This window comes from Schistocerca cancellata, chromosome 4 (genome assembly GCF_023864275.1).
Source record: "Schistocerca cancellata isolate TAMUIC-IGC-003103 chromosome 4, iqSchCanc2.1, whole genome shotgun sequence".
Lineage (NCBI taxonomy): Eukaryota > Metazoa > Arthropoda > Insecta > Orthoptera > Acrididae > Schistocerca > Schistocerca cancellata.
This window is the reverse complement of record NC_064629.1, coordinates 270,917,364-271,061,542: the sequence shown is the minus strand read 5'-3', so window position 1 is coordinate 271,061,542 and position 144,179 is coordinate 270,917,364. Positions and strand designations below refer to the sequence as shown.

The following is a 144,179-nucleotide window of genomic DNA, read 5'->3' as shown; positions in this document are numbered from 1 at the left end:
TGCCTTTATGATAAATATTCCAATCTGAACTTAGGGTTTCGTCGTCATTAACGTCCGGTTTCAACCAAATTTCTGTTCCTAATACTGTTTGTGCGTTATAACCTTCGATAAGCGAAACTAATTCTGGGACCTTTCCTTAGATGCTCCTGCAGTTTACTAAAATCATTAACCTTATCTAACTCTGATCTACGACGACGAAAGTTCTCTGAGGACACTGTGGCTAATTTATCAGGCAAATCATCTTTGATCCGAAGGGAGGATTTCTCTAACCTAAAAAAATGCCCCATGTGTCGCCACATATATTCCGCTACCCTAGTAGTGTCTTCCTGCGTGTGGTGCACGCCTGACCTATTAAGAGGAACCCTGGAACTCTGTACCTGATAGCGGTGGTCGAGAAATTCACATCCAACACCGTCCCAGAGTCGTCTGAGCGTCTGGTTTAGACCTTCCACTCTACTCCAAACCAGAGGACCGCGATCAACCATGGGAACGACAGGAACCCTGGAATAGACAGTTCAGCCTGAACCCCGCGTGCGATGATATTTGCCTTCACCAAATCAGCCATCCGCTGAAAGGAGCCGAGGGTACCCTCAGAAGCTAAGCAGTAGGCGTCATTAGCGGCCCTCGCACAGACGCTCCTAACCGCGCGATTTAGGATGCGCCACGCAGTTCCGCACGCAAGAGCACCCGTGTGATTGCAGGTAAATTCAAGGGTGCGCGGTCAAGCCGGCGGTTAGATGCGCCCCACTCTTGCCCGCCAGCGCATTCAAACTTAGACGCCTGGCGTGTGGCGTTCTCAACCGTGTGCTGCTTCTGATCCCTCGCGTTGCCTACAGCGACGTGAATTATTGTGCGCTCTCCCGCTGGTTGTTGTCAGTAACCGACAGTACTCGACGCTTTGCTGGACGAACTACTTTTTGACGGAATTTATAAACATCTACAAAGAGCAATAGTGCTTGTGGAAAGTGAGATCAAAAGACTACATAAGTAAGAATTTAAAGGACGAAGCTAATGGTAAATTGGTTGCGTTTTGCAAACCAGTTTTTCCTGAAGCGAACCGCGACTTCGTTGCAAGAAAAATACAAAGCTTTAGGGGGCTCATTTAGAAAGGAGCTGAAGAAAGATTGTGACAGTAAGCGTAGTGGCAGTTCTCTCGATGACATTTATGTACCAACTTTGTGGTACTACGACTTGCTTTTATTTACTGTAGATCAAGAGCTGCCAAGTGCGAGTTGTTCGAACATGGATATTTCTGTGGGTGTGCAGAGCGGTATTCTGACTGTGAAGATGACAATGGAATTGACAATGATGCCAGTGATGAGGTCAACGAGGTTACGATTGATAGTGGAAGTCAACACAATGAACGACAACTTGAAAAAGTGAGTTAACGGTTGTGTATTTATATTGTTAAGAGTACAGTTACTTGAATGTATTTTATAGCAATAGAACTTCAAGAAAAATGTTAGAACAATGTTATATCTTTTACTATACAGTTCCCATGTAATGAAACATGTTACGCTCTTCCAGCACGTAACATGTCTTCCTGCCAGGGCACACCGCCCTCTGAGACAAAATATTTCTTACATGTATCTCGATTGTCTTTTGCTCATATAGATGGATTTCTTGACACCGCAGACTGTAAACCAGGTAATTCCACTGCTCCCTTTCGCCAGTCACCCTCATGTAATGTACAGTCTACCAAATCTTCCGTGTCCAATGCTGTAACTGTAATTTATCCTTTACTTCGTCTACGTTAAAAATTGTGTAATGCACATATGGCCAAAATAACGTAATTTATCTTTTCGATCTTCATGTTGATTGGTGCATGGAGAATTCTAAATCGTGATGTTATTATACCAAAAACATTTTCTACAAAAAATGGCTCTGAGCACTATGGGACTTAACATCTATGGTCATCAGTCCCCTAGAACTTAAAACTACTTAAACCTAACTAACCTAAGGACAGCACACAACACCCAGCCATCACGAGGCAGAGAAAATCCCTGACCCCGCCGGGAATCGAGAACGCTACCGCACGACCACGAAATGAGGGCCATTTTCTACAACATTGCGAGCACGTCATAATCTGTAGTTAAAAATTCTTCTGTCGTGATCTAATTCTCTTTGAGAATAAGGTTCTCAGAAGTTATCTTTCAACGAAAAAGCTTCATCACCCAAAAACACAAAATTTAAATTCTTTATAATTTCATCATTACTTGGCAAATTCAAATGTTCGTTCTGCAGTGCATGAAAGAATTCTGTGTATTCAAGAATTCTTCCATCAGACATTCTTCCATTTTCCCCCACATCAACAAATACGAATTCGTAATGTGCATTTACCAAAGCGAATAAAACGACACTGTAGATGTTGTAGGAAACTGGAGCAAAACCAAAAACAGTAATTTAATATTTCTCCTCTTACAGGGAGAACAAGAACAAACACAACCTACATGTATGTCTTTGCCGGAAAAAAAAAAAAAAAAAAAGAAAGAAACAGAAGCGTAATATAGCATCGGCTACATTTGAGATGATGCAAACGTGCACCAGTGCTTTACAGCAGATAAGAAGAGATGATCTGAAGGAACATGAAGCTACAGGTATCAACGTGGCGAAGAAATTAGAACGGATGGAGCCCATACAAGCAATATATGATGAATCATTAATTAATGTAGTGTTAACACGAGATTTGCTGAAAACTTTAACTCCACACACTGATTTGTGTGATAATGACATCTGTAAAGTCAGGCTGTTGTCAGCACCATCCCAAACTTCTACACCTATTTCTCCTTCTACATCAGCAGGGTCTCAAACTTCTGTTACAGATTAAGGCACTGTTTCCATTAACACTTATTATGATCAATATGGTCATTATATGACCAGAGATTAGTAACAGTGGTGGTTTTTTTCTAATTTTTTAAACAATGGTTCCAGTATGTTTTTGTGAGCTATGGGTACTTCTGAAATAATAATTACTAACACATCGTCAATATTTTTAATTGCTTACCTTCATGACCTCTGGCCGAAGTGTTTCATGAAGTGCTTTGCATGTCTCTGGAATTATATATGACAACGACGGTGCAGAAATTCCTGTGGCAAATCGGAGAGTAGCTGTAAGGCGTTCCTCTACAGAAATGCTTTTTCTCATCAGTGTCCCTCCGGCTGATTTTCTCCTTGACGTTGTCCAGCAATGCATCAAATGTTTCACTGTCCATTCTTAAATAGTTTCGAAAGTCATCTGGATAATTGTCTCGTAGTACTTTAATCAAAGAAGTGCGATTGTGACTGTACCTGTATTCCTTAACCCAAGTACCACGTCTTTTTTTTATTTGTGGTCATGTGCATAGCTGCAATACCTACTGCTGTAGTAGCGAGAACAATACTTGTTCGTTCCTCTTTCGCACGAAACATGGCTGCTACTAGAGCACTCGCTGCGCACGCGCCACGCAAGAATTTAGAACTGTTGCGCGCGGGTTTCACAGTTTACACGCAGACGCCTGCGCGGGGCACCCCTGAACGTCGACTTGAGCGCGCGCAAGAGCGTGTCCTTGAACTTCCCTCCACGCAACTGAGCACTACAGTTGTGCGCGCGTTCAGGCGCGCGCGCAGATCCGCCGCGCTCAGTCGCGCGGTTAGGAGCGTCCGTCTGAGAGCCGCAATCCGCTCTGACACGTGCCACTATATGCAGCCAGCTGCAGACAGTGCGCTCGACAGATGCCGGCAAGGCCTCTTCAACATCACAGACGAAACCCCCAGAGAACATACCGAGTGCCCGCTGGTATTCTTTCCCGCCTTGCCGCCTATTTCCCTGAGGGGCTCCATCACCCGCCTAACACTGAATCTCCCAATGACCAGTACACTCACCCTCTGCACTTGTCCGGACTGGGCAAGAAAATCGTCCGCTGGCCCAAAAAGAGATGCATCCCGTGCTGGCTCAGAGTTATCATCAATACACGTCGTACCTTCTGCTAAGGCGTAGGGGAGCCAGCTGCGTGACCTGCTCCCTCTTTCGCCTTCTGTAAAGTGGCATGCCAACCCACTACTGTCTGTCACCCACTCTCGAGTGAGGACGGACCGGTCAGATGTTGCGAACCAGAAGATGCAGCGACATCCAGATCACCAGGGGACTCCAAAGGCACCAAAGATGTTGCAGGTCTCGTCCCCGGCACCCCAATGCCACCGTAACTTTGAACATTAACCATGAAGCATTTCGACGGTAACCAACGTTGCTTCCAGCTGTCTGCGGACAGCAGTCAATTCTTCTTGTGTCAGCTCACAACAAGCACGCCTTAGGCATATCTTAGTGTGTAAAAATAGATATAAGACCTCAAATCGCACTACTGAGTTTGAAATGTACGCAAAACATAACGAGGAGAATAAAGAAACGCTAAAAACTGCTCTGAGACGGCAAATTATTAAACAGAGGTAAATGCGTAGGTTGGAACTTAATAGTGGCAACACTGCTGTGGGGACACTATGCAATGGAATCTACTATGGTCGCTGATAGCACACGTTGTTGACATACCTACTTTACCTTCGAGCAAATGGACTCGCCCGTCCCACGTCACCGGCATGCTCACAATCGAGGAAAACACTTGTGAGCGAGTTGTCTAACGTAACGGTGTCACTATGTTTTCAAAACAGGAACAACGGAGCTGGATCAAGATTTAATGTGCCGGAGGTCGTACAGCACGACAGTGTCATCAACCACCAGCTTTGCGAAAGAAGCGGCGACACTTTCTGCGCAACGCACCCTTCATTTTGCACGACAATGCGTGGGCGATACAGCGCAAGCTTTGGCTACTCTGTTCGGTCGATGGGACTGGGAAGTACTGTACCATCCACCATACTCCCCGGACTTAAGTCCTTGTGACTTTGATTTGATTCCGAAGATGAAGGAACCACTTCGTAACATTCGCTTCAGAACTGTTCCGGAGATTCGACAGGCAGCAAACAGCTCTATTCACACCTTCAACAGAACAGACTCTGCTAAAGGTATACTACGCCTTCCACATCGCTGGCAACGGGGTCTACACAACGCTGGTGACTACTCTGAAGGACAGCTCAAAAATGGTTCAAATGGCTCTGAGCGCTATGGGACTTAACTTCTGAGGTCATCAGTCCCCTAGAACTTAGAACTACTTAAACCTAACTAACCTAAGGACATGGCACACATCCATGCCCGAGGCAGGATTCGAACCTGCGACCGTAGCGGTCGCGCGGTTCCAGACTGAAGCGCCTAGAACCGCTCGGACACTCCGGCCGGCTGAAGGACAGCAACAGGTGAAAACATGTAACTGTTTTGTATTGGTTGTGAATGAATAGCTGCCACTATCTAAGTTCCAAATCTTGTATCTCTACTGAAGTGGATGTATCTACAGTTACTTGTTACTAGAAACTCTGCTTACCCCAAAGCTACTGCAGGAGATAAGTATGCAAACTAAAATACACTGATCTAAACTGTATGTTATGTACCAGCACGAGATTTAAACTTATTGGCTTGTCGTGACGGTCTGACGGCGGGAAAATTACACTAGGAAGCCGCCTTGCACAAGGGTATGCACGCAAAAACAAAAACTTGCATTAATCTGCTAATATACAGGTACAGTTCACTAATTTTCATAAGCACATTTAAAAAAAACAACAAGTAAACTAAATTACTGTGTATCAGGCAATTGCTGCTGCTGCTGTTACCGCTGCTGACGCGTTCGCTCGGCTCGGCGTCTGCCGGTGCACTCGTAATATACATCACAGTATCGTGTCGAACCTCCTTTCGCCCAGTGTAGTTCAGCAACTCGATGTGGCATGGACTCAACAAGTCGCTGGACGTCCAATGCAGAAATATTCAGCCATGCTGCCTCTACAGCTGTCCATAATTGCGGAAGTGTTGCCGGCGCAGGATGTTGTGCACGAACTGACCTCTCGCTTACGCTCCATAAATGTTATATGGAACTGCAGTTGGGCGTTTTGGGCGTCAAATTATTCGCTCGAACTGCCCAGAATGAGCTGCAAACCAGTCGCAAGCAATCGTGGCCCCGTGACATGACATCGTTGTTTGAGAACATGTAGTGCACGAATCGCGGCAAATGCCCTCCAAGTGTCAGAACGTAACCATTTCCAGTCAGGGGTCATTCAGTTGGACGAGAGGATGCAGTCCATCCCATGCGAACACAGCCCACACCATTATGGAGCCACCACCAGCTTGCACAGTGCCTTGTTGTAAACTTGGTTCCATGGTTTCGTGGGGTCTGCACCACATTCGAACCCTACCATCAGCTCTTAACAACTGAAAATGGGTCTCGTCCGACCAGGCCATGGTTTTACTGTCGCCTAGAGTTCAACCAATATGGTCACGAGCCTGGGAAAGGCGCTGCAGGCAATGTGCTGTTAACAAATCCACTTGCATCGGTCTGCAGCCAAAGCCCAATAACACCGAATTTCGCTCCACTGTCCTAACGGACACATTCATCGTATGTTCAACATTGATTTCTGTGGTTATTTCACTCAGTGTTGCTTGTCTTTTAGCAGCGGTAACTCTACGCCGGTACTCGCCGTCGTTAAGTGAAGACCGTCGTCCGTGGTGCGAGATAATGCCTGAAATATGGTATTATCGACACAGTCTTGACACTGCGGATCTCGCAATATTGAATTCCCTAACGATATCCGAAATAGAATGTCCCATGCGTCTAGATCCAACTACAATTCTGCAATCAAAGTACGCTAACTCCTGTCGTGCAGGCATAATCACCTCTGAAGCCTTTTCACATGAATCACCTGAGTACAAATGACAGCTCCACCAACGTACTGCCCTTTTATGCCTTGTGCACACGATACTACCGCCATGCGCCATCCGTATACACTGATCAGCCGGAACAGTATGACCACCGACCCACTATCGCTATAAACCAGTCCAGGCGATAGCAGTGGAACCTGGCGAGGAGTGACCGCTAATCAAGCACAAGCACGGTGCATGCAGTTATCAGTGAGAGTGCTGTCAATGTGTAGAATGTCGATGGCGCGGTCTGTCTGAGTTCGGATTGTGCCGGCCGGGAGGCTCGGTACTAGCATTTCGGAAACTTCAAGGCCTGTAGGGTGTTCGAGGAGTGCTGTGGTGAGCATCTACAGCACGTAGCGAAACCAAGGTGAAAGCACGTCCAGACGTCGGGGGTTGAGCGGACAGCCCTCATTACACATATCGTCGTAGGCAGGAAAGACTGGTAAAACAGCGCAGGTGGCGAACTGTGGAGGAACTAACATCAGACCTTAATGCTGGGCAGAGTGCAAGTGTGTCTGAACACACAATGCACCAAGCACTCCTAACGATAGACTTCCGCAAATGACGACCCAAGAATGTGCCAGTGTTAACACCATGACATTGGCAACAACAACTAAATGGGTATGTGACCATTGGCACTGTACGTTGGCGCAGTGGCAGAGCGTTGCATAGTCTCATGAATCTTGATACCTTCTTTATCATGCCAATGGGACGGCGCGAATCAGTCGTCTTCGAGGGAACAGGTCCTTGAAATCTGTACTGTGAGACGGAGACAAGCTGGCGGCGGCTCTGGGGAACATTCACGTAGGCATGCATGGGTGCAGTGGAACTCGTACAAGGCACCATGACGTCCAGGGAATATCGTACGCTGGCTGCAGACCACGCATACTCCTTCATACGATCATGTTTCCCGACGGCAGTGGTATTTTTCAACAAGATAATGCGCCATGTCACAAGGCCAGGAGTGTGATGGAGTGGTTCCAGGAACACAGTGACCAGTTCCAATTGATCTGCTTGACCCCCAACTCACCAGAACTGAACCTGACCGAACACATCTGGGATGTGCTTGAACATGACCTCAGAGCTCATAGCCCCCCCCCCCCCTGGGAATTTACGAGAATTAGTTGACTTTTGTGTGCAGATATGGTCCAGCTCCCTCCATCGACGCACCAAGGCCTCATTGCTTCCATGCCTTGACGTGACGCCGCTGTTATCTGTGCCAAAGGTGGACATACCAGCTATTAGGTAGGTGGTCTTAATGTACTGGTTGATCAGTGTATGGGTATATCGCTGTCCTATAACATTTTTCAACTTAGTGTATTACTACTGTCCGCCGGCTACAGTAACCAGACGATTACAGCCTATGGTATCGCATAGCAGGTGAATCCAAAGGAAACACAGAGGCCGAAGAAGTAAATAGTAGGGATCATATACAACATACAGCCTAGGACGAAACCATGCTTACGAGCAAAGTCAGGAACGAAACTCCAAAATCCTGTCTGCTGTTGTTATGAAGTCACTTGATGACTGTTCAGAGAAAGACAACATTTTTTATTATATTTAAATAAAAATGACATTGAAAATACCAGATAAATTGCTCATAAAATAGTACTAGTTATTTTAATGCAGTAGTGTTCGAACACATCGTAACGAATAGTACAGTGAAGCGCCAAAGAAACTCGTATAAGCATGCGTATTCAAATACAGAGACATGTAAACCGGCAGAATATGCCAAGCGGTCGGCAACGCCTATAGAAGACAACAATTGTTTGGCGCAGTTGTTAGATGTGTTATTGCTGCTGCAATGGCAGGTTATCAACGTTTAAGTGAGTTTGAACGTAGTGTTATAGTCGGCGCACAAGTGATGGGACACACCATCTCCAAGGTGGCGATGAAGTGGTGATCCTCCCGTATGACCGTTTCACGAGTGTACCGTGAATATCAGGAATCCGGTAAAATATCAAATTTACGGCATCGATGTGGACAGAAACAGATCCCGGAAGAACGGGACCAGCGACAACTAAAGAGAATCGTTCAACGTGACTGAAGTGCAACCCTTCCGCAAATTGCTGCAGATTTCAATGTTGGGCCACCAATAAGTGTCAGCATGTGAACCATTCAACGAAACTTCATCAATATGGGCTTTCGGAACCGAAGGACTACTCGTGTACCCTTGATGACTGCACGACACAAAGCTTGACGACTCGCCTGGGCCGTGAACACCGACACTGGGCTGTTGATCACTGGAAATATGTTGCTTGGTAGGACGAGTCTCGTTTCAAATTGTACCAAGCGGATGGACGTGTACGGGTATGGAGACAACCTCACGAATCCGTGGACCCTTGATGTCAGCAGGGGACTGTTCAAGCTGGTGGAGGCTCTGTAATGGTGTGGGGCGTGTGCAGTTAGAGCGATATGGGACTCCTGATACGTCCAGACACGACTCTGATAGGTAACATGATCATAAGGATCTGATCACCAGCATCCATTCATGTCCATTGTGCCTTACGACGGACTTGGGCAATTCTAGCAAGAGAATGCAACACACCATACGTCCAGTATTGACACAGAGTGGCTCCAGGAGCACTCTTTTGAGTTTAAATGCTATCACTGGCCACCAGACTCCGCAAACATGAACATTATTGAGCATATCTGGGATGCCTTGCAACTACTGTTCAGAGATCTCCACCCCTCGTACTCTTACGCATTCATGGTATCCGTTCTCTCTCGAACTACTTCAGACTGTCGAGTTCATGCCACGTCGTTTTGCGGTACTTCTGCGTTCTTGCGGGGGCCTGCACGAAATTAGGCAGGTGTTTCTTTGGCTCTTCAGTGTATGACAGCTATATGTCTCTAATGCAAGGGATTATTTGTAACAGTAACTTCAGAATACAAAACTGTGTATTTCAAGTATATATATATATAAACAGAGACTATTCACAAAGACTCTTTGTGTTACATCTCGCGTGATAGTCGTCATAAAATACTTTTCTTCGCCATCTTATTGTTATGAATTCACATAATTTCATTGACAGTATATGGAACGATGTTACGGCGATTCTCTGATACAAGATAACTATCCCTGCTAAAATTTTTTTCTGTAATTCACTGGTCTTGTTTCGCCACTTCGGAAAGTTTGGAGAAGGCACAGCCATTGGCCTCCCACCAAGACGATACACTTCTGAAGTCATCACCTCTGCCATCTACACTCCTGGAAATTGAAATAAGAACACCGTGAATTCATTGTCCCAGGAAGGGGAAACTTTATTGTCACATTCCTGGGGTCAGATACATCACATGATCACACTGACAGAACCACAGGCACATAGACACAGGCAACAGAGCATGCACAATGTCGGCACTAGTACAGTATATATCCACCTTTCGCAGCAATGCAGGCTGCTATTCTCCCATGGAGACGATCGTAGAGATGCTGGATGTAGTCCTGTGGAACGGCTTGCCATGCCATTTCCACCTGGCGCCTCAGTTGGACCAGCGTTCGTGCTGGACGTGTAGACCGCGTGAGACGACGCTTCATCCAGTCCCAAACATGCTCAATGGGGGACAGATCCGGAGATCTTGCTGGCCAGGGTAGTTGACTTACACCTTCTAGAGCACGTTGGGTGGCACGGGATACATGCGGACGTGCATTGTCCTGTTGGAACAGCAAGTTCCCTTGCCGGTCTAGGAATGGTAGAACGATGGGTTCGATGACGGTTTGGATGTACCGTGCACTATTCAGTGTCCCCTCGACGATCACCAGTGGTGTACGGCCAGTGTAGGAGATCGCTCCCCACACCATGATGCCGGGTGTTGGCCCTGTGTGCCTCGGTCGTATGCAGTCCTGATTGTGGCGCTCACCTGCACGGCGCCAAACACGCATACGACCATCATTGGCACCAAGGCAGAAGCGGCTCTCACCGCTGAAGACGACACGTCTCCATTCGTCCCTCCATTCACGCCTGTCGCGACACCACTGGAGGCGGGCTGCACGATGTTGGGGCGTGAGCGGAAGACGGCCTAACGGTGTGCGGGACCGTAGCCCAGCTTCATGGAGACGGTTGCGAATGGTCCTCGCCGATACCCCAGGAGCAACAGTGTCCCTAATTTGCTGGGAAGTGGCGGTGCGGTCCCCTACGGCAGTGCGTAGGATCCTACGGTCTTGGCGTGCATCCGTGCGTCGCTGCGGTCCGGTCCCAGGTCGACGGGCACGTGCACCTTCCGCCGACCACTGGCGACAACATCGATGTACTGTGGAGACCTCACGCCCCACGTGTTGAGCAATTCGGCGGTACGTCCACCCGGCCTCCCGCATGCCCACTATACGCCCTCGCTCGAAGTCCGTCAACTGCACATACGGTTCACGTCCACGCTGTCGCGGCATGCTACCAGTGTTAAAGACTGCGATGGAGCTCCGTATGCAACGGCAAACTGGCTGACACTGACGGTGGCGATGCACAAATGCTGCGCAGCTAGCGCCATTCGAAGGCCAACACCGCGGTTCCTGGTGTGTCCGCTGTGCCGTGCGTGTGATCATTGCTTGTACAGCCCTCTCGCAGTGTCCGGAGCAAGTATGGTGGGTCTGACACACCGGTGTCAATGTGTTCTTTTTTCCATTTCCAGGAGTGTATGTTCATGTATCTCTCAGGTTCATCTTTACCTCTAGATTTTGATGATCACCCGCTCCGGGGCTTCTCTTACGAATCTTTTTTTTCGTCACCGACATCTATGCTGCCTAACTTGTGACGAAGAGTTTGATATGTATTTTCTCTGGCCGGTCGGGGTGGCCGACCGGTTCTAGGCGCTACAGTCTGGAACCGCGCGACTGCTACAGTGTAAGAGAGTCCTGTATTACGTTAATAACTTTCTATTTTAGCACGTTTTCTGTATGTTCTATCAGCTATTTAAGTACTGCATTGTCGTCTTCACTTTAGCATTAATGTTGCAAGCTAAATGACCATGCCACTACAAACGGCAGACTTGGTTCTGTTTCATCCTCCACGTCATTTGTGGCTAACTAAAATAAATAGGAATTAATCAGGATTAATCAGGATGATATGAAGGTGTCATTTCCTGTTTATTTTTATGCAACAGGAACTTTTGAATGTCAGTTTTTTGCGAATAAAGTGAATTAAACATTATGCAAATACTACTCCATATAGTTTCAACAATTTTATCTAATATGCCTTCTAATTTTCCGATAAAACCAGTGTTTCATATATCTATCCGTCTGAATTAATCTATAACTCTCTGGCAATTATTCACTGAGGAACTTTTCATCCAGACTGCGCCGTAATGCTGTGTTCATGCACTGCACTGATTGTTGTGTTCAAGAGCTTTCTTTATGCTCGGCCCTTGCTCTGTCACAAATATCTCTGCTTGGTTCCATTTGAGATGTATCTGTTTCAGATAGTTCTTTGTGTACTTTCATAAGAATATTTTCACTTCCCTTTGTTACATCTAGAAACAATTCTGTGAGGAACAAACTGTTGTCACTTCACATGCGTCCTCAGAATTTACAATAATAAGGGATGGGACAATAAGGTAATGTGTTTTCCAATAATTGTCAGTCCGAAGATCGCCCACCTGTCATAATACTTTAGTTCAAGTCAATGGCTTCCTTTGTTTAGGCAAGATCTCACATCGCACTTCATTCGCTATATCTGGAATATGTTCACACACAGTCCTTGTAGACGGTAAAATCTCCTTAACGGTCAATTTGCCGTGCTTGGCACCAATCAGATTAAATTCTTATGAAAGACCAACGCACACATTATCACGCCCTTGCCATTTATTGTGTCTTTATCGCTCTTTTAAACTGTTGCCGTATCGAATATATGAAATTTTTGCACTTACGTCCTTTCACGCTCGTGGTGATCCCACTGTATGAGTAACGCTTCGCATCCCTCTCTTTGGCACTAAACGTAACCCAGAGGACCAGAAGTATACCTTTCAGCCAATATGTGAAATTATAAATAGCAACAATAAGCATTTGTTTTGTCGAACACATCTGTGTTTTTCTTTTCCCACTTCAAAGTAATGGACGCAAGTTTACGAGATTAGAGAGCAAGAAGAAAGCAAAGCAGAAAATATTATTATTCTCACACTGTTTTCACGCTGATAGTAGTGGGCAGTTCTTTTAGCAAATATGAAGTATAATTCTAACTATTAGATGAACTCGAAGGAACACTGTTTCTAATTTGTTTCCCTATTTTTTTTTAGTTAAAACTGTTATAAAGTGGGATATCTGTTGATATTCCTGAACCTGATCTTTTCAGCTTTATGTGGCACCAAGATATCTTTAATTAGACGAGCGAATGAAATTCATTAGTTTTTAGACTTTAAATATACCACTGTGCAGAAACTAAAATAGATATTAAAATAAAGATGAAGAACTCGTCTTTCAAATGCTGGTAAGAGAAAACTGAAAAACAAAGTCTCGGACATCTCGTTCATCTAAAATGAAATGAGGCAGACCCCTAAGAAAACTAAATAACTAGTCGCTTGAAAGTATCCTATCTGGAAATATTCTGGCTTATTCCGGGTCTGTCTAACAGAACGTACGTCTCACCTGCTAACATTCGCAGAAGGTGTTTCTTCGTCGCCATAGCACTGCGACAGATGATACTCCACGTGACTCATCTGTTGAGCTTTATGTGGCACCGAGTTAACTTAAACTAGATGAGCGAAAGAAAGGCATCAGTTTTTGTACTTTTAATCCACCACTGTTCAGAAACTAAAGTAGTTATGAAAATAAAAATTAAAAACTCTACTTTAAAGTGGCTGTAAGAGTAAAAAAGGGAAAATACAGGAAAACTGAATAACCAAGTCTTGGGCATCTCGCTCATTTAACAAGAAAGGAGGCAAATCCCTAGTAAAATTAAATAACTAGTCGCTTGAAATTATCCCATCCGGAAATAATCCAGCTTATTCCGAGTCTGTCGAATAGAACGTACGTCTCATCTGTTCACATTCGTAGAAGGTATCCTTTCGTCGTCGTAGCACTGTGACAAACGGTACTCCAGTAGGCCAGTCTACGAACCTCACGAGTCTTACAACTGCAGCGGGAGCTCGCAGGCTTGCATCGTCAAATTTTTATCGCCGGCTCCTACCCCACTGAATTTCATGGCTGTACACGGCGGCTGTCAGCTTAATGAGCAAGTCTGAAGGTGGAGACGACCAGCTCTACTATGTAATGTTGTTCGAAGTTCATTACGCCAAAGTGATAAACAATAATAAATACATACAAGAAATCAATATTTAGGTAAATAAATTGAAAAAGTAAGTGTAATGGATAACATGAAGCACCGTCACGTCATCCCACAGCGCGTGCTGCTGAAAACTTTTTCCCAGGCAGTGTGTTCCTACCAAAAATTTTGACGCCTACAGGAATCTATGTACCGATCACCAGTTCTTGACATCATAAAATTCCTTGTTGCAGCCAACCCTTAAACTTCAATTAACACAACTATCTCCCCATGCAACACGTTTTACATTTCAGCATATCGCATATTTTGCTGGCAGTTGCGTCATGGGATCATGTTCCCGAATTACGTAGATATGCTGAAATAAGATGCCGCAAATCCACGATTATTTCACGATTTATGCCTCGCTATAAGGTTATGGTCTTTCCACGTAAAAAAAGAAACTGAATACCTTCCATTCGAATATTTGGCCTGTGGAGCGAATTTTTTTAAAGAGAAAACTCACTATAGCTTTCAACTTACAATAGCGTTTAGTTGCAAAGAAACTTCGTACTATTACTTATTATTTATTTACATATTAACTGTTGCAGTTATCATCCGGTAAACAAATAATTCAGTAGCGCTTTGCAATGCAGAAGAAAATTTCACCGTCAGAAAAGACGATCGGGAAATCATAATTGACTCGGGTTAGCGATGTGAAAGCATGCGGAATTTAGTGCTAGCGCAGTCGCCGATCACTGACCGTCGGGGCTTGCCCCTCCAGTGTCCCAGTTGACCGCTCCAACCAGGACGAACTAAGCTCTGATAACGGTTAGGTTAGGTTTACGATTAAGACAGGGCCGCCTTGACAGTACCGCTCCCAGGTTCGGAAGATGAACAACTGCTTTGCACAGGCCAAAAGAACTGCACAGCGAGTACAATTATTAACCACTACCCCAACAGAAATTTTAATTCATTTGCACTGTTCTCAAAACTCCAGGAAGGTTCAGAGCACACTTCTACAGCGCCAAAAGCTGATCCACCATCTCCATCGCTGGTACTTCTGTTTCAAGAGAAGTGCAGGTCTCTACAGTAACTTGTACAAAGCGGACAACCGCTGTGCCGAAAGTGAAGAAACCCGACAGAGAACTATGCAGTGTATAACTGTTTACCGCTGAAGATTTCCAACAAGTGACACAGGAACAGTTAGAAGGAAAGCTGCCATACTATAATCACACGTCGACGCCTAATAAAGTAATCAAATTGGTTCTCCGTGATCTGCCCTTCAGTATGTACCCTGATCAAATAAAGGAAGAACTGAAGCTTATGCATTCACCGTAAGGACGGTCATAAAGCTAAAATTTTCGGAACACTACAACTTATTCTTGGCTATTGCAACTGATAATCCGGAAAACAAAAGGAGTTTTCAACTAATTCGCGTCGAAAACTTCAATGTACGAGCGGAAAATTTAAGTGATAAAATGTTCCATCGCAATTCTACTGCTGTTAGGGTATCAGTCAAATTGCACGGCAATTTTCCTTGACAGATAAGTGTGAAGTGTGCTGGTAACCACACAAGTCGTGCCTGCACTCTCTCCCGTGGTTCGAGGCTGACATGCACATATTGTGGCAAGGAGGGAAATGTGGCTGGCCACTGCGGCTGCACCATTTGGATGTGCGCTAGAGCTCGCCAGCGTGATCAAACCAACGAGCTGCAGCAAAAGAAGACGACCACGGCATACCGTGGCGTATCCTACACCGCAGCTGTCACGTTGACTGAGCCAGTCAGGGAGAAGCATCCGTCGAAGAACGACGCAGGAGGGAAACACCACAGAAACCACACACAGGAATAAGGTGCAGACGTTTAAAGATGCTGACACCTCTTTGCAGCAGCCACACTAAACGGTTCAGCAGTTTACATTTGATACTCCACCGATGTGGCCGAGTGCTACGTCGCAACGTAACTGGGGCTGAAAGAAGGATGAAGACCTGAAGCAACACAAAACTGAAGTAAATCCATACACGAGCACCGCCACTGAAGCAACTCCGATTGAAGCAGAGCAGGGAACTGGACCCAGCACGAGTGTCATAGCAGCTGCCCCAGACAATGATCTCAGCACCTTAATTTGGCATGTCGCTGCTCTGGTGAACAGCATAAAATACCTGATAGAGCTTTTTGCGCTGCAGATTACTGTTGCAGTGATGTCAGCTATGCAAGCAGCCACCATATTTCAGCCACAAAAGCCGCACTATGGATAGCATGATGGTTATGAGCACTATGCGACTTAACTTCTGAAGTCATCAGTCGCCTAGAACTTAGAACTACTTAAACCTAACTAACCTAAGGACATCACATACATCCATGCCCGAGGCAGGATTCGAACCTGCGACCGTAGCGGTCGCTCGGCTCCAGACTGTAGCGCCTAGAACCGCACGGCCACTCCGGCCGGCGGATAGCATGAATGGCCTGACAATAGCTGCGTGGAACAACAATTATACGCATGGACAGTCAAACGGCAGATGGCGGTACAGCAGTATACGTGTGTGCCAGCATCTAGAGTCGCCACTGACAGAGTTGGAAGCCATGAGCATCATCGATCATATGTGAATTGGACGTGTAACGTTTATCGCAACGTACGGGCCGTTGCCTCATCGCCTGCATCTCAACTGATTTCCAAGCCTTGCTGAACCTATGTGGAAGGATTCTAATCACAGGCGACCTAAACTTCAAGCATGTGGCATGGCACTCTAATACTTACAAATTCCAGCGAACGGAACGACATAGGCATTTAGTGGTGGGGTCATACGCTCCAACACATTTTCCAATAGAGGGCAACTTTATGCCATGGATGTCGCTATCATTAAAGGTATACCACAATAGATTCACGCCTTAACACGCAATGCGTTATCTTTAGGCCATTCCCCAAGAAACCTTCCAGCTTCTGACTGAATGTATGCCTGCGAGAGTGGAAGCTGTCATCAAGGCCAAGGGTGGGCCAACACCATACTGAATTCCAGCAATACCGATGGAAGGCGCCACGAACTTGTAGGTCATTTTCAGCCAGGTGTCCGGATACTTTTGATCACATATTGTATCAGCAGTACTGGTCATGTAGGTAGTCCACAACCTCAAAATCACGAAGGTTGGAAACCACGATGACGTCGAAAATGCCCTCATGTACCAGCTTCCACCAGCTGTTGTCGCATCTGTAATCAGCACATTCAATTAGATTTTCGAGGCTAATCACTATCCTTAAGCATTCGAACATAAAAAAATAGGGGCCATACCTAAGATTAGCAAAGATTTGCGTATTACCCTGGATTATAGATCTATAAGCTTATTAGCAGCCCAATCCAAAGTCTTCAAGAGGATGTCACTGAAGAGGCTTTAACTTCACGCTGCTTCAGAGGCGATACTACCTGAGGAGCAGTTCAGATTTCGGAAGGGTCACTCAACCGAACATAACCTTCCGTGTTTAGGGGAGGAAACCTTTGACAGTGTGCAACCCTGTGACTAGTGGAGAAGTGCTGGTTCTACTCAAAAGACAACGATTTTATCTCAAGCTCACTGAAAATACAAGACCCTCGTCTCTTCTCCTAGGGCGTGTCAAGTTAACTGCGCTGCAACTGTATCACTTAAAAATGGCTGGAAAATAAGGGTCACCAAAAAGTGAAACTTGTCAAGGTCACTGACTGTATGGAAATTGTGTGACTTAAAATTCGGCCGGCCAGAGTGGCTGAGCGGTTCTAGGCGCTACAGTCTGGAACCGCACGACCGCTACGGTCGCAGGTTCGAATCCTGCCTCGGGCATGGATGTGTGTGATGTCCTTAGGTTAGTTAGGTTTAAGTAATTCTAAGTTCTAGGGGACTGATGACCTCAGAAGTTAAGTCCCATAGTGCTCAGAGCCATTTGAACCATTTGAACTTAAAATTCGTACGAAAACGAAGCTGGCTTGTAAGAAGGACACTCCCACACTGCTGGAGCAATTGTATGAGGGCGTGCTGGAAAGTAATTCCTCCGAAATTTTTATGTGAAAACTTTTAAGGATTTTTTAATTAAATAAAAGTTATTAACATTGTAAATCTTTATTTCTTATTTCTTTTTCTTTGCAGTCATTTTCCACCAGAGGGCTTCAAAATGTATCGTGTAATATGGTGGTGCGCAACATAACTATGCCGGTGCGTCATACACAGCTTGCTGTAATAGAATTTCGGATTCGAAGAGTTCATCCACACTTAGGCACCCTCTTCTTCAACATGACAATACCAGACTTCACAAGAGTGCTGTGACATATGCAACAATCTGACGCCTTCGCTATATTGTCACTGATCATCCTCTATACCATTTGGTCCCATCACTTGTAAGATGAAATGTTAAAATTTATTTATAGCTCTTTTTATGAATCTGTGAAATTTGAATAATAAACTAGGATTAGATACCTATTATTTTAAATGTTAATTATACTTACCAGGGTACTATTAGTTAAGGTCTTGGCTCTTTCGACGAAGTCAAACATTCTACAGAGTATCAACAAATTGGTCTCTCGTTTGGAGAAATGTACTCGTCCCCAGGATGACTATGCTGAGAAATAAATACGTAGACATGAAGAATAAATATGTAGAGTGTTATTACAGTTTGTTTTATTTTAAAAGCTTTAAGAATTTCACATGAAAACTTTGGCGCCATCACTTTTAGCACGACCTCTTAGCATATGAATTTGGTGGAAAAATGAAATGGCATGTGGCGAGGTCACTGCCTGTAGGGTAGTAGTATAACTTGAGAATGACAAGAAAATGAAGGTGGCATGTGCCAAGGTCACGCCCATACCTCGGCAGTAATTGTATGACCTCAGATTGGCGGGAAAACGAAACTGGCACATAGCAAGACCACACCCATGGCTCTGGGGCAATTGTATGACCCAAAATTGGTCGGGAAAAGAAAACAGGTTGGTGAGGCATAGTCATCTTGGTTGTGTGCTGAATATTTGTAATTAAGATAATTTATAAAACAAAAATGACATCATATGCTTTATACCACAGATGATGTGATATTTGCAATCTCGATTTCGCTGTTTGCAGCAGAGTAGTTTGGACAACAGAATTTTTTGCAACATATGACCAGCTGTCATTGCTATTTCAAGTTTTGGGACAATCTGCAACAATTTAACCGATTTCTTCACAGTATGCCAAAAATTCCCACTTTACAGTATCATCATCGAAAAACAGACAGAAAGGCGAGATTTAATTGTTTACCAGTTAACAATATAGTGGAATATTGAATCAAGTACATTGATAGCCCAGTAGTTTAATGTTTAACAATACCACAGAGTATTATTTTAAGATATAATGCATACTAATTCTATATTTAACTGTAAGGAACTCCCCCCTTGCATGATTATTGCATTACAAAAGCAGTGACATCACTATCAGGGCGCCTAAGACGAGTCTTAACACCATGAAGTTACTGTGATGGAAAAACAGCGGAGAATCCTACTAGGATCATTTACTACAGACACATTTACTGCAGACAGGTATTTACACACTCGGTAAATAACACATAAGACAGGAGCAATATCGATGTATTTATTATTAAAAACATTCACAGCGACCAGCGAATGCTGCCACCGTCGCCCAGTGTGTCATGAGACTTCTGCAGAATAAGCAAAATTTCACGTCTTTCTAGCCCGTTGTCATCGCCGCTGCCGTGCTGCACACTCCAGAAGGTCGTACTCACGTCTGTGGCTGCTGCGCTTCTGGGGAGATGCAACTTTGCAACGCGTCTTTGCGCCTGCAACTTACTCATGTATTGTCACTTCCTCCAGTGAGCGGAAACAGAAACCCATGCATATGATTACAGGCAGTTTGTGACCGGTACGCACACTGGCTGCCCACACAACTTACACACCTAATACAAAGTAGCCAGACTAATGATGTCTTATTGGTATACAAAAACGGTGGGAAGTTATGCTTACACAGAGAAACTAGATGTGAGCATACCTCTGTAACACGCGCCAAGGTCAACCCCCGAGACACAAATGGCAGTATCCATGGTTTATAAACCTTCCTGGTTTTTAAAATGGCAAGAAGTTAGGCCTACACACATGCAGTGGAATCTAGATGTGGGCGCAACTCTGTGGCGCGCATCGACGTAACCGTCTGTGATACGAGTAATAGGAATAGGAATATTCCCAGAACAAAAAAGCGTTAATACCATTACATCACGCTTTCTCGTGAAAGCCGCGCGGGATTAGCCGAGCGGTCTTAAGGTGCTGCAGTCATGGACTGTGCAGCTGATCCCCGTGGAGGTTCGAGTCCTCCCTCGGGCATGGGTGTATGTGTTTGTCCTTAGGATAATTTAGGATAAGTAATGTGTAAGCTTAGGGACTGCTGACCTTAGCAGTTAAGTCCCGTAAGATTTCACACACAGTTTTTTGTCTGGTTAAATGCATTTAGACGCCTACTGGAGGTCATTAATGTTGGATTTGTCTTTCAGACGAAAGACGTATCACGAACATCGATAGAAAGAAAAACAATTAATTTCGGCAACACCGATTACTTAGAAATAGCCCTTATGACGGAATATCTACTATCATTTAAAATCAGCCACTTGCTAATGACGAGAGCGAAAAAATTACTATCTATATGCTTGTGCACAAACCATGATTTCTCGTACATTGTAGATAAACGACACATTGCTTGAATCGTCACCATTTCTACAGTCAACCTTACTTACTTGTCACATCCACGTGACTTTGCAACGCGGATGGAAAGAATGTCAATCTGTAATCTGCCGTATTGGCACAAATTTCTCATTGCAGTCATTTCGTGGAACGTATGTGAGCGGACGTAATACCCGTAACGTATTCCCTCTGATATTTGCAACAGTAAACTTCTCCATGATACACAATACCCCTCTCGCAGCGTTTACCACTGGAATATGTTTAGCATCTTCAAAGCGATCCCTCGAGGAAACGGGTCACTCCTCGTTCTTGAAGATACAGCTGCAGTGACTGCAGAAGGCACAGAAGAGGAGTATAAGCAGCCATTTCTTGCAACACTGCTGTCGTGATGAACGAAGGAAGGAAAGAAATTAGTTTCTGAGATGGCGTTGACGATGAGGCCGGTATAGTCGGTAACAAGCTTGAGTCGAACATAAGGTAAGAAATAAAATGGCAACTTCCCTTACAAATGAACTGTTTTGATGTTCACCTTCAGCGGCTTGGAGGAAACATAAGGAATCGGAAATTTAACTGTGAAATGAATATTATTTCGATGTCGCCTCCATAGCAGTCGAGTGTCTTAATCACTATTCCACATATCACCTCTCTCTCGGGTTTGCGTGGCGAATATAATGGAGATAAATAGTAATAAGCAGGATATGTGGGTTTGAGTCCTGGTCCGGCACAAAGTTTCATTGTCGTCATTCCATTATACAGCTGACGGTTGTCCATATTCGCTAATGCGGATATATTTTATAAGTCCTTAAATATTTCGGAGAGCGGATCACATTCCGTTACACTTACTAAATGTGTCGACATGGAGAGGTTCGTCATGCAGCAGTAATCTCCATTATAACCTCGACGCAGAACTAAGAGAGAGGTGATATGTGGTATAATGGTTAAGGCACTCGACTGCCATGCAGGCGCAATAGAAATCGCATTCATTTCGCTACCTTGGGAGCAGCCTCGCGTTAGCCAGTTGCTCGTGATGTTTATAGTTGCGAATCTCGGTGCAACTACGATGGTTGCGTCTGTACTCTCGTTATGTTTGCACCGCGACATACCGGCGATGAAAATCGACATGTAACGGGGCGTAGTTCTATTTTCCGACCCCTGCTGCAGTGACGGCATTCTTGGCACATGGCTAGCTTCTTTTTTATAGTGATTTATGTTAATTCATTTGGCACTCTCTCTAGAAACTGGCCTTTATACTGAAGAAATTATTTGTTTGTATGAATTTTTCTTCTTTTTACTTGTACTACAGCAAATTCTTCACTCGTCTTGTCAGTGTCACTTTAGGAAACGCGTGACAGGTCTACCTCTCATTTATGTGTCCAGTTCTGAATAGACGCGTTGTCAGACGATATTGACTTTCATTAGTCTGTAGCTTCCTTCCTGTCCCTTTAATCAATCCTTTACTAGGAGACGGAACACCTGCTGTAAGAAATGAAATCCGACGCCTGGGACAGAAGGTCAGTAGACGAGTGATCTGCTAGAGAACAATGATAATTGTTACAGTTAATTCAGACTCACAAGAGGAGAGATGATGAGAACCCAGCCATAGATACCGCTATTCTCCTGACCAACACACACGCTACAAATGTGCTGCAGCAGATTCACGGAGCCCAATGACGCTCTCTGCATCCATGATATAGTTCTGAGAATTTAAATTATTACAGTTTTTATTTGAACAGATGAGCCTTGTCTCTTAGAAAAAAATGACGTATCTTGCTCCCTGCAGTGAGCTTGCAAAGAAGCGTGTTTCAAGGAGACAATCATAAATGAAAACCAAATAATGTTAAGGAAATACAAACTGTTGCGTAGAATTTACAACCGTGAAAAGTATTTTCTGATGTCTATGGTCAAAGTTTATATTAGTGTGTGTGTGTGTGTGTGTGTGTGTGTGTGTGTGTGTGTGTGTGTGTGTTTTCAGCTCTCTAACCTGATTTAGTTCTTGATCGTTGTTTAAGTTTGTCTAACCATTCATATGTTTCTGCTGTATCTTTTTGAATGTGGTAATTTTCTTGTAATGGGATAGGATATTTCTTTCTTCCTCCCTTAGCAATTTTCCGCTGTTTTATTTCACTTATTCCTTCGCAGAATAACCGTTGAAGGGATATACATAATACGAGCCGTTAGATTACACCGGTTACGGCGACTTTTCTATCAAGCCACTGTGCCTCAATCCGATTGGCCCGATTCAGATCACATATTGGCGATTGCGTGTCTCGCACACGACTTCTAATTAACTTACTGAAGCAAAGCCTCTATTCGCGAATACAATTAAGAAAATAATACTCTGAACAACTTTCCATTTGACGCATTTTGATAAAACTGAAATGTAGTTACCTTTTTAATGCATGGTATTGAATAACTAGCTACGTAAGCATAAATGAGAGGTTGCTACACACATTAAGGTGCAACAGCGTTTAGTTGTAGAGAAACGTTGTGATTGTATGTGTAGTTCAGAAACGTTGTAATTGTAAACAGATCAACAATTTATGCAACAACTCAATAAGTGATCGATTCAACAGCTCTGCTATCTACAAATGAAATCGCGTATGCCTTTCGTAATGCGTACACTTCCAGTAATGTTCAACAAGAAGACTGGTATACTGAATTAATACTAAACAGCAACAGGGTTTAGATTTCTGCCCAGTTATCTAGATTTAGGACTTTTGTGAATTACTAAATCATTCCAAGAGGTTGCTGGGATGGTTCTTTGTAAGATTACGGTCTGTACTTTGTTTTATTTTGATTTATATCGTTTGTTATAAGTTCTTGCGTTAATTCTGATGGAGCTGAATCGCCAGCCGAAGTGGGCGTGCGGTTCTAGGCGCTGCAGTCTGGAACCGCGAGACCGCTACGGTCGCAGGTTCGAATCCTGCTTAGGGCATGGATGTGTGTGATGTCCTTAGCTTAGTTAGGTTTAATTAGTTCTAGGTTCTAGGGCACTGATGACCCCAGAAGTTAAGTCCCATAGTGCTCAGAGCCATTTTGAACCGATTAGACATTTTGGTCGTGAACGACAAGGCCCTGACACAAACCGAAGAAAAAATGTTGTCGTCGCCATTAAAAAGTAAGAAAATTAATTTCGTTAAGCAAAAAGGGAGTGACTGAGAAACTTCTAGTTAAAATTTACGAAAACAAAAATTAACAAAAAATCAACGACCTGTTGCCGCCATTTCACCAACCTCTCATTGCTCCACGACTTTGCGGTTCAAATCGGCTTCCGGCCACCCTGATTCAGGTTTTCCGTGATTTCCCTAAATCGCTTCAGATTCCTGTGCAAGAGCGCGGCCGACGTCCTTCCCCATCATTCCATAATCCGATAAGACCAATGATCTCGGTGCTTGGTCTCCTCCCCCAAATCAACCAGTCCAAGACTTTACTCAGTGGAATGTTGACGGTCAGCTAAAGTAAATTTTCATGGTGACAATCTTAGATAAATGTTTACACAGCGCGTCAGATTTGTTTGAATACTGAAGTTTCCAAAGACTTCATCGACAGGATTTATTCATAATGCGATCTTGCAGGCTGATGATATAAATGAATTGTAATTTCCTAGGTTTCAGCCCGTTTCTGTGAGATAGAATAAAGAGAATACAATTAAGTGAAACTAAAGTGTTCCTGCGGAGAGCAGAAGTTTGCCAAAATGAAATACTTCAATCTAGGACTGAAATTCTGCCCCACGTCATTAACGATCTTCAGATTTTGTGAAAGCAGTAAATACGTGGTAGTGTTCCTTTTAAACACGTTCGTGTAGTCAATCACGTATGTCATAAACGAGGAGATGCGATGTGACATCTCTGTAAGAATCCCCAGCTCGGTAAGTAAATGAATACTCAGAGCTTTGTGAAAAACATCTCATATGGCACGTGTAGCTCCTTTTGGGTTAAAATCATTCTTTATGCCTTACATTAGTTGCCCATGATATTATCCCATACGATATCAAGGAAAGAAAATACGTAATCACATTTCACCGCTGACTCAACGGTACTAACGTCGTAATATTAGACGGTGGGACGGCACTTTACGCTCGAACGAGTAGATTTTCAGACGTATACATACAAACACATTATTGTCGTGGCGCGAGCACACACATTCCATATTTTTGTATAAATCACTTAGTCATCGCCTTATAATACTTAAAATGATAATACGGTTAATAAACACTATTTTTTTTGTATTACTGTCAGTTAAACTAGAAATTAGGGCGCTGCCAGTGGCACGCCGAGGCGGTAGCCAATACTGAGTCACACTGCCAGGAGCAGGAAAGAAGATTAATGTTTAAGCTCCTGTCAACGACGAGGTCGATCGAGATCGAACACCATCTCGAATTGGGGAAGAAAATCGGCCATATCTTGTTTAAAATGGACCTCCCCAGTATATGCCTTAAGCGGCTTCGGGAAACCACTTAAAATCGGAGCTTGGGTAGCCAGATAAATATCTGAACAGCTTTTCTCCCGATTGGACGTACAGTGTCCTACCACTGTGTCAATACGATTGATACGTGGTGCAGAGGATTTCTAAGTATCCCATGGGAGAAAACGATAGCCCTACAGACTATGAAAAGGTAAAGAAGACCGTAGTATTTCTCTGTGAGGTTCTCTAAATTTTATTTTTGTTATCACACTCACAAGGGGAGGCCACGACGTTGGGATGACATTTGTTTCTAACGTTGTACACCTTTAGTAGGCCACTAAAATAACATAATGTGCAAGGAATAAGGTGTACTACTCTGGCGATTCCGAAAAAAAAAATCGCAAGAGAAGTATAACGCGTCTACAATGTGAGTTATGTAACCCTGCGTAGGTAACAGACGTTGTAGTTCATAGTGGTCAAATGATTAGCGTTCGAGCTTCATAAGACGAATGTCTATCAGGCGACAGTTCGACTGCCACTTAATTATTAATCTAGTTTTTTTTTCGTCACTGGTCACATTATTTAATTTATATGACATTTGAGAGGTAATATAATGCAAAAGCACAACTTTTATCTGCGTGAAGTTTCAATTTATGTTTTCCATGTCTGTATGACAAATACCATTCTGCAACGTGTGATGTCGAGAGCACATCCGACGAGTAATTTTACATTACTCTTGTGGTCTGGCACATTGTGACATACAATATTACTGATGGGGAACAATGTTATTCACATCGTTATTTATCGAGGTTTGAGTTGGGCTTCCCAAGCCAGTCCCTCGTCCTTGAAAATTTAATTACAAATAGTAAATAAGAAAAAAACATGTGAAATTCACTACAACATCATGAAAATGCACGTGGTTTTTTTCATTATGTTACCTCTCAAATGTAATATAAATTAAATAAAGTGACCAGTGATGAAAAAATGGCCAGACTAGTGGACCTTACTTCTTGCACAGTATGTTGTTTTAATGGCGTTCTAAAGGTGTACGAAGTTTGAAGTAAATCCATGATCCCAACGTCGTCGCCTCCCCTTATTAGAAGATTCAGATCGCTGTAACAGAGAGGACCGCATGTGTAATAGCGGATCAACAAATTTTATATGAAACTTCCTGGCAGATTAATACCGAGTGCTGGACTGGCTCTCGGACTTGCCTTTCGACCAGCTGAGTGTACAAATACGACTTAGGTCACTACTTCACAGCCTTACTTCCACCAGCAGGCCGTCTGCTACTTTCCAAGGCTGGATGACTCAGTCGGTAGAGCACTTGGCTGCAAACGCCAGCCGGCCGCTGTGGCCGTGCGGTTCTAGGCGCTTCAGTCTGGAACCGCGAGACCGCTACGGTCGGAGGTTCGAATCCTGCCTCGGGCATGGATGTGTGTGATGTCCTTAGGTTAGTTAGGTTTAAGTAGTTCTAAGTTCTAGCCGGCCGGAGTGGCCGAGCGGTTAAAGGCGCTACAGTCTGGAACCGCAGGACCGCTACGGTCGCAGGTTCGAATCCTGCCTCGGGCATGGCTGTGTGTGATGTCCTTAGGTTAGTTAGGTTTAAGAAGTTCTAGGGGACTTATGACCACAGCAGTTGAGTCCCATAGTGCTCAGAGCCATTTTGCAAACGCCAAAAGTCACGTGTTGGATTCCCGCTCCAGCACACAATTTTAATCTACCAAGAAGTTACAGGTCAGCTCAGTCTCCGCTGCAGACTTAAAATTAATTCTGCATTAAAGCTGTTTTTGCCTCCTGCGCGTGTCGGCCCATGTTTCAGATGAAAGGCAACGCCCAGCGTACTGTATTATGTATTTTATGTGGAACTGATTTATGTAACCAGGAAAAGTATTAAACAATAGTGAAGGCGAATACGAAGAGAGAAAGCTCAGGGATAAAAAAATAAAACTAAACTACGCACTTCGGAACAAGTATCGAAAATAACAAGCACCTAAACAGAGAGAAGAAGGAGTACTTGTTTTGTTTCTCTGTCTTAAGCTTACTGTAATTTAATTAAAGAGAATTTTACACCAGATGCATTTCGCTTTTAATGATAAAGCGTCCTCTGTGGTTAGTCTGAAACTGGGTACATACGTCTGTACATTTTTTGGTTGTTTTAAATTAAAAACAGTATTTTGTTTGGTCCAAAACAACCAAAAATGTACAAATATATGCATCCAGTTGGCAGAACAACCACAGAAGATTATTTATAAATAAAAGCGAAGCGTGTCTGGAATAAAATTCTATTGAATTAAATTGCAGTAAGCTGAAGACGGAGAAACCAATAATAATTTTTTTAACAGCTGCTGCTAAAGATGTCCATGCTTTTTGAGTTATGATTCTCAAGATGTAAAACTTGTCCGGAAGAGCAATGTGGCTGATAACTGGCACAAGAAAGGAATAGGTTTTAAAATACGGTACTGCAGAAGGTCGTGAATATGCTATAAACTCGCTTAACTGCTGTGTGTTTGTGTTCAAGGATGCTACGCTGGTTGTGTGGCGGGGCTTAGTAATATCTGTGAGTATCGGCACGTCGCGAGAGGCCGAGTGGGCATCAGGTGGCCGTCTGTGTTGCTCTGTCGAACGGGTGGCGGCGATATGGCTGTTTTTGCTGTTTTCCTGTTGCTGGTGAGCCCCGATGTTACTAAAGCTAATGCCTTGCTACTATTTTCGTTAACTTTGTATATTTAAGTCGTACGGAATATTTATTCGTGCGGGCAATAAATAATCATATTTGGTTTGTACATTGGCAATGGATCCAACGTGATAATTTCGAAATATTCATACAATATTAAACTTTAACTGGAAACAATTGAAGTATAATATGAGCAGCTAACGATATGTATATGCACATATGTTCCCTAGACAGTAAATATGAAAACTTGATTTGGCTGTGTCGTGAAAGGATTTGGATTTAATGTAAAAGTGTTTAGTGATAGCCGTGGTTACAGTAAAAGCGTCAATTATCGTCGTGTGTTTAAATCACGTATAGAAACGCAACTATATTTATAAAAGTCAAACGGTATGAAAGGGATGCGGTAATTAAGAAGGGAGTGAGGCAGGGCTGTAGTCTCTGCCCGATTTTCTTCAATCTGAACGTTGAGAATGCAGTAAAGGAAACTACGGAGAAATTTCGAAAGGGAATTAAGGTTCAGGGAGACAAAAAAATTGTTTGCCGATGACATTGAGATTCATAGGCGGTGTGTGATTTGGAAGAGTAGTTGAACGGAATGGATAGTGTCTTGAAAAAGAGACGTCAACCAAAATAAAACAATGCTAATGAAATGTAGTTAAGTTAAATCGGGAGCTGCTGAGAATATTAGACGACAGTAAGTTTTGCTATTTCGGGAGTAAAAAATTGAAGTAGAGGATATAAAATGTAGACTGGGAGTAGCAAAAAATAAAACCTGAAACAGGATTTGGTTAACACCAAATGTAAACTTTTTAGACACTTTTTTGAAGGCATTTGTCTGGAGCGTGGCCTTGTCCGGAAGAGCAATGTGGCTGATAACTGGCACAAGAAAGGAATAGGTTTTAAAATACGGTACTGCAGAAAAATATTTAAGATGAGATGGGTACATCGCATAACGAATGATACTGAGACGGACTGAGGAGAGGAGGAACTTAGACTTCTCTCTCAGAAGAGATCGATTATAAAACAATAACATCAAGAATTTGTTAATTTGGAATGGGAGGGGAGTGTGGGGGTAGAAAGTGTAGAGGGAAACAGAGATGAATACCGTAAGTTCAAATTGATATAGGTTGCGGTGGTTACTCGAAGATCAAGGTTTTTATGAGATATATTAGAGTGGAGAGCTGCGTCAAAGTAATATTTTGACTAAAATAGTTAGGTTTGCTGTTGTAAAACGGGGTGGCTGGAAAGTGAAAGTGGATCGCCCTGGTAATCTTTGGTGCGGTAAAACTGATCTATAGCCTTCAGCAAATATTAGTTTAGGTTGGAAGGCGATGGTATGGTTGTGAGTTAGCTAAGTTAACTAATGTGAATCATGCGGTAACACACCAATCTTTAGCTTAGCCTAATATCTAAGTTCGCGCGATATTTGACGCTCCTCATAGTAATAAAAACTAAAACTGCAAGGTAGAGTCAAACCTATATCAGATAATTGAAAAATCTGTTGATTCATATTATGTACAAGTATTGTATATAAATTACGGAAAGTGAAAAGGGAAGCTATTTGATAACTTTTAAGCAAACTGTATTTGTAGTTCTCACTTTCCCAAATCTTTTTCATAACTACTACAATTAATTGGCAGATAGTGAAGCTATTGGTGCTTTTTATGGGATTAGATTGCTGTCCCGCAAAGCCTCCATGTGTTTGTGGTCTCAATATAAAAACGAAAATGTTTCTTTAGCATTTGAAGACTTTTATTTTCACCTAGGTACGCAGGATGAAGCGAAATTTCACCATAGTAATTCAAATCGAATTATATTTGTGCGTATCTTTCGGTAAGGTCAAAGCTACTAAGCTACAAGCCGTCTCTGCGTTAAAGCGCACAGTATAAGTATAGCAGTCCGTAGTCGAATACTGTCACAGTAATTAGATTGGTTTTGGCTGTTGAAAGTTTAGTCGTATCCAGCGATTTGTGCACCTGCGCGCGCTATCAGAAAATGTAACACATTGCACCTCGAGTCATTGGTCACGAAATCTCAAACCTGTTCTGTAGCTCACCGCGAAACTAGTGTCTGTTTAAAAGAGTAAACCGCCATTTGTAACTACATTTATGTTCTGTACCCTCTGAATTTCGGATTTTATGCTATTATCAGGTACAGTGCTAAAAGTTTTTGAACATTATTCTCTAAACTTTCAGCATTGTACTTTATAACGGCATAAAAGCCGAAATCTAGGTAGTACAGAAATACAGAAATAGTTAACTGGCGGTGTGTTCTTTTAAAAAGTGTTGCATGACTAGCTCAACATCGAAAACATTTTAAAATTAGGTGGAAGGTTTCGTAGAAACATGTAAGAAACAGTCGGCTGGTATTGAATCCGAACTGCTAAGAACTAATTTTTCTTAAACGTAAATAGAATTAGCCATAAGTTTTGGGGGTAATAGTGCAATGCTTTCGGGTGTTACAAAATTCATATGCGCACTGTTGTAATGAACTTGTTTCGCAATTAAAAATAGCCTGTTAAATGACAATGCTTAAATCCGAACTTGCTTTAGGTATATAGTGGTTAAAGTTTAAGAATAATTCTATGTCATATTTGCCACGGTCAGTTCCTGGAGTTCATAATCCATTACACATGTGATAAAGTAATTGACTTAAAAACTTAAAGCAATGCTGGAGAACTTTGCTAGATACTGATGGAGCAAAACATTCTAACTGTTCAAAAGCGTACAGATCAAACCCCCAAAGCAATGCACCACCAATTCTGCGTGATACGGATTCGATAAATCGTCAGGTTCGCGGAGGTATGATATTAATGTCTACGCACAGGTCACACAAGTCGCGTGACGGATCTGTATATATGGGCACGAAGATGTTGCCCGATAACGTCCCAGCTGTGTTCCATCGGTTTATATTCTGGCACATGTAGTGGCGAATACAAACGTGAGTTAAGTATCATGTTCCTCAGACTATTACAGCATGATCATAGACATAGACATAGACACGAACAGTTATCCTACTGAACTACGCCAACCCCGTTCGGGAAGGCACGAGACAGAAATGAATGCAAGTGGATCACAGTGTTCATAGTCCACAGCGCTCACGTTGCCTTACAAGGAGAACGCGGTTCCTCGTAGCCGATTTTGTCCAAAATTATAGTGGAGGCAGGGCTTGGCAACAAATTAAAGACGGAAGTGGGAGTAACAGATTCATTAGACAATAAGTGAAAGGTGTAGTGTTTGGTTGAAATCGGTCCGTTGTTTTAGATGTGGAACATAAATTTTTACAATATCTATGCTTTCAATTATTACGTTACCGTCACTTACACAGGAAAAAAATAGTAAGTGTAATATATATTATATATTCTGTAACCTTTCCTGGAAGACTGCAAAGGGTCTACATATGCCTGCAAGAGTGCTGGCTCTTTTGGACTGAAGTTACAAAAAACACTGGAGGCTTGCGCAGTAAAATATAGGAATGTCATTACTTCGCCAGAAACTGCAAAACGTCATGTTAAACTAGTTCTTCCGTTAAAACTCGTAGGGTAGAGAAGTCCACAATTATTTGAAAATTTTAACGACGGAATGCCGTCATGTGGTATTAATATTCCTACCAAATTCACTCAGGTACAGAAACTCTGCGATGTGTACTTTTATCGTCAGGCAAAGAGATCGACCAAATAGCTTCAAAACTGCTCTTATGTAATAAGAGAAAAAAAATCACATACCGAGAAGACATCAAACAAGTCCATTTTACACCACCAGCTATCCTCACCAATATTTACAGAAATGAGTTACTTGCAGTTTACTGCCAGACTGTGCCATGAGAGCGAACAGTCTTCGAAAGAGCTATGCACTTGTAAACGTGCGGTGTTTATAACACGTGCAAGATGATTGCTCTGCTTTTTACTATACATCACACCAGCATATGTAATTTTATAAACGAATTTCTAGTATTCACTTTATCCCTTCCTGAAAATTTATTTCCAGTTCCAAATTTTCGTTCGCCTTTTTCATGTTTTGTATGAATATTTTAATAAATACAATAAATTGAACCTTTATTTCAGGTTACTTGTAGTGTAATGTAAAAACAGAAAACAAACAAGGTTCCACAGATCGACTCGGCCTCTGGACGACCGTTCTGAACTCTTACCGCTGCCCAACTGTGCCTGGAAACTACGGTACCGTAACATTAATAGTTCATGCCTCACCCTACTCACGCCAAAAAATCCTTTTATCTAAAGGCTTGGGCATCTGGAGCTCCACTTCTGTCACTTTCATTTATGGCCAAGCCCTGCATGTACAATAAATTTAAGAGAAATCCTTGAGAAATAGGCACAATCCCCTTGTTGAGATTACTACCACGGATCCCAGACACCATGGAAGCCCAGGTGAATTATACCACTGTATAATACTGCTCCAGCCGGCTTATGTCCATGGCGCGGTGGTTGTTTCGAGCAGTTGTTCGCCTGGCTGACGGCGTATTTGGACACGACCATAGACCTGGTTTAACAAGAAGCGTGCATCATTCGACCAGGCGATACTTTCAGATTGATCCACGATCCAATCGCGAGGAGACCGTGCCAACTACAGTTGTAGTTTGCGATGTCGATTCAACGTAGGAGTCGTCTGCTGCGAAGTCCCATATTCAGCAATGTGCGCTGAACGGAGTGTACCGAAACACTGGGGCATGCATAGTGAGTTTGTAGCTTGTATTATGTAATTCCCCTGATTCCTTGCACAGAACTAAGATGTTTTGGTAAATCCTAGTAATTTTAGAAACTTTAACTACTTAACAGCAGAAGTATTTTCTGTCTCGCTTATGAGGCTATTTTAGGAGAAATAACAAGAGGTGGTGAGAATTTCTATTTTTATAAAATATCCAGGCAAATACCTACTGCAGTTTGATTATACCGGAGTGCAGACAAATTATTATAATGTTGGCTTGGACTTGGTCAAAAACAACCGATATAAAACTTACACTTGGCGCCTTACAGAATAAACACTAAAAGTACTACTAAGAAAAGTTGCCACTTTTCAATTTGTCCACTGGATGCTCATCTGTATTACTAAATCACTATCTCGGACATACCAGTTGCATGTTTTTACATCTTCAAGGGACAACAGATATTTAATTTACAGTTTTTCGCATAATTATTGACAGAATTTTAAAATTTAAGATGCTGCTGTCAGTTCAGTTAGTAGCTTAATCGTATGTTAAAAATTCAACATAATGCAGTAAGTAATACACAGAAACCGCCTGTATGAGGCAGCGTAGCCGGCCGTTGTGGCCGAGTGGTTCTAGGCGCCTCTCTGGAACCGCGCGACCGCTACGGTCGCAGGTTCGAGTCCTGGCTCGGGCATGGATTTGTGTGATGTCCTTAGGTTAGTTAGGTTTAAGTAGTTTTACGTTCTAGGGGACTGATGACCTAAGATGTTAAGTCCGATATGCTCAGATCCATTTTAAACCATTTGTGGCAGTGGAACTGACGGCGTGCAAATACCCAGATCATAAGAATATCTATCCAGAATTTGAGAATAACAGCACTTAGCGACTTCATACAAACTTCAGGCATAATTTCAAACCTTTCTAAATTTTTTGTAGCTTACATGCTTAGTCTGACAATAGTCAGTAACTGATTTGTAAAGTAATCAGATGTACGAAGCTGTTAGATGCTCGGGAGTTGGATTTCTTAGTGAATCATGTGTTCACTACTAAAAACGTAGTAATCAGTGTAATGAGTAATGTTGACTAAAATTATTAGATGAAAATTCGCGATCACTGTTTACTAAAAGAATAGTAGAGTTGCAAACCCATTGTCAGAAAACTCTTAAGACAATAGTTTTGATTTATTAAAAAATGTTACCTTAGTGTTTAGGCAGCTTCATAATTTTTTGCTCGATTCTAATTTTGGATGAAAGTATGAAAATATTGTCTGAAGAAATATGGCTTCGTATTCTACAAAAGCACAGAAACCTGTATTTCAAATGCCTCAACGTTGTCTCGTTCGCCACATCTTGCTTTCTTTTTAGTAATTAATATCCAGACTGGTTCGATGCGACCCGCAACGTACTACTTTCCTGCGCCAATATTTGCATCTCAGTTGTAGTTGCAACCTACGTCCTCAATTATTTGCTGGATGTATTAGTTGTCAGCTACAGCTTTTACTCCTAGAAATTTAAAACAGTGAAACAAAGGTAATATAGGGCTCCTTCACCTGTCTTTAAATTGGTGAGAAATTACACATCGCTGATCACATTATTCCTTTCCACCAAATATTGTAGCTGCTTATTTTGTAGGATCGATTGACATCTAATTTAATCGGCGTGTCATCATAGCTGAAATACAGTAGTAGGCCTAATCCTGAAAGCCAGTTAACGAGGCAGTAACTGGAATATACCCCATTACGAGGTTACCAATTTCAGAATAAAATTAGTGGCTTGAGTCGAAATATAAGAATGGTCGCTTGCGTCCCATAGCGCACTTTCGATACTGTAATTTTAATTTCAGGAGTTCCACGGAAGTGATCCGTAGGAAATGAAGAATGTTCGTAGTTACTTTAGAAAGTAGGATTTAGTAATAACCAGGAGGTACGTATTGCAAGGTGGTAATAAAGTGCAGCTACTCACGGAAGTTCAGTGCGGGCTGTAATTGTTATGACAGAGAAACTTAGTATATATGCTAATGCGTTAATACGGAAAAAATTTACGCTGGAAATAATTAGTTCATATTTTAGCCGAAAGATGCAAGTCGGCTGCTGTGCAGCATCTTGTCTGAGGTGCTACTACTGAACAATTTGTGTAAACGACGGTTAATAAAACATTTTGCCTCTCTTCTTGTTCGACCTTTTATTCTCACGTCCTGTTTCTAATACATTACGTATCGAAACATTTCTATATGTCTTTGTTCCATTCAAAACGCCATATTTGCATCTGGGTGGCCATGGGCCTAATTGGAAATACTCTTTTTACAGCGTACATCGGTTCCTCATTTACGAGTTAGAATATCTTCGAAGTTTCACTGACGTAAGGAAATAATAGCCCACACTGGACCTCGGCGAGTAGACGAGCTTCAGTTATAAATAGCCGGTACATGCCTTACTGTCTTACAGTAAAGATTTAAATATTAGCTAGGCTATCCCAGTCGAACCACCGAGTATATATACTACACTTCCACGTATACGCTCATTCTACTCCTAATAGAAGTCCCAACCAACAGCAGTAGTACAGTATTAGTGGAAATAGTTTCGTAAAAACATTAATAGGCGAGCGGCAGTTTCCCAGAAGCCTCACAGATGGATCTTCCGTTCACACTATTTGATCAGTTACTCCCGTGCCCCCCCCCCCCCCAGGGGGTCCACAACTCTTTTGTGGATATGTGCTAGCCAGCATGGAACCCTAAGCTAATGTGGCCCTCCTTCCTTTCCAGGCTGCATACCTTCCCTTTCCGCATCCTTACCTATCTCCCATCTTCGCCCCCCCCCCCTCACCTCTGGCTCTTCCCTTCCCTATCTCCCCCTCTGGGAGTATAGTTTGTGCCTACGTCCGGAGACAGATGCTCGTAAATGTAACGCATTATTCGCCTTCTCTGCTTGTATGTCTTCATCCTTCCTTTGTCCTTCGCTTTTCCTTACCTCTTCTCTTTACCCTTATCTCCGCTGCGGCGTTTGAGACTTCTCCTCTTTCCTTTCCCTTCCTGTGTGTGTGTTTCCCTTCCTGTGTGTGTGTTTCCCTTCCTGTGTGTGTGTTTCCCTTCCTGTGTGTGTGTTTCCCTTCCTGTGTGTGTGTTTCCCTTCCTGTGTGTGTGTTTCCCTTCCTGTGTGTGTGTTTCCCTTCCTGTGTGTGTGTTTCCCTTCCTGTGTGTGTGTGTTTCCCTTCCTGTGTGTGTGTGTTTCCCTTCCTGTGTGTGTGTGTTTCCCTTCCTGTGTGTGTGTGTGTTTCCCTTCCTGTGTGTGTGTGTGTTTCCCTTCCTGTGTGTGTGTGTGTTTCCCTTCCTGTGTGTGTGTGTGTTTCCCTTCCTGTGTGTGTGTGTGTTTCCCTTCCTGTGTGTGTGTGTGTTTCCCTTCCTGTGTGTGTGTGTGTTTCCCTTCCTGTGTGTGTGTGTGTTTCCCTTCCTGTGTGTGTGTGTGTTTCCCTTCCTGTGTGTGTGTGTGTTTCCCTTCCTGTGTGTGTGTGTGTTTCCCTTCCTGTGTGTGTGTGTGTTTCCCTTCCTGTGTGTGTGTGTGTTTCCCTTCCTGTGTGTGTGTGTGTTTCCCTTCCTGTGTGTGTGTGTGTTTCCCTTCCTGTGTGTGTGTGTGTGTTTCCCTTCCTGTGTGTGTGTGTGTTTCCCTTCCTGTGTGTGTGTGTGTTTCCCTTCCTGTGTGTGTGTGTGTTTCCCTTCCTGTGTGTGTGTGTGTGTTTCCCTTCCTGTGTGTGTGTGTGTTTCCCTTCCTGTGTGTGTGTGTGTTTCCCTTCCTGTGTGTGTGTGTGTGTGTGTGTGTGTGTGTTTCCCTTCCTGTGTGTGTGTGTGTGTGTGTGTTTCCCTTCCTGTGTGTGTGTGTGTGTGTGTGTTTCCCTTCCTGTGTGTGTGTGTGTGTGTGTGTTTCCCTTCCTGTGTGTGTGTGTGTGTGTGTGTTTCCCTTCCTGTGTGTGTGTGTGTGTGTGTGTGTGTGTGTGTGTGTGTGTGTGTGTGTGTGTTTCCCTTCCTGTGTGTGTGTGTGTGTGTGTGTGTTTCCCTTCCTGTGTGTGTGTGTGTGTGTGTGTTTTTCCCTTCCTGTGTGTGTGTGTGTGTGTGTGTGTGTGTGTGTGTGTGTGTGTGTGTGTGTGTGTGTTTCCCTTCCTGTGTGTGTGTGTGTGTGTTTCCCTTCCTGTGTGTGTGTGTGTGTGTGTTTCCCTTCCTGTGTGTGTGTGTGTGTGTGTTTCCCTTCCTGTGTGTGTGTGTGTGTGTGTGTGTGTTTCCCTTCCTGTGTGTGTGTGTGTGTGTGTTTCCCTTCCTGTGTGTGTGTGTGTGTGTGTGTTTCCCTTCCTGTGTGTGTGTGTGTGTGTGTTTCCCTTCCTGTGTGTGTGTGTGTGTGTGTGTGTGTGTGTGTGTGTGTGTGTGTGTGTGTGTGTGTGTGTGTTTCCCTTCCTGTGTGTGTGTGTGTTTCCCTTCCTGTGTGTGTGTGTGTGTTTCCCTTCCTGTGTGTGTGTGTGTGTGTTTCCCTTCCTGTGTGTGTGTGTGTGTTTCCCTTCCTGTGTGTGTGTGTGTGTGTGTGTGTGTGTGTGTGTGTGTGTGTGTGTGTGTTTCCCTTCCTGTGTGTGTGTGTGTGTGTGTGTGTGTTTCCCTTCCTGTGTGTGTGTGTGTGTGTGTGTGTGTGTGTGTGTGTGTTTCCCTTCCTGTGTGTGTGTGTGTGTGTGTGTGTGTGTGTTTCCCTTCCTGTGTGTGTGTGTGTGTGTGTGTGTGTGTGTGTTTCCCTTCCTGTGTGTGTGTGTGTGTGTTTCCCTTCCTGTGTGTGTGTGTGTGTGTGTGTGTGTGTTTCCCTTCCTGTGTGTGTGTGTGTGTGTGTGTGTGTGTTTCCCTTCCTGTGTGTGTGTGTGTGTGTGTGTGTGTGTTTCCCTTCCTGTGTGTGTGTGTGTGTGTGTGTGTGTGTTTCCCTTCCTGTGTGTGTGTGTGTGTTTCCCTTCCTGTGTGTGTGTGTGTGTGTGTGTGTTTCCCTTCCTGTGTGTGTGTGTGTGTGTGTTTCCCTTCCTGTGTGTGTGTGTGTGTGTGTGTGTGTGTGTTTCCCTTCCTGTGTGTGTGTGTGTGTGTGTTTCCCTTCCTGTGTGTGTGTGTGTGTGTGTGTGTGTGTGTTTCCCTTCCTGTGTGTGTGTGTGTGTGTTTCCCTTCCTGTGTGTGTGTGTGTGTGTGTGTGTGTTTCCCTTCCTGTGTGTGTGTGTGTGTGTGTTTCCCTTCCTGTGTGTGTGTGTGTGTGTGTGTTTCCCTTCCTCTGTGTGTGTGTGTGTGTGTGTGTGTGTGTGTGTGTGTGTGTGTGTGTGTGTGTGTGTGTGTGTTTCCCTTCCTGTGTGTGTGTGTGTGTGTGTGTGTGTGTGTGTGTTTCCCTTCCTGTGTGTGTTTGTGTGTGTGTGTGTGTGTTTCCCTTCCTGTGTGTGTGTGTGTGTGTGTGTGTGTGTGTGTGTGTGTGTGTGTGTGTGTGTTTCCCTTTCTGTGTGTGTGTGTGTGTGTGTGTGTGTGTGTGTGTGTGTGTGTGTGTGTGTGTGTGTGTGTTTCCCTTCCTGTGTGTGTGTGTGTGTGTGTTTCCCTTCCTGTGTGTGTGTGTGTGTGTGTGTGTGTGTGTGTGTGTGTGTTTCCCTTCCTGTGTGTGTGTGTGTGTGTGTGTGTTTCCCTTCCTGTGTGTGTGTGTGTGTGTGTGTGTGTGTGTGTGTTTCCCTTCCTGTGTGTGTGTGTGTGTGTGTGTGTGTGTGTGTTTCCCTTCCTGTGTGTGTGTGTGTGTGTGTGTGTGTGTGTGTCCCTTCCTGTGTGTGTGTGTGTGTGTGTTTCCCTTCCTGTGTGTGTGTGTGTGTGTGTGTGTGTGTGTTTCCCTTCCTGTGTGTGTGTGTGTGTGTGTGTGTGTGTTTCCCTTCCTGTGTGTGTGTGTGTGTGTGTGTGTGTGTGTGTGTGTGTGTGTTTCCCTTCCTGTGTGTGTGTGTGTTTCCCTTCCTGTGTGTGTGTGTGTGTGTGTGTGTGTGTGTGTGTTTCCCTTCCTGTGTGTGTGTGTGTGTGTGTGTTTCCCTTCCTGTGTGTGTGTGTGTGTGTGTGTGTGTGTTTCCCTTCCTGTGTGTGTGTGTGTGTGTTTCCCTTCCTGTGTGTGTGTGTGTGTGTGTGTGTGTGTGTGTGTGTGTGTTTCCCTTCCTGTGTGTGTGTGTGTGTGTGTGTGTGTGTGTGTGTGTGTGTGTGTGTTTCCCTTCCTGTGTGTGTGTGTGTGTGTGTGTGTTTCCCTTCCTGTGTGTGTGTGTGTGTGTGTGTGTTTCCCTTCCTGTGTGTGTGTGTGTTTCCCTTCCTGTGTGTGTGTGTGTTTCCCTTCCTGTGTGTGTGTGTGTGTTTCCCTTCCTGTGTGTGTGTGTGTGTTTCCCTTCCTGTGTGTGTGTGTGTGTTTCCCTTCCTGTGTGTGTGTGTGTGTTTCCCTTCCTGTGTGTGTGTGTGTGTTTCCCTTCCTGTGTGTGTGTGTGTGTTTCCCTTCCTGTGTGTGTGTGTGTGTGTGTGTGTGTGTGTGTTTCCCTTCCTGTGTGTGTGTGTGTGTGTTTCCCTTCCTGTGTGTGTGTGTGTGTGTGTGTGTGTGTGTTTCCCTTCCTGTGTGTGTGTGTGTGTGTGTGTGTGTGTGTGTGTGTGTGTGTGTGTGTGTGTTTCCCTTCCTGTGTGTGTGTGTGTGTGTGTGTGTGTGTGTTTCCCTTCCTGTGTGTGTGTGTGTGTGTGTGTGTGTGTTTCCCTTCCTGTGTGTGTGTGTGTGTGTGTGTGTGTGTGTGTGTGTGTGTGTGTGTGTGTGTTTCCCTTCCTGTGTGTGTGTGTGTGTGTGTGTGTGTGTGTTTCCCTTCCTGTGTGTGTGTGTGTGTGTGTGTGTGTGTGTGTGTGTGTGTGTGTGTGTGTGTGTGTGTTTTTTTTCCATCTGTGTGTGCTTCCCACCTGTGTGTGTTTCCCTCTCTTTCGTCCTCCTTGTGCGTGTCTAAAGGCCGACCCACGCATTTTTGTGCGTAGCCGGTGACGGGGTAACGCGTAATTCCCCGCGTACGTACGTACGTACGTACCCCCTGGTAACGGCCAGGCCCAGGGAGGGGCGATTACCCGAGCTGATACCTTCCGAAAGTGCCGATTGGTCCCTCCGTCCGTTTGTCGGGAGGTGTGAACAATCACCTAAGGCGGGAGTGCCCTCAGAGAGGGCCCCCACAAGGGAGGAGCGCGCCATCGGAGACGCCGGTAATCATGGGGGATTCGTCCACAATGGTTTCCTCACCTTCCACTATGTCTGCTCACAAACGTAAGTTCACTGAGTCTCAGCCACAGTTAGTTCCTCCATCGTTGCCACAGTTCCTTGTTGTTTCTCGGTCTGGTGAAGGTCACGACTTCTCCACGGTCAACCCTTTCATTATTCAGAAAGGTGTCTACGCAATTGCAGGTCCTGTAAAGTCTTGTTCCAGATTACGGAATGACACCCTGTTGTTACAAACAGTCAGTGCCCTCCAGGAACAAAACTTGCTGCGTACTTCACTGCTCAACACCTTCCCTGTCCGGGTTGAAGCGTACCGCACATTAAATTCCTCGCGTGGAGTCGTTTATACAAGCTCCCTCGATGGATTGTCTGACGAATAAATTCAGCACTACCTGTCAGGGCGTAACGGCTGTTCATAGTTATGAAAAGGGTTCACACGAACATCATTCCAACCCGCACTGTCTTCTTGACATTTGACAAAGTTCAACTTCCATCGAAAATCAAAGCAGGCTAGGAGATAATTTCCGTTCGCCCTTATGTCCCAAACCCTACGCTTTGCTATCGGTGTCAGCGGTTTAATCACACCAGCCAGTCCTGTTCCAATCCAGCCAAATGTGTTAAGTGTGGCAAGGATGCCCATGAGGGTGCTTGTCCACCTCCATCCCCTCGCTGCATCAACTGTATGGGTGACCATGCTGCTTCCTCTCGATCGCTGGTGGCGGGAGCTGCTCCTGAACAACCTATGGATCAGGATCTTCTGCCTTCGGATGAATGCCATTCCATGCTGTCGGTCGCAAGCTCTGAGCAGTCGTTGAGTTGACGGCAACCTTCGTCACATTACTCCATTTTCTGTTCAAGCTATGTCCATTATCCACTGGAATATCCGCGGCATTCGAGCCAATCGGGATGAATTGTCGATCCTCTTACGATCCTACTCGCCGGTCATCTTCTGTCTTCAGGAAACAAAGCTGCGTCCCCATGACCGCTTTGTTCTCCCTCATTTTCAGTCGGTCCGATATGATCTCCCCTCTGTTGAAGGCACTCCCGCCCATGGAGGACTCATGATTCTTCTCCATGATACTCTCCATCACCCAATCCCCTTAAACAGTTCCGTCCAAGCTGTCGCCGTCCGCCTTTCCCTCTCTGGATACACGTTCTCTCTTTGTACTGTATACATTCCATCGTCCACACCAATGGCACGAGCTGATCTCCTTCATCTTCTTGGTCAGCTTCCACCCCCCTGTTTGCTGGTTGGGGACTTCAATGCCCACCACCCGCTTTGGGGATCTCCTCATCCTTGTCCACGTGGCTCTCTATTGCTAGACGTCTTCCGCCAAGCGGATCTAGTTTGCCTCAACACTGGGGTCCCTACATTTTTGTCTGCCTCCACGACAAATTTATCTCATTTGGACCTTGCGGTCGGTACTGTTCCGCTAGCTCGGTGCTTCGAATGTTTCGCCCTTGATGATACACACTCGAGTGACCACTTTCCATGTGTCCTTAGACTGCAGCCTCAACTGCCATATATGCGCCCGAGACGCTGGAAGTTTGACCAGGTCGACAGGACACTTTTTTCGTCTCTAGCGACATTCAATGACCGTCCCTTTCCCAGCGTCGACGATGAGGTCACACACATTACCGACGTTATCCTTACAGCTGCGGAACGTTCAATACCACGCACCTCCGAATTGCCCCGGCGCCCCCCAGTTCCTTGGTGGAACGAGGCATGCCGTGACGCAATACGTGAGCGGCGACGTGCTCTTCGCATTTTCCGTCACCATCCTACTTTGGCCAACTGTATCCGCTATAAGCAGCTCCGTGCGCGATGCCGTCGCGTCATCCGCGATAGCAAGAAGGCAAGCTGGAAATTCTTTATTAGCTCATTTAACACCTTCACTCCCTCCTCGGAAGTTTGGAGTCGGCTTCGACGGTTCTCAGGCGCGCCTAGTTTCTCCCCGGTTTCTGGGCTCACTGTCGCGCATGATACCTTAGTGGACCCCGTCGCAATTTCTAACTCGTTGGGTCAGCACTTTGCTGAGATTTCGAGCTCTTCAAATTACCCGCCAGCGTTTCTCCCGAAGAAACGTGCAGCGGAAGTGCGACCTCTTGCTTTCTCCTCCCAAAATCACGAAAGCTACAATACTGTTTTCTCCATGCGGGAACTCCAACATGCCCTCTCATCTTCTCGCTCCTCCGCCCCAGGACCGGATGGTATCCATGTCCAAATGTTGCTGCATTTATCCACCCATAGTCTGCGTTACCTCCTTCGCCTTTATAATCGAATTTGGACCGGCAGCACCTTTCCCAGACGGTGGCGGGAAGCTATTGTCGTTCCCGTTCCGAAACCTGGAAAGGACAAACATCTCCCCTCCAGCTATCGCCCCATTTCTCTCACGAGTAGTGTCTGTAAGGTTTTGGAGCGTATGGTGAATTACCGTTTAGCTTGGTGGCTGGAATCCCGCAGTCTTTTAACACCAGCCCAATGCGGATTTCGGAAGCATCGTTCTGCAGTTGACCATCTTGTCGCTCTCTCCACTTATATCATGAACAATTTTCTCCGGCAACGCCAAACGGTAGCAATATTTTTTGATCTGGAGAGAGCATACGATACCTGTTGGAGGACAGGCATCCTCCGCACACTGTTCTCTTGGGGCTTTCGAGGCCGGTTGCCCCTTTTTCTTCGCGAATTTATGGCAGAGCGCACTTTTCGGGTGCGGGTGAACACTACTCTCTTCCGTACTTCCTCCCAAGAAAACGGGGTACCCCAGGGATCCGTGCTGAGTGTTGTACTGTTTGCCATCGCCATAAATCCAATTATGGATTGTCTCCCTCCTGATGTCTCGGGCTCCCTCTTTGTGGACGATTTTGCGATCTACTACAGCTCTCAACGGACCAGCCTTCTTGAACGACGTCTTCAAGGATGTCTCGATCGCCTCCACTCGTGGAGCATCGAAACTGGCTTCCGTTTTTCACCCAGTAAGACCGTTTGTGTCAATTTTTGGCGACGTAAGGAGTTTCTTCCGCCCTCCTTACATCTAGGTCCTGTCAACCTTCCGTTTTCAGACGTCGCTAAATTCTTGGGTCTTATGTTTGACAGAAAACTATGCTGGTCCTCCCACGTTTCCTATCTTTCGGCTCGCTGTCTGCGATCACTTAACACTCTCCGTGTCCTGAATGGTACCTCCTGGGGAGCGGACCGAGTGGTCCTTCTCCGCCTCTATCGCGCCTTAGTGCGCTCGAAATTGGATTATGGAAGCATAGTCTACTCCTCTGCTCGGCCGTCTATTCTTCGGCGTCTCGACTCTATCCACCACCGTGGATTACGTTTAGTGTCTGGAGCTTTCTACACTAGCCCTGTGGAAAGCCTTTATGCTGAGACTGCTGAACCTCCGCTGTCCAATCGGCGAGCAGTCCTCCTGAGTCGTTATGCTAGCCGTCTGTCTTCCATGCCTGCTAATCCAGCCCACGACCTTTTTTTCGACGCCTCCTTTGATGTAGGGTATGCAGGCCGCCCCTCCTCCCTACTACCCCCGGGAGTCCGCTTCCGTCAACTGCTCCATTCTCTTTCCTTCCGCTTTCCTAAAACCTTCTTGACAACTTGGGGTACAGCTCCGCCTTGGCTCCGTCCCCGGATCTGCCTGCTCCGTGACCTTTGTCAATTTCCCAAGGATGGTACCCCTACACTTGTTTATCGTCGGGCATTTGCTGCTCTATGTGCAGAAATGACGGACGCCACATTTATTTACACCGACGGCTCGAAAACATCGTTAGGTGTAGGGAGTGCCTATATTGTTGGCGACACCCCAAATCGCTTTCGGCTTCCCGACCAGTGTTCGGTTTATACTGCGGAGCTTTACGCTGTTCTCCAGGCTGTCCACTGCATCCGCCGCCATCAGCGGATACAGTACGTTATCTGCTCAGATTCTCTCAGCTCTCTCCTCAGTCTCCAAGCTCTTTACCCTGTGCACCCTCTGGTCCACCGGATTCAGGACTGTCTGCGCTTGCTTCACCTGAGGGGCGTCTCGGTGGCGTTCCTCTGGCTCCCGGGACACGCTGGTATCTGTGGGAATGAGGCGGCCGATATAGCGGCCAAGGCCGCAGTCTCTCTTCCTCGGCCAGCTATTCAGTCGCTTCCCTTCACCGATCTTCGGAACGATTTCTGTCGCCATGTTGCTCAATTATGGCATGCCCATTGGTCGGCACTTCCCTGTAATAAATTGCGGGAAGTGAAAGCCCTTCCTTGCGCTTGGACCTCTTCCTCCCGAACGCGTCGTCGGGAGGAGGTAATTTTAGCTAGACTCCGGATAGGACATTGTCGTTTTAGCCATCGACATCTTTTAAGCGGCGATCCTCCCCCACTCTGTCCCCACTGCTCTCAGCTGTGGACGGTAAGACACCTTTTAATTGAATGCCCGTATTTTAATTCGTTACGCTCCCGTCTACAGCTATCGCCTGATCTATCGTCGATTTTAGCAGATGACACGCGCTCCGCCGACCGCGTTCTACAGTTTATTAGTGACAGTGCAATGACGTCAGTCATTTGAAGCTTTTTTTGGGGACAATCACCCCCTTTCTGTAGTGGATTTTTAAGCAGTCTTCTATTTTTAGTTTCTCCAATTTTCTGACTTTGTTCCCATTGCTGCTGGTTTTAAATTTCGGTTTTTTACTGTCTTAAGTCACGGGCTGGGCGCTTATGACCATAGAAGTTTTGCGCCCTAAAACCACAAAAAAAAAAAAAAAAAAAAAAAAAAGGCTGCAGTCTCTTCTTCGGCCAGCTATTCAGTCGATTCCCTTCGCTGATCTACGGAGCGTTTTATGTCGTCGTGTTGTTCATTTATGGCACGCGCTTTGGTCGACACTTCCCCTAAATAAATTGCGGGACGTGAAAACTCTTCCTTGTGCTTGGACCTCATCCTCCCGAACGCGTCGTCGGAAGGAGGTAATTTTAACTAGACTCCGGATAGGGCACTGTCTTTTTAGCCATCGACATCTTTTAAGCGGTGATCCTCCACCACTCTGTCCCCACTGCTCTCAGCTGTGGACGGTAAGACACCTTTTAATTGAGTGCCCCTATTTTAATCCGTTACGCGCCCGTCTACAGCTGTCGCCTGATATATCGTCACTTTTAGCAGATGACACGCGCTCGGTCGATCGCGTTCTCGAGTTTTAGTGCCAGTGAGATGTCAGTCATTTGAAGCTTTTTGGGGACAACCAACCCCTGTTTGTAGTGGATTTTTAAGCTTTCCTTCTGCTTTTAGTTTCTCCAATTTTATGACTTTCGTTCCCATTGCTGCTGGTTTCCGTTTTCGGTCTTTTACTGTTTCCTAAGTCACAGACCGGGCGCTAATGACCGTAGTAGTTTTGCGCCCTAAAACAAAAAAAAAACTCCCGTGGTATTTTTCATATGACATAAATAAAATACACAGAAATACTCGTCCTAGATTTCTTGCAATATCTGCGCTTATAATTGGTTGCATTGTTTATTATATGTATCCAACACCAAGTGAATGAGGGCAGAAATGGTTTTCCGAAATAAGAAATAACTGAACCTGTTACACTGTATGGCTCACGTTTCACTCTGAAGTCTATTACGCAGGAAAAGAATTATAGAAACGGTGAACCTAGATATTTGGCTGTGCAACAGATGTCTCAACCACGAATTTGGCACTCACACTCGAACCTTCCTATTACATGACTGAAAAGTCGTTTCTTCCTCTACTGAATGACTAAAATCCATAAAGTGCAGAAATATTCTGCGTATCTGAAGATAATTGCCACTGTGCATCAGTCGGATATTTTGTCAAGATCTGGCTGGATACTGTTGAGATCTGTACACCACGTCATGATAGTCTGAATTTATGAAAATGCAGGAATGGAAAATGGTATTGCACCCTAAATCACTGCGTATTACTAATGGTTGTGTAACATTTACCTGGAACACAACGTTAGTACTATTCTGCACCCTGAATAACCGGAGATTCTCTGTCGGCTACAAAGTTTTCATTCTAGTTGCAAAAATGCTATATTTTCTATGTGGACTGATTTCTTCTACAGGCGTCGGTGTAGTGCAAAATAAACACGCTCAGTCTAAAAAGGTCAAATATCGTAACTACAGTTCCATCCGTGTGCAGCTAAATTGGTGGTAGGAGGGCGTTTCTGTCGTTACTTAGATTGCAAGAGTTTAGCGAGTAACAGGACAAGGGTTGTCAGATCTTGAACTGACCGTCGGCGTAAGAGTCCAGCGCAGGAATCACAAAGCGCAAGATGGTAGCGCATTTGTTCATGGCGAGGCCGTAGCTACATGGCTAATGGCATACAGGCAATGAGATATTCACACACAATCGCCATGGTTGCACCATACCTTGATTAGAGGGAGACAACAGCCGCCAATAAACGGCTAGGCCAAACAGTGCTTGAAAGAGCGGATACACTGGGTATAGTGCAGCAACACGCTCCTCAGTAACCGATCAGCAGACGTAACACAAAGAACTACTGCCTCCAAATGTGTACATCGATTTGCCACACATCGTCAGATGAGATGGAATCCAAAATATGCGTATTACTCGGTTCTTACTATGTAAAATAGCGTAGAAACTAGTCCACTTCAAACGAATATGACTATCCCAACGTTCTTACCATTTTAATTGCATGATGAGTCTCTTTGGTGCGGTTCTTGTTATCCTCAGATGTCAACTGCACTCTGCTCTACTGCATCAATGCTTCGTCCCTTCACCTTGATTCATTTTTGGGAAGAAGTGCCACAGTGTAAAGTCTACTGAACAATGTAGACAGCCTGTCACCCAGTCGGGGTGCAGTACCCAGTCGTTCCTACATGTACGGACGTTTCCTCCTCCTATCACCCCTGAAACGTCTTTAATATTGCCATAGGAGGAACTATTGGACAGTCTGCAGGGGGGTGACCTCCTTAGGAACATTCTGACAGTATGAAAAACGGATACAGGACCTCCATCTCGAGTTTGTCAGGTGGAAGAATTTTGCGTTCCGATTATTACTTCGTAGTTTCAAGTTTCTAAGACAATATCAACTTTTTTCACCAGTAAAGGCTTCTACGAGTTTAGATCATCTTTATGTACATAGTTCTTTGCAGATTTCAACGTGATGTTGGTTATGATGGTCTTGGAATCATGGGACATACTTCACTGCAGTCCTCATCATGAACAATTCTGGCATATAGTGTGCATATGCACAACTTGCCCCAAGGTACTGAAGAAGTCTTAGATGGTCTTATGATTTTTTGCGGAATGATATTCTTCCAGAATGGAGTCATCGTCAATACACTTCTTTTGAAACACTGTCATAGATACGGATAACCTACAGCAGGGTCTCCAAAGGGTTGCTTAAACATTTCACGTGCTCCTTCGGAGCTCTTCCACAGTTTAAACCCCTCCGGTGAGGGTGTGTATGGTGAGCATGGGGCCCCAAGCTACTCCAGCACTACTTCGTTTTCTGTGCTGGAAACTCTCATCTCTGTCCTTCCTTCTCTTGCTTGCTTTCTTTGTCATGTTGGTAGCCATTGATGTCGACCCTGCTAGTATCTAGGTTCTGCCTTCTTTCCTTGGAATATTTTTCAACTCCTTTTGGCTGAAGTGATTTGTGGTCTTTTTCTCGGTTAGACGTCAATTTTCCAAATTCTTGTATAGTGTCGGCTGACTGGGGAACATCACCTTAAAAAGTAGCTACTGCATGCAGTGTGAAACATCTGCACACAATGCCTATATAGGTCCTAATTTACACTTCAGACAACGCAGTAGCCAGTCCATGCAGTGGTGTTATTTAGCCTATCAGCTGAGTCATGTGACAACACAGATCACATTGATAGCTCCCCATGCATGCCAAGGAATAGATTTGTCTTGATGGGGCATTGGGAATCCCTGGCGTGGTCATTGTGCCAGATTCTTTGCTGCAGCTGGGTGTAACCCATGGGAAGAGCCTTCTGAGGAGTTGGCATCAGAGAGGAGTTTCCGCACATGAAATACTTTAAATCGTGTCAAAACAACGGCTGTTTCGATGTAGCCATCCTATTAGATATCGGTGCAGATAGCTGCAACCAAAATGTTTCCCCAGATTGGCTACCCGATGGGAAGAGGGGCATGCCAGACAGCTAGGAGACAACTAATTTTTAAATAATTAGTATATAGTCGGACTGATATGAATAATGTACAGAAGATAAATGCAAAGAAGTCGACAGGGAAAACGTGTCCTGGATACTGAAGGATTAAAGCCGCCTCTGCCACACTGTCTACAGCTATTCAGTAATGTGTGACAAGTGACAATGGCCCCCACACAAGTCTTTGAATATGGTCTGAAGAATCATCTTCCTCAAAGACCTTAAACTCTGAATAAGGATGTATGGGCAGTCTTGGGTGCTGAGGCATTCATTTTTCACACACCTTACAAAGTCAAAAGGTTAACTAAATAGATGCAGGCACCTTTATCTCAGCCTTTGAAGGGTATCTCCTCCCACAAAGTTAGTCATCGTGTATAGATGTGACGTGAAATCTCGTGTTCCACAACCCCTAAGGTTCTTCTGTTTCCTATGCTTTTGTCATATATCATCTTGTTGCACACTAAACCCAAAATGCGTTACCTCTGGGCCATCACTCCATGAATGTAATCCATGTGAACAACCTTCCTGTGTCAAATCCACAGAACACCATCGTCAATCCGCTCCCAGGTGGCTAGCCACTCTTTGGCGGGTTCGTGCTTGGCTACCACGGGTGACCAGCTTTTGCAGCATTTCCCCCTTCCGTGCTGCATGTCTATCCTCTTGATACTTTTTTTCTCCTCCCTTGGAGAACATGTCTGGGATGTTAATATTAATGTTCTGCATTGTCTATCGCTGATATCAAAAGTCTCACCTTTTTTTTTCGCTCTCTTTTCCTTGCCCTCTCGTTCCTCCGCTTTAGTGTTAGAGGTTTCTTTTTCTCTTCTTCCTCACTGTGCACACCTGGTGGCCAGCCCATGCGTCCGGCACGTAACATTTGACTGGGTAACGTGTAATTCCCAGCCCTGGGTCGACAGGTAGGGTTTGCACGTACCTGTGGTACAGGCCAGACCCAGGGAGGGGTGATTGGCTGAGCCAATCCGAAATTGCCGATTGGTACCTTTGTCTGGTGTTCAGGAGGTGTGAAATGAGGTGTTAACAATCACCTAAGGTAGGTGCGCCCAGTTGGAAGGAGTGCGCCATTGGAGATGCTGGCAATCATGGGGATTTTCTCGCAATGAGTCACTCATCTTCCGAATCGACGTCAACGAAACGTAGACGTAATGAGGCTAATGATTCAGACCATTCCTGCTGCACCACAGTTCCTCATGGTCTCACGTACTGAAGACAGTCCTTTGCCATGGTCAATCTGTTTATTATCGAGAAAGATGTTTATGCAGTTGCCGGCCCTGTGAAATCCTGGTCTCGTTTAGGGAACGGCACTTCGCTTTAGGAGACAGCTTCTGTTTCTCAAGTACAACTGCTTGCTGCCTCGCTTCCTCACGGCTACCCTGTTCGTGTCGAGGCCCATAGAACTTTGAAATCTACCCATGATGTAATTTACACCTAGCTACTAGACTGTCTTAGGCCGAAATCCGATCTTACCTCTCACAACAGGGTGTCATTGCCATCCATTTTGTAATGAAAAATTTAGATTCTTCCTTAGTGTCCACCCGCAATCCTTTCCTCACTTTTGATACAGTGGTGCTGCCGTCAAAGATCAAAACAGGCTACGAAAATATCAGTCTAGCCATACATTCCGAACCCGATGCGCTGCTACCAGTGTCATCATTTCATACCACACGAGAACGTCTTGACGAAACACAGCCAAATGTGTTACTTGTGGTAGGGGTGTACACAAGGGTGATTGTCCGCCGCCTTCTCCCTGCTGTATCAGCTGCAGTGGCGGCCATGCTGCCTCTTCTCGGTATTGTCCTGTGTATCTTGATGAGCAGGCTCTCCAAGATGTGGTGATAAAGGAAAAAGTGCCTTACTCAGTAGCTAGCTAGCGAGCAAGCTACTGGCTAGTCACAAACCCTGTGTTCCCCTATCTCCCATCAATAGCTCTGTTCTTGCTACTCCTCACTCCATGAAGGACATGGCCACACAGATATGCGACCTCAAATTCAGCTCTGAGGTTGTGAAATCGCTCAATGTAAAGGTAGTATCGCCATCCCTCCATGCAGCTGTGCGACAAACCGTCAAACTATCTCCTCAAGGGGCGAAGCCACCAGCTACACAACCGGTGGGCCGAAAAAGACAGGATTAATACTCTTGCATTGCCATCCTCCATCCCTCTAGCAAAACAACACCCGAGTCTTCCTCTTACCAGAAAGGCTCGATGATGCCCACCAAAGGCAAACTCGAAGATACTGTTCAAAGGTGTCGGTCCATGGTAGTTTAGCCCTGCTGGCCTCCGTATTACTGGTGTGCACCACCAACCGTTTTTCAGCGTTGGACTCGGACAGACTGCACAAGCAAGCCAATGTCCGGACCCCATGGAGCAGGATCCTCTTGCTTCTGTGCCATGTATTAGCGACTTCACACCGGCTGTCACTAGGCAGCCACTGAGTTGACACTCTCATATATCTGTTCATCATGACTGTCCTCCAATGGAACGTTTGCGGTCTTTGGTCACACTAAGAGCATTTACGGCTGCTTTTAGCATCAGAGCATCCCATTGTAATCTGCCTTCAGGGAACGAAATTGCACCCTCATGTTGCTTTGAGCTTTCACATAACTTATTGATTCGTTTTGACCTCCTCCTGAGGTTGGCATTCCATCTCATGGGGTGCCATGCTCATATGGGATGACATTCATAGTCAACCCATCTCCCTGAGTGCCCATCTTCAAGCTGTTGCAGTTAGCCATTTCCTTCCCTAGCTGACTTTATCCCACTGTACCATTTATGTCCATCCGTCATTCAATGTCACCAGGCCAGACGTATTTCAGCTTATTGGGCAACTACCTCTCCCATTTTTACTACATGGTGACTTCAATGTGCATTATCCCCTTTGGAGGTTTCCCAGGACCTGTCACAGAGGTGCCCTCTTGGCTGACCACCTTAATAAATTCAACCTCTTCTGCCTGTGGAAATCCCAGACTGGCCATGTTTTTCGATTTGGAGAAGGTGTAAGACACCTGCTGGAGAAGTGGTATCCTCCATTCACTCTACAAATGGGGCTTCTGTGGCCATATGCCCTGTTTCCTTTGGGCATTTTTACAAGACAGAGTTTTCAGGGTGTGTGTGGGTTCTGCCTTGTCAGACACCTTTATCCTGGAAAATTGTGTGCCTCAAGGTTCAGACCTGATCGTCGTCCTCTTTGCTATCGCCATTAACACTATAATGGCCTGTCTCCCGCCGAGCATTTCCAGCTCTTTTTGTTGACGATTTTCCCATCTATTGCACTTCATGGGCCTGTCTCACTAAGCGGCGCCTTCAGCACCGTCTTGATCGTCTTTACTCCTGGAGGATCGACAATGGCTTCCACTTTTCCACTGAAAAGTCCATATGAATTTCTGGTGACCCAGCATTTGGTATACGTGCTATGGACTGTCTCAAAGATCTGGATCTCTTGAGCATGAAAATACACACCCAAGGATGGAACGCACGCCGCCTTGGTGTCTTCAGAGGCCCAAAGTGATTTTACGTTTGATACAGTACACGAAAAGTTGTACTCCAGTTATGGTTTTTACAGCTTGGTTTTTGTTTGTTTTAAGTATGTACCATAGTTTTATCGTTATTTATACAGATGGATCCCAGCTGGGAATGCTCTTTTCTGTGATTTTACCTGACAGGGTTTTTAAAGTGCATGTTACAGAACAATTTACAAATTATGATGCGAGGTTATATGGCATTCAGATGGCATTGGAGAGGGTTCAGACATTACCATACCAGTTTTCTGGTCTGTTCTTTCAGTGCACTGCAAGCACTTTACCAAATGTATCGGGCAGACCCGCTGATTCAGCTGATCCATGACTCTTCACAGCGTTTTCAATGCTGTGGCAAGGATGTGATATTTTGCTGGGTAAGTGGGCGTGTTGGGATATAGGGTAACGACGTGGCTGACAAAGCTGCCAAGGAAGCATGTTTGGATGGTGTCAGTGTCCAATCCCGTTGCACGCCATTACTTCATCTGACAGATGCACATGCGTCAGTGGGAGACAGAATGGTTGCAGGTGTCAGACAACGAACTGCGGTCTCTCAAATAGACCACAAAGGCTTGGTGGACATCGCGTCAGCCTCGCCGCTGAAGGTGGTTTTGATTACCAGACCACGTATCGGATATAGCCCCCTCACACATGGCTTCCTCCTCTGGCAGAAGGATCCATCATTCGGTGAAGTTCATGGCGTGCCGCTTTCAGTTCAGCATATTGTGGCTGTGTGTGTCCTGTATACTGACAGTGTCGAGCGCCCCCTCAACCCAAATCATCATCAGTGCCCTTCAAAATCTGTGTGCTGTACACCGCCCATCCCTTAGTGCAGCGGTTCCAGGAAAACTGTCACTTGCTCACTCTTCGTGGAGCCAGTGTCATGTTTCTCTGGGTCCCTGGTCATGTCTGTCGGCCAGGAAACGAGCCAGCTGACGCTGCTGCCAAGGCTACATTCCATGTAACAGCCCACGAGTGTCTATATTCCCTCCGATCTCTGCGTAGCCATCCGTCAGGAGGTGGTTTCTCTTTGGCATCGCCAATGCTCCTACCTTCGCGGGAATAAGCTGTCTTGTTAAGCCGCACCCATCGCCTTGGACAACCTCCTCTCGACCCTACCACTAGGAGAAGATTATTTTTAACTCGGCTGCGTATTGGGCACTGCCTTTTTAGCCATCACTCGCTAAGTGGCACTACCCCACCACTTTGTCAACATTGTACACAAAGTTTAACTGTCCACTTCCTGCTGGAATCCCTTTTTTAACCATTTACATTCCATCCTGGGTTTTCCGCCTCATTCATCAGCCGTTTTAGGGAATGACATGCGGGCTGTCGACCGCGTTTTTCTTTTTATCCACTGAATATGGCGAACGCCATTTATAGTTTTTTACCTCCATTAGTGTATGGTGTTTTTAGCCCTTTTTCCATGTGCGTGTTTTTAGCTGTCTCCTCCTCAGTCTATTGGGACTGACACACAGTCGTTTAACTACTGTGTTCGTGTTCTCTAGTTTAGACTTTGGCGCATAAGCCCCAGATGTTTTTTGCGCCCTAAAGCAAATGAAACTAAACAATGGACGTCGATCGCACAGGTACTCATCTGGTGGCAGCAAGTGACTGAGGCATTGACTGCCTCAATGTTCCATGCCTTTCCAGTTCCACGATCATGTAATCCTCCAGTGGAATTGCGGTGGTTGTTTCCATGACCTGGCTGTGCTACAGCAACTATTAAGCCTTACACCAGCTTTCTGCATTGCCCCCCCCCCCTCCCCTACGCCAAGAAACCTGGTTCCTGGCAGTGCGGACCCCTTCCCTTGGCGGCTGTAGGAGATAAGAGATATTACGGGAACCGTACTGAATATAATAGGATGTTAGGTGGCGGATGTGTTTGTCCTGAACTCGGTAAGTAGTGAACCTGTGCTCCCCTTCAAACCTCTCTTGAAACTGTGGCTGTCTAGGATAAGGACAACGCAGAAATAAACGTCCTGCAGTCTATATCTTCCTCCAGATAGTGCAGCACCCCTGAACATATTGACTGCACTGATTGGTCAACTCCCTGGACCTTTCGTACCTCTGGGAGATTCTAACGTCCATAACCCCCTGTGGGGTGGCACAATGCTTACTGGCCGAGGCAGTTATTGCGAAACTTTACTCTGTTAGACCTCTGCCTCTCAAATACTGGGGCTGCCACACATTTGAGGGTGGCTCATACCTGCTCCGCCATTGATTTATCAATATGCAGCCCAGGCCTTCTCCCATCTATCCACTGGAGAGCACATGACTACCTGTGTGGTAGTGACCACTTACCTGTCTTTAGGGTGCCCCCCGGCGAAAGGCAGTCGCTTGGTGGTTGCCACAAGTCGCTGAAGCCATTAAGGAGCGTCGGCGAGCTCTTCAGCGGCAAAAGCGGCACCCTTCCCTGGAGCTCCTCATAGCCTTTAAACGCATCCATGCCCGCTTTCGCCAACTTCTCAAACGAAGGAAGCAGGAGTGTTGGGAGAGAAACTTCTCGACCTTTGAGCGCCATACGTCACCCAAGTCTGGGCAAAGGTCAAACGTGTTTTCGAGGATCAGACCCCCAACAGGTGTTCCCAGTGTTAACATAAATGGCGTGTTACCTACTGACGCAAACGCGATTGCTAAGCACTTTCGTCAGCACTATGCTCGCGCCTATTCGTCAGAGAACTACCCTCCAGCCTTTCGCACTCTGAAACGGCAGCGGCAAGACAGTCCATTCAATACACGCCACAGTGAATCTTACAACGCCCCATTTACAGAGTGGGACCTCCTCAGTGCCCTTACACATTGCCCCGACACAGCTCCTGGGCCAGATCGGATCCAGTCAGATGACGAAACATCTCATCTGACTACAAGCCACATCTCCCCTCCATCTTCAACCGGATCTGGCGCGATGGCGTCTTTCCATCGCGGTGGCGGGACACCACCATCATTCCGGTGCTCTGTAAAAACCTGCTTGGTGTAGATAGCTATCGGCCCATCAGCCTCAGTAACATTCTTTGTAATTTGCTGGAATGTATGGTGTGTCAGCAGTTGGGTTGGGTCCTGGAGTCACGTAGCCTAATGCCTCTGTCAGGGAGGCTTCCGCCAGGGTCGCTCAACCACTGATAATCTTGTGTCCCTCCAGTCTGACAGCTGAACAGCGTTTTCCAGCCTCCAACACCTGGTTGCCATCTTTTTTTATTTACGAAAGCGTATGACACGCCCTGACATCATATCCTTGCTTCATTATACGAGTGGGGTCTGAGGCCTGTTCCCGATTTTTGTCGAAAATATCCTGTCGATTTGTACTTTCCATGTCAAAATTGGTGGCCCCCTATAGTTCTCCCCCATATCCAGGAGAATGGGGTACTGCAGGGCTCTGTATTGGGTTTGTATTTTTAGTGGCCATTAATGGTCTAACAGCATCTGTAGTGCCGTCCGTCTCACCTTCTCTGTATGCAAACGATTTCTGCATTTCGTACTGCTCCACCAGTACAGGTGTTGCTGAGCGACACTTACAAGGACCTATTCACAAGACGTAGTCATGGGCTCTAGCCCACGGTTTCCAATTTTCGGCCGCAAAGTAGTGTTATGCACTTCTATTTGCGTCGTACCAGTCATTCAGAATCATAACTTTACCTTAATGATGGTGACATACCGACTCTTAGGCCTGATTTTCGACGCCAGGTTGACTTGGCTTCCTCACCTTCGTCAGCGTAAACGGAAGTGCTGCAACACCTCGATGCCCTCCGCTGCCCGAGCAACACCAACTCTGGTGCAGATCGCTCTACACTGGTGCAGCTTTACAGAGCCGTGCTTCAATCCCGCCTTGACTATGGGAGTCTAGTTTATGGTTCGGTGGCGCCATCAGCGTTGCGTTTACTCGACCCAGTGCACCATTGCGGTGTTCGCCTAGCGACAGGATCTTCCAGGACGAGTCCGGTGATCAGCATCCTGGTGGAGGCCGGAGTTCATCCATTGCAAGTTAGGCGTGCACAACCGTTCTCCAGTTAAGTTGCACCCGTTTGTAGATCCCCTGCACATCCGAATTACTGTCGCCTTTTCCCACCCATGGCGGTTCTTCTCCCACATCTGCGGCGCAGGTCAGTGCTTAAAATTGTAGTTCGTGTGCGACGCCTTCCTCCGAACTGGAGTCCTTGCTTTTACCACCTTTACTAGAGGTCCGTTCACATACACCTCCATGGTGTACGCCTAGCCTGCGGCTTCGTCTGGATCCTTCAGATGGCATTAAGGTCTCTGTTAACCCTGCGGCTCTCTGCTACCACTTCATCTCGATTCTTGACATGTACTGAGGCTACGAAGTGGTTTACACCGATGGCTCGTTGGCTGATCAGGTCGGCTTCGCGTGTGTCCATGAGGACATAATAAACAGAATTCCTTGCCCAATGGCATCAGTGTTTCACTGCTGAGCTGGTGGCTATATCTCTGTGCTCCTGAGCACATCCGTTCATGCCCTATGGAGTCGTTTCTCCTTCGTACAGACTCCTTCAGCTGCCTACAAGCTATCGATCAGTGCTACTCTCGTCATCCTTTGGTAGCGACCATACAGGAATTAATCTATGCCCTGGAACGGTCTAGTTGTTTAGTGGGGTTTGTCTGGACCCCAGGTCACGTCGGAATCCCTGGCAACGAACTTAGACAGGCTGGCCAAACAGACCACACGGAAACCGCCTATGGACATGGGCTTCTCTGCAACTGACCTGCGTTCAGTACTATGCCAGAAGGTCTTGCGGCTTTGGGAGAAGAAATGGCATAACCTCAGCACACACAGCAAACTGTGTGCCATTAAGGAGACTACGAATGTGTTCATCCATGTGGGCCTCTTGCTGGGACTCTGTGGTTCTCTGCCAGCTCCACATTGGCCACGCATGAGTAACACATGGCTAGCCTCTGCGCTGTGGCGATCTACCTCAGTGTCGTTGCGTCGCCTGGCTGACAGTGGTGAGCTGTCCTTCTTTGCCTGCCCTGCGACAGACTCTTCAGTTACCGGACCCGTGTCCCTTAATTTTTGCTGACAAAGCCTCATCAGCAAACTTAGTGATGGTGTGTTTTATCATTCTACAGAAGTTCTCGCGCATGTCCTTTGTCCCTTTGTTCTCCACTTTATTGCTTTTAGGCTGGCTGTTTTAATGTGTCGCAGAGTGGCTGGTGATCCCTTTTTATTCTCGTGGTCAGCCAGCCACGGTCATCTGCGCTCTTGTTTTTACCCCTTCTACATGTTTTGCTTCTCTCTGTGGTTTTCCTGTTTTGTCCATAGTAGTGTTGGTTGTCTTTCTGTCGTTCTTCTGGTTCTTCCTTTCTCCCATTATTGTGCTGTACGTCTCCTTCCTTCCTTTTCTTTTTGCACCTGCGTAATTATTTTACCAGGAACAAAGGCCCGACGACCTCGCAGTTTGGTCTCTCCCCTCTTTTAAATCAACGAGCCAACCAACCATGGCATCCGTTTGGTCACCGGTGCCTCTTGCACTTGCCTGGTTGAGTGTCTGTATGCTGAAGCTGCTGAACTACCACTATCCTACCACAGTGACTTTCTCCTCAGCATGTATGCATGCCATTTGTCTGCCATGCGTGGCCACCCATACTTTGCCTCCTCCATTGATGGTTCCTTTGACCGTCAGTATGGTGCTTGTCCCTCTTCTGTTACCTCCAGGAGTCCGCATTCCGCCCCCCCTGCGGGTTCGGGGGTTAGAATAGGCCCGCGGTATTCCTGCCTGTCGTAAGAGGCGACTAAAAGGAGTCTCACATGTTTCGGCCTTATGTGATGGTCCCCTCTCGGGTTTGACCTCCATCTTTCTAAATTATTCCGAAGAGCGAGCCAATTGGGGAAGGGCGCCTTACATGGTGCACTGTATCCATCGTGCAATTAGACCTTTAGCCGTCTTTCTCGTCGTTGCAATGGTGTCCCGCTCGTTTTCGATCTCTTGGGCGATTACCACACTGCACTCTGCAGCGTTTCTTTTAACTGCGACGACGACCTTGGCCATTTTTGCACCTAAGATCCAGCACGGTAGCCAGTCCGTTGTGGTGGGGCCGCCATGTACCCTCTTGGTTGTAGCCCCCTGACAACACAGGGATCGCTCTACTGATGCCTGCGCCGTTAACTCCCCACGTATGCCAAGGAGTAGATGCCCATCGCCCTGGGGCATCGGGACTCCCGGCAATGGCCATCCTGCCAGGTGGCCTTTGCTGTGGCTGGGTGGCGCCCGTGGGGAGGGCCCTTGGTCGGAGTAGGTGGCATCAGGGCGGATGACCCGCAATGAAGCGTGGTACATCATCTCTCGCTGGTGGGCCTCCACCAGCAGTCTCTAAGCGATCGAGGTCTAACCTCAACGGCAGGAAATACGATCCACGATCATTTCCCTCCCTGGCCACTCCATGGGAGGAACGTATGGCAAAAGAAGGCAGTGGAGACTATTCACCCCGGTTCCTTGTGTGTACGCGAGTTGATGGGGAATCGTTTATGTCAACCAAGCCCCAGTTTTTTGTGGAGCATTTAGAGGACAAGTTCGGGGAGGTGGAGGGCTTGTCCAAGATGCGCTCTGGTTCTGTGCTCATCAAAACGGCATCCTCTGCCCAGTCACGGAGGTTGCTCAATTGTGACAAGTTGGGGGATGTTTCAGTTACCATCACGCCGCATAAGAGTCTGAACATGGTCCAGGGTATTATATTCCACAGGGATCTTCTTCTGCAGTCCGACGATGAATTACGCGCCAACCTCGAACGACGAGGTGTTCACTTCGTCCGGCGCGTCCATCGGGGTCCGAGGGATAATCAGGTAGCCACCGGTGCCTTCATCTTGGCCTTTGAGGGTGATGTCTTACCCGAAAAGGTTAAGGTGATGGTTTACCGTTGTGATGTGAAGCCATATATCCCTCCTCCGATGCGGTGTTTTAAATGCTGGAAGTTCGGGCACATGTCATCTCGCTGTACTTCCAGCATCACGTGTCGGGATTGTGGACGTCCTTCGCATCCTGATACTCCATGTGCCCCGCCTCCTATCAGTGTTAACTGCGGAGAACACCATTCCCCCTGCTCGCCGGACTGTAGGATCTTCCAGAAAGAAAGGAAGATAATGGAATATAAGACCCTGGACCGCCTGTCCTACACCGAGGCAAGGCGGAAATTTGAGCGGCTACATCCTGTGCCAATGCCAACTAGTTATGCCGCTGCTGCAACACCAGTTCGATCTCAGCTCGGTCAGCGTTCACCGGCCCCCTTGGTTGTGGGGGGCACTTCCCTCCCTGTTGCTCCTGGTCCATCTACTTCAGGAGCAACACCACCCCAACCACTGGGGACATCTGTTCCCCCTTCACAGCCGGAGAAGCGTGAGCCTTCTTCGGCTCCTCCCGCTCGGAAGGGGTCCCTTGGGGCCCTCCCATCCCAGGCTTTGCCCAGTGCCAAAGTGGACACCCGCAAGGTTGTCAAACAACCACCGGTCGCTGGTCGTAGGGCGTCACGTTCGTCTTCAGTCCCAGAGACTGACCCAGTGAGGCCCTCCCAGCCAGAACCACCTAAGGCTCAGCGCGCAAAGCAGTCAAAGAAAAAGGCTCCCAAGCATCCTGAAATTGCGGTGGCACCTGTCCCACCGCAACCTTCTCCCTCTGCGTCCGAAGATGAGGTGGAGATCCTGGTGTCCGCTGAGGACATGGATCTCGCCAGTCCCTCGGATGCAGTGGATAGCTGTTGTCCAGGTGGTGACTCAGTAGCAGCAGGGGCCCCGGAGGCGTAATCTGCCCCCCCCCAGTCCCTTCACGCCTTTCCCATCCATGGCTAATACCATCCTCCAGTGGAACTGCAGCGGTTTCTTCCACCATCTAGCTGAGCTCCGCCAACTTCTCAGCCGTCATCCTTTCCTTTGCATTGCTCTGCAGGAAACTTGGTTTCCAGCAATGCGAACCCCCGCCCTCCGTGGCTATCGGGGTTATTTTAAGAACCGAGCAGCTTATGAAAGGGTGTCTGGTGGCGTCTGCATCTATGTCCTTAACTCTCTTCACAGCGAGTTTGTACCTCTACAAACAGCTTTAGAGGCTGTCGCTGTTCGGGTGTGGACGCCACAGGCTATCACCGTCTGCAGTATTTACCTTCCACCTGATGGTGTTGTCGCACAGCATGTCCTGGCTGCTCTGATAGCCGAACTGCCGCCACCTTTTTTGCTGCTGGGTGATTTCAATGCCCACAACCCTCTATGGGGTGGGACTGTCTCCGATGTTCGCGGTCGGGCCGTGGAGCATGTGTTGGCTCAGCTCGACCTTAGCCTCTTGAACACCGGTGCTCCCACGCATTTCAGTGTGGCCCATGGCTCGTTCTCGGCCATCGATCTCTCTATTTGCAGCCCTGGCCTTGTCCCATCCCTCCACTGGAGAGTGCACCCTGACCTGTGTGGTAGTGACCATTTTCCCATCTATTTGTCACTGCCCCAGTGTCATTCTTCTGGGCGCTTGCCCCGCTGGGCTCTCCACAGGGCTGACTGGCCAGCTTTTACTTCCGCTGCAACCATTGAGTCTCCCCCACAGGGTGACATTGACGAGGCGGTTCGTGTTTTAACCACGTCCATCATTTCAGCGGCCGAGGCTTCCATCCCCCGTTCTTCTGGCCTCCCTCGGAGGAAGACTGTCCCCTGGTGGTCGCCGGAGATTGCTGAGGCTATTCGCGACCGTAGGCGGGCTCTCCAGCGTCATAGGCGGCACCCGTCTCTGGAGACCCTCATCGCCTTTAAGAGGCTCCGTGCCTTCGCCCGCCGTCTTATTGCACGGCGTAAGCAGGAGTGCTGGGAGAGGTACGTCTCCTCCCTGGGCTCCCGTGTCTCGTCCTCGCACGTGTGGTCCCGGATCCGGCGGATTTATGGCTCCCAGACCCCTATGGGTGTCCCTGGGCTCTCCTTGGACGGCGCTGTCTGCACGGACGCTGCCGCCATTGCTGAACGGCTAGCCGCGCACTTTGCTCAGAGCTCTGCGACTGCTTCCTATCCCCCCGCCTTTCGCTCTCTAAAGGAGCGAGCCGAGCGGACGCCGTTCTCATTCCACACGCGTCGTTATGAAACATACAATGCTCCTTTCAGCGAGAGGGAATTCCTCGCTGCCCTCGCCGATTGCCCTGATACAGCACCAGGACCGGACTGCATCCACGCACAGATGCTGAAGCATCTCTCCGGTGACTGCCAGAGACACATTCTCGCGATATTTAATCGCATTTGGAGCGAAGGCGTGTTCCCGTCGCAATGGCGAGAGGGTGTTATTGTCCCCATCTTGAAGCCCGGTGCGGACCCACTGGCGGTGGACAGCTATCGTCCCATTACCCTCACCAACGTTTTGTGCAAATTGCTCGAACGTATGGTGGGGCGGCGTTTGTGTTGGGTCCTTGAGTCGCGCGGTCTCCTCGCTCCATCCCAGGGTGGCTTCCGCCGGGGCCGGTCTGCAGTGGACAATTTGGTACGGCTGGAATCTGCTGTCCGTACGGCCTTTGCCCGACGTCAGCATCTCGTTGCCGTGTTTTTCGATCTGCGGAAGGCGTATGACACCACATGGAGGCATCACATCCTCGCCACATTGCATGAGTGGGGTCTTCGTGGTCGACTCCCGGCTTTTCTTCAAAGCTTTTTATTGCACCGCTCTTTCCGGGTGCAAGTCGGTGCCACCTCTAGTTCCTCTTACATACAGGAAAATGGGGTCCCGCAGGGCTCGGTGTTGAGCGTCTCCTTATTTTTAGTGGCCATTAATGGTCTGGCAGCAGCAGTGGGGTCGTCGGTGTCTCCTTCTTTGTATGCCGACGACTTCTGCATCTCATTTAGCTCCACGACTACGGGAGTCGCCGAACGCAGGCTGCAAGTCGCCGTTCGCAAGGCAGCATCATGGGCTCTGACTCACGGTTTTCAGTTCTCTGCACCCAAGACTCGAGTTATGCACTTCTGCAGGCGTCGGACGGTCCACCCTCATCCTGAACTTTACCTCGACGGCCACCTGCTTGAAGTGGTGGACACTTGCCGCTTCTTGGGACTCGTGTTTGATGCCCGACTCACATGGGTTCCTCATGTTATCCAGCTGAAGCAAAAATGCTGGCGGCACCTCAACGCCCTCCGCTGCCTTAGCCACACGTCTTGGGGTGCAGATCGCTGCACGCTGCTGCGGTTGTACCGAGCCCTTGTGCAGTCCCGGCTTGATTATGGGAGCCTGGCCTATGGGTCTGCGTCCCCCTCAGTGTTGAAGTTGTTAGACCCCATACACCACTGTGGGGTTAGGCTTGCCACTGGCGCTTTTCGCACCAGCCCCGTGGATAGTCTCCTGGTGGAGGCCGGGGTTCCCCCGCTGCGGATTCGCCGCCATCGTCTGCTCGTCGACTATGCTGTCCACGTTCATTGCTCGCCAGATCATCCCAATCGTCGCCTGCTTTTCCCTGCTATGGTCCTCCATCTGCCCGAACGGCGACCTAGGTCTGGGCTTTCCGTCGCTGTCCGCGTTCAGTCCCTGCTGTCGGAATTGGGTTCATTCCCTCTTCCGCCTCCCTTCCGGGTCCGTGCACCTACGCCTCCCTGGTGTTTGTCCCGGCCGTCCGTCCGTCTGGACTTGGCACAGGGACCCAAGGACTCGGTTCCGCCTGTGGCCCTCCGTCGCCGTTTTCTTGCTCTCCTCGCCTCATTTTCGGACTGTGAGACTGTCTACACTGATGGTTCCCTGGTTGATGGTCGCACTGCCTACTCTTTTGCTCATGCTGCTCATGTTGAGCAGCGCTCCTTGCCGGCTGGCTGCAGTGTTTTTACTGCAGAGCTGGTGGCCATATTGCGCGCTCTTGAGCATATGCGTTTCTGCTCAGGTAGGTCTGTCGTCATCTGCAGTGACTCCCTGAGCAGCCTTCAGGCCATCGACCGCTGTTATCCCTCCTCTCCTCTGGTGTCCTCCATTCAGGAGAGTGTTTCCGCCATTGCCCGTTCTGGTCGTTCGGTGGTCCTGGTTTGGACGCCCGGTCATGTTGGCATCCCAGGGAACGAACGTGTAGACAGGCTGGCCAAAGGGGCGATCGACGCCCCGGCTTTGGAGGTCGGCCTTACGGCTCGCGACCAGCAGATGGTGTTGCGCCGTAAGCTGATTGGGATGTGGGCTGCTGAGTGGCGTGGCATGACAGCCCCGAATAAACTGCGGGCTGTCAAGGGGACGACCGATGTGTGGCGTTCCTCCCTGCGGGCTTCTCGCAGGGACTCGGTAGTCCTGTGTCGGCTGCGCATCGGCCATACATACCTGACGCACGGCCATCTGTTGCGTCAGGAGGATCCCCCCTTGTGTCGGTGTGGGTCCCGGCTGACGGTCGGCCACATTTTGCTGGAGTGTCCTCGACTGCGCACACTCCGGCAATCTTTTAATCTCCCGGGCACTTTGGCTTTGATTTTATCTGACGATGCCTCCATGGCTGATGCCGTTTTAAATTTTATCCGTGGTAGTCCGTTTTATGGTTCGATTTAGGGAGGTCTTGCACCTTTCCTTTTCTGTGTCTTTTGTCCTTGTGTCTGTTGCTGTTGTGGTGTGCCGTGAGATGGTTGGCTCTTTCCCTTTTTTTTGTTCTCGTGGTCAATCAACCAGTCTCCGGCCGTCTTCCTTTCTTCTGTTTCTTTCCGTCTGGTGTTCCTCTGTCCTGTTCTTATCTGTAATGTTTGTTGCTCCATTTGTGTTCTTTTAGCGCCTGGGGGGACGTCTCCTCCCCCTTTGGTTTTTACCTGCTCCGTGGATTTTCGGCTCGCCTGATTTTGGAATGGGGGACTGATGACCTTCGCTGTTTAGTCCCCCTTAAACATCCCAACAACCACCACCACCATCCGCATTCCGCACTTCTTACAGTGGCTTAAATTCACACTTCCTGCAACTTTCCTGGTGGGTGTGAATCATTCGCTTCGTGAAGCTTCTCATTTTAGCCTTAGCTTTAATTCACTTCCTAACGACACTATTCCAGTCTCGGTCTATCGCCTTCAGTTTCTTTGCAATGGGCTCTCGGACTGACCATGGGGTCGGGTGTGCCTACGTCATTGGCACCTATCCTTAGATATCGGCTTCCAGCACAATTCTTAGTATTTACAGCCGAGCTCTTCATCCTGCATTGGGCCAAGGAGTGCATCTGGTGATCTGGTGACACAGGCGTTTCAATTCTGTCCTTCTGCTCAGACTCAACCAGTGCCCTTCAAAGTCTATGTGCACTGTACACTGCCCATCCCTTAGTGCAGCGGGTTCAGGAAAATTGTCACTTGCTCACTCTTGTTGGAGCCAGTGTCGTGTTTCTGTGGGTTCCTGGTCATGTCGGTCTACCAGTTAATGAGGCTGCTGAAGCTGCTGCCAAGGTTGGAGTCCTCGTACCTCAGCCCAGGAGTGCCAACATTCCCTCTGATTTCTGTGATGCCATCTGTCAGGTGGTGGTGTCCCTTTGGAATCACCAATGGTCCTTCCTTCACAGGAATAAGCTTCGGCTGAAGCCTCTCCCAGTGCCTTGGACGATCTCCTGTCAGCCCTTGCGCCGGCAGGAGATTATTTTAACTCGGCTGCGTATTGGGCATAGCTCTTTCAGCCATCATCATTTGCTGAGTGACGCTGTCCCACCACTCTGTACACATTGCTCCAAAATTTTAACCGTCTGCCACTTCCTGATGGAGTGCCCTTTCTTTTTTACTATTTACGTTCCAGTTTGGGTTGGCCGTCTTATTAATCAGCCATTTCAGCTAATGACGCGGTGGCTGCCTACCGCGTTTTACTTCTATCCGCTGAGTCATTATGGCGAAGGCCATATAATTTTTAGTATTGGACTTCAGTTTGTGTGGTGCCTTTTTAGCCCTGTCGGTTTTTAGCTATCTTCTTGTCAATTGGAACTGATGTATAGTCGTTTAAATCAGTGTTCGTGTTCTCTAGCTGTGACTTGGGCGTGTATGACCCCAGCTGTCTTTTGCGCCCTAAAACAAAACTAATAAGTTTCCATGGAACTGGTAGTGAGAGCAGTGAGATATAACGTTTGGTTGCGATGTTGATTTGCAGGCGCTGGCGGGGGCGCGAGCGTGCGAGGAACAGCAGCGTGGCACGCCAGGTGCACCCACGCCCACTCCAGCCGCCCCCACAGATGGGCCACCTACTCACACACCAGCCATCGATCTGTCCCCAGTCCCCCCGCCACGACTGTGGTATGCGGCGAGACGTACGGAACCCTCGCTCTACAGATATGCCTTGCTGAATGCAGCGAGATTGCGGGACAGGTAAACTTTACTCTAATCAGGCATTTATTTAATACTAGTGTTGAGCCCTCACAATGATGCTTCTGACGTGATGTTACCATATACTTCAGAATTGTCCATACTGAAATGGAAGTGGTATCTACTGCTAAGAAACGTACAGAACTTGACTGCTAATAAAGCTTAGACTAATGACCTAGGCTAAGAGTATAGATAAATGGAAATCTTAACGTTTTCAGTGATGCCGCACGTGTTCCTGCTTATTGTGACTTGGTGTCTCGGTCAGTAAGTGTAGGACTACAAATAGGTCTGCATTCAACCCCCGGTTGTTCCTCGTAATTTTGTCCAATCAGTGTGGGATCCTGCCCACTCGTGTAATAGAGGGTGCCTAGGAAGCTATTTCCTCGGATAGCTAGACAGCATATAAGCAAATGATATTAATGGAGTTTCACAGTAATTGAATTGACAATATTTAACTTTGCCTTTCTCACAATGAAATGTCGCAAGCATTTGTCGACATGCAAATATCGACGTCCTTAGATAAATACAATTTCCATGTAAGCAATGGATATAAATAAGTCTCAGCATAACAGTAAGGATAACGACTCGTCTTCCAGTGCGGCCGAGGCTAGCTGGAGCGGCGCTTACATTCTTTTCGGATAGAGGCCGCTCCTGTCGTGGCGCGGTCCAAGTCTTCTCTGCTGTTAAGTTTCGCGCCGACGTGCCGGCGCTTGATGTTAACCTGGAACACAGCTTTTATCTGACAGTTGAAAAGTGCCTAGTTTGCCAGTACATGTTTAACGGTAGGTACCCTCTACCTTATTCGGTAAAACCATTTCAAATGTCAGGAGGAGGCAGGGCGTAGCGCCTCTAATAGGATCAGGTCTATTTGAAAGTTGTGTGGTGCTCTAACGAACCCTCAGTTTTACAACTTCTGTTGTGTGCAAGTAATGAATGATTGACCCTGCATAAGAATGTGTAGTGGCTTTAGTTCGTCACGGAACTCTCCCCATGCTAAAATTTTCTAATAAGTTACAGAAAGCATATGATCAATAAAATTCATCACAGGAATATTATCTCTACACTCTGGCACACAAACAGATGGTCCCTCAGAGAAGAGCGGGTTTACATACCAACTTGTAGACAACTGAAAGTAGCTTACATCCCAAACTCACTCAACTAAATTTCATTGAAGCTAAGATTGTATGCAAAAGACATTCAGAATTGCTTAGTTCGATGGGACATAGACCTACAGTGAGATGGTAAATCAGTGGTACCAACAACCAGATGGAAGTGTTAGCAGTTACACAATAACGGTTCTGGTTCAGTTTTCATAATGAATTGATAGAAAATTACGCGAATTAACTGATCAATTCATTAACCCAACACCCCTGATGTCATAGGTTTTTGAACAGTCTGTGGTTGGCCAAGTCTGGAAAAAAAGCCGAAAGTGTCCCACACAGTCAAATCCTTAGCAATGTATAGTAAATGTATTGTTCGTATCGTCTATGATATGTGAATTTGGAATCATTGTAAGAGGTCTGAACAGTTGCTTAAAGTTTTATGTCTGAGAGTTTGAATGATGGTCAGTATGGAACGATGGATCATAATTGTAAAATGAAGGTCCTCACCACTTAAATATGGCGATAGAGAGAGGAGGTTGAGTCAATATAGTGAGGCTCTTAGATATGCTTGTTTTCCACAACTTGCTGTGTGGCATGAGTGAGTGGAACGAATAGTCATTTCCAGATTACTACATCAAACCGGTCAGGTGGGACATAATTGCCCTATTGACCTACGAACGTGCATTCCGTGATATGTGGTCTGACATTTAACGATGACAACTACAGAATTGATCGATGAACAAAGTTCTCCAGCCATGTAGTCTCCAATTTAACAACTACAATGATTCTAAGTCAGTGAGGGGGAACTGAGGTACTAAAAACCCGCAGTACACATTTGCATGACAGTTGTTGTATGTGGAAGACACTTCTCCATTCAGAGTGGAACATGGTGTGTAAGTTCGCATGTCAAAAGCCACAGGTATGCCATGCCAGTAGATTGTTGGTACCTACGCCAGACACTAAGACAGTATTTCAGAACTGACTGCACAGTTGATCTACATATAATGCTTCGAAAAGCGTCCATCTGGAGCTCCATCATGCATAAGCCCCAAGTTTCTTCATAACTATCATAACACTCTAATACCTAGTATAAACCGGTAAGGAGTGTTAACCATCGCAGCAGGAACTCATTGGGTGAGATGAGACGCTGTGCACTTCCACGGGTGCTGTAAGATGGTGCTGTAAGATAGGTGTGGAACAGTCTTTGCTGGACAGCAGTTACCTTGCTGTTCCTTCATGAGATGTGGAATGCAGTGGTGGTAGTAACCTACTTCTGGTCAGCTGTGAATTAAATTGAGGATGGTACAGTGGGAATGCGTGGTCAAAAACATTGCAGGAGATACTTCAATACTCCACGACTCCATCTCACATAGGGAAAGATGCTCAATCACAACTGTACATTCAGCACAACGGTCGAAGTGCTAAAAATTTTTATATAGCATAACTGCATCGGTGTAGGGAGCTGTCTGGCATACTTCGGTGCGTATGTCAAAGAATTAACAATGAACGGATGTACTGCAGTCATCTATCTACATTGTCAATCTACTATATCTTACTTGCAAAGTAGTGAAGGGGTGGATTAGCGATACAGGAATTGGGAAGCATGCAGCTGTCATTTGTTGGTGTCAATTATGGAAAAGCTGAATAAATCACTAAAATATATTGCACTATCGACAATTATGATGCTTACTACAGAACATGGCCTCATATTGAGTGTCTTTTCCATACCACCTGTCCACTGTTACATGGTTGATCAGCAAATAATGATATACTGACATAAATTGTTAGAGATGGAGAGTGTCTTGGTGGGAGCAAGACCTTCTGGGGTTGGCCAGCACTGACATAGCGAACATCTGCATGACTCCAGTAGGAGGGATCAATGGAAAAGGAACACTCATAACACATCACTGTGGAAGACGAGATTAAATGTAAAGGTGATCACCTTCGGACAGCTGTTTGAAAATGCCCCACAGTACTGCAAACTCTCCGTATGTTGCGATGTCTTCAGCATTTTCTCAGTAAGAAACACTGTTCATTTTATTTCAACCATCCAGTGTGTTTCGAACAGCAGCAGCATAATTGACACCATTCGATGTCCAACTTTGTCAGAGCCAAGGGATAGAAATGGATTAATGCTGGTGTAGCATGTGATATGACTTCGAAGTAACGGTAGGAAAAAAGTATGTCTGTGTACAGTCATACACCGCTTAAATGTTACAACGAAACGCAAATGCATAAAACACAAGAATGTCATTGCGAGTGATAGTTGACATGGTCTTCATCCAGTACAGACAACAAAACTTGATGCAGGTCTGTGGAAGTCTTCCATCACTTGTTTGCTCCAATGGAACAGTAAATGTATTTTTAAGGGGATCATCACACATGGTCAATGTCAACATGCTTACATATAGCTTATTCAGTTCTCTACCAGGTGACGTTGGTGATATTCTTGTCGTTCATAGTTTTATTCTGTTAGTGGCACCAAAAATAGTGGAGAGGGAGGGAGAGGGGGTAGGGAGTGACTGAGATGTCAACAAAGACTCGATCACATTTGCATGGTAATATTTCTAGTTTGGTAATCGTAGGAACATGTTAAAGGAGATTATACATTGGACAGAGTGATGACTGAACAGTCATTCGATATTGATGAATTGTCATGCATACTGAATTTCTGTATGCAGACCACATACATTCTGCATGGTTCTAGCCCCATGGCGGCTCAAGGTTCTTTTGTGAGATCGTGCATGGCGCGTACAGGGCCCCATGATACTGCTGCCAACACTTCCTCCCTGGTTGCATTTCCTTCACCCTACCCTCCCACCCCTCTCCTCACTCCATCCCTGTTGCCCTCTCCTTCCCCTCTCTCTGATTCATGTCGACCTGGCTAGCCATCTGGTTTCCTGTATTGGTTGAGATTTTGTTCCTTTTACATGTTATTTCATCCTTCTTTGGCGTTTAGGTCCCTGTTTGAGGTTTGACATCCACATAAAAATTTCCTTTTTCTACTGTCAGCCATATGGTGAACTCAGTCTATAGCATCTATGATGTGGATCCCTCTGCCCTCTACCTTCTCCTCTCTCTGCCCTACTGTAGCCCTCTTCCACTCTGCTGGGTCACCAGCACATGTAGCTATTCCGTGATTTAGGACTGTCACGTACTCATATGGTTGAGGCCCCCCCCCCCCCCCCTGACAACACAGGGATCTCACTACTGATACCTGAGCTGTTCCTTCCCCGTGTATGCCAAGGCGTGGTGGCATATCTATTCGGAGCATTGGAACTCTGGGCAACACCCACCATGCCAGACGGAACTTGCTGTGGCTGGATTGTGACTGGGGAGAGCCCCTTGTTGGAGTGGGTGCTGTAAGAGCAGATGCTTGGCGCATCAAGTGTATCAAACTCCAAAAGTCTGGCCGTTCTCAAATGGCCATCTCTTCAAATGGTGAAGGCTCATGTAATGCTGCTTTGTAAGACCCAGCTACCTTCCTTTCCCTTGCTACGCAATGGGAGGATGGCCAGGCTTGCAGTCTTCAGATGCAACACTGTTCCCGTTACTTCATCTCTACTAGTATGGGTGGGGACACATTCACCACCACAAAGCCATTGTTTCTTTGTTTCTTGTGAAGAATTTACAAGAAAAGTTCGATGAAGCAGAGTCTCTCAGCATGATTTGGTTGGGCTCCCTGTTGACCATATCTTCTTTTGTCACCAAATTTGCAGGTCTTCCTGCTATGATCGTCTTGGCAATGTCCGTGTGGCTATTACGCCTCACCACTTTCTGAATATGGTGCAAGAACTGAGTTTTCATAGGGACCTCATCCTGCAAACATATGAGGAAATACAGGCTAATCTGGAGCGGCATGGCATTCATTTTGTTTGATGTGTGCAGAAGTGTTGCAAAGACAGCTACAGTTATTCTGGCACCTTCATTCTGGATTTTGAGGGGGATACCCTCCCAGAGGAGGTAAAGGTTATATGCTACAGACGTGATGATGTGAAGCCATACGTTCATCCACCTATGCGGTACTTTCAGTGTTTGCACTTGGCCATATGTCTTCCCGGTGTATGGTAGACCCTATGTATGGTGACAATGGCCACCCACTCCATGAGGGAAGCCCCTGTGTTCTGCCACATTTTATGTCAATTGTTCTGACAGCTATTTACCTCACTTACTGGATTGAACAGCTTACAAGAGAAAAAAGAAGATCCAAGAATACAAGTCCCTTACGCAGAAGCTCGCAAAAAGTGTTATACACTCAGTGTCACTATCTTAAAGTTCTTCCTCTGTTCATTCATTTCATCCTTGTACCTTTTCGTTACCCCAGCCCCATCTCCCTCTCCTCTCACCCTCCCATGCAGTTACCAAGACTACCCATTTGTGTGCAGCTCCAACTCCCCTACCAAATAAATGCTCCTTCAGCACCTACTGGTGATCAGTCTTCCTCCTGGGACCCCTCTCCCTGGCGTCTCTCAGGCCGAAAGACTCTTTTCACCACTTGGCCACGAGATCTATCATCTGTGTGCCGCTCGGTCGCCCGCTGTCTTTCGGTTCCAGATTTTGCAGAAGTCTATACTCCCCCTGTGCCCTGCCCCATCAACCTCTGAAAGAAGAGGAGGAGGAGGAGGAGAAATATAAATCCCAAAACAAGGCCCCCCAGAGGTGCCATCTTCCCATTGCAGCGTGAGTCTGACATCTTATTTATGGATGTCACACCATCTTTGTCCATGACTACTGACAGGGTTACATGCCCCTCGTCTCAGCTTCATGTCTAACCTGAACTCTCGCCACACAATCATCCAGTAGAATTGAAATGGATACTATTGTCACCTACCGGAAATGCAATGTCCTGTCCCCCTATTTGCGTCCAGTCTTGCTCTTAAAGAAATGCATTTCCATGATGACCACTCTACAGCTCTTCGTGGTTATTGGGCATCCTGTCGGCACTTTCGTTAGCTCCAATGTCAATAGTGCTTGGATCCCCCTATGCACTAACTTGGAAGTGATGGTGGTTACAGTGCTAACGACTCTGCTAATCCTCATTTGTAATGTCTACCTCCCTCCAGGTAGGCCACTACCTTACATTGCAGTATGTACATTAATCCAGCAACTTCTGTCCCCGTTTCTCCTCCTTGGGGATTTCAATGCCCTCCATCTACTGTGGAGTGTCACATCAATGGGTAGGAGTATCCTAATTGACAAACATATCAAGGACCTCGATTTGCCTACTCAGTGATGGTTCCCCTACCCACTACAGTGCCAATCATGGCACCTTACTGCTATCAATCTCACAATCTCCACCCCTGTCCTCCTAGCCTCCCTACAATGGCCAGCTCATAGTGATCTTTGTGACAGTGACCACTATCCAGTGATTGTATAGTTCTCCAGCTGCTGCCAGGTAGACAGGCCTGCATGTTGGGCATTCTGTAGGGCCAATTGGCCTTACACCTCCCTCTCATGATTCTCTTGCTGTAGTCGTGCGAGGCATCTCACTATTCTCCATGCTTCTGGCAATGTTGTCCCTGAATCCATAGGTCCACCTCGTCGTCGACTAGTACTTTGGAGGACCAAAAATGTCACAGTCGCTGTCCAGGACCGCCGACGTATGCTGCATTGATTCAAGCGACACACCCTTCACAGACCAACCTTCTCGTTTTTAAGCGTCTCGCTGCTATGGCTCTTTCCCTTATTAAGCGGAGTAAAAGGGAATGCTGGGAGCGCTGTGTGTCCTCCCTGGGATGTTTGCCTGTTTGTTGCAGTTCTGGTCCAAGCTCTGTAGCCTTCTGGCTCACCAGCGACAGTCACCAGCGACAGTCAACTGACTAGCGTCTTAAAATCAAAGGTGCTCTGTGAACTGGACCATTGGTCGCCACAGAATACCTCCTGACGCACTACGCGATTGCATCGGCGTCCTCTTTCTACCCTATTACCTTTCTCCGGTAGAAATGAAGAGTTTATTAGACCCCATCCTGCACCACACTGAGCGCTGTAATGAACTGTAAACTGAGTGGGAGTTGTTGTATGCTTGTAGCTCCTCGTGAGACAGCCCAAGGCCTGGATTCTATCCACAACCAGATGAGCCAACCCTAGGACGTTCCCCAGAGGCCACAGCTCCTCAGGTTCTTCAACCACATTGGGCTCACAGGTGCTTCTGTCATAATTTCGACACAGTATAATCACCCATCTCCTTAAACCTGAGAAGAACCCTATGTTTCTAGACAGCTACCACCCAGGTAGCCTGACGAATGTTCTTAGTAAACATCTCGAAAGGATGGTCAGCTTCAGATTATGTTGGATACTCGTATCTCAGGGCCTTTCGTCCCCATATGAATGTGGCTTCAGGGCAGTACGGTCTCAAACTGGCCATTTACTAAGATTGGCATCATCCACCAGACAGGCTTCTACTCACCGCCAGCACCTTGTTGTGGTCTTGTTTGACCTACGTAAGGGGTTTGACATGGCTTGGCGCTGTCACATTTTAGTTACCCCACAATGACTGGGGCTTATGTGTATCCCACCAGCTTTGCTGGGCAAGAGTTGACACTCCACTCGGCGCCCCTCAGATTCAGGAGAACGGTATAGCACAGGGTTCTATGACAAGTGACTCCTCCTCTGTGCCATTAATCGGCTTGTGACCTCTGGTTACCCCAGTGTAGTACAGACAATGTTTGCATCTGGTGCAGCTTTGACTCCGTAGCATGTGCTGAGTGCTGGCTCCAATGCACCAGCCATTGGGTCTCAACGTTTTCCTCCTCCCATGGCTTTCTGTTTTCTCCTCCCAAAACGTGGATTACTCATTTGTCATCAACCCACAGTATCCCCCCAAGCGGTCCACAACTCTTTTGTGGATACGTGCGTAGCGAGCACGGGACCCCGAGCTAATGTGGCCTTCCTTCCTTTCCGGGCTGCATACCTTCCCTTTCCGCATCCTTCCCCATCCACCATCTTCGGCCCCCCCTCACCTCCGCCTCTTTCCTTCCCTTTCTCCACCTCTGGGAGTATGTTTTGTGCCTACGTGCGGAGACGGACGCTCGAAACTGTAACAAATTCTTTGCTTTCTCCGCTTGCAAGTCTTCGTACTTCCTTTGCCTTCTCTTTTCCTTACCTCTTAACTTTGCCCTTCTCTCCTCTGCTGCGTTTGAGACCTCACTTCCTTCCTTTCCCTTTATTTTTTCCCTTTCTCTTTTTTTCTCCCTGTGCATGTCTGAAGGCCGACCCACGTGTTTCCATGCGTAGCTGGTGACCGGGTAGCGCGTAATTCCCCATCCCGAGTAGACAGGTAGGACATGTACGTACACCCTGGTAACGGCCAGGCCCAGGGAGGGGTGATTACTAGAGCTGATAACTTCTGAAAGTGCCGATTGGTCCCTCCGTCCTTTTCTCGGGAGGTGTGACCTGATGCGTGAGGGTCCCCACAAGGAAGGAGCGCACCATCGGAGACCCTGGTAATCGTGGGGATGGTTTCCTCTTCTTCTACTATGTCTGATCACAAGGGTAAGTTCAATGAGTCTCAGCCACAGACAGTCCATCCATTGTTGCCACAGTTCCTTGTTGTTTCTCGGTCTGACGGAGGTCACGACTTCTGCACGGTCAACCCTTCTCCACGGTCAACCCTTTCATCATTCAGAAAGGTGTCGACGCAATTGCAGGTCCTGTAAAGTCTTGTTCCAGATTACGAAATGGCACCATGTTGTTCGAAACAGTCAGTGCCCTCCAGGCACAAAAATTGCTGCGTTCTTCACTGCTACACACCTTCCCTGTCCGGGTGGAACCGCACCACACTTTAAATTCATCACGTGGGGTCGTTCATACACGCTCCGTCGATGGATTGTCCAACGAGGAAATTAAACACTACCTGTCTGACCAGGGCGTAACGGCTGTTCATAGTCATGAAAAGGGTTGACACAAACATCATTCCAACCCGCACTGTCTTCTTGACATTTGACAAAGTTCAACTTCCATCGAAAATCAAAGCAGGCTATGAGATAATTTCCGTTCGCCCTTACATCCCAAACCCTACGTGTTGCTATCGGTGTCAGCGGTTCAATCACACCAGCCAGTCCTGTTCCAACCCGGCCAAATGTGTTACATGTGGCAAGGATGCCCATGAGGGTGCTTGTCCACCTCGATCCCCTCGTTGCAGCAACTGTAAGGGTGACCACGCTGCTTCCTCTCGAGATAGCCACATTTTTAAAGACTAAAAGCTCATTCAGGAAAAGAGAGTGAAGGAAAAGGTGTCGACATTTGCTGCTCGAAAATTATTCGCCAGTCGACAGCCCCCGTGCCTCAGACAGGAAAATACAGCACTGTCCTTGCTTCTCCTCGGCCAACAAAGGAGGCGTCCACGCAGACTTGCGACCTCACCTTTAGTGCCACGGTCGTGAGATCGGCCAGCGCAAAGATCGCCCGTTCAACCTCACCACTTTCGCCTGCCCACTCTATGGTTCCCCCTTCGTCGGGTTCTGCTAAATCTCGAGCCCAAAAGTCAGACACCAAGTCTTCGAAAAAAGAGCAAATTCGTGAAGAGTTTTTACGTACCGCAACTTCACAACCATCGGTTCCACCTTCATCTAAACATCATACTTCCAAGAAGGCTACAAAGAAACCCAGTTCCTCTCCTTCTCCGCCAAGGCGTGTCCCATCTACAGCACCACCTGGCGGAAATCGCCCTCGGCCGTCTTCTGTGTCGCCGAGGCGCACTGCTGGTGGCCGGTCAACCGGCCGATCGCTGGTGGCAGGAGCTCCTCCTGACCAACCTATGGATCAGGATCTTCTGCCTTCGGCCGAATGCCACTCCATGCTGTCGGTCGCAAGCTCTGAGCAGTCGTTGAGTTGACAGCACCCTTGGTCACATTCCTTCATTTTCTGTTCGCGCTATGTCCATTATCCACTGGAATATCCGCGGCATTCGAGCCAATCGGGATGAATTGTCGATCCTCTTACGATCCTACTCGCCGGTCATCTTCTGTCTTCAGGAAACAAAGCTGCGTCCCCATGACCGCTTTGTTCTCCCTCATTTTCAGTCGGTCCGATATGATCTCCCCTCTGTTGAAGGCACTCCCGCCCATGGAGGACTCATGATTCTTCTCCATGATACTCTCCATCACCCAATCCCCTTAAACAGTTCCGTCCAAGCTGTCGCCGTCCGCCTTTCCCTCTCTGGATACACGTTCTCTCTTAGTACTGTATACATTCCATCGTCCACACCAATGGCACGAGCTGATCTCCTTCATCTTCCTGGTCAGCTTCCACCCCCCTATTTGCTGGTTGGGGACTTCAATGCCCACCACCCGCTTTGGGGATCTCCACATCCTTGTCCACGTGGCTCCATATTGCTAGATGTCTTCCACCAAGCGGATCTAGTTTGCCTCAACACTGGGGTCCCCACATTTTTGTCTGCCTCAACGACAAATTTATCTCATTTGGACCTTGCGGTCGGTACTATTCCGCTAGCTCGGCGCTTCGAATGGTTCGCCCTTGATGATACACACTCGAGTGACCACTTTCCATGTGTCCTTAGACTGCAGCCTCAACTGCCATATATGCGCCCGTGACGCTGGAAGTTTGCCCAAGCCGATTGGACACTTTCTTCGTTTGTAGTGACATTCAATGACCGTCGCTTTCCCTGCGTCGACGATGAGGTCACACATATTACCGACGTTATTCTTACAGCTGCGGAACGTTCAATACCACGCACTTCCGAATTGCCCCGGCGCCCCCCAGTTCCTTGGTGGAACGAGGCATGCCGTGACGCAATACGTGAGCGGCGACGTGCTCTTCGCATTTTCCGTCACCATCCTACTTTGGCCAACTGTATCCGCTATAAGCAGCTCCGTGCGCGATGCCGTCGCGTCATCCGCGATAGCAAGAAGGCAAGCTGGAAATTCTTTATTAGCTCATTTAACACCTTCACTCCCTCCTCGGATGTTTGGAGTCGGCTTCGACGGTTCTCAGGCGCGCCTAGTTTCTACCCGGTCTCTGGGCTCACTGTCGCGCATGATACATTAGTGGACCCCGTCGCAATTTCTAACTCATTGGGTCAGCACTTTGCTGAGATTTCGAGCTCTTCCAATTACCCGCCACCGTTTCTCCCGAAGAAACGTGCAGCGGAAGTGCGACATCTTGCTTTCTCCTCTCAAAATCGCGAAAGCTACAACACTGTTTTCTCCATGCGGGAACTCCAACATGCACTCTCTTCTCGCTCCTCCGGCCCAGGACTGGATGGTATCCTCGTCCAAATGTTGCTGCATTTATCAACCCATAGTCTGCGTTACCTCCTTCGCCTTTATAATCGAATTTGGACCGACAGTACTTTTCCCCGACTATGGCGGGAAGCTGTCGTCGTTCCTGTTCCGAAACCTGGAAAGGACAAACATCTCCCCTCTAGCTATCGCCCAATTTCTCTCACGAGTAGTGTATGTAAGGTTTTGGAGCGTATGGTGAATTGCCGTTTAGCTTGGTGGCTGGAATCCCGCAGTCTTTTAACACCTGCCCAATGCGGATTCCGAAAGCATCGTTCTGCAGTTGACCATCTTGTTGCTCTCTCCACTTATCATGAACAATTTTCTCCGGAAACGCCAAACAGTAGCAATATTTTTTGATCTGGAGAGAGCATACGATACCTGTTGGAGGACAGGCATCCTCCACACACTGTTCTCTTGGGGCTTTCGAGGTCGGCTGCCCCTTTTTCTTCGCGAATTTATGGCAGAGCGCACATTTAGAGTGCGGGTGAACACTACTCTCTCCCGTACTTCCTCCCAAGAAAACGGGGTACCCCAGGGCCCCGTGCTGAGTGTTGTACTGTTTGCCATTTCCATCAATCCAATTATGGATTGTCTCCTTCCTGATGTCTCGGGCTCCCTCTTTGTGGACGATTTTGCGATCTTCTACAGCTCTCAACGGACCAGCCTTCTTGAACGACGTCTTCAAGGATGTCTCGATCGCCTCCACTCTTGGAGCATCGAAACCGGCTTCCGTTTTTCTCCCAGTAAGATCGTTTGTGTTAATTTTTGGCGACGTAAGGAGTTTCTTCCACCCTCCTTACATCTAGGTCCTGTCAACCTTCCGTTTTCAGACGTCGCTAAATTCTTGGGTCTTATGTTTGACAGAAAACTATGCTGGTGCTCCCACATTTCGTATCTTTCGGCACGCTGTCTGCGATCCCTCAACACCCTCCGTGTCCTGAATGGTACCTCCTGGGGAGCGGACCGAGTGGTCCTTCTCCGCCTCTATCGCGCCTTAGTGCGCTCGAAATTGGACTATGGAAGCATAGTCTACGCCTCTGCTCGGCCGTCTATTCTTCGGCGTCTCGACTCTACCCACCACCGTGGATTACGTTTAGTGTCTGGAGCTTTTCACACCAGCCCTGTGGAAAGCCTTTATGCTGAGACTGCTGAACCTCCGCTGTCCAATCGGGGAGCAGTCCTCCTGAGTCGTTATGCTAGCCATCTGTCTTCCATGCCTGCTAATCCAGCCCATGACATATTTTTCGACGCCTCCTTTGATGTAGGATATGCAGGCCGCCCCTCCTCCCTAGTACCACCGGGAGTCCGCTTCCGTCAACTTCTCCATTCTCTTTCGTTCCGCTTTCCTAAAACCTTCTTGACAACTTGGGGTACAGCATCGTCTTGGCTCCGTCCCCGGATCTGCCTGCTCCGTGACTTTTGTCAATTTCCCAAGGATGGTAGTACCCCTTCACTTGTTTATCGTCGGGCATTTGCTGCTCTATGTGCACAAATGAAGGAAGCCTCATTTATTTACACTGATAGCTCGAAAACGTTAGGTGTAGGGAGTGCCTATATTGTTGGCGACACCCCAAATCGATTTTGGCTTCCCGACCAGTGTTCGGTTTATACTGCGGAGCTTTACGCTGTTCTCCAGGCTGTCCACTACATCCGCCGCCGTCAGCGGATACAATATGTTATCTGTTCAGATTCTCTCAGCTCTCTCCTCAGTCTCCAAGCTGTCTACCCTGTGCACCCTCTGGTCCACCGGATTCAGGACTGCCTGCGCTTGCTCCACTTTGGGGGCGTCTCTGTGGCGTTCCTCTGGCTCGCAGGACACGTTGGTATCTGTGGAAATGAGGCGGCCGATATAGCGGCCAAGGCTGCAGTTTTAGTGCCAGTGAGATGTCAGTCATTTGAAGCTCTTTTTGGGGACAACCAACCCCTGTCTGTAGTGGATTTTTAAGCTTTCCTTCTGCTCTTAGTTTCTCCAATTTTTTGAGTTTCGTTCCCATTGCTGCTAGTTTCCATTTTCGTTTTTTACCGTTTCCTAAGTCAGACTGGGCGCTAATGACCATAGCAGTTTTGCGCCCCAAAACCAAAACAAAAAAAAATCCTGAATTTTATTTAAGCCATCAGCTGCTCTACCTGCTAGCACAGTCCCATTTCTTAAACCTGATTTGTGATGAGCTGACATGGCTGCCCCACATTCGCCACCTAATGACTACATGTATGTGAAAGCTTTATGCTCTCCACATCCGGGCCCATACATCTTTGGGTGCAGACTGATCCACTTTCCTCCATCTTCACTGTGCTATGGTTTTGTCCAGACTAGATTATGGTAGTCAGACCTATATCTCGGCAGCTATTTTCACTCTGAAACGGCTTGACCCTGTTCACCATTGTCGGGTGTGTCTGGTTATTTGCGCCTTTCACTCTAGTCCTGTTGAGTCTCGTCAATGAAGCGAGGATTCCCATCTAGACATCTGATAGAGCCAACTTGATGTTTCTTATACCATCGCCATTCGTCAAATCCCTGACCATCCTGTGTACACTTCGCTCTTTGCCAGTGAGAGGTCTCCCTCGATACCTGTCCATGGCTTTCATCGCCAGTTGGCATGTGTCTCACTTCTCCATGTCTGGATCTCCATCTCCACACACTGTAATGCACCCCATGTGTTTCCTCCCATACCCGCCCCCACCAATCTTCCGCCCCCCCCTCCCCCCATGGATGGTGCCTAGATCATGGATTAGGACTAATATATTCCAAGGTCGTACAGACTCTGTCACGCCTATGGTTTTCCTATGTCCTGTGTGTGCCATCTTTGCAGAGATCCAGGTTGCCACAATCTTCTACACTGATGGTTCTAAGACAATCTATACGCTCTCGCTCTCGCTCTCGCTCTCGCTCTCGCTCTCGCTCTCGCTCTCGCTCCACCTGATAACCTACAGCATGTTGCAACAGCTGGACTCATGGTCGAAAGATGTCCTCCTTCAGCTCTTCAATAAAATTTGGATAACTGGCGACTTTCCCAGCTTGTTGAAAGAATGTATTCTAATCCGTTTTAAAACCTGGTAAAGAATGGACAGACTCCTGTCGTTACCTTACTATTTGCCTGACAAGCTGCGTAGGAAAAACACTGGAGTGTGTGGTGTATCAGCGCCTAGTGGGGGCTCTTGAAACGAGGTCAGTCGCTCCCATTTTCGGTTTAGGAGGTATCGCTCCACGCTCGATAACCTAACCTTGCTCGAAGCTGCAATAAACTTCCCTTCATAAGAAACATCTTATCGGTGTTTCCTTATATTTGGAAAAGGCCCATGATACTACCTGGAGGCATATTATTTTGTCGCAGCTCAATCAGTGGGGATTCCGTGGACGTCTGTCGAACTTCATATGGTCCATTCCCTCGGACAGATACTTCAGATGCAAGGTTGGGAATGTCCAGTCTGACCGTTCTAAGCAGGAGGATGGTGTCCCCTCAAAGGTGTATCGTCCGGCTTTCGCCGTAGCAACCAACCAGTATTACATCCACAATGCGACGTCCAGTACTACGTTCTTTGTTCGTGGAAGACTTTCCCATCTTCTGTGAGTCCTCGAGCCTCGCCACGGCTACTCGGCAGTTGTAGCTAACGATCAGGCGGTTGGAGGAATGGTCTTACAACAAGTCTTAGCCTTATTATAGAAAGCAGTTTGTGTTAATTTTAATAGTTCCCACTGCCTGTCTGACTTCGTTTTAAAACTGGGGACATTATTCACACTTCTAAGGAAAAGTTGAAGTATCTTGGTCTTGCCTTTGATAAGAAGTTAACATGGTTGCCACATTTTAAAGAACTGAATTTCAGATGTCCCAAAGCTTTAAATATGCTGAAATATCAGTTATAGCTCTTGGGGAGTTAACAGGGCACTTCTGCTGCAACTCTATAAGGCCTTTGTGCGAACCTGGCTTGAATACGGATGTCACATTTATGGGTCAGCAAGGCCTGCATACCTTTAAATGCTGGATGCAATTCACCACGAGGGTATTAGGCTGTCAATGGGGGCCTATTGCACTAGCCCTGTTACTGTGCAAAGGCTGGTGAGCCACCACCGTCTATTCGACGTCTTCTTTTTGTGGTATTGCAAGCAAATAAGGAATTGTCCATTCCTACATCGCTAGCATCCAACTACGTTCTTCAGCCGCCACTGAACGGCTGTTCGATCATTGGCCACTAGCAACACGGCCATTTGGTGTCTGTGCAAGGGAGACCCTTGAATTACTAAAAGTCGGAGGCATTAAGGTCCAAAGCCTGGGGTAGAGGGGGCATACCCTTGGCTACTACCAAGGCCCAGATTGCTTTTAGAACTGACCGCTTACAAGAAGCATTGTACCCTAGACTATGTTTTTAAAATTACATTTAATAAGATTTTACGTAGCCACCCAGATTTTATTACTGTCTACACGGATGGTACTAAGCAGGGAGATTTTGCGGTTGTTACGTCATGTTCCCCGACATAGCCCTCAGGATAGGACTCACAGAGCAGTTTTCACATTACGCAGAATTATTTGCTTTCCTGAGAGCAATGCAGCAGACGAGATTGCGTCGTGACAAAAAATTTATAATCTGCTCTGATTCTCAAAGTGCCCTTCTCGCTTTTCGACAGATGTACTCAGCAGATCGCTTCATGAAACACGTACCGGACGCTCTCCTTCTCTTGCAAAGGTAAGACAAAAAATTTTTTTTCTGGGGTCCAGGGCGCACAGGCACCCAGGGAATGAACTTTTGACGCTGCTACCAAGGTGGTTTGCTCCCTCCCTCCCTCCCTCCCTTCCTTCCTCCCTCCTGCTCGCTGTTCGGTCGCTCTGCAAGCTGTCACTTCATTTGTGACCAGGAAGGCCATATGTTGGTGAGTGTCCGTGGCTGAAAGTGAGGAATAATAAACTGCTTCCCATTAAGGCTTCAGTGCGACAATGGGATGACCTCCTTCCGCTCGTAAGGGTAAAAATAAATAGCCTTTACTTGGCTCAGAGTGGGACACTGTCCATTGTCACATTACTTCCTCTTACATCAGAGATGGGGGACAAAGCTGTCAATTGACATTTTTTAACTGAATGTGTTTTATATGACGACCTGAAGGTTGAACTGGTTCTCCCACAGGAGTTTCCCTCTACTTTAATTGATAACAAAGCGAGTGGTGGTAGTGTCTTATGTGGTGTCAGGAATTCTGTGCAAAATACTGGGTGTGAGATCTTAAGTCAGTGGCTGGTTGACGTATTTGAGTCATTAGGCCACGGTTATTGGTCCCTTCTTTAACAGCATCTTTACAGGTATTTTATCCACAATTTTATTTAGTTATCTCGCTGTGTCCCGCTGGGATTTTATTACGGGCTTCTCTGAAACTTACCTTCTTGGAGTTGCTTCACAATTCCTGTGATGGGATCAACTGTAGTTTTAAAGTTAATTGATATCCCTCTATGGATTTTCAGAATCTCGGCGGTATGCTGTTGAGCGTCCTCCGCTGTAATCACTATCACCCTATATAACGAACCACCCCCACTATTTGGTTGTGAAGCCAGACTGACGATATCCCACATACCGGTGAAATGTCGCCTTGTTTTGGCCATCCATAAGTACACTCTTCCAGATTCCTTACGTTTAATAACAGCAGATTCATGGATAGTTGAACATAATCCTATGAATTGTGAAAGTGGTTTTCAGTTCCTGATAAAATGTTTAGCTATACTCCTGGAGCTGGGGGAGATACGTGGTGGTGGTGGTGGTGGTGGTGGTGGTGGTGGTGGTGGTTGTTGTCTGGACATCTCTTCAGTCTGGGACCCAATGACTAAACAGTCATCGAAAGACAGCACCCTTTTTTCCAGTTTCTAGATTTGGTCTCACCTTTCATGCCTTTTACTGTGAGTATTCTAACTTTATTTCATAATTTGACTCCCTTGACTGGATCCATCCACTTCTAGTGGACATTCTTCCTTCTGTGAGTAACTTTGGTATCACAGGACTCATGACTTCACCGTTTGGTCCCATATTCCCTCCGTCAATCCCCTGCATACCCTCCTGTCCTCCCTCCCCCATCCCATGTGTCCTCCACCATCCCCCCCCCCCCTCCTGCAAACAATTGGCAGGTACAATATGATTTCAGAAATAAAAAATATTCTTAAGCAGACTGTTTTAAGCATTGCCTTACGCATGCTATATTAGCCTACCAGCGTGGGTCACAAAAGTCCATCTACTAGACACAGACGGAGCGAATTTTCCGCCATTTCTCCCTAGGCCGCCAACTTGTATTACATGATAGGTGACGTGGAGTGGGGCTGAGGAGCTACCTGGGGGCACCTGTGTGCCGCCTGTAGGAAGCCCATGTCATCAGGGGGTTGAGGTAATGAAATGACTAATCAATTTGCATCATTTGATATCAAAATGCAACACAGACTTGTCCCACTACTGTCACGTATATTTCGTAAATTCGAAGCGTTAAGAATGGTTTCACAAGACTATATTGGTGAGAGGCAAAACAAAAATATATTTATGGGTACTCGAAATCTAATTTAAGGTAATTAGAGATAGTTCCACAACAGATGGCATAAGTAGTGAGATCTGAAATTCGATGACTGTCAGTTTTAAATTGGGCCAAAGAAACGCTACCGGTCAGTTTTACTACTTCAGATATATTTTATTCGAATACAAGGCTCCTTCTCGATGGTGACAAATACAAAGAAATGTAAACTTTCACGGCCGGAAATATCATGTCCATTATAATTATCCGGGCTGTTATGCCGTGGTCGGTTGATGAATGCTGTGGTGATTCCCAACGTTGGGAATCACCACAGCATTCATCAACCGACCACGGCATAACAGCCCGGATAATTATAATGGACATGACAAAATACAAAGAAACTTAATAATTCTATTGCTTAGGCCTCTAGAAGGCTGAAAACGTACCAGAACTGGCACACCAGCGAAAGATCTTTTGTGGAAATATTTAAAAATGACATACAGCATAAGCGATTTCAGGGTACACAGTAGCCGAAACACAAGGCACAGAAAGTGTATTTCCAGCTCTTACGTTGCTATGAAATATTAGTGTGCCACTGAAGAACAGATCTCTCAACAATCTGAGGCTTCAGCAGAACAGAGTAACTCATGAAGGGAAACCTTTGAACACCTGCAATTACTACGATGAGAAGTTCCTGCACTTAGCGTAACGCGAAAAGGATATCAGGAAACCAGTTTTGATGGCTTTAAGGATATAAAGTTCGTCTCCTTCATGGTATTTTAGCATGTTTCTCTGCTAGAATATCGGGATGTCATGGTCGTTTACACTGATGGCTCTGTAACCATGGACAGATAGGGATGTGCAATACCTCTTAATGGTCAGGAACAATAAACGCTGTCAGAAGCTTTCTTTCGATGGAGCTGATAGCCATTCATTAGGAGCACCGCGTTTTACTAAACATACCATCCTCTACCCTTTCCAATTTGTAGTGATAGAGCAATTTCCTGGCTACTGATGGATATTAATCCCATTACCCTGTAATGTCAACTATTCACAATCTCTGGCATTTGTGGTGCTATGTGCTCACTTAACTTACTCTAGGTTCAAAATTATTTCAGTATCACTGGGACTGACCGACATTCGCTGAAAACTACTCGGCCAGCATTCCCCTTCACTATCCCGTACACTTCGTGCGTATGCAGATAGCACTCCACTGACTCAGAGATTGAACATCTGGTGGGATACTGTGCCCTCTGAACTCTGCAGTATGAAGTAAACGGCTCCATGGCCTTACTCTTAGTCTTCCAACGAATCAGTCTTAAGTCGCCACTGTATCGATCGTACCATATTGGGTAATGAGCCATCCCTGGCAATAGTGGGGCAACAGGGGTGCTGGGGCAGTTTGTGTGGGTTGCTTACCTCAGGGGCAGGTATGCGCTAAAGGGCAAACCTATTGTTCCCCTTTGACAGGCACATAACTTATTGTCGCCCATCCCTTCCCACTCCCCTCACCCCTCAACAAACCTCCAACCCACCCCCTCCCCCAGCTGCTACAGGCACACTTCCAGGTCTGATTTGTTGGAAGAGCCCCTCATTCTTATCTGTTTGATAAACTACGCAATTAAATTGATCAATTATTTGACCTATGCCCCTCTGGTAAACCCAACCCTCTCCCACCCTCACCCCCAGGAAATAGGTGGAAAAACTTAGTTGATCGGCCATTTTCAGGGAAGTAGATTGCTGTGCATGGAATATTGTTTAAACAACTTGGAGAATGTGTGGAATATTTTTTAACAATTTAGGGATTCAAGGCAGTATATGGAATACATGAAAATTGGTGCACAGGAAGTAACTACAGCATACTTTGCACTATACACTTCCTACCGCTCCTGAGAACTACGGCATTACCTCATTCACAGACATCCAGGACACACTTGAAGTACAATAACTTAATTACGATGGATTCATGGTGATTATTCAGTTACATACAGCCAGTGTGCTGAAAGAGACCGACAGAAATCTATTGCACGCTTATAATACAACATTCTTTGTATTCAGGCTTATAGCAGGTATCCACATATGAAAATATTCCTTTTTCAAAATTCAACTCTCACACACGTTATAAGCTCTAAAGAGGGCTGTATCACTGTCACCATTCCTTGCACATGTAACACACAAAATCTTTGTATGACGCTCTAACAGGTTCTGTGTTTAGTAACAAACTCAATTTCGCCATTTTAAACAACTGATCCGTCTCGCGGTGATCCTCTTCCTGCTCTAGTGTTAAACAGGTACGATGCTTAGCAACATGAACTTAAAAATCGGCTTAGACTAAAACAGTTTCGCGGTTTCTCCACCTACCTGCTCCGCCCGTGAAAATACCGAAAGGTTTAGTGGAAGTGGTGAAATCGATAAATCGAAGAGGCTCTCGGGCTTCTTTAAATTGTGATTACAATCTTTATTCATCGACAAATGCGTAATCGCGGGAGACTTTCTGCAGTGCGAAAACATCCAGCTGGTGCAAGTGTGGACATGCCATTTTTTTTAACCCTATAACTGATAGAAATGTTATGCTGCTGCTTGAAGGTAAAGATACCGTGGCTTAGGTTCCGATATAGGTTTGTGGGAAATAAACTACTATTCACGTAAAAAAACTTAACGTATATCTAGTCGTAATGGAAGGATAGATTGGACATGGTGAATTGTGATTTCAACGCACCAAGGAGTATATACTAACGTAATTGATGGCAGATTCATTTCGTAAACAGCTGCACAATACAGCAATTGAAGTGCTCGAAGTGCTGCACCTGCTATAGTGTACAAACAGGACGAGCAATATGGCTTTAACAATACGTCCCCCCATCGGGACTGCCAAGCGTACCCTCGAATTTTCCTTGTAGTTCTATTGATACTGATGTTGATTACAGTCCACCAACCCACGTCGGTGATACCTTTCCAACCATTACATCTGCGGGTGCAGTATTCATTGTCACACGTAATACTGGACGCATGTCCTATGTAACACTTGTTTGAGAACCTTGGCGGAATGCAACACCTTCCAGAAGTGCTGATTCGAGGACTGTCAGATGTCATAGGCCTGAGGATAATCGTGACAGTGAGAGTGTAAGCATACCATAGTTCTTTCGGGCACTGTACAGATATAAAATGTAACTGCACAGTTTGTGTAGAATGTGTGTATATTGCAGTGGAATGTTACAGTGGCTTACGTTGTGGCATGACAAGAGAAGAGTGTGTCCTATCGTGGGGAACATATAGATTTAGGGCTTCAATAATCATGAATGTATGAGAGATTTCTACGTGGAAAATTATGTGCGCTATAGATACTGAGATTCGTTCCAGAACCACAGCCGACAAGAGGAGACATTACCAGTACACTGATAAATGGCGGGGTTTAACTGTCGGTGCAATGTAGCTATCTGCACAAATTAATTTTGTCGCTGAAAGTCTAGCCTGCAGAAAACAATGGCTGAGGGTGCTCCCACACCGGCGGCGGCAGCAGCAGCAGCAATAGTTTGATGGGTAAATTCAGTGCCAAATGGGCTGTCCCGTTAGGATCCTACGAACAATGCACCCTGTGCTGGTCTGGGAAGCACTGGAACAACTCTTTCGACACTGGACCCGCACCGCAGCTATGTGTCTTAGCGCGAGCGACGGTGCCTAGGTGAACACGTGTTCCGACAGGAATTTCTCAGGTGGTAAGTATGAAAGAGTTGCCACCGCCTCATCCTTGCACGATCCGAACTGACACATGTCACTTGGCAGCTGACGACCGCGTCGTCACTTTGCGGGGACCGCAGGCGCATTCCGACTTTGGGGAAAGCGTGCAGAGTCGGCAGCATTGGCGTCTGAATGTTTATTCACGATCTTTTGTCTAAACTACATTCCATCGATTTGAGACACCAATAGGATGCTGCGAATTAAGAAAACTACCCCATACGTGTGAAGAACACCAATTTAATTTGCATAAATTTTTTATATCAACGTGGTGTTACGGTGTTAGTGGTACAATAGTTAAAGGGAGTGTGTGGGTGGGTGACGTGGTGCAGGACAGCAGGGCAAGTGCAGAAGAATAGGATAATTTGCATATATTTATGTAAATGCAGTGAAAGTGTTTAAGGGGGTGGGTGACAAGGAAGAGAGCGCCAGAAATTGCGTTCAATTCGAAAAGTGTATCAGAAAATGGTGGAGAAAATAACTAATTACTTACGTTGGTATCAAAGGCGGTACAATGGTTTAAGGAAATTGGGATATCATGGAAAAGCACTTAACACTAGGTTAAGACACCCAGAGTACAATGACAAACATTAGGTTATGCAAAGTGTTTGCCCCATGTAATTACTTCTTAAGACCTACATGTTTCCAAACAGCAGATAGATACTTGCAAGGCGGTTAACTTCGAATGAATCTAAAATAATGGAGACGACAAAGTCATTTGGAAAAGCAGTTCGAGAATGCCTCGTTAAAATGTGAAAATTTGATTTTTTGAGTCCAGAGTCATGTACACAATTTGGGCACACTGGTGATAGACTAGTACCAATAGATTTTTTCTAAGTGACGAAGTATGTAAGTGAATATTTTGTATAAAGTCAAGGAAAATAAACTGCTATAGTTTCGTGATTTGCTAAGATACAGAACACTTGGGTAGCTTAAAGTTGGGTGGACACTTCACCCGGTACCATCTCCAGAAAGTTTTCCTCTGTGGGCTGTAAGCTCGCCAGGAAGATCGAGAAATGTACATAACACCGAATTCTGGGCATTCACGATAATTAAGAAGATAGGTATCGAAGTAAAAGGACCTGAATGAGTAACGTTGCACAACGAAGTTTCCTCATGCCCGTTAATCTTCATGTAGAGGAAAAAATACAGATATTAAAAGAAAATGGTTGGTTTAAAGAGAAACCATCCACTAGAAAAACCGGGAATTTATACCTCCGTTCACCATGTGGTAACACGTTCTGGGTAGCTCCCTGAAAAACAGTGGATATCCCTCATTTTCTGAGCAACTATCAATACTGATTTGTACTATTGAACAGTTGATCTAGTCTAACGTTAAAACACGAACTGGGATATTGGAATGGCTGGTTCAGCCTAGAAACTAGTCGTCACCTACATCAATATTCTGCCGAGGTTCATTTGAAATTTTGTAAAAATATGACACCAAACAAACTTGCGACTGGAACGTCAGAGTACTTTGCTGCACACAATCCTTCTGGTCGCAGAATGCCCTCGTCATAATTATTTCCGTCTACTTGCTCAACTACGCAGTAATTTTGTACTCTGGTTTTGCATGCAGTCCGTATCACGATGCTACTTTCTTATAAACGAAGATGTTAAAGGTGGGAAATCGTGATATTCGGTAGTTGTAGTGGCGACCGGGGATTGAATAATGACTATTAAGTGTGATTGTTAATATCTAAGTAAATAGTGCGGATTTGAGAAATGTGCGCCCGGTGCCGAGGGCCATGGTGACGATTTTGTGCACCACGTGATAGGGGGAAGATTCTGTATACTACAGTTTGAAAATTGAAATTTAACGTTACCTGTCGCTTGGCTTGAAGATAAATGTAATGGGGAAGACTCTAGATACTTCGCGACGTTTTTAGTTGCTTAATGCATCTCCTTTGAAGATAATTTTATTGTGCTTGAACTCGTTACTGTTAATATTTAAGTTTTGATGTAAATTGGATGAATAAACAAAAATGTTTGATCCAGGGACTTCATCGAGAGACTGAGAGAATGTTGTGAAGAAGAAGATCCAGATGGTTTCTGTGTGTGTCCTGATAAACTTTACGCTGAAGCAATGCAGTACGAAGAATATGGCGCGGTAGAACGTTGGTTCGAAGAGTGTCCTGAAGGTCGCCATGAGTTGTGGCCTGACGAAAATGGACCACTAGATTATTCCCTTCGCCGTCCACCAATAGTTCCTTCGGTGTCGCAGGTTGACGCGGAACAGCCAAATAGCTATGATTGGTTAAAATGCACAGAATCAATGCCGTTTGAAACACTTCCTGTCAGTCCCACCGTTACTCATTTGTTCAGAGACAGACAGGCGCAGCCGATTGCTATACAGTCGTCTTCACGTCCTATCTCTTCTGTAACCTGCAAACCAGAACCGGAAGACTTTTCATTACAAAGATGGACTCCGCAGTCTGTCAGCAAGTACACAATGGAGAACGTACAAATTGTGCCCTCATCACGGTCGCTGCCTCCCGTTTCAGACATCCTGCCTGAGACCAGTTTGTATGAAGGCAGTGAGCGTGTAATGAGAAATGTGAACCAGAACCATAGCTATCACAGTGTTCGGTCAGCGAGGGAAATGGATGCGGCGCAATCGCTGGTCTCCATGTTAACTTCAGAGGTGACCATACAAGTTGTCAACGTGGAGTCTGATAATGAACCTGTGCCTATGGATGATGACAGCGACATATCTCGTGAAACTATGCAGGTTGATGATGGTAGTGACACATCAGATGAGTCTTTCGTAGAAGTCGGTAGCCTAGGATCATATGTAGCTCAGGAAGGTACTGCTGAAAGCCTGTCGGACCAGTCATCGGAGATGGAAGTTGTGAACATGACACCAGATGAGTCTATGGATGTCATGGACACCACTGAGCCAGACGATTTGGATTTGGGGATGGAGATAGAGAGCAATGTTCCAGACATTGCTGCCGAAGTGGAGGTTGGCACGCCAATGGAACAAGAGGAAGAAGCCGTTATTCAACAACTGCAGGCAGATGTGACAACGGAACAAGTCAGCATCCTACAGCTGCCTGCTGCACCTCCAGAGCCGCGACCAGCGCTTAGTGGACCGTGGCGTCCGCCATCGCAGCCACCGCCTGACATTTCCTTTCCTGATTACCCTGGAACACGATACTCAAGGTAAGTCCAACCTACAACCTATGTTTTTGTTGCATGTACAACTTTTATTATACGAAATGGTGCAATACAATGTAATTCTGCAAGAATGTTAAAATTTTTTATTACTAGAGCAAAGTAATAATTTTGATTTTGGTTTAGACCAAAGCTCCTGCAGTTCATCAGACAGCTTTATAGCGGACTGCAGTTAGTATGATTTGTCAACCTGACTTGCAGCTCGTCAAATGGTCTTCTGTGCTTATAACAGTGGTTTGGGCCGACCATCACATTTAATTCACATTTCGTCCAAATACTTACCGTTTGTTTCAGGAAATAATAAAAATCTCAAAATAACCGCCTTGACACACTGATTGTTCCCACCTTCTCAATCATTCTGACAAGAATATTTTAGCAGTTATAAATAAAAACATTGAATTGTGCAGTCATGCGCTATTTAAAAATAAAAACATAGATGCACATGGTTGTGCAGTATCATAAGAGTACACATACTCTGACTGTTCAGTGTGGTGCCTTTAGTTAATAGGTAGCATACACCAGACTGGTGGTGGTCACAGTTACTGTTAGTTGTAGATCATTTACAGATGGTGGTAGTGATCATGCAATCGTATTAATCATTGTTACTCTGGTGCCTCTTTGGTTTCAGATAAACGAATTTAGGTGCTTTCAGTATATGCAGGCCTCAATTTGACCTTTAAAAGTATACCTGCTTTTGTCAGTAGTTAAACTAAAAATGTTAAATCATTTATAAGAAGTTGTATATCATGAAACTGAGAAGCACAATTTGGCACCCTCATACTTTGAGGTTCCATTAGATTAAATTTTAGTACTGTCCATGGATATCCCAGGTACTTAATGTGACATGGATGTCCGAAGGAAGATTATGTAGTTCTTAGTAACAACACGGGCACTGCAATATCGATTTTAACTTAGTTACCTGTAACATAAACGTTAAGAGGCAAGCGGTCGTTCATGGGAGGTGCCTCTTCGCACAATGGGCCTGGGGGCCTTAGTCTGCCCTCTGGTTTACAGTCTGGTCTGACCCATATACGTTTGCCTCTCATACAATTACTTGCCTATAGCATCAGAACTGAGGGCTAAGATTTTACCACCGCTCCGCAACTCCAGATGGACGGGCTTATGAACAAGACTGAAAACCTTGATGTTTAGTGTCATGACCCTCACTTATGTCTGCTCCTAATGGTTGGCACTTCGAATAACATTCCACGGATCGAATGCATGCTGAGATAATCTACCCTTCTCCAGATTACCTACAGGTGTTAATTACATCACCTACATTTTCTTACATTAACATAAATATATGTGACTATCCACAGAAAGTAAGTTACCTGTGAACAAACCTAGGTTTCCTATCGTACAGGTAACATCTAAATGACCTCTTCCTCAGTGGTAAAAGTATCGGGGATTAAGGGGAGGAATGATGTCATAAAAGAAATAATTTTCGGAATTGGTAACTCTGCCTTCGTAACTAGTCGGGATTAGTACTTCGTTACAGTAAAATCTACACGCCAGCCACAAAAACTGACTGCTTTAGATTATGTTCTGTTTAGTAGCTACATTCATAGAAATACACCTTAATAATCTTAGCTGTCTCTGTAACACCAGCTATAGTGCAGACTGTCCTACACTTCCACAGCTTCACAAAGCTTCGGTTCTGCGCTATTTTGATTAAGGGAGCATATGGCTCGGCATCACTTAAAGCATTGGGGATGCTGGAACTGGTACACCGGCGTGGGGGCGAGACTTGAAAAAGTGCGTTTCAGACCAGCTCTGTGAAGAGCCTAGGCATGGTGGCTGGGGCTCTACATTAGAGATAAGCTGCCAACATTGCTACTCAACTGTGCGATACACGAGTGCTGCCCTTATGAACATCCAAACGGTGGCCTTTCTTGAGGTTGGGAGAGCCACCTGCCACAACAGTGGTGCAGGACGAGAACATGATAGCAGGTCGCATACTATCTCTGTTCTGAACTCGGTTCCCCCACAGTTGACTCTTTTCAAGAAGTGATCACATATGCCTCATGATATGCATCCCGTACTCGGATATGTCACGACCTACTCTTTGCACCAAAGGATTCCGTTAGCACTGCAATTCTTCGCTACATGTTTCTGGCCATCCTTCATGCATTTTTGCACTGGAAATCACAAACTGACAGCCCTTCGATCGACAGACGAATTATTTTCACTATACACATGCAAGGTGCAGTGAACTACGCTCCCTCCTGAAAGGATGCAAAGTGTTCAGTACAGAATTGGCCACTGTTCAAGTTCTTTCACTTGCATTCCTGTGCTGGTGAGACAGTCTTAATAGGCAGTGACTCAGAGTAGTCTTCAGGCTGTCAACCAGTACTACCCTGTGCACCCAATCTCTGAGACCATCAAGGATCTCCATTCTGATATCCATAAAGATCGACAATTTGTCATCTTTGTGTGGACCCCAGGTCACCTTGAGACTGAGGGAACAAAATTGCTAACTTGTTGGCAGATTTGGCCGCCAGCATGCCGAGTTTGGAGATAGAGATTACAGAAATACAGCTTTAGTCAACTCTACATGTTCATTTGTCAGAGGCTTGGAACAGACTTCGGTGCCCTGATTTCTCCAAACAGCAAGTAATAAATGGGAGGATGGCCATATGGCAGTCTTCCCTTCATGCTTCTTCCAGGGAATCCACTGTTCGATTAATTTTTTGTGGCCTCACTTCAATGATCCATTGCCACATCCTAGGATGTGAGGATCCACCACACTGTTGGCATGATAACTGATAGCGTCCCATCCTACTGGAATTGCCTTCAACATGACAATACCAGACTTCACGAGAATGCTGTGACATACGCGACAATCTGACGCCTTGGCTATACTGTCATTGATCATCCTCGATACCACCTGCATCCAAAGGCCTCTCTGTAGATGTGAAGTGGCTTGTCATCAAATACGTGAGCAGAGGTTTGTTTCATCTGCTTTAGGGAGCAAAAAACTAGTGTAATAGCTCTTTTTATGAATCTGTGAAATTTGAATAATAAACTAGGATTAGATACCATAATAGTAGATAATAGAGTTGATCAATGCATTCTTCCTGTGATGTATGGCTGCGAGACATGGAAACTGAACTCATTTACAAAAGGGAAACTTAGGACAGCACAGAGAGCCATGGAGAGATCAATGCTGGGCTATACAAGAAAGGACAGGAAAAGGGCAGATGACATCCGGTCTGTGACGGTTAATCACATCTTAAAGAGAGTAGGTTCCTTGAAATGGCAGTGGGCTGGCCACGTAGCAAGAAGAAAAAACAGATGGACGAAGCTAGTACTGGAGTGAGGTCAGAGAGAGCACCGGAGGCCTAGAGGAAGACCACCAGACAGGTGGGACAAAGACATCAAGAAGATCGCTGGTAACACCTGGCAGAGAACAGCCAAAGACCGTCCCACTTGGAGAAGACTGCTGAAAGCCTACCTGAATCCACGACTCGAAGAGGCCACGTCATATTATTATTATTATTATTATTATTATTATTATTATTATTATTATTATTATTATTACGACGACGACGACGACCTATTATTTTAAATGTTAATTATACTTACCAGGGTACTATTAGTTAAGGTCTTATCTAAATTTACGATTACCTTTTATATACAAATCGTCGTCTGCAAAGTATTCCACATAAACACGTACAAAGTCTTCATATTTTTTTCTCGACAAATTTAATTAGGTAAGTTTAGGTAAGAGTACTTCCGGGACATGTTAATAAATAACCGAAGCCCTTCCTTACATAGTTTTAAATATAGGCAATCGGTGATTGTGACGGCATCTTTTATCCTATTAGAGTTCAGATTCCTGTAGCTGCTCCTGAGCGTTTCGCGCGTTCTTCAGTGTTCGGGCTACCGTGTGCTTCTACGGGAGACGAGCAACGTTCATTATTTGTTTGAAATTTATTCCCGCGCCCTATTTATGTATGGTACCCATTGCTTTAGTAACCATGAACTCAACGCCGCAGTAAGTTTTTCTACGCCTAGATCCGTTGGCCGATGTATTTGCTTCACCTTATCGGACAAGATTCTATCTGCAGCTTCACATTCTTCCACATCTCGATTTGCAGCGTACATTAAATCATGCTAGTTATAAACATTGTCAAGCAGATTAATCCCCTTATCACCACGAGCCAGATGCTCCTTCAGTTTCGTTCCAGGTCCACAGGAATTGTGTATGGGAAGACGCTCAACTGGTAGTTTATAGAGAATGCCGCCACCACATCTGCTGACAACGCTTCCTAGCTCTCATAAGACGCAACTGCACTGTCTGAGGATTGTGCACCCTGTTACAAGTAGCGAGTGTCCTCGCATCTGTTTTGTAATCCTGCAAAGCGAAGCTTTCACTTACCCGCTCCTGTGATACCTTGGGAATCACACGCTGTTCGAGAAACATGCTGGGTTCGGAAATTTCCTCTAATTCTTCGGTGTAAGAACTTTAATTTCTCAGTCACAGCCGGCCAGGGTGGCCGAGCGGTTCTAGGCACTACAGTCTGGAACCGCGCGACCGCTACGGTTGCAGGTTCGAATCCTGCCTCGGGCATGGATGTGTGTGACGTCCTTAGGTTAGTTAGGTTTAAGTAGTTCTAAGTTCTAGGGGACTGATGATCTCAGAAGTTGTCCCATAGTGCTCAGAGCCTTCTCATTTTCTCCGTCACTGTCCAAGATCTCGGTGCTCGAACTTTTCCTCTGTACTTCAGGCAAAGTAAATATCTCTGACCAGTTACGAAGGTAGGAGTTCCCAAACTCAATTTTTATTTCTAAATATGCACGAAATCACTTACTTTGGACTTCTGCATCCGTAGATATACCATATTAATCTGATCGTACGCAGTATTCAGAGGTCCATTGTCATGTACATACATAGGTCTGTTCCTAGTCATGCGATGTTCAGTTACATTACACTCTCCAATAATTTGTGGGAGAATGTCTACCCTTGCGTATGAGTGACACAGATTAAGCTGTGTGCACATACGCCGGCAGAGGAACGCTGAAAGGCGGCGGCGCGTGAGTTCTCTGAGGCAGTAATAAAGAATCTATGTATTTCAATAAGTTGTTGGAAAGTACATGGGGGGGGGGGGTAGAGGAGGTGCCTGTAACGAAACTTGTACTCTTTAGAAAAAAACACTATTTATGCATTTAGGTGCATTGCGAAGTGGGAGCAAGAATTTGAAAAATAGTCGCTGTAAGTAAGCATCAAACTCGGCCTGTGTGACGTTATTGGCAGTAACCGGCAACATCGGCATGGGAATTTCCTCTGTAGGCTCAACCTTGCCAGTCCTAGCACACGTCAGCGCAGTGGGTATGCAGAAATTTACACGCTACTCAACTTGGTCCAGAGTACAGTGTAACACTATTTTTTCATCAGTGTGTGTACACTCATCATAAGCAGCTCTCAGATAGGGGTACCAATGACGCAATCTTTCTGCAGAAATCTGTATATAGCATAGTAAATTTCTTCACACTAAACAACACTGGAATATTTTAAGTATTGTCAGACCCGCTTGAAGGTAGAATGAACTTAGTCTCAACATAAAAATAAACTATGGAGACTTCACAGCCTACCATTTGAATGTCAGTTGGTGTGTGGGAAGGATCATACTCGTAAATCACCTTACTCTTTATACAACAAAACGTGCTGCTCATATATTGCCACTCGTACTATAAATATTGAACTTCGGATCAACACCGTACAGATTTTAGATTTCAGTAACCGCGGCGGTCATTATCTGGATTTTGGACCAGATTTACTCATTTGGATCCACATACAGTATCGTTATATGTTCTGGCGACCAGTTGCACTCTCCATGAGGTACTTGACTCTAGTTCTGAGAGTTGCGGCAGCTGCTGCAGTGGTGTTGCACTAGAACTGAGACGCTAGGTTCGATGAATTGGGAACCCCCATCTGGGTAATGATGTTGCGGTATTGCGGTCCATAGTATGTGGATTTCCCCATCCATCAGTTACACTGCCACCAGTTATGGGGGCGGAGCGCTGCTGGAACAGTAATAAACTGTAAGTATGTATTCGAATATTTATTTAATAACAGTAACAATTATATTACTACTTATTCCCATTTATAATAGTCACATTCCTCTTATGCCTGGGAGCGGTGGCTGGTGCTTGATGCTGGCACTTAATCATCCTCTCCCTATGAATTTCAGACCTCTAATGGGGAGAGGGGCTTGGGCTGCTGGATTCAGAATTCAGTAAAGGGAGTGGAGGGGAGAGTTAGATTGCTATTGGTCCACTGGGTTTTCCTCCATTTTACTGAGCTTCAATTAGCATTTTATGTCACTTGCTCACTATAGCAGAATTGCTTAAGCCTTGTGGGGGCGGGTTCGCCTAGGAAGCGTTGATCAGTTCCTCGTGCCTGGGCTATAGCTCACCTTACCATCTTACGGACCTGTCAATCAACCCTCTACTTGTATTGTCATCTTCGATCTTTTATGGAACAAGAAGTCCCGTCGAGAGGAATTCGGTCGCTGATAGCTGCAGCGCCAGTTACAGTAAAGAGCGCCTGTGTCAATCACCATCCAGCAGTCCTTCTGGAGCCCTAAGCAGCAGGCCTTGGGAGTAACTTTGTAGTCATTATGTGTGTAAGGAATTGTTACTGCTCGCCTTCACACATTGAGAGCGGAGCACTCTCAATGTGTAAAGGCGAGCAGTAACAGTGGCTCACCCACAGAATGTGTTCCCTGCTTGCAGTCTAAGAAGCGACTGTGGGTGCCTTGGCTGTTGCCTTCCAGAAGTTGTGTGCGGCCACGTTTAGCGCAGACTCTGCCGAGTGCTAACTAAGGCGAGGTGACCAGCCCAGTGAGTTGACCGCTGCTGAGCCGAGGCCCATGGGAAATATGGCCACGCAACGGACATCAAACTAGTTGACATGCCCAGCGTACATTATGAATGCTTGGCTACGTCTGGGGCCATCAATACAATAATACCTGTTAATTCCCTCAGTGTTTTGTTACCGATAGTATGAATGTATTTAACCGTGCAGGTACGAAGTATTAAACTAGTCTAAAATAGTAACTCACTCCCTGCCGGAAATGGTCACTGCAACTCGTAAGACCTGTAATGTCATGTACTGTCACGCACGCCACAGGGCCTGTGCATTGCGTCTGATTGGGCCTGGCTGCGCCTACACGATCCTGACTTCAGCAGAGAGCTGAAGGGCGCGTTCCATGGCAATACCCTTACGCCACACTGGCTGTGTGAACTTAGAAAGTCCGATGCTGCATTATGTGGATTCACAAATGTTACATACTTCAATCCTATTATAATAACGCCCTATCGCGTCACAAGCGTCTACCCTCAGTCAACCACACCATTCTCATCAGTGGTCAACCGTCTGCCCCATCTGCCTCGTCCTGACCTTGACAGACGACTCACAGTGGAGTCCTACTTCCAGAACGCTATGCTACTACAGCTTCTACTACCTATGCTGATGATTTGGAATATCTAACATAGATATGACTTACTTAAGGTTCTGTATTCATCAAGGTGCTGTCTTTCCAATATTACGATCTTACAGGTTTCTACATTATTGTTTCACAGGTTTGAGAGATGACTACCTTTTATTTCTTCTTCTTAAATTATTGTAATAAATGTTCAAGGTATATCAGACATGCAAATACATAAACAGTTAACATAATTATGCTTAAATCTTAGTGCAGCTGTCTCTGATGGCATGTATTACGAACTGCTTTGTTGATTAAAAAAGTCCTCGTGGGGCGCAATAGCTTTCCAGCACTTCGGGTCCCGTAATTTCGTGGTCCGCAGTTGGTAAATTGAAACGCACAAACGAGCTGTTCGTGATTATCGTCACTGTGCACTGTAAGAAAAATAGCCATCGAAGAATTTAGTTGTATCTACTTGCACTATCATACAAATCAAACAAAAGCCAATATGACACTGTAATTTCTTTCGCAACATCTTGTTTCCCACTACAGTAATGACAGTAATGGGGTAAGGGAAGTAATTAGGCTCTAAATGTGTGTGTGTGTGTGTGTGTGTGTGTGTGTGTGTGTGTGTGTGTGTGTGTGTGTGTGTGTGTGTGTGTGTGTGTGTGTGTGTGTCTGACAAATTATTAAATTGTGGTGAAAAGAGAATGTTGTTGATTGAAACACTGCAAAAGAGTATTTAACATTAAAGTTTGCCTTAAATTTACGTTTAAACAGAAATCTATCTCTCCCATTACAGAGACAGGGAACCTGTAATCTATTCCGCAGTTGGCTACCCAGGAAGCGAAATGTTAGGTCCTTTCAACCCTTCAAAATGGATGCCACCGCCACAGAAAGACGTCAGCAAACAGCTGGACAGAATATTTGGCTTGCAGGAGGAGGATAAAAAGGAATCGGGCCTGAAGATGCCCGAATTAAACCACTGTTTGGGTGAACTGAAATACGCTGTACGTATGCTAATTTTTGATAAAGCTCTATGTCGTAGACAGTATTAGTTGTACCTGTTAAACTGAAACTGAAGTCTTAATTTAACAAATGTGTTCCTTAGCAGTATTAGCATTCCAGTGTAAAATATGCATCAACAAATTTTTGCCCAATCGGGAATCTGCAGGGTAAATATAGATCATGAAACCCTGTTCGAAAACTTGATACCGGCAAATTACCAAGAAAGTAAAAAGATTCCTCCAGTGACTATAGTGTATAGTTGTGCAGTAGTAAGAGTTAAGTTTCAACACTATTCATAAGACATTACGTCTATGATCTCAGATATTAAACAAATTTGGTATTGGTACAGAAAGCTTGCCGTACATTGATTTACATGGAAGTCGTAGGGGCACCACTTAATGCAACGGTCTCTTCACGTAATCATGTGCATCTTGAGACTGATCCTCAGTTACTCGATGACACTGCACGGCATTTCAGTCGGCTGAGTACACACTGGCGGTATAATTTGTAAAGCCTTGACCGTCATACCCATTTGTACACTAAGTAAATCAGGGCCGCGTCTATTCTTCCTGTTGTGGTAAAGGAATGAACATTGTTCAGATTTCCTGTTGGGAACGTGAACTACTAGATGGTAGTCTGAACATTGAGCTGTGGGTGATGAATATATAGGGTAAGGAACTCTGAGTTCTGTGTTCTTAGTCTTCAAAACACGTTTTAATGTCTATTACAGTCGTCTACCAAAAAATAATGCATTCAGATGTTTAACTAGGATTGCTAGTAGACAGGTAAGTTTGAATCATCCAGAAAGAAAACTGGTCAGTGGAAAATCAGCAGGAAAAGAGTAGGAGAAAACCGTAAAATATGACACAGAAGGTACACTGGAGTGACTGCTCCACGAAACAGTGCTGAAGTAACGGTTCATGAGACTGGTAAACACAATAGAACAACAAGCAAACCATAACTTAATGTAAAACACCGTAAATCTTTTTAGTAGAGAAATTGGTACCGGTCATTGCATAGGACCTATGGAAGGGGAAATACTTTCGGATAAGAGTAGTTAACAAATTTCAGTAGTATTAAGGCGGTGCTGTAAAACTAGATAGGAAGAGTGTTTCAGTTATAAATAGGTGCTAGACTGCGGGAATGCGAGGTGGTGCAGTGATTGACGTTATGCTTCGTTACAATCCCATTCAAATTGAAGTTTCCTGTCGTTTCCCTAAATCCATCAAGGCGAATGCTGAGACGGTTTTTTAGAATAGGCACAACCGATTTATCCTCGAAATTTCTGCTTAGTCTCTGGCCACATCGTCGACGAGACGTTAGACTCTAATCTTGATGACTTTCTTCCCTCTTAGACTAATTGCGGGAAAAATAAGACCAAAAATTAGTGCTGTTTAATGACTGAATAGAGATCCTTCGATGTAATACTTTTATTCTTAGTCACTAACAGCTATGTGGTCTACTAGAGCGGGTGTATTCCATTACGAATTCGAATTGCAATAAGACTCAGGTAAGCACACAGGGCGAATTGAAAAATCTGATTTCATGTAATGGAAGAGACTGGCTAAACTAAATTGTACAGGCACTTTCTTGACGATTATGTGGTCAGCTGCATTAAAAAAATGAATAGCGCGTTCAACCATTCGGAACAAGATATGAAAAATGATTTCTAATTTTGCTACAATTTTGTGTTGGCGTTCCTTTCCAGAGATCTATTAGGCAGTCATGGTTCGCAGGTCCGTGGTTTTGGCCTCAAGTGCTTGGTTCGCTTTTTAATCAATTAAATGTTACGAATCGTAATAATCTGCACAATAAAGATAAATTGTGGGTTTCTATGCCAGTACCCGTGTGCTAGGGTAGCACCTTTTAGTAGTAATCAAAACATCCTAGGTCCCCACTTCGAATGTAGTCACTACCTAAACTTTAAATAAAAATTAGCGATGGCCGCAGAAGACTTCAGACGTAAGTCACCGTTTATCTGCTAACGTCCTGATCAGAAGGTGGGAGATAGGTTAAGGGCAGTCTTGCCCTTGGGGGCAGGAAATAGCATAGTGTAGCGAATACTCTGCTAAAGAATCAAGAGGCGGTGATATACATGGAAACATGGGTAAAATCTTAGCTGGATTACATAACGGCCAGATTGATTCCAGAATCAATTATTGGACTGTAAAGCGTACACAGGATCAGCTATAAACCAACATTACACTTAAGTAATTTCGGTAATGATGAGAAGTAGACTGAAGTTTAAGTGAATGGTACGCAAGAATCACTGTAAACCACCGAAAATAGTTTCAATAGAGTAATTCATACGTCACTGCTTGAGGAGACGCGTTTGAAGTTCTGTAAGGATATGGGTACTATGATAATCAGTATCCCAGCATACACTTTGAGGAGTGGACATGTCTAAAAAAAGGTAATAACCAGGGTCAGGATTTTTAGGTGCGAATTTCAGATGAAAATAGGAGGGAAAATACGCTCAAATAAGGTAAAAATAGAAAAATGGTGCTGGTCTATTCAACTAATTCAACGATTTCTTACCCCTTTTCTACTTCATTGAACTATAAACAAGTTCATCAAGTTACCACTCATCAAATGGAGGTAAAAACAGGAAGCTGTTGTACTTAGACATTAAACATCATTACATTTTTAGAAGTAAGTCTGTTTCCAGATAGAATATCGATTTAGATGCTAAAGCTTCTTCAGACGTCCACAGAAACCAGTGACGCAAACCTTGTATTGTAGTGGCAACTCTACAGATAGGGCGAATTTCTTAATGTCTGGAATCTTCTGAAGACTACGCCAAAGTCTCTTCGGCAAAGCTATCTAACGGCTATTTTAATAGTTTAATAGCTCCATTCAGCTACATGTAACTAGAGACACAGTATAGTTGTCCCCGCAGTTACGTATTTTCTCCGGTAATAGAAGTTGCTGTGCCTTGGAAATTGCACCCGCGTCGGCTGGATCCAAAGAAAGCACAAATTGTCAAAATTCTCATACAGAATAGCAGCACACACAATCAAAGATTCCCAACGAGTAATGACCACAAAACTTGGAAGGGGCAAGCAAGTGGTTTCATTGGGCCACAACACGACTCTGAGCTTTCTGTAGAATCTTCAGGGCACAGATGAAGTGGTTTGCGATGTCGTATTCGTTCCTCTGAATGGCATGAACGAAGCATGTACCATGCTTCAACTCAGGAAACACTGGTTTCAGTTGGTTAGCAGCTGAAATCATGATTGTTGTGTTCCATAACAAGTAGTAAACTTGCTACTCAATGCGACTGTCATGCAACACTCTTGCACCCACCCACCCGCTCGCTCGCTGTGCCAGTTCTATAACACTGCGACAATTACCAGAATGTTACCACTCACGCTGGAACTGCAGTCTCGGCAGTTTTTAGTAGATTCGAGCAGAAACCAGGCTGTTCGGGAACTACGCAGGTGCGGTTACTGCCGTGTCTGAGAGACCAGCCTCCACTTCCACGCGAACAGGCGACGTCTCTCACTGTAACACTCACATTCACGACCAGTAGGCCACTGATGCTCGTGGGATAGAATCATTCATTGTCAGTTGCTGTATTGTGAACTGCTTTATAGTGGTAAATCGAGAAAGAGGTTTTGTCAAACAAATATTTTCCATTCTGCCGGTGTGCTATAAACTCCCGCGCCGCATTTACTGAAAGAAGTAGGCTTAGTATTTGCATATACACAGCAAGCTGAGAAAACGGTAATTGAAAGTTTATAATACATTATATTACTTAGAGGTCTTAGAGAACAAATTGGAATGAGGCTTAAAAAAGAGGAAGAGGATTATGGGTATGGTTGGGGCAGAAAGGGATAATGGTTCCAAAAAATGGAAGAAGGAGCGTGAAAAATCTCTTCCCGTAACGAGAAAACAATGTCACACGTTGATATCTTTCCGAACAGCTTTAATTTAACGTAAGAAGAACGTGTGCACCTAAAAATCCTAACCCTGGTAATCATAAATGTTGAACTTAGTAGTGGGGAAGGTAACTGGGAAGAAATCATGAGTACAAGAAATACTTAGTGATCGACGAAGGAAGTACAAACATGTTCAGGGAAAGACAAGAATGCAGCAATGGAAAAAACTCCAGGAAATAAATAGGAAGTGCAGGAGAGACAAGACGAATTAGCTGTAGGAGAAACGCGAAGAAATGCAGAAAACATCTTAGGGACGCCTGACTCAGCGTGTACAAAAGTCAAAACAATCTGAGGTTAAATTAAAAGCAAGTGCTGAACGTTGAACATTAAGAATGCAGATGTAATTCTACCGTTAAATGCAGATAAGATGGTGGAAACAATACACTGGTGTGTAGAATCTGAGACTGGAATCATACAATCAGACTTCCGGAAATTTGTCCGCACATTTCCGTAGATGGCGAGAGAAGATAAGTGCAAGAACTCAAAAATCAGCTTAACAGCTTACGCATCCATTGTACTGACAAAAATAACTCATAACAACAGAAAAGGAAACTATAGCTCGGTTAGATGGTCAATGTGACCCTAGAAAAGGCACTGGCACCAGAGAGGCTGTTCTGGGATTGCACTTCATAATAAAAGCAAGACTTCGCAAAAATTAAGACACTTTCATAAGATATGTTGACATAGAAATGTGTTCAATCTAAACTGGTGCTAGGTGTTGGAAACTCCCAGAGAAATAGATTTAAGCCATAGGGAAAGATAGGTAATTACAAAAGAACGAAGACGTTGAGTTAAAAGGGCTGTAGGACAGGGATGTAGTCTGGTCCCTACCCCCATCCGACTGGTATATCTAACATCGAATCAGTGAAGACAAATAGAAAAAAGGGGCCTGAAATTCAGGATGAATGGATAGCGATCACGAGATTCACGGATATCGCTATCCTCAATGAAGGTGAAGAATTACAGTATTTGTTGAATGGAATGAAGAGCCTAGCGACTACAAAAATGGATTGAGAGTAAACCGAAGAAAGAAAAATGTAATGAGAATACCAGAAATGAAAACAGCGAAAAGCTTAATATCGAAATTACTGATGTAGTGAAGCAAAATAACCCTTCATGGACGAATCAAGGAAGATATTAAAAAGCTACCTAGCACATGCAAAGATCGCATTTCTGGCGAAGAAATCCCTGTTAGTATAAAGCAGAAGTCTTAATTTGAGGAAGAAATTTTTGAGAATGTTGCTTGGGAGCACAGCATTGTGTGGTAGTGAATCATGGACTGTGGGGAAAACAGGAAAAGAGCATTGAAGAGTTTAAGATGAGGTGCTACAGAAGAATGTTCAAATCTAGGTGAACTTACATGGAATGAAGAGGTTCTCCACAGATCCAGCGAAGAAAACAGACGGAAAACATTGAAAGGGATAGAGCGATAGGACATGCAATAAGACATCAGGGAATAAGAGCCATAGTAATATGGGAAACTGCTGAGAGTAAAAACTACAGAGGGAGACAGGTTGGAATACTTCTAACAAATGATAAAGGTCGTAGGGTGCAAATGCTACATAGAGAACAGGAGCTTGGCACAAGAAAGGAGCTGGTAGCGGACCGCATCAAACCAGTCAGAAGACAGATGAATAAAATAAAAATTTTTGCCCATTAACTTTTTGCTAAGTCTTAACCCCCCACACCCCTCTTAAAGAGTTTGTGACTCACATTTTCAACATATCACTGAAATAAAAATAAAAATTTGATTTCTTTGGATATGTGTAAGAACGTTACGAATAAAATTATTTCAAAGTAACTTGCATGTTGCAGCTGTACGGGACAAACGTGCGACCTGTGTACGTGGTGTACGTGAGGTGTCGCCCGGATCCTGACAATTGCCTGCCACCCACAGTATGCTCGCCAGTGTTCAGCTCTGTTACTGTGTCCAGGCGGAAGAACGTTCCCTTTCGGCATCAAGTGTTCAAGCTCATGGGAGACCCGCACGACGAGTGGGAACCTGCTGTTTTACAGGTGTCGACGGCCTGCTTCTGCTCTCGGCCAAATTATAACCCGGGAACAATGACCTTATTTGACATACCACCAGCTACCTAAGAAATAGTGCACTGGCTGGTGCTACGATATCGTGTGAACTGTTACGGGAGTGGTGTTAAGGCAGTTCTGTTTTAAAGATTGATGATGTATATATTGCTAATATATTTTATTAGAAAGTCTGTGCCACCATTTTACGAGTACTGACGATTCGTGTAAGGTTTCTGCTGAACTGCATGTAAAATAGAGAACATATTTATTGATATAGCCTTAATGTGGGAGTTACGAATGTAGTTTTAGTGACATGATTAAAAACTGTGTTAAGAAATAAAATTGATTCACCGTTATTTCGGAGAATGTTCCATACCTTGACTCCAAGAAAGTATTTAGTTTGGAAACTTCTGGTAGGTTCCTATGGGACCAAACTGCTGAAGTAATCGGTCCCTAGGCTTACACACTACTTAATTAATGCACCAATGACAGCACACGGGGGAGGTGGGGGGGGGGGGGGCTGGGCAGCTGTGCGAACCATGGCAAGACGCCTGAGAACGCATGGCTACCCAGGGTGGCCAAAGTGCTTACTCTCCAGCTCATAACTACAAAATTCAGGTCTTCGCAGTCCTTCACAAAGTTTTCCCGACAGAGCGTTTCTGTAGTTTTACTACACGACTACTTTCAAACGGAAGACACGATTCACTCCTTTTGAATGGCAAACCACTACGGGTAGGATTTGTAGTCTTAAAACGAGCGGGGCTCGAATCCCTTTTTTACGATCACCATTTTAAGTAGCACCCTGTCCCCTTTCATCCCTACCACCTGAAGTTACGAATAAAGGAATGATCCTAGAAAAGGTTTGGTCCATCCTTCCCTAGGACAGGTTGTGATCCACCCCTAACGATCCTGTCGATGTTTAATGCACAGGTCTTGGTGTCAGTCGGTTAATTAGTCCTCATTCACAACCAGTCTCCTTCTGACCGCAAGTATAATCGAAAAGTTTTGGTACACCTCATTACTTGTATAATGAACTGAGGTTGAGTGAAAGTGTAAAATGGTACGCTCAGTGGGTGACCAGAATTTCAGTTTCAGGGATCGTGTTGTCAGCTTGCGGCAGTTTAGCTGACACTATCAGTTCATTGTCACCTAGTATTCCTATTCAGCTACATGCAGAGAAAGTGACACTAAGAAGCCATGCGGTCTCAAAATCTCGAAGGGTAAATAGCTTTCAGAGTAAGCGGAGGAAACTGCACTATCGTACGCAGATACAACATGCTAAACTTAATTTCTATGTATAAAGTACTTTGAAAAATGTGCATTAAATGTGAGACTGAAACTACTTTACTCTTGAAGTCGGTAATAAGTTAAAACAACTGTGTATTTGTTACTAGCGTATCTTTCTACTAGTATGGACTTTTTTTCCCCCCAGACTTGTGAGCGTGTCTATAGGGGAATGGCAGAGTTTATTTTTCTGACACTGTCAAACTCCAAATGAAATCTGAGATAAAAGGTTCTCAGTCCTTAACGTGGCTTCATCCAGTCTCATACATACTGATGACAACATAGGGCGCTAATGACCATTGAAGTTGTGCGCCCTAAAACAAAAAAAAAAAAAGACTGATGGAAACATGATGGGTAGGGGAACTCGGGACTGAACAGGATATCAGGGCACAACGGGACTGGGCTGTTTCTAAACTTACAAATAGTGCAACCTATTGCAGTGACATGTAATAGTAGTTAAGTCTCTGAATTGGAGAAGCAGCATTGCAGCTTCGAGCTGTAGTGCAACGTATAACGAAAAAGTTACTAACGTACCCAGTTTTGCTTGAATAACTTTTGAACTTCAGCGCGAGATAAGTCGTTAAATGTTTATTGCACTCCATTAAATGACCTGTAATCTTAAGGTACACGCCATTCGTTATCAGTTATACAATACGATTAAATACTAAAGTTACTACACCCTATAAAAGTTTAACTGAAACGTGCTTTTGGGGCGGAACAGGATGGGGCAGAACGGAATATTGTTCAGTGATGCTAAATCATTTTTTATGAAATTAGATTTTAATCTTCCACCTAACTTTTCCAGATGGTGTGAACTTAAGTTAGAAAGTCTGATAACAGAAATCGGATGCCAAATCTACGATTTCAGCCATTTTCTTCTGAAATGGGAGTTTCAAAGGCATTTAGGAAGTTGAACATACGTTCGAAAGATACTTTCCTAAAGCGAAAAATAAACACAATCACAGAGTTCAATAAATCAGTTGTAAATTTAAAAATGTATCCACTGCAGAAGAATACGACGAGCTGATAACATTCCTAAAGTCAACGGAGAACAGAATTTACAGTCAGGCGATGAAACATCCCATTGTCAGTTCATTAACCTCACGAGTAGCAGAATGAAATGGGTTGCCATGCAAGATTTGACAAACTTGGCTAGCTGGACAGGATTGGGCTATAGGATTTATTACAAGGCATCTTGAGTTGTCTGTTCCAAAGCCGAAAATAACACATGGTGCACAACCGATGGAAACATAAGTACCAGTGACGGTGACAGTAAAGTGGTACTAAACGTTAAAAATGAAGGTACGGTTTCGAAAACTAAAAATGTAGTTGTTAATCATTTTTTGAAGATTCCATATATCTTAGCCTAAATTATTCCTTAAACAACTTTTTGATAGTTTTAGGATTATTTTACTAATGATTTCAACGGATATGCAACAATTTGACTGGAAATTACCTTATCCCATTCTGCTCCAGGGTTAGGCAGAACGGGAAGTATGCAAGCATTTCTTTGCAAAGTTTTAACATAGTTTAAATTGCGTTTCAAGTAAGGTAAGCTAGATTATATTGGAAGGTGATTCTTTGTCCTTTTTGTGTTCCTTTATTCCACAGCAATTTCTAAACTACTCCTGTCAGTTACCCCTATTCTCAGGATGCATGTCAAGTAATGTTCTATTAAGATTAAATAGTGTCACACACATCTCGAGATACTGGTCTTTCAGACATCAGCTGCTTAAAATAATGCTCTTCGTCCTCCCCTTCCCCCCCCCCCCCCCCCCCCCCCCACCGATAGACGAATAAGAAAGCCTTCGACCTAAATTGTATCGAAGCAAGTATTAGATCGTTCCAAAACCGGTTAAATACATAACCTGCTTTTCACAAATTCTACGAAAACCAGTTGCTGAAAAGTTAAGACCACCTGTCACGTCAAATAAGTGTCCCGCTCATACAATTAAACTTCGTTGTTACTTCACTCTACCCTCGACATGTTAGGAAAAATATGGAGTATTGCGTAAGGTATAAAAACTTCGTCCGAAATCTTACTAAATGCTTTCTTCGAAAATTGCTTCAAACAGTTGCTGCAGTAGCACACTAGAATTGTGGATGGATGTGAAAACATACGTGACTTCTTAGCAACAAATTAGCTCGAGCAAAAATAAACGCAAAATGTCTTCTAAAAAGGCAGGTCTTAATTCCGAAATAACTATGAAAATGTAGACCAAAGATGGCTAAAATTCACAGAAATAGTACCAACAGCAATGGAAAGAGTTATATTAAATTACTAAGATACTGAAATGATTCGCCATGATAAAACAGCTCAGAACGCTATTGCAGAAGCATCGGAAGAAGCATGCCCATTTAAAAAGAAAGGAAAATCCACGAGATCAGCAGTCTTACAGAAGTTCGATATTTAGCGTGAGCTTATAAGTATGTCTTTTAACACTTTCCAAAGTCACTCTCCAAATCTGGTAGAAAAATCCCAAAGATACTCAGGTCGTATGTGAAGTACACTAGCTGCCAGATACAACCAATACTTTACGCGATAACGATGGCAATCTTACTGATGACATTGCCGTTAAACAGGCGTTACGAAATATGGTTTTCCGAAGTATCTCCGAAAGAAGTAGTAAATATTTACTTCCAAACAAGAGCTGCGAATCTGAGTAACTTCGAAGTAGATACCTTCAGCGTAACAACGCAGATTAAATCAGTTAATAAAGGCAAATCCTCTGCTCCAGGTTGTATATGAATGTAGTTTGTACTTAACACTAACATAAAACCGCTCGCCACAACATAAAACCGCTCGCCACAACATAAAACCGCTCGCCACAACATAAAACCGCTCGCCACAACATAAAACCGCTCGCCACAACATAAAACCGCTCGCCACAACATAAAACCGCTCGCCACAACATAAAACCGCTCGCCACAACATAAAACCGCTCGCCACAACATAAAACCGCTCGCCACAACATAAAACCGCTCGCCACAACATAAAACCGCTCGCCACAACATAAAACCGCTCGCCACAACATAAAACCGCTCGCCACAACATAAAACCGCTCGCCACAACATAAAACCGCTCGCCACAACATAAAACCGCTCGCCACAACATAAAACCGCTCGCCACAACATAAAACCGCTCGCCACAACATAAAACCGCTCGCCACAACATAAAACCGCTCGCCACAACATAAAACCGCTCGCCACAACATAAAACCGCTCGCCACAACATAAAACCGCTCGCCACAACATAAAACCGCTCGCCACAACATAAAACCGCTCGCCACAACGGAAGATCCGTGCCTAATGAGTGGAAAGTTGAACAGCTCACACAAATACTCAAGAAAGAATGTAGGCGTCATCTGATGAATTGCAGACCTGTATCACTGACGTCGGTTTGCAGGAGGATTTGGAAACATATGCTGTGTTCAGATTACGAATTACCTAGCAGAAGATTATCAACTGACATACTGTCAGCACGGTTTCAGACAATACCGTTCTTGTGAATTATAGCTAGCTCTTTATTCTCGCGAAGTAATGAGGGCTATTGACTGGATTCACGATTTCCTGCCATACGTCAGTTCGTAGCATCTGAGGGTAAGTTTGCGAGTAAAACAGATGTCTGGCGTTCCCCAAGGAATTGTTACAGGCCCTCTGCTGTTCCAAATCTATATAAACGATTTAGGGGACAGGCTGAGCAGCTCTTAGATAGTTCGCAGAGGATACTGTCTTTTGCCATCTAGTAAAGTCACATAAGATCATGTAAAATTGAAAAATGGCTTAGATGAGATCTGCATGGTGCGACAAGTGACAATTGTCCCCTTTTATGGAAAGATAAGTCCCATCCACATGAGTGTTAAAACGAATTGGTAAAATTTCGGTTAGACGGAAAATCAGTTATAAAATGTCTAAATTTAACGATCTTTGCTGATCTCGCGGATTTTCCTTTCTTTTTAAATGAGCATGCTTCTTTCGATGCTTCTGCAATAGCGTTCTGAGCTGTTTTGTGTATCATGGCGAGTCGTCATGGATAACTTAAATTGGAACGATAGCGTAGATATTGTTGTGGGGAAAGGTAGCAAATGACTGCATTTTATGAGAACAGTTGGAAGGTGCAGGTCTAGAGCACTGCTGTGCGGTGTGGGATCAATACCATATTGGACTAACGGATAATACGTAAAAAACTTCAAAGAATAGCATCTCGTTTCGTATTGTTGCGCAAAAGGGGGAGAGTGTGGCGGATATGATACCGAAGTTTGCAGTGGCAATGATTACAGCAAATGGATTTCTCGTTGCAGCGAGGTCTCCTTGCGAAATTTTAATCACCGGCTTCCTCCTCCCAATGTGAAAATATTTTGACGCCCATCTATGTACGAGGAAATTTTCACAGTAATAAAATAAGTGGAATCGCAGTTTAGACGAGAAAATTGAAATACTAATTCTTCCTGCGTGCTACCGGAGTGGAATGGTGCAAAAAAATGAGATCAACCTTCAGCCGGTGCATAAGTGCGAATTGTGTAGCAGTCATCCAGATGTGTAGACAGTATCAGTAGATAAAACGCCTCAGGGATAAGGCCTATAGCATATTAAGTCAGTTCAACTGACCTGAGCTGGAGACGCATGGTAGCTGCTAGGCAAGCTGGCACTGTACTTGTTATATCATTTGTAGGGATTTATCGCCCAGGATTATGCGTCATAGTCGCCATAAGCCATGGTTTCCAGTTGACAGGCAATATTCCAAATTTATACGTGAAGTGGGAGATAGGACGGCTGACTTGTGGCGCATTGAGAAATGCAACAGAAAATATTTAAACTTTTTAGTTCCTGCTCTTCAGCAAAAGTACCCACATTAAGAAACACTACCTTCATGAGAAAATGCGCAAGAGTTCGCAAGGTAATGTAAGTCCTGTTTGAGTGTGTCTATACGCAAGTCATCCAAAGGCAGATGGTTGCCTTCTCTTTGTTACGTATTACTCCATCCGATATTTTCCAGTGGTGTCATCCAGATCAGTACCCCATCACACACATGCCAATGCGCTTAGCTTCAGTATGTCGCATGGCTTCCAAATCGATATACACAATTAACTACACACAATAATTACATAGCCCAATATACAGCAACACAGTTGATACTATAAACACCCGCCTAGACTGTAAATTTACTGGAAGTAGAGCCCTAGTGTGACCCGATTATCTGAGTTGATCTCATCTTACCTCTGCACGGCAATGTATCCTGGAAATGAATTACTGCTTGTAACGGGAGGGTCTGTTACGTGTATCATCTCTGAAAAATACGTTTACAGTTTTATGTGGTTGTAGGTAAGATCATAAAGATCATAAATTTTCCAGTCGCCTCCAAACAAATTTATTTTACCAGTAATCATTTGTTACCGAAATTGTATCTTTAGTTTAAAACATACCATGCTACATTCGTCCTCTTAAGATGATTTTTGTGACTTCATAATTTTCCTATTATAATATTCCTGTTGGTTGTGGTGGATTCGAACAGCCACAGGTGAGATAATTCGGGACACGTCCATGTAAACACTTGATGTTTGGATGTGTGTTACGCCTTAACTATGGATCTTTAGTGAAAATGGTTTTATGAGACGAAAAGCTCAACAGTGACGAACGCAGACCAAAATATGGTTCCTGAAATAAGTACTTCGATTTCCTTTTTTGACTAGTCGCCAGTTTGTTAATCTGCATAGTATGGTTAATTCGTTCACCAGTTAGAAACATCTAAAGCACTTCAAAGTATGATTTTCTAAATCATCGAAAACCTGGAAGTTATTATCGTTCGGGAATTGATTGAAAACAGCGAGGCCTCTGCTTCACCAAATTGGACAGAGGAGAAAAATATAAACGACATGGACCAGGACATTAACAACTATTTTATTTAGTACATTTCCTTTCTATTTGCTTAGCGCATTATTTATGTAAGTCTCGTTTCAGCAACTCATTTTCAATTAATCGGTTTGTGTGTCACAAATAGTGTTCTGGAGTGTCTTTTGAACTCTGTGTACAGTTTGCACTTAATTTGGATTTGTTCGCTTCAGAGCACGATCTTGCAGTACCTCAGTCGCATAATTAAAATGGTAGTATCGATAGAAAGCGTAAGACACAACAGTGCCTGGCAAGAAAAGCAATATTTAAACATATGCGTATAAAAGTGCAAGCAAAACTTAGTACAGCATATTTGGTGGCTTGGAGCAAAACATGTTGCAACGGAAAGATTAGCGCACATAAAGTTAAATGCGACAGCTGTAATATTTTAAGCAATTTATTACTCCAGGGCAAATGGTATGCTAGCCATAAAATATGTACTAAACGCAAAAAGAAAACTAATACGTTAATTAAAGTAAAACGTCACTGTCAAATGCGAAACACTGCATGGAACAAAATCACGATTGATATTTTTCGAAATTATAATAAACCTAAAGTATCCTGTTAACAAATACTACGTCACGCAGCAAATTCTTGAGTGTGCATACAAATTTTTAAAGTTGCTAGTTGGCGCAAACGGCAGATCGGCTCATCACGTGTATCATAACCGGTATGCGGGGCACGCAGAGAGTGCACTGTTGCAGAACGCCGAGCCATAATCAAGAAGTGCAAACGGCGCAGTATGACATCCTAATGCGTTATTCTGCGAGCCTTGCACTACAAAGCCATACCATGTAACCTCTGAGCTCAGACGCTCCACGGCGTCCTAGCACAGACGGAAAGTAGGAAGACAAGGGAACTGACAATAATTGAGACAGTACCGTGGGGACAAGTCCGCAGACACCTCCGGATAATGACAGCATCGCCGAGCGCAGTTGAAATATCTGTTCTGAAGCCACATCCTAGGACTCGGCGTCTGGTCATCTCATCTGCAATTCTTAATTCCGATGGAATGAGTCTCTCAAGCTATAAGATACCGCGACTGCCGCATCGTGACGTGCTGCTTGCTACCGAAAGAAACTTAGCTTCAGAGACCACAGCCAGCCGAGTGTAGTGTGACTTAGCCGCTGTAAGCTGTCACTGCTGTTGCCTCGCAGTCGTGTTTGATGATACGGGCAAGCCTGGGTCTTCCCATGGTGAACGGCTGTACCGAGTGATTGCAAGCTACCATCTACAACTTGTCAGGCGAGACACCGTGGTAGCACCTCCCTGGCTGTACACTGCGCTGCTCATCCCGTTCTGGGCTTCAGCTTTCACGACACTGGCTTTTAGTGATGCGCTGTCGGCACCCGCTTAAGCGCAAATCCCTCAGAGCGCTGATGCAGGCCGCGCCAGTGGCCAGTGAACCATGACAGGCTTGCAGCTAGAGACTCGTGTCGTGGTCACCTGCACCACACCACTGTTGGGTCCTGACCTGCTCAACGAGCGCAGCAGACGCTGCACAACATAATGAAAGGACGCCTTTTTGAAACACCATATTTACCTCTAAGTGCGACGCACTAGGTCGAAGTTCGGTTCAAAGTTGCCTAAAAGCCTAATCAGTCACGGTGCAAAAAACATGGCGCCTTATGACGTCACCCTCTGGCTCGGCGATGCTGCAAACGAGGGTCAGCAAATACGAAAAAAGGCCACAGCTCAGGAGTTCATGTGTGTGTAGGTTTGGTTAATGATGCAATATCGGCACAAAGGTCCACCAACTCCGCCCAGCGCCACCGTGGACGTATCACTCGATGAGAAGGCCGACACACCCTCTTGCCCACATTTTATCACTTCTTATGACGCCCCCTTTGATGGAGGTTGGAACTGCGATACGGTTTCTTACTGGCTGAAGGGGGAAGTATTTTACACACCACAGATCATTATCGACATGAAAAGGCCTTGGTTTGGCGTAAAGCGTGTCAGTCACAGCATCCCTTCCCTTTGGGGATTGATTGCCACACATTCCGTGGTCGAATACAATTCAGTGCGATGAACAACAGGACGTACTTCATGACAACCTTTGACATTGCTGGCATTCCCCAGACAATTCAATCCTTCTCATGATATCATGGGCGTGCAACCCCATTGAACGTGATCGCACCCATTTCGAACGTAGCAATTTCTGCTCCGATACACAGGGTGGAACCGCTAGGGGCAATAGAAAACCACTCGACATTTGAAAATGATAGAAGCGCAAAGGATGTTTATACTTGGCAGCCCTTCTGTTTTGCGGCCTCTTGTGGCGTGATACAAGCGGGTGCGACATTGACACACGAATGAAGTAGTAGTCTGACTAATCCCTGCCTCCCCCCCCACCCCTCTCCATTTCGGCAACACCTTTGGTGCCACCTACGCAACACACACACACACACACACACACACACACACACACACACAGTGACTAATACACGCTGCTGTCACAGGCAGCCATTTACACACAACTGCGCTGAGTGGCGCTATATCGTTGAACTGCTGCCTCCTGCGCGCACGTGAAAGCCTAAGGGATGTTGGAAGGGTTGCCTGTCACCCCGACGCCTGTTAATTAGTGATAGGCTCTCTCCGTACCGGCACAATTTTAAAGTGCTCTACATAGGTAAGTCGATGGCACCAAAGATGCTGCCGAACTGAAAAAGCGCAAATACAGTTTGCTGCTTTGTATCGCGTTCAGATTTCGTCGAATAGTTTTGAACAGTCCCTAGTAGTTCCATCCTGTACAGCATAGCGAAAGAAGCATTTAGGCCACACTCCACACGGGTATGATAACTTACAGTGGGGTTGTTGGTATCGCCCGGAGGGTACCAGCAGTGACAAACGTCAAAAACTTCGTCCTGTTGCTAATAGCATTGCGAACTGTCGGTTTCGACCGCGAAATGTGGGAATGAAAGCCCAAAGGGCTTCGGTTGAAGTCCTTTATGCCACCACTTGTGACCTTTCCTTAATATTCTGAGTGACGGTGTGCCGGAGAAGTTTCCCTTGCCCAACCATAATAAGACAGTGATTCGCGGTTCTGACTATCGCTGCGCAACCATCAAGAGAATAGGTGAAACACGGATAAAAGAGGGAATGAAAATCTTCCAATTGTGACACTTACATGATGGTGTTAGAATTTTGATGAAATTCAGTGCCAACGTAACATCATTAGCCTGCCTTACATCTCACCACACATGAACTTCTTAGCTCTGGCTTTCGTTTTTCGCATTTGTCGAAATCTTTTGTTTCAAGCGTCGCAGTGCCCGAGGATAAGACAGGGTGTCACAGGTTTACACAATTACTGTGGAAGGTTGCAGACACTTTCAAACGAGATTCCAAACTTCAGGTTCACAATGGGAGATAAATCTGGGGTTTCGAAAGTGTAGTCCTTTGTGTAACACACTATAAATGCGTTGAAGACATTCAACGCAGTAACAGCGAAAGCTGATAGCGGTGGTACAGTGGATATTATGACTCAGGAAAATTAGATAAAAAAGATACTTGACCTCTTCAAAAATCATATCGGAACTAACAGATTCACTGCAAAGGTCAAACTATGGTTGGAAAAAGCATACTATGGTCAGATAATGAGAGAACATGGATTGTTACGAGCCCAGATACCGTATACTTAAGAGTACACCACAAAATTTATAAGGAACTGATCCTAAAGCTGACATATATACGTAAAGGGGGTAAACTTATGTCGTTTAATATAACCATCTACACAAATATATGACAGTAACAATCGAGATAATTAAGAACAAGCTTATATGCCACTGGAAATTCTGTCGAAGCACATGAAATCATAGAATTACTGGAACACACACACATCTATTTCCAATTTGGGAACAACATTAATATTAGATGGTGTAGCAGTGGACAGCTGAAATGCAGGCACAGTTATTGATACACTTATTAACAGGTTCGCTGTGCCTGACGCTTATAAGCGTTTCCGCGATCAACAAGCCAGTGCGGGTAGCGCTTATAAGCGGTGCGTTCGGTAGCTGAGTACTCAGCTTACTTTGTTCGGCTGTGTACTCGTGTTAGTGCAAGCAACCAACGAAATATCAAGTAACATTTTCCCATCTGCAGTTCTCTGTTTTCGTCTTTAGTCGTCTGTGTTGTGCATTGTTTGCAATGGCGGCGAATCAATCGACACCGGGGCCTTCTAACCCGAAAAAGAGTAGGAAGAGTGAACAACATTCTGACAACGAGTTACTGTGTTAGAAGATAGTGATGTTGAGTTCAGAGGGAACGAACCAGAGCAGGGTGGCTAGAATTTGGAGACAGGAGAAACATATCATTGGGATGACAGTGTGGAAGCAGAACTGTCGAATGTGTTTCGCGCCAGTTCGGAATCGGACGACACGGACGACGATGAGGAAACAGCCGACGATAAAGAACCCGCGCTCGCAGAAGGAAGCAAGCCATGTGCGACTTGGTATGAGGAACTATATGGGATGTAGTATTATCCGTTTACAAAAGCAGAATATTTGCAGATACATCCTGCTGGCAATACGCAAATGGGTTTCTTTAGGCTACTGATTACAGATGACATACTGCAGCTCGTGGTTGATGAAACGAACGGTAAAGCACCCAATATATTTGGGAGCGAAAATATGAAAGAGGGCTCTAGGATTAGTAATTGGAAACCTGTAAGTATAGGAGAAATACTGGTCTTCAGGGGTATTTCATTAGATATGGGTGATGTCAAATATGCCAGATTACAAGTCTACTGGAAGAAAGACACGCTGTTCGAAAATCGAGGAATAGCGATGAGTATGGGCAGACAGATATTTGATCTTAGGCTCACTGCATTTTGCGAAAAATCCAGTCAGGAGACCCGAAACCAGATGATCGACTATGTAAGATACGCCCTATATGGAATTATTTTAACAGAATGTCAGGTGTATTATCCAGGTAAGGATGTATCCTTAGATGAAGCGGTGATTCTTTGGAGGGGACGATATATAAAGAACAAAATGAATAAATATTGCATCAAATTGTGCATGCTAAATAATCCAGACGGTGTACACGGGGATGGGTGGTGAAATGGAGGGAAAAGGGAATGTTGAACAGATGGTATATTCCTTGGAAGAGAAGCTGCATGTTGGCCATCACGTTTACATGGACAATTTTTACAACAGCTTTGCTTTAGCTAAAACCTTGTTGAATGCAAAAACATATTGCACCGGGACACTAAGGGTGAATAGGAGAAATATCCCTAAAGACGTGGTATGCACAAAACTCGGAAAAGGAGACGCTGTTGCACGATATTCGGACGGCATGATGATCGGCAAATGGAAGGATAGACGAAAGATCTCATTTCCAGAGAATATCGTAATACAATGGGACGTGTGCCGAATGCACGCCAGCAAATAGTCTCGAAACCACTGCCAATTATAAAATATAATAGTTGTATGTCTGGAACCGATAGGCAGGACCAGATGTTGTCGTGTTATTTATGTGAACAAAAGACTATCTGCTGGCCAAAGAGACTATTCTTCCAAATAGTTGACATGCTAATGTTAAATTCACATTACGTATATAATAAAAACTCAGGGCATAGAAAGACGTATGCTTATAGAATACGAATAATAAAGGGAGCACTTTAACCAATGGGCGCTACAAAAGCTGTGCGAAACAAATATCGTAAAGGCACACACGCTATGCATAAGCGGGACGCCACTGAAGGGAAGAAGCAAGTTATGAGGAAGCGATGTACAACGTGTGCGGAACGGGGCAAGCGAACGGATACACCATACGTGTGCATAACGTATCCAAACAAACCTTAGTTGCGTTTGTGTTTGTTTTATTTGATAGCCAAGTAAAATGTTCTTACATTGATTGCTCAGAACGTGAGGTTTCTGTACAGTGTGTGGACTTACTTGTCGTTTGCTATAAATACAACATATCTACAACTTGCAAACGTATTTCTTATATAGGATTGGGTTTCCGTAGCACCACATTGCAATTAAGTCCTGTTTATTTTTCTCCGTTTGATACACCTTTTGGTGTCTTCAGACTCTGATTCTTTCTCAATGGAGCGGATTTATCGCTTGTTTGAATTGCATTTTCTTTCCCGTTCGCAAAAATCAATAAATCAGAGGCGTTGTTAGAATTGTTTGCAATAAATAAATATGACTCTTATAAGCGTTAGACAGCATGCAGATTTCACACATGATCGTCATGCAGCTGAAGCGTACTTCTATTTCTGTCTCTAGCACCACCTCTTGCGCAGGCGTTCTATTCGGTGTCAATATTACGAACGTGCACGACATGAACTTAAGTCTTCGCAGGGATATGATCTCGGCTCTCAGTTCACGTGCGCTTACAAGGGTCCGCCTAGAGCGTTAGCGACCCGCACTGCTGACCACAGCAAACGTGATAATACATTAGAAGAAAAACTCTCTCTCTCTCTCTCTCTCTCTCTCTCTCTCTCTCTCTCTCCCCCTCCCCCCCCTCCACCCCTTTCCCTCTCGCCCCCCCCTCCCCCCCCCTGAGACTGGAGAACCTTATACGCAGTCAAATGTATTAGCGCTTCCATTCATCAACAACCCGCCCACAGAGTATAGCACTATTTTAATTGCTTTAACTTATGCCATCATGGAGAGTAATAAGACCACACCCCAAACATGTATTGTGATGTCTGATCAACCACGCTACATCAAAGTTAAAGATACAGTGGCAGTGGAGGGTAATTGAGGGAATGAGCTACTCACTTATGTGGGTATTCGATTAGGAGGCTTTCACTTGATAATGTCTTTTCTAGGAGCAATAGGATTTTTAATGAGACTGTGAACGCCCTCAACTTTTGGAGACTGTATATGCTGCAGCTTCCGTTCCTCATATCCTTTCTGGTCGTCCATAAACGAGGGCAATTCAGTCTCTGCAGTCATGTGTGCAGTTTCCGTCATAATACCGGAGGAAATGACAGTCGTGGAGGAAGAGAAGAAACATATTAAAGACTGCATTTCTGATATGAGTGTAATTGATGCTTTTTTTTCGGCGATTTGGAAATAGATCAAGTGATTGAAAAGCTGGAAAATAAATTTGTCAACACAATGGATGATATTAAGCAAAGATGGAAAACTTCCCAGTTACGGATACAATACATTCAGCTTGTCATCTTGCCGTGGCATTCCATCCAAGCAGAGCGTATGGGAAATTGAGAGCTCCATCTAGAATGTGTGAGAGCTATGCTCCCGATATTCCATGCAACTGGACGCTTTCCTTTTGCTAAGGCGTGTCCTTTGAACCTTCACGACATGGAAAAACTGAAAGAAACCATGAAACCCGCGGAGTTCGATAAATTCACTAAGGACAGCTTCTACACGGTTCGACGCTCTGATAAGTATTGGACGATAGAACAAACGTTGATGAAGTACCTGAAGAGTGTTGGTGTTTCACACGGAAGAGGTTTCACTGATAGTATGTTGAACCGATGGATTGGCGTTCTACCAATAGCCCAACACATATGTGAAGCTATGGAATAGTTCTGCAATTTATATTCGGTTTCGAGTGGTCAAAATGCTGAATTGTGGAGTGGGAGGATAGAAATTGACTAGAAAATTCGCAGAAGATTTCAGCAATGGTTGCAACAACACATTCCATTTGATTATAACAGCAGTTTCATTCATTAGGATCTGGATTAGTAGCTTCTCAGTAAGTAAACTGCCACAAAGCTGTGCCTGTTGGTGAAGAAGCTCTTCGAACGATAGTTACTGTCTCGCCACAATTTGGTTCTGTGAAGCTTAAGCAATCCAGCATGATTAGGACAATGTGCATGTCAACTATTAGGCTTAAAAAATATAACTGAAGTAGATACTACGCAGTTATTTCAGGGAATACTGTACACGTTTCACTCACCTTCTTCACGTACGAATTATCGAGTGTACCAACGTCTCTTTTTGACAGCAATGAACCTGAAATGAATGACAATAATAAATCGAAGTTCTTTGTTACAGATGCAGGGTTTCGTATCCACCACGTCGTGTGGACCGAGAATGGACCTGTTGGTGACATTTAATAGCCTATATTCAGAGACATTATAAAGATGATGTTACTCTTGTATTTTACGGATATTCAGAAATCTCTCTGAACCTAAAAACTATTCAACGCCAAAGGCGACCGATGAAGCGGACCTCACGAGAAATTTCCTTTAATGACGAGACGTTATGCGTTAATCACCGTCTGCCTTTCTAAGTAACCTCAGCAATAAGGAAATGTTTATTACACAGCTTGTGCAAAAACTAGACATTTTTTGTATTGAAACAAAGATGGCGGATGATGCAGATGTTGGAATTCTTGCAAAATCAATAAATCCCTCAAACTTTTGCTAGCAAGTGACTATAGTGGGTCAAGCATTTCTTGTGCTACTTATCACTCTTGCTCCAGACGACACAGACATAATCCTTATTAAGGAAGGTAAAGGTAGCATCAGAACACGGTGTTACAGTTCTAAAGATATACGTAACTCCTCGCTCATTCATGAATGCAAGAATTCAATACTGTTTCTTCAAGCAGCAAGTGGTTGTGACAGCACTTCAGTATTGTTTGGGAAAGGAAAGCTGCAAGCTTTAAACTATTCAACCGGTATCCCCAACTTCAACTTCACAATACTCCACACATATTCAACGATCCTACCTTCCTCTCCTGATACCATTGCAAAAGTATGAGATATATTTATACTCTGTCTCTACACAAAAACAGTAGAGTGTCCTGATGATAACTAAAATGTCATTCGATTTAAATGGTTTAATCTATTTGTGGGTCAGGCAAACAATGCTGTCATACTCTCTCATTTGCCAACCACTACTGGTGCAGGACCTCTCCACTCTTACCGAGTTTACACGTAAGTCCAGCTAGGGCTGGAGAAGAACTTGAATCCCTCTCCTCGATTCACGTGAAACGACCACCTGCCCCAGAGAAAATACTGCTGCTGATCTCATGCGGCTGCATTAAAGGCTGCGGAAGAAGTGCGGATGTGTAAAGCCTGACCTACATTGCACAACACTATGCAAAATCTGTCGGGGACAAAGCTGCACTAATGTGCCTCAACGTGATTTGAGAAAAGATTTGGATGATGGTTTTATGTAAAAAAAAATTATTTGCAGGAATTTGTTTGAGAGATGTTGTGGTATTTTTATTGTCTACATGCTGTACATATTACTGTAACTACATTACAACAAAAGTAATTGTTGATTAGTTTTAGAGTAATTTTTAATTTCCATGAAAAATTATTTTCATTTGAATAATTTAAGTTGCATAAATAAAAAATAAATTTTAGCACTCATAAACTAATTACCTTGCTTAAACATGTGTTCGATCTTCTCTGCGTAGAATTTCACCAGAAATATTTTCTGTCATAGAGATAACTTAGTTACATGAACCGTTTTTCGTAAAGTTTGGAAAAATGAAAATAAATTACATTAAGGGGTAGGGGATGGGGAAGCTCCCCAAATAGGGGAGGGAACTTTTCTGTTTTTTACTTCTTCATCCCCTAAGAATGATTTACGAAAGTTTTTAAACTTCATAAATTTTTCCTCCTATTTTCCTAATTTGCGTGGACTGCTGATGTGTTCTGGATATATACTTATTCGCTAGGGGCAGTAATGAGTTTTTTATTTGCAAGATACTATGATGTTTGCTAATTGAAAAAGGAATCTCAAAAGAAGTTGGAAATAATTAAGGTAAAGAAAGTTGTTTTGTTACCAACGCAATGCGCGTATTCACAAGTAATGATTAAGACAACGTATATCACTCACATCTAATGATTTTGTAAAGCTAATTGTACATTAATAATCAGTTTATTGAATGTGTTAATTGTGAGAATTTTTAATATTCAAAGAGTCAAAATACAAGTTTTAAAGTCAGTGCCATATTGGTACTTATCCAAAGTCAATACAAGTTCCCATATCCATGCCATTCTGGACTATTAACTATTTTTCTCAAGAAGTTACTGTCTCGGCCATATTCGATTTAATTTAAAATGTTTGCTAAGCAACAGTCTTGCACAATAGCTGTTTGCTAATTATACGATTTAATTTGGTTCAATTGGCTCTAAGCACTATGGGACTTAACATCTGAGGTCATCAGTCCCCTAGACTTAGAACTACTTAAACCTAACTAACCTAAGGACATCACACATACCCATGCCTGAGGCAGTATTCGAACCGGCGACCGTAGCGGTCGCACGGTTCCAGACTGTAGCGCCTAGAACCGCTCGGCCACTCCGGCCGGCTAATATACGATTTAAAGTACAGACAGAGAGCAGTGCGAAGAGCGTTACCATTATGCAGATAAAGGTAAGAAATTTTATTATTTCAGGGATAGCATTCATTAAGCACAGGGACCATTATTTTAAAATTGATCAAGTTTGTTTTATTAACAGGGCCAATTTCAAATCAAGTGTTGCATCAGATTCAGTTTTTGTGTTACGTAAATTAATGCGGTTTTGGTTTGGTTTAAAGTTATTCACAGTTTACATTCTCACAACTAATTTAAATTTTCATTCTCGCAGTCATAAAAGTTCAGCACGGGGTAATGCGCATGAGCGACGAGATAAAAGTTCGCATGCCATTACCATTCGAACAGTTGTGTTTCAGACCACTGTCAGTTACGTAATTTCAGTCATACAATGATAAATACCAAGCAAATGGAAATTAAAGCAATAACAGCCCTCGGTCGCAGAATGAAGACTTTTGACCCAGGTTTCGGCCACTACTCTGGTGTCTATAAGACTCTTTATGACACCTGGTCTTCTTACTACATATGACACATACGAAGTACCTTTACAGCCAGATACAGAGAACATCTTTTAAGAAAAAAAATCGTATTAGCACCCTAAATTCGTCTTTTGCTGACGACCTTCCCATTACAGGTCACGCTCCTAAAGCTGTTCACGGTATCAACATTTTGCACACTGCGAATACAGGGCGTAGATTAGATGTTCTCGAAGAATTAGAAATTTTAAAGATCTTTCTCGAAATGATGGCCTCATTCTTAATGAGCAACGGCAATTACGTAGTAAGAGCTTCTTCAACGGTATAAAGCTGTTCCTTGATATTTGATTTCGGGTTCCCTCGTGCAGTTACCGAAATATTTTTTCTCAGTTGATTCAAAATTGTTTTGTTCATTAATGATTTATATTAACTACATTTCTTGTTATACTATTTTTCTACTCGCTGAGTTATTCAGCTCCCGTTGTATTTCTGTAATGGTGTATTCAGCCTTTAAACTGTACTTCCGAGCTCTTATATAGACAAATTGTTACCATGTCTGCTGATGTCAGATAAAATATAGCCTCTTATTTCATATATTAAATAATGTTCATCACAATATTCGTCTGTTTATATTTTGAATGTCAAGTAGCCGGTTTGTGTTGGCGGCTACTATAACGCACCTTTGGTATAATGTTCACCTGCCCGCAGTTACTTACGCGGGCGCCTCAGTCTGATGCTACCGCAGCTCGACATAAGTGAGCAGCCCATAGTGGCTTGCCTTCTATGTTTCCTATTTTAAAAGTTTGTGACTAAGCTTTAGCGCTTGATATTTATTTTATACTGCTAGTGAGTACTTACACTTAAAAATTTTTTCCTAAATCTTTTTCCTTATGTTATAGGTCAGTTTAATGTTTTATTTCTGATAATGGCACTCTTGGTAGTGGCCGAAACCTGGACCAAAAACATTTTGCGACCGAGGGCTATTATTGCTTTAATGTTACTTTGTAACGATCGCTGACAACGCAGCCATGTTTAAAATTCCAAGTAGATGGGTCGAGAAATAACTTACGAATAACTGAAAATTCATACATGGGAGTTAAAGTTTCTCTAATGAAATACATTCAGTCTATGCTAAAATCTCGGAGGTTCTATGTGACTGATAATCAGTATCTACTGCGCAATTTAAAATATAGGCTTGCTTACACAATAGCTTTCTGTTGTCCGTAAGAGAGTTGTGTTAGTTGAAATTAGTATATGGTACTTGATTAAGCAGCGAAAATTTAAAAAATTTGATAGCGCTGTAGATACGGACTGATATTTATCCACATATGCTATAAATAAAATTTGTTGTCTACAGTTTAATATCACATGAGGGTAGAAAAATCTTACTTCAAAATTATTAGGTCTGACCTGAAGCTCAACAACCCAGACACAGCGATTGTCTCTCTCTCTCTCTCTCTCTCTCTCTCTCTCTCTCTCTCTCTCTCTCTGTCTCTCTCTTACAGATTCTAATATTCCGCGACACTCCAATGAAAATTATTCCGCGTTCACTCTATGAGCGAATTTCACTGCAGTTGTATTTGCAATACAGAAAATTTATATAAGAATAGTTGATTTTTGCAGTGCTTGCACAATTCACTTACTTACTGAGTAACAGCTGTCGTCTGATCTCTAAGAACAATGGTTGTGAAAGATAATGCCTTCCTATTTTCTAATACGTAATTTACAAAGCGAAGGTGAAAATTATTAATACATCACATCATATGACAATATTCGATCATTTAAAGGTATTGGACTAATGAAAACATAGATAATACGCGATTAAATTACCGAAACAATCTGAATTTGGATTAAATAGTTTTCACCACTAGCAACAGATTATTCACTATTGCTGCTGCAGGTGGATGCATTGTGGGCCTAGTCCTGTGATTTAACAAATTCTCACCCGTAATATGCAGTTTTCCACAGGAAGTGCGGCAACCTTTGTATTAAGTAATTTGAAAGTATTTATAACGATATTCGTTCCCGAAATCATTGTTTTTTTCTGTCTTTAAGGCTGGCATTTGTAGCTCTCGTAAGTGGTAAGGAAGAAAACTAGTTGTGAAGTTCTGAAGTCAGTGTGTCTCACAGGAAATGCTGTATGTATTGTATGGCTCAAATGCAGAAGGTATTGTCTGAAAAATGGATCAGGCCCATCACCTATCCACTGACCTTTCGAAACATTAAGACATGGATTCGCATACACAATCACAAGATTAACCAACCTCAACTAAGGTATGCCATCTTGATATCCCAATCGGAGACTGGAAATGGCGTACTACAGTATTGTATGTTGGTAACAACGTTCGTATACAGTGATTTTGTCTTATGCGTACGCAGCAAGTATCATGCTTAATACCGAAAAGCGTTTCCGCTGAACACGGCGTCTATAAACAAGCTGTTAGAGAGATAACTGAGTTACGAGCCGCTGCTGAATTAACACCTTGGGTAGCTTTGAAACTAGAGACCTGGAGAGACAGATACAGCTTCGAGTACACTAGATGCGCCAGTTGCACCGCGCCGCGCCAGTACCAGACAGTAACATAGTCTGTTATGTTGAAAATTATCTGAATTTTGTGCCATGATCAGCTGTACCCAAAAGATCTGAATTTTCCGTAAATGTCCAAAAGTTTATTGGATGTGTAATAAGGCTCAATTATTTACCATAATCAACAGTCACACTATTGGTGTCCCCTCTACCCACGAAGCATGGACTTAGCAGGCGATGGACTGGCTTGTGTGTCTCAGCGATACAGATAGCCGTACCGTAGGTGCAACCACAGCCGAGATGTATCTGTTGAAAGACCAGGCAACCGTGTGGCTCCTGAAAAGGGACAGCAGCCTCTTCAGCAGTTGCAGGATCAACACTCTGGCTCATTGACTAATCTCACCTTATTACATCAACCAAAACTGCCTTGCTGTGCTGGTACTGCGAACGGCTGAAAGCAAGGGGAAACTACGGCCATAATTTTTCCGAGGGCATGCAGCTCCACTGGCGTCCTCCTGGATAAAATATCCCGGAGGTAAAATAGTCCGTTGTTAGGATTTCCGGACTGGAAGTACTTAGAAGGATGTTGTCATCAGGAGAAATAAAACTGGTGTTCTACGGATCAGACAGTGGAATGTTTTATCACTTAATCGGGCAGGTAGGTTAAAAAATATAAAAAGGGAAATGTGTAGCCTGAAGGTAGAGATAGTGGAAAATAGCGAAGTTCGGTGGCAGGAGGAACAGGAAATTTGGCCAGGTAATTACAGGGTTATAAATACAAAGTCAGAAATGGGTAATACAGGAGTGTGTTTTAACAATTATAAGAAAATGGTAATGCGGGTAAGCTACTATAAACAACAGAGTGAAAGCATAATCGTGGGCAAGATAGCCACGAAGCCCACACCTATAACAGTAAAAGTTTGTAATCCGACTAGCTCCGTAGATGATGAAGGGACTGTAGAAATGTTTGATGAGATAAAGGTAATTATTCAGATAGTTAAGAGAGACGGAAATTTAATTGCATTGGGGAAATGGAATTCGATAGTAGGTAAAGGAAGAGAAAGACAAATAAGAGGTGTATATCGACTGGAGGAAAGGAATGAAATAGGAAGTCACCTGGTAGAATTTAACACAGAGTGTAATTTAACCATAAAAGAAATTATTCAGATAGTTAAGGGAGACGAAAATTTAATTGCGATGAGGGACTGGAAGTCGATAATAGGAAAAGGAAGAGAAGGAAATATAGTAAGTGTGTGTCGACTGGGGGGAAGAAATGACGGAGGAAGTCGCCTGGTAGAATTTTGCACAGAGTATAACTTAACCATCACTACTACATGGTTTAAGAATCATGAAAAAATGTTGTTCACGTGCAAGAGATCTGGAGACACCGAAACGTTTCAAACTGATTATATAATGATAATACAGGGATTTCAGAACCAGATTTATAATTGTAAGCCACTTCGAGGGGCAGATGTAGGTTATGGCCACAATTTGCTAGCTATGAACTGTAGATTAAAACTGAAGATATTGAAAGGGGGGATATTAAGGAGATGGGATCTGGATACGTTGAAATAACCAGGGGTTGTTGACAGTTTCAGAGGATTCATTAGTTAACGGTTGAATAGAACAGGGGAAAGGAATACAGTAGAAAAGGAATGGGTTGCTCTAAGAGATAAAATAGTGAAGGCAGCAGAATATCAAATAGGTATCCTAGGATAAAACAGAAGATGTTGAATTTAATTAGTGAAAGGAGGAAACTTAAAAATGCCACAGATAAAGCAGGCGAAAGAGAATACAGACGTCTAAAAAATTAGATTGACAGGAAGTGCAAAATACCTTAGTAGGAATGGATAGAGGACAAATATAAGGATTTAAAAGCATATTTTCCATGGCGAACAATTGATATCGCCTAAATGAAAACTGGAGAGGCCTTTGGAGAAAAGGGAAGCAGCTGTCTGAACATCAAGAGCTCAGACAGGAAACCAGTACTTAGCATAACGTGGAAGGAGAATATAGAGGGACTAAACAAGGGAGCTGAAATTGAAGGCAATATGATAGAAATGGAAGAGGACATAGATGAAGATGAGATGGAAGATATGAAACTGTGAGAAGAATTTGACAGAGCACTGAAAGGTGTGAGTCGAAACAAGTCTCTTGGAGTAGACGACATTCTGTCAGAACTACTGACAGCCTCCGGAGAGTCAGTCATGATACAACTCTTCCATCTGGTGTGTAAGATGTATGAGACACTCGAAATAGCCGGCGGCGGTGGCCGAGCGGTTCTAGGCGCTTCAGTCCGGAACCGCGCTGTTGCTACGGTCGCAGGTTCGAATCCTTCCTCGGGCATGGATGTGTGTGATGTCGTTGGGTTTAAGTAGTTCTAAGTTTAGAGGACTGACGACCTCAGCTGCTAAGTCCCATAGTGCTTAGAGCCATTTGAACCATTTTTGAACACTCTAAATACCCTCAGACTTCAATAAGACTGTAATAATTGCAATGACAAGGAAATGAGGTGCTGACAGGTGTGAATATTACCGAAATTTCAGTTTAATACGTCATCGTTACAAAATACTACCACGTTATCATTGTAGGAGAATGGAAAAAGCTGGTAGAAGTCTACAACGGGGAAGATCAGTTTGGATTCCGGAGAAAGTAGGAATATGCGAGGTAAAACTGACCCTACGACTTATCTTGGAAGATAGCACTTGTAGACTTAGAGAAAGCTTTTGACAATGTTGACGAGAATACTCTCTTTCAAATGCTGAACGTAGCAGGTGTAAAATACAGTGAGCGAAAAGCTATTTACAACTTGTATAGTAACCAGACGGTTAATATAGAAGTTGGGGGAGGGGTGGGGGGCATGAAAGCAATGGTTGAGAAGGTTGCGAGACAGGGTTGTAGCCTATCGCTAATGTTATTCAATTTGCACATTGAGCAAGTAGTGAAGGAAACAAAAGAAAAAAAACTGGAGTAGGAATTAAAGTTCAGGAAGAAGAAATAAAAACTTTGAGGTTTGCCGATGACACTGTAATTCTGTCAGAGACAGTAAAGGACTTGGAAGAGCAGTTGATCGGAATGGACAGTTTCTTGAAAGCAGAATATAAGATAAACATCAGAAGAAGCCAAACAAGGATAAAGAATGTAGTCGAATTCATTTAAGTGATGCTAAGGGAATGAGATTAGGAAACGAGACACTCATAGTAGGAGATGAGTTTTGCTATTTATGCGGTAAAATAACCGATGATGTCCGAAGTAGAGAGAATATAAAATGTAGACCGACAAAGACTAGAAAAACGTGTCCAAAGAAGAGAAATTTGTTAACATCTAAAATAGATTTAAGAGTTACGAAGTCATTTCTGGAGCTACTTGTCTGGATTGTAGTCACGTATGCAAGTGTAACATATGTGGTAAACTGTTTAGACAAGAGAACGGAAGGTTTTGAAATATGGTGCTACAGAAGAATGCTGAAGATGAGATAGATAGATCACGTAACTAATACCGAAAACTGAACAGAATTGGGGAGGCAAGAAATATGGGGCACAACTTGACCGAAAGATGGGATCGGTTGACAGGACACAATCTGAGACTTCAAGGGATCACCAGTTCAGTACAGCAGGTAAATGGGAAGGGGGAGGACGAAAATTGTAGATGGAGAGCAAGATACGAATACAGTAAAGCAGATTCAGAAGGATGAAGGTTACGACAGTTAGACAGGATAGAGTAGCATGGAGAGGTGCAAAAAACCATTCTTCGGACTGAATACCACAACAAGAACACCTATAGATGTAATTCTTTATATAAGTGATGATTAACGAAATAATGATTGACGCCTTTATGAACCAGTTGGGAATGTACTGGGCAGGTCACTTTGTTTTGTCCACTGCATATGACATTGGTTTGATACGACACCACACACACACACACACACACACACACACACACACACACGGTTACTATGCACCGACAACGCCGACTCAACTTGTCGGAGAAAAGCACACGTACATATTTGTCAAGGTGGTGATGTGTTGTGTGCACGGGAATCGCAAAAGTATTGAATCGCTGTCCATCCTCTTTTACATGTCGGACCATCCAACAACTGCTGTCTCAGCAGGAAGTTATTTATAAATACCAGACAGCTGCTAGCAAGTAGTATGTCGTTGGAGACGCTGCTGCTGCTGTTCACTACATATGTTTCATCGGATTATAAAAAAAAGTAACTTGAATATGCACTACTGCTACTAATGAAATGTGTGTTTCGCTTATCGATTACTTGTTACAAATCAAGAAACAGCCATTTCTGTAGCGTGAGATTGGTCACCGCTATATATTTCCGGAAGTATGTGCGTCGTCTACTTCGACTGCAAGGGTTTCGTATTACAGACAGTAGATTTGTTCTCAAGGAACTTAAATTTCGGATGTTGGGTGGTGCTTGAAATAGTGTAGTTGCTTTTGGCGATCTCATTCTAGAGTGGTCAACGTTCTACTATGAGTTGGATACAACTTCTGCAAAATGGGTCATTTAAAATCACCACCATCACAGCATGGGTTCAACTGGTGTGTCATTAAAGACATCACGTATACGCTCAGTTATCCCAACTGGGTCGGGTGTCTTCGTGATGGGTTTCGAGAAAATGAACTGGATTAACGACTTGTTGCCAGAATACAACACACGTAGTAATGAGGTCAATAGTAACTCCTCACTTTCTGCAATCCGGTTTAAAATGTGTGGAGACACGCTAACTGTGATTTTAGTGTATATGTGAAAATTTGTGATGTGTAGCCAACCTTCAGGATGATGTACTCCATCAACGGACTGCCGAGACAGGACTGCGAGAAGTCGACACCACCGACAGTCATACTAGATCAAAGACTTCTCATTGCGATTCGAGGGAACATTACGAGAAACAAACTTCGACGTATGTTCTTCTCAGAACCAAACAGAGATGACGAAGAATTTTGGACCAAGTATCCATGTTTTACAAATAAATGTAGAAGGACTATCAAAAGACAAATTTCAGTGCATGAGTAAACTGGCCATTGATCATAACACCGACATCATAGTTCTACAAGAATCCAGTCTGAATGAAGATAATATACACAAGGATAAGTCTGCAGGATACAGAATTATAGGATACCTCTAATAATCTGTACACGGCTGTATCATATATGTAAGAAATAGCCTCCCTTATATTAGGGAGTGTATTGCGAATATATCAGTGGCACAGAATTGGTCACTCTGGAGCTTAGTGGCTAAACATTTGTTTCACTCTACAAGCCACCGAAAATCCAGTGACCCATTCCAGTCATACCATTTGAACCTCAGCTATGTATGTCCTTAGGTGATTTCAACAGCCATCACACAAGATGGGACTATACAAACAGTGATGAAAATGGAGAGAAACTAGTACAACGAGGAGGAGGAGACAAACTCTGTCTACCTACGACGCCAAAGGAATCAAAACCTTTCAGGCTGCTGGATGGCACACACAGACCAATCCTGACCTGTGTTCTCTTTCCGCTAATAAAAACACAATTCCTTTGTGTCGTTCAAGAAGAGTCCTAAAAAGCTTACCAAGAACTAAGCACCACCCCACAATACTTAAAACAGAGTTTGAGATACCTATCATAAATTCCACTAACAAGCCAAGATGAAATTTCAGAAAAGGGATGAATATACTCAGGATGCTAAGAGCAACCTACCTTGGAAACCCTCAAAAGCAGAAAACTGCAAGACGTTTTGGAGTCATTACTGGGCACCGAAACGTAATACACCACGAGGCCTCAAGAAACGTTACATCACTTGCTGGAACGACACATCAGAAAATATGTATGCAGAATAACAACTAACTGAAAACTCTGATACTGGTAAAAGAATACTAGAACAGTTTAAAGAAACGAGAAGGCAGAAATGCGTGAACCTGACTTCTAGTTTAAATTTCGCACATTCAAGCAGAAAGGCATGGACATTGTTAAGAACGCTTGGCACTGCGACCAACGTCTAGAATCAGAAACCGAAGATAATGCCATCGGAGCTGGCATTATATACAGAATCAAAAGCTGAGAAGGTCCCTGTAGATTCATCCACCAAAGACAGAGTAAAGGGCCAACTAAGGGAAATAAATGGCTACCTTCATGAGAACACCACCTTGTCAGATCTGTTTAACGAAACAGATATAAATGAGGCTATCAAAACATTGAAAAGATGGAAAGCAACAGCACTGGATGATATATTCCGTGAATTTATGAAACATATTGGGGAACATGGACGAACGCGGGTGAAGAAGTTATAGAGTAGTATACACTAAAAGGGAAAGGTATCTCAACAGTTAAAAACTGAACATACGTGTGGCGTTTGAAAAGTCCGAGTAAAGTCCTTGCAAAGTCCGAGAGATGGAACTACCGGCGCGTATCGAGGTCATGTTTAGTTATTAGCATCTTTGGAAAGAACGCACACCAAGTTTCAGCAATATTGATCTATATCTTTGTGTTCGGCATTCGTGTGCATCAAGGAAGTCGAGTGATTGTCAGAAAATGGACGGAGAAGAATTTCGTGTAGTGATTAAACATTACTTTATGAAAGGCAAAACACCTCAGGAGACTAAAGAGAAGCTTGATAAACATTATGGTGACTCTGCAGCATCGATTAGAACAGTTTATAAGTGGTTTCAAAATTTTCGGTCTGGCACAAATGATGCTGAACGTTCTGGACGCCCTGTGGAGGTTGCGACTCCAGAAATCATTGATAAAATCCATGTTATGGTGATGAATGACAGAAGACTTAAGGTGCATGAGATTGCTAGTGCTGTGGGCATCTCGAATGAACCGGTACATAATATTTCGTATGAGGATTTGGACATAAGAAAGCTATCCGCAAGATGGGTTCCGCGACTGCTCACTCTTGACCACAAACGGAATCGTGTGAAGTGTTGCAAGGATGGTTTGCAGCTGTTTAGGAAGAATCCTCAGGACTTAAAGCGTCGTTTCGCCACTGTGGATGAAACATGGATACATTACTATACACCTGAGACCAAACAACAATCTAAACAATGGGTTAGCAAGGGAGAATCTGCACGAAAAAAGGCGAATGACCAGTCCTTCGGCTGGAAAGGTTAAGGCGTCTGTCTTTTGGGATTCGCAAGGGATAATCCTCGTCGACTATCTGGAAAAGGGTAAAACTATTACAGGTGCATAATATTCATTGTTAATGGACCGTTTGAAAACCGAGCTGCAAAAAAACGCCAGCGATTGGACCGCAAAAAAAGTCCGTTTCCATCACGACAACGCACTCTCACACACCTCCGCAGTTGTGGTCGCAAAATTAATGGAAACAGGATTCCAACTCGTTTCACATCTTTCCTATTCTCCAGACTTGGCTCCCTTGGACATTTGTTCCCCAATTTGAAGAAAAGGGTGGCGGGACAAATATTTTATTCAGATGAGGAGGTGATTGCAGCAACTAATAGCTGTTTTGCAGACTTGGACAATTCCTATTATTCGGAAGGGATCAAAAAATTAGAACAGCATTGGACGAAGTGTATAAGTCTAAAAGGAGACTAGGTCGAAAAATAAAACAGGTTTACACCAAACATGTAAGTAGTTTTTATTTTTGCACGGACTTTTCAAACGCCCTTCGTACACTAGAAATCCTCACTTTTATAAAGCCCATAGACTACCCCTCAAGCTACCGACCAGTTGCAGTGCTGAGTCCGAGGGTCAAAGTACTAGAACGACACATCCTTAACAAAATTCAAGGAATAATAAATAACGTAACTCCAACATATCAGGCTGGGCTCTGAAGGCAGCGGAGCTGTTGTGAACAGCTTCTATTTGTGACATTCTACACTGAGGCTGGATCCCAGTAGAATCTAAAGACATAGATGGCCTTCGTTGATCTGTCAGCAGCGTATGATACTGTGTGGCTACATGGACTGCTGCTGAAGCAAAAAAGCATGTAACAAGTAAGAAATCGGCATCACTTTTGGGAAGTGTGTTAACCAACTGTTACTTCAAAGTTAGCGTTGGACAAAATCAGATTGACATTTACCGTAAAAAATGGTCTTCCTCAAGGGTCATTTCTAGGATCGTCACACTTCAATCTGTACACGAGTCACATGCTGAACACTGCGACCAAAATGTTTTGTTATGCCGATGACCTCACACACCAGCACCCTAGGGGAAGAAGGAAATATATTGTCTAGAGACTTAGAAACTCTCAAAACATATGACAAAGTATGGAGACTTGAATCAAATGCAACCACGAGAGAAGTTGCGCATTCCACATAAACAATAGAGTTGCAAACCCACGGCTCAATATGAACTTCTGTCAACAGAGGATTAGACACAATTTCCAGCCTAAATGCCTTGGTGCTACACTGGACCGGTCTTTAAAATATTAAAGACTTTTGGAAATTAAAAGCCGAAAGCTGAACAGCCGAAATAACACCATAAAGAAACTGGATTGGACAACCTGTGGTGCTGAAGCATCCACTCTAGGCATTTTGGCTTTGACACTAGTATAACCAGTAGCTGAATACTGTGTCACAGTATGGCAACACAGAGTTTTGAATGAATCAGTGAGGATTATTATGGGTGAACTCAAATCCACACCGATCCCTTGGCTGCACACCATTAGTCACATTCCACCATCAGAATTGCGACGTCAAGAAGAAACCAATCGAGAATTGAGGAAGCTGCATCATCTCGGTAACTTTGCAATTCACAGAGTCTTAAATGACCCTCCTCCATGCTGTTTGGTATCGCGCAGTCCATTATGACTTAATATAAGAAACAACAATAAAGATGACACTAAACAAGAGTGGTGCAAGAAACGGAATGCTGCAACAATAAAACGTCAGGATGTTCAAGATTCATCTTCAAGCCTACCGGGATTTGGTGTCAACTGAATTTAGTAGACAAAACTGAACAGGATAACAACTAGCCACGCCAAATGCAATGCTATGATACAGAAGTCTGGACTCTGAAACTTTACAGCATGCGATTGTGGGGCCCCACAACAAACGGTTCAGTACTTTGTCAGAGACGGCCCTCTGAGAATGTGTCGAGGACCATTCAGTGATATTATTAATGCTGCTCCCTCTGCTATCAATTGGCTTCATTCACTAGAATAATGCTGAACTCTGATTCAGTGTATTAACTGACAGTACTCATTTCATAGTTTAAATGTTATTGTTAGTATTATAAAATTATTAATTTTCATAATTTACACACCAACTTTGTGTCTAAATCCTTAAAAACAGTGTCGTACTGACAAATATCTCTGAACATGACACCAGTTTTATGCAATTCAGTAGAATCTTTCCAGATGCAATGTGTCTGACTGCTTCATTTTAATACTGTGCTATGATTGGTTGGTGAGGGAAGGGAAGTTCCGCAATCTTAGACATAAATGTATCTTATTTATTTATTGAAACTAAATTAATTGTCTCATTTTAATACTATACTGTGATTGGCTGGAGAGGAGGGGGACGGGTGGGAGAGAGAGAGAAGGAGTTGTGGACTGAGGATAACATTGACAAGGATGATGACGTAACTGATAAGACTGCCCCTGCATCTAGTCAACCTGCACTAACAAGCGGCTGCCTCTTGGATTATGATGTCGGTGGTATCACATACTTCAGTATCACATTATGTGCAAAGTGCGCTGGATAGTTTGTATATGGGGTGTCCCATTTATCTTGACCACACTAAAAACTGTTTGTCCAGATGCAAATTACAAAATGTTTCAAGAAAATGTTCTATAGCCATTAGGGGGACATCAGTCAGCATGATTGCCTTCGTTGTAGCTTTGTTTTTTACAAAGATATGAACAGCGGTATGACTTTTTTTAAATAGCACCCTGTATTTTTTTATTCGGTAATTCATTTCCTCTCCTAAAGACCTATTCAAAAATGTATCACAGTGTACCATTCACTGAAACACAACGTCATTAATTACATGACGCAACATTGACGTTGACGCTCCCGGAGCTTAGTGCAGGTACTCGGGGTAAGGGCACACCTCCAAGTGCTGACATTATAAGCAGAATGCACACCCGTCATTTCGTCAGCCATCGTCAATTGAAGAGTTGTGTGAGTAGAATGTACACCAACGAAGAGAAGGTAGAAATGCTACTCATCTATGGGGAATGTAAGTTAGCTGAACAGTAATTGCAATATTGTTTTCTTTTTTAGTAAAGTAGTTTAGTCCTTTTAAATACTGTTGTGTAGAGTAGGCATACAGTAAAGGCTGTCCTTCCTAAAAACTGCATCGACATAACGTTTCTTTTATTGTGGTGGAAGGTAGGCGAAATGCTACGCAGGCAGTGGAACTGTAGAGAGAGCGATGTCCTGACAAGAACCCACCTTCCTGACGGATGCTTTCTCGTCTTGTTGCGACGCTTCAGGAAACGGGAAATTTCAGCCCACGACGACGCAATCGTGGTAGCACTCGCACAGACGAAGGTGCCAAAGTTACTGTTCTCGCTCCCGTTGCTATGAATCCACGTGTGAGCACACGACAGCTTGAACACGAGATTGGCATTCCTAATACCAGTGTACTCCGTGTTCTTACACGTCAGCGGTTCCATCCTTACCATGTACACTTACATCAAGAATTGCATGGGAATGATTTCCAGAATCGTGTACAGTTCTGTCAGTGGGCACAGCCTCAAATCCTCTCCAACCCGAACTTATTCTCCAATGTTCTATTTACCGATGAATATAGGCCGCGTCCTGTGTGAGCGACAGGAGCGAGCTACAGCGTCAGGTGACAAAACACAACCGCAGGTGTAGTTACGGAAGTGTCCTATGTAAGCGACATCTGTGTCGCTGCCTGTCTCCCGCTGCAACTGGCGACGCTTGAATTCAAACGTGTTTGCATCTTGTCGCTGCAGCACACCTGACAGAGAGCGACAGCCACGTGTATTCTCGGCAAAGCAGTAGAGCGGACGCAACGCCAGCTATGAATTACTAAACATCCGATTTTAAGAACACTAGTCCGTGAAAAAATTTGATTCTTCCGCAACATATAGCTTGATATCTTTAAACGATAAAAGTCTGAATTTATTTTCTTTATTCGTCATAGTTACTGTGCTGCACGAAATTGAGTACATGGCTGCACGAAATATTTAAGAATTTGCAGAGGTAAAATCACATTGTGCAGACCTTCCGTATAGTTCATCTAATGCTATACATAATTGCGTATGAAATGTTACCAATGTATCTAAATTGTATTTAAAGTTGAGACCGGGATGATATCTCTTTTCATTCGTGAGATATTGGTGGTTATATCCGCGGACGGGTCGCTCGCGGCGCGTCCGAACCTTTCCTGCGCTTCGGGAATCAAGTGGTCGTAAAAATCGTCGTATCTCATAAAAGGTTCAGGATATCGAAGTGACGAATTTTGGAATTGACAGCACACAGAGAGAACTACTTTATCATATGATTAGCACTCGATACGTTTTTGTAAACGCGTGAGCAGAGTGAAAACAAGACTCCCTATAACTTCATATAAATTTTTATAGCCACACAAAGGGAGAGAAACAGGTAAACGGGTATCAAAGTGACCAGAATGAGATCTAGTTTTGCATGAAGATATTTAACTGCTTGAAAGTAATCAGAAAACTTAATCAATAAACTGAGGAAAATTTGAAATATTTCACGAAAACCTGCTTTAAGTGAAATGTCAAAAATTTCCTCTGTTCAAGAGCTAGCTATTTTGCACATAAAAAATACATTGGCGTGGTATTTAAATATCAAAAAGGCTTCCTTCGAATCAAATACGTTAGGAAGGAAAATGAGGAGTCAGTAAGATCACACTTTCTGAATAAATCTTGATATTAAAAAATGAAAGAAATCAGTCAAATATTTTATGACATGATTTGTCTAAAGGAAATAAGTAGATCAGGGAAACGTTCTACGTGCCTTTGAATGATGCTCGAAATCATGAACAGAAAATGAGGTGCACCAAACGTTTCCCTAATAATTTTTATTTGATACTTTTAGAAAAATCATTACAGAAAACGTTTGACTTTCTTTTCAAAAATTTTGTAAGCTTTACTTTTACAGACTATTTAGAGTAATTGAAACCCTTGGCCTTAACATTGACTGCTGATGAATTACGTTTGCAACATCAAATAGAGTAAAATTTCATGGTTCATTTTAATTTATTAGGAATTAAATGTGTGTGATATACTGGCATAGGTGTGAATATCAAGTTCTTTGACAAGACCTTAAAAATATGTTTAGCGATGCAGTTTAAACAGTATACATAAAACTTAGTCTACATAATTGTAACTGACTGTGTAAAAATTTAAAACCAGTCTGGAATAGAACCCAGGACCTTTACCTATGACATAGTCACCCACTGCATACGCTACCCTCACACCACAATTACATTTCGTATTCAGGACGAATCTGTGCACTTATGTTTGTATTTAGTGTAGTTAGTCATGTAGTAGTCATTCCTCCGCATTTATTGACTGTTAAAAGTTCTTGATCATGTAAAAAAAACAACACATTCGTATTTAATTTATAGATGAGATAGTCGAATGCTCCTCTGTTCATTCACGTGTATTCGAAGAATTTGTCTGGTGATCTTCATAGTTGATGGTATTTATGAAAGTCTCCGTGGAGATTCCTCCCTTTGCAAATTTCTTGTACAGCATTCCTTTTCGCTTTATTCTGTAGCTAATTCTGTAGCCTTACTCTCCAACTACAGCATTCTACAGGTTGGGAACGCTGTTTTATAGAAACAGCTGATTGGCTCTAAGCAGCCATCTTGTAGTGCGACATGGTCGCTCGCACGCAGGACACCCAAGCTTTTCGCCCGATGCTGCTGCTTGTCGCTGCAGTGTCACGTATACAGAAGTCGCTCGCTGTCGCTCGCTTCTGTCGCTCATGTAGGACAAGACTGCACAGCTACCCCACGCGGCTAAACTCAAGGAACATGCATGATTGGTGCTGCGACTATCCACGATGGCTTAGACAGGTGGAACATCAGCATCAATGGAGAGATAACATCTGGTGTGGGATGCTTGGTACTAAAATTATTGGCCCTTATTTCATCAATTGCAGTCTAAACGGCACAGCGTATGCCAACTTCCTCAAACGAATTCTTCCGCCTCCTCTGGAGGAAGTGCCGCTAAGAACCAGAATGCTTATGTGGTATCAACAAGATGGGTGTAGAGCACATAATGCCTTGTGTGCACATTGTGTTCTGAGCCGGAGGTATCCTGCCACATGGATTGGTCGAGGAGGAACAGTTACTTGGCTTGCTAGGACTCCTGATTTAAACACTCTGGACATTTTTCTTTGGGGATGCATTAAAGACGTTGTCTATCGCGATATTCCAACAACTCCAGAGGACATGCAGGAACGTATCGTGCTTGCTTGTAACTCTTTTCAGCAGGCAACACTGGAAGCAGTAAATAATTATTTCATTCAACGAGTGCACCAGTGTATCGGTGTCCAGGGTCACCACTTTGAGCACCTTTGAATGTTCTACTCCTGGGGAATGGTGCAGGAGAGTCAAAGTCAATTTTGTGTTATGTTTTTACTTAGTTTTCATTTGTTTTCTGACAACTCCAGGAAGTGGATGGGTTAGTGACCTTGGGCTCAGAGTCAGTGTTGTGTTATGTAATGAGTAACGTTATGTTTCAGTAAATGGTACACTGTGATACATTTTTCAAAAGGTCTTTTGGAGTGGAAATGAATTACCGAACAGAAAATACAGGGTGCCATTTAAAAAAAGTCATGACACTGTTCATATCTTTTTCAAAAAACAAAGCTACAACGAAGGCAATCATGCTGATTGATGTCCGCCTGACGGCTAAAGAACATTTCCTTGAAATATTTTGAAATTTTCATCTGGACAAACAGTTATTTAAGGTGGTCAAAACAAATGGGACACACTGTATATACTGCTTCTCACAACTAGGTCATCATACCACTTTAGATACCTCTGTTTGGTTTCCCAATGGTAGTTTTCTGCCAGCAACACAACCGGACAGAAATTAGTCTTTCTGACTGTTTATGCGCAGTATACTCCATTTATTTATGCAGAGGATAATTGCCTGATTTCAAAAACCTTGGCTCCTCAGCGGGTCTTCCTGCACTTAGCTTCAGTTTTCTGAAGTCTCGACGTTTTTAGATACAATACTCCCATGTAACGTCTCAAGTTATGTATCATATGATTTATATATGTTTCGAGCACTAACGACGCAAGAATACTATTGTGAAGTACTTCTAAAATTACGTATACGTATGATAATTTTGGCCCATTAAAACCAACGTGTTGACTTTTGCTACAAAATCCTAAATCACATAAAAAAGACGTTCTGATAGTCTGTAGCTCGTATTTTGTTCAGTATGTGTCAATTCGGAGCAGTATTGAATATCTTTCGGAAGTCAATGAAAACGGCGTCAACTTGTTTGCCACTACATGCAGGCCACAGATCTCACGGACGAGCAGGGCGAAATGAGTTGTAAATGGACCCATGTAACTATATAAACACATGTAGAAAAACTGTTCCTTATTCTAACAGAAAGCTTACGCTGAGTTAGTACTAAAACATGTTCGGATAGCTTTGGAAGCGCAACAGAATTCCACAAACATTGAGGCAGACATTAGATTTAAAGTCTGTTGATGTTAGTCATTAGTAAACACTAAAATCAGTTGTTATGCTCATCAGTATAAATCTTTTTCATTTGTTCCGTCCAAAATATGTCACAATATCTATCTGATTTAGTTTGTAGGCTGAATGCGAGCACAATAACCGGGAGTTTTACGTGAGTTCATCTGCTCCACGTGTTCCCATGTACCGCCTGCGAGATAAAGCCTTTCTCTCGGTCAGAGAGCAGGAATGGGGAAACCAGACTGGTTAATTCTCAATAACCCGTATTCTTTGGTATTTGTTTGGTCTCGGTTATAACACTTTTTTAATTTTATGCTTTTAACCAAGTAAAAAACAGAAATATTAATTAGCCATAGGAGGCTTTTTAAGAAAGGATTAATTTTTATAAAATTTCTTCCATTTCGTCATCTCAGCTGATACAGTAACAAACGTAAAAATTTAAATAAAAAGACTAAATAAAAATAAGAAATAAGCAGATCTGAAGGTGCCTACCGTAGGGGAAACGCGTCGTTGAAATTGGAAAATATATACGTCAAAAAAAGTTCTGCATCATCTCGGTTCCGAGAGTTCCGGAACCTGTACAGAAAATTGGAGCAGAGATCAACATAAACATCATTTCCACCCTTTTTATTGCTCATGAAAACCACACATTGCATTTGTACCACCACACAGCGAGACCTTCAGAGGTGGTGCCGCGCGGGGTAGCCGCGTGGTTTGAGGCGTCTTGTTACGGTCCGCCCTGCTCCCCCCGTCGGAGGTTCGACTCCACCCTCGGGCATGGGTGTGCGTTTCGTCTTTAACGTAAGTTAGTTTAAGTTAGATTAAGTAGTGTGTAAGCTTAGGGACCGATGACCTCAGCAGTTTGGTCCCATAAGACCTTACCACAAATTTCCAAAATTTTTTCAGAGGAGGTGGTCCAGATTGCTGTACACACCAGTTCCTCTAATACTCAGTAGCACGTGCTGTTGCATTGAAGCATGCCTGTATTCGTCGTGCCGCGCGGAATTATCCGAGCGGTCTCAGGCGCTGCAGTCATGGACTGTGCGGCTGGTCCCGGCGGAGGTTCGAGTCCTCCCTCGGGCATGGGTGTGTGTGTTTGTCCTTAGGATAAGTTAGGTTAAGTAGTGTATAAGCTTAGGGACTGATGACCTTAGGCAGTTAACTCCCATAAGATTTCACACACATTTGAACATTTTTGTATTCGTCGTGGCATACTATTCACAAGTTCATGAAGGCACTACTGGTCCAGATTGTCCCACTCCTCAACGGCGATTCGGCCTAGATCCTTCAGAGTGGTTGGTGGTCACGTCGTCCATAAACAGCTCTTTTCAATTTATCCCAGGCATGTTCGAAAGAGTTCATGTCTGGAGAACATGCTGGCCACTCTAGTCGAGCGATGTCGTTATCCTGAAGGAAGCCATTCACAAGATGTGCACGATGGGGGCGCGAATTGTCGTCCATGAAGACGAATGCCTCGTTGATATGCGGCCGATATGGTTGCACTATCGGTCGGAGGATGGCATTCACGTATCGTACAGCCGTTACGGCGCCTTCCATGGCCACCAGCGGCGTACGTCGGACCCATATAACGCCACCACAAGACAGCAGGGAAACTCCACCTTGCTGCACTAAGGCGTTCAGCTTGACCGGATTGCCTCCAGTCACGTATAGGACGATTGTCTGGTTGAAGGCATATGCGACACTCGTCGGTGAAGAGAACGTGATCCTAATTCTATGCGGTCCATTCGGCATGTTGTTGGGCCCATCTGTACCGCCCTGCATGGTGTCCTGGTTGCAAAGATGATGGACCTCGCCATGGACGTCGGTAGAGAAGTTGCGCATCATGCAGCCTATTCCGTACAGTTTGAGTCGTAAAACGACGTCCTGTGGCTGCACGAAAAGCATAATTCAACACGGTGGCGTTGTTGTCAGGGTTCCTCCGAGCCATAATCCGTAAGGCAGTGGTCATCCACTGCAGTAGTAGCCCTTGGGCGTCCTGAGAGAGGCATGTCATCGACAGTTCCTGGCACTAAGTAACAACGCAGACGCGATCGATCCTCCGTATTACCGTCTAAGCATGGTGGAACTGCAGACAACACGAGCCGTGTACCTCGTGATGGAATGACTGGAACTAATCGGCTGGCCGACCCCTTCCGTCTACTAGGTGCTTGCTCATGCATGGTTGTTTACAGCTTTGGGCGGGTTTAATGACATCTCTGAACAGTGAAAGGGACTGTGTCTGTGATACAACATCCACCGCCAACGTCTATCTTCAGGAGTTCTGGGAACCAGGCTGATGCAAAAAATTTTTTATGTGTGTAGAAACCTCCGAAAGCAAGATTGTATTTTTAATGTAATTTGTATTTGTTGAACTTTGCATTGGTTTGAAATATTGTGTTATTATAGAAAATGGGGAAAGCTATCAATGCTATTTTAATAAGAATGCCGACAAGGTCGAGCGACTAACGCGTGGCATAAGAATTACTACATCAATGATGTTACTGTTGCCCGCATCTCATGGTCGTTCGGTAGCGTTCTCGCTTCCCACGCCCGGGTTCCCGGGTTCGATTCCCGGCGGGGTCAGGGATTTTCTCTGCCTCGTGATGGCTGGCTGTTGTGTGCTGTCCTTAGGTTAGTTAGGTTTAAGTAGTTCTAAGTTCTAGGGGACTTATGACCACAGCAGTTGAGTCCCATAGTGCTCAGAGTCATTTGAACCATTTTACTGTGTGTCGTGGCTATGGGTACGTGTGTACTGGGTGTGTGCAAGACTTGCCCACACCTGGTCTGTACGGTACATTCTCGCCGTCGTAGTCGGGAATCCGTCGTATTTCATAATGCCGCCGACCCTAGACTGGAAATTCTTTTTTACGAAGTGATGTAGCAGTAAAGTACAGTGCTTCATGTACTTTAAAAGATAAAAAATTCATCTACCATTTCTATGAAATAATAAAGGAGGAACGAAATTACAGTAAGAGCAATAAATTAGAAACTTAATAATAATTCATTCATAATATACAATAAATATAGAAAGCAGCTGATCTGTTGCTTGTGACTACATAATATGGTATTATCTGCTTAAAGCCCTTGGAATCGGATAAATTAACACGAAAAACAGAACTTTTAAACCTCAGTTTTCACCCTCTGGCACTGACTATTCACTATGCCCAAATCGTGTTGTATTCTCAATTACAACATGATTTTTAAGCAGAGTTTCAAGAAAGTAGTATCAATCGGAGAATGCAGGTGATTTTTTGTAGTATTCAACCACTTAACACTTTTCGAGAAAAGCAGTGAACTGTGGGCGGACTAAATTTTCTTTTATTTGCCTATTTCATTTAATAACATGATTATTTGCATCTTAAAAGTGAGAGAGTCAAAAGTTTTCGACCTTTGTTCGATTTCTACGTTTATTATAGAAAATTGGTCATTTCATAAACCCGTTATTTGAGAAGTTTTAACAGTCAGGTTAAAATTGCGTGGAAGAACAAAAACGACACAACCGTAAACTGGTTGTTTCAGCGATAACCGCCACTCTCACCCGAGACTGCAAACGCACGCTGTTGTCACAGTGTCACTTCGTCCAAGTAGCATCATAAAGAAACGACTACTACCGAACAAACGCCGCATAGATTATATGTCAACATTGCGCTTGGTTCATATGGCTGCCGCCTACACAGATATCTCATGTTCAACAATAGTGTTTTTGCTGCAACTTCACTACGGTATTGTAGGATCTCGAAGCTAGACGATTGTCTGTTGAAGCAAATCTTCTACTTGGCCAAAGGCTTACGATTTTTGCCGATTTCTGCCTACTCAGGACTACAATGAAACTATTTTAGTGCTTGAAACTATTTGACAGAATAAAAAGTGAAAGTCGTTTTATTTTCTTGTCAAGAGAGCTGTCTATCTTATTTTAAAAAATATGCAGCAGGTTTTGCTGTCGAATATACGAGAAATATCAATGCGGCTGAGCTAGTTTACCGCGCGGATTGGCCACGCAGTTTGAGGCGCCATGTCACGGACTGCGCGGCCCCTTCCTCCGGAGGTTCGAGTCCTCCCTCGGGCATGGGTGTGTGTGTTGTTCTTAGCGTAAGTTTGTTTAAGTTAGTCTAAGTAGTGTGTAAGTCTAGGGATCGATGGCCTCAGCACATTGTTCACTTTGGAATTCACACACATTTGAATATTTGAGCTAGTTTTAACGAAATGGCGGCTTGCTTTTGGAGTAGGAAGCACTGATGAATATCACTCACACAGCTTCGAATCTGGATATTTTATTCAAATTATGGGTTACAATATGTTTATCCAAACACTGAAATAGATTTGAGTATATTCATGACTATTCCAGTAACAGCAGCATCTTATCGACGCAGTTTCAGCTAGTGAAAGAAGATAAAGAAACTACTTACGGCCGGTTATAAGGAAAATCGATTGTCAAATTCAGCTATGCTGTCGATAAAGTATACTGCTACTGCTGAATTTGACTTAATGACCTAACCAATTATTTTCGTTCGCTCAAAGCACGGAACTGGAAACTAATATTATAGTACAAACGTTATTCTGGGAAAGGAATGTCTTCTCAGCACTTATTTACAATTAATAATTTATGTAATATAAATAATTCAAGAGAAGCCAATCCTGTTATTTATTATACATCATACTAAAATCGATGTGCGGTACCTGTCATAAAAAATAAAATGTAGATTTTCCTTTCTTTCAATTTATTAAAGGGCTTTAGGGCTCATAATTTAGTTAGAAAAATGATGTATTTAAGTAGTTGTGTGAAATATTTTTTATCTGTTGTTGTTATTATTATTGTTGTTGTCGTCGTCGTCGTTTTCAGTCCGAAGGCTGGTTTGATGCAGCTCTGCATGCTAGTCTGTGCTTTGCAAGCCTGTTCGTCTTAAGTGTGCAACTTACACTGATTTCAAACAGCTTACTAGATTTAAGAGCTGATCTCCCTTTCTTTTTTTTTTCTTTTTACCCCCCTCTCCCCCCCCCCCTCACGCAGTTAACTTCCACTACCAAACTGAAGAGGCCTTGATGTCTCTGGAGGGAGCCTACCAACCGATCCCTCCTTTTAGTCACGTTGGGCCTAATCTTTTTCACAATTTGATTCAATAGCTCCTCATTTTTTATTCGATCTTCCCGTCTAGTATTCAGCATTCTTCTTTTAGATCAGATTTAAAAACCTTCTATATTCCTCTTGTCTCAATCACCTATTGTCCACCTTTCACTTCTATAAAATGTTTCACTCCAGACAAATACCTTCATAAATGACTTCCTAAAGTTTGGTGTTATACATGTTAAATGTTAAAAATTCCTCCTTTTTAGAAATGCATTACCTGCTATTGCCAGTTTGCACTTTATTTCTTCAGTACTTTGGCCATCATAACTTACTTTGACACCATAATAACAAAACTCATATACTACTTTTAGTGTGTCATTTCCTTCTCCGACAGAATTACG

General features: G+C 44.5%; 1 protein-coding gene across 1 annotated transcript; it reads left to right on the top strand.

Moving 5' to 3' along the window:
* Positions 1-27,649: 27,649 nt before the first annotated feature.
* LOC126184715 (uncharacterized) lies at positions 27,650-103,921 on the top strand. The gene is made up of 5 exons (XM_049927237.1): positions 27,650-27,711; positions 64,308-64,522; positions 88,066-89,232; positions 97,477-97,684; positions 103,439-103,921. The coding sequence occupies exons 1-5, from the start codon at positions 27,682-27,684 to the stop codon at positions 103,718-103,720; spliced, it is 1,902 nt and encodes a 633-aa protein (XP_049783194.1). The 5' UTR covers positions 27,650-27,681; the 3' UTR covers positions 103,721-103,921.
* The last annotated feature ends 40,258 nt before the right edge of the window (positions 103,922-144,179 follow it).

Coding starts and splice junctions, on each gene's coding strand:
- LOC126184715 (XM_049927237.1), top strand. CDS start 27,682: ATGGCTGTTTTTGCTGTTTTCCTGTTGCTG. Junction 27,712..64,307: donor TTGCTGTTTTCCTGTTGCTG/GTGAGCCCCGAT, acceptor GTTGATTTGCAG/GCGCTGGCGGGGGCGCGAGC. Junction 97,685..103,438: donor TGGGTGAACTGAAATACGCT/GTACGTATGCTA, acceptor TGCATGTTGCAG/CTGTACGGGACAAACGTGCG.